General features: G+C 47.1%; 2 protein-coding genes and 1 long non-coding RNA gene across 8 annotated transcripts in view; 1 reads left to right on the top strand and 2 right to left on the bottom strand.

Moving 5' to 3' along the window:
* Window positions 1-1,652: 1,652 nt before the first annotated feature.
* PPFIA3 (PPFI scaffold protein A3) lies at window positions 1,653-100,817 on the top strand. 6 transcript variants are annotated; one of them, XM_083162267.1, is made up of 31 exons: window positions 1,653-2,193; window positions 22,195-22,738; window positions 31,467-31,568; window positions 40,282-40,446; window positions 43,544-43,618; window positions 43,709-43,789; window positions 45,562-45,783; window positions 46,431-46,577; window positions 48,573-48,707; window positions 49,746-49,829; window positions 50,248-50,379; window positions 51,038-51,100; window positions 54,084-54,163; window positions 56,226-56,373; window positions 60,532-60,752; window positions 60,840-61,062; window positions 64,943-65,100; window positions 67,047-67,204; window positions 72,225-72,318; window positions 75,631-75,712; window positions 75,876-76,076; window positions 77,135-77,197; window positions 78,881-78,907; window positions 79,186-79,361; window positions 79,717-79,814; window positions 80,444-80,619; window positions 81,758-81,826; window positions 82,689-82,860; window positions 83,675-83,735; window positions 91,505-91,517; window positions 92,808-100,817. In XM_083162267.1, the coding sequence occupies exons 2-29, from the start codon at window positions 22,505-22,507 to the stop codon at window positions 83,731-83,733; spliced, it is 3,645 nt and encodes a 1,214-aa protein (XP_083018393.1). In that variant the 5' UTR covers window positions 1,653-2,193; window positions 22,195-22,504; the 3' UTR covers window positions 83,734-83,735; window positions 91,505-91,517; window positions 92,808-100,817. The 6 variants fall into 6 exon arrangements, with proteins under 6 accessions (XP_083018393.1, XP_083018392.1, XP_083018394.1 ...); XM_083162266.1 differs by lacking the exon at window positions 91,505-91,517 and having other exon boundaries at window positions 83,675-83,734; XM_083162268.1 differs by lacking the exon at window positions 91,505-91,517 and having other exon boundaries at window positions 83,675-83,734; window positions 97,954-100,817.
* Window positions 100,818-102,654: 1,837 nt separating this feature from the next.
* Window positions 102,655-108,944, bottom strand: LOC146041775 (G1/S-specific cyclin-D1-like). Its single transcript, XM_083161677.1, has 5 exons — window positions 108,713-108,944; window positions 106,493-106,708; window positions 105,472-105,631; window positions 105,202-105,350; window positions 102,655-104,147 (listed from the first exon to the last, which is right to left on the bottom strand). Exons 1-5 carry the CDS (start codon window positions 108,908-108,910, stop codon window positions 103,998-104,000), a joined length of 873 nt encoding a protein of 290 aa, XP_083017803.1. The 5' UTR covers window positions 108,911-108,944; the 3' UTR covers window positions 102,655-103,997.
* A 33,134-nt stretch (window positions 108,945-142,078) lies between these two features.
* Window positions 142,079-144,179, bottom strand: part of LOC146041777 (uncharacterized) — a 5,471-nt gene continuing 3,370 nt past the window's right edge. The window contains exons 4-5 of the long non-coding RNA XR_014463585.1: window positions 144,018-144,054; window positions 142,079-142,802 (exon numbers count right to left, since the gene is read on the bottom strand). This is a non-coding gene — a long non-coding RNA (uncharacterized LOC146041777). The remainder of the gene's footprint in view (window positions 142,803-144,017; window positions 144,055-144,179) is intronic.

A 144,179-nucleotide genomic window follows, 5' to 3' on the forward strand; every position in this document is an offset into this window, starting at 1 on the left:
CACATTGAGTAACTGCTATGCACCGGTTCCGTGTACAATGATTGATACTGGGCAAAGAACTAAACCCAACAAAGGGCTACACAATATGAGAAGAGCGCAGTTATCCAGTACTGCCGTGTACAATGCATTCATTCCAGTCATTCCAAGGCTAACCATAGTCTTGCAAATTCCATCTCCCAGAAGGAAGCAGACATTGCTGCGGTATGGAGAAAAGAGAAGGAAAGCCATTTAAATGTATAATTGTGCTATTCCCCAAGGTGGTAATAACATTTATTGTTTATTTATCAGATGAAACAGGGTTATTAGATAATAAGCTCCCTTAAGTCTATACAAATGCTAACAAAGACTGGCTGAGATGAGCACATATATAAAGTGATTAGATCCTATGATGTAAACATTTACCACCTTTGGGCAATTCCGGGTGACAATGTCTATGATCAGCATCACCGATGATAATGCCAATGTCCATATATCCAGCACAGGTATTATTCATATATTTGTAAACTAACGCTCATCCAATATTGTATATTTCCTCCAAGTCCCTGATTGGTGGTCTGCAAATAGCTATTATCCAATGCTGATATCAGCCCAAAAACTCTTTTCTGTTTTTAGGGACTGTTTGGATACACCTACCGCCCGCCGCCCCCCCCCCCCCCTCCAATACTTTGTTGTTGACTATCTCTGCTAAAGTACAGTCCTTTCTAACATTCGCATTTGCTTACAAATTGCTGGCACCGAGGGGTGACTTAGTAAAAGGTTCTGGTTCATTTCACATCTAATTCAACCTGATTTTTTTTAAAAGTTCTGACGGGCATTTTTGATGCATGTACAATCCACTGGATCCTGGATTATCCACCAGCGCAATACTAGGGGGGGGGGGGGGGGGGGATTAATATTGAAAACATATCAAAAGAATAGAGTGATATATAAAATATACAGTGTTTAATAGAGCGAGCAGCAGATATTGGCTGCTCTATTAAACACTACTGTAGGTCTGCACAGAGGCAAGGGAGGGTTTACTCACATTCATTTCATTGCAATGCCAAAAAGATTAAATTGGGGAATTCATCAATATCATTATGATTAATAATAATAATAATACGTAATACATAATAATAATAAATAATAATAATAATACATAATAATAATAATAATAATATTATTTTAGTAGATTTTTCATGATTTTTTAAATAATTTTTATGATGATAATTCCTATTATTATGATGATGATTACTATTATTTGAGTATGATAATGATGACGTTGGTTATTATGATATATCTACTATATTACATTCCTGATGGGAGAATGACACTCACATCTATCCATGTTTAATGCATCTATCATCTTACAGGACTATTAGATAAATCAGAAATGTGTTGATGGCTGCACTGGCAGTGCCACCTGCTAGTCTCCCTGGCACCCCCTCTGCCCAGTGCCCATCGGTACACCTTCCCTTAAACCTCACCACTCTCAGGATGACATCATCCCTTCCATCTGATCCCTCCCCCACCAGCCTCTGATTGGCCTTCAGGCACTCCCTACACACCTCTACACCTATTGGCTCCTGCGCACGCCATTCATTTCATGCAGCACTTCCCCTCTAGGTGTTCTGGGCGGTGTTAGGGTCTAGGGCGAGCGGTGATTGGCTGCGGCGCACGTCCGTCTGGTGGCCCGGGGCGGGGAGGAGGCGCTGGTGCTGCCGCTGATGGTAATAGGGGTGATTCTCTCTCCCGTGCTGCACCCCGGTGTCTGAGCGGAGGGAGGAGGAGGATCGGGGTGCCAGCGGCAGCTGGAAGGGATGATGGAGCTGAGAGGCACCGGCTCTTCTTCCCCTATCGCCGGCCAGCAGAGCTGCGGCGTGGCTGCACCCCGGCTCCAGCACTGTCTGCAGCTCTGACCCGCACCGCGGACACCGAGACACCTATAGTCACCTGGAGGGAGAGGAGACAGCACAGGGCAGGGAGACAGCCTCATGTAGGGAGGGAGAGAGGGGGCAGTACTGAGCCAGGTGGTGCAGGGGACACCCAGGGTAAGGGGTGAGACAGGCAGGGGGGCAGTGAGAGCAATGGTGATGGGGCAGCAGTAGAGATCTATATGCATCACATAGAGAGAGACAGCACCGCCGCCATCAGCCTGCCAGAGACAGCCGGGAGAGAAGAGACAGCCAGGGAGGCCCAGCCTGCAGAGAACAGGTGAGTTTGGGATGGGGGGGTTGATGATTGACAGCACCTGTTCCATGCACGGCTCAGCATCCAGGTGCTCTGGGTACCACACAGCCTCCCCATCCATGCTTCATCACTGTCCATTGCACATACCCATTACCATGCCAGTGCCAACCCTGCTCACCCATGGCACCTGGCCACCATGCCATTGGGTCCTTCATTAAGGCGTTGCATCCTTACAGCTAAAAAAAAAAAAATTGTGTCTATGTATTGGCATCTTAAGGGGCACTCCTATATCACTGATTATTTGGAAGCGTCTCTGAATTATGACTTCCCCTGGCACCTGTTATTTTATTTTTTTTTAAATGATGTTCCTGTCTGCCCACCCATTTGCAGTGTGCTAGTCTATGTTCCTGTGAGTGGTTTGCAGGCCCTCAGCGAAAGGGATTAATGGAGCATTATCAGCTGCCCGCTCCCATTTCTGCATATCTTGCCTTGCTACTGCCTGATCACATCATTCTCTCTCAGCCTTCCCTGACAACCAGTGTTGCAACCCTCCCCCCATTTATGCTATTGTATCCCATTGCTTTTTTTTTTCTTCTTATGTCTGCATCATACTCATCCCCCCTTGTAGTGTGTCTTTTCCAATCATGTTTGGTATATTTGCACTGCCCTTTGGTGTGTGTGTATAATTATAATTATATTTATATATATATATATATATATATATATATATATAAAATGTGTGTGTGTGTGTGTGTGTGTGTATATATATATATATATATATATATATATATATATATATATATATATATATATACACACATTTTCATATGTGTATGTAAATGTGTTTGAGTTACTGCATATAATGTCCTGGTGTATTATATACAATCTGCTGCAATTATATTTCTTCAGAATCACGTGTTTTTTTTTTTTTTTTTTACCAATCTTTCTTCTCTTGTTCTAGAAAATGCAATTACTAGAATAATTGAATTCTCTTCAGCTCATTTCAGAACCTGTTCCGTGTGAGCGTTTGCCGTTTGGACCGCGTCTTGCATGCCATCGCTACATACATCCCATAGAGCCTGTGTGTTCCTGTCCCTTACCGTCAGACCCTCCCTATCAGCTGGTAGCTCTGCAATCTCACATGTACTCCTATTGCAGCCGGTGTCTGTAGTTAGAGGGCTCGTTCTCCTGTTGGTCAGCGTGCCATTTGCTGCTCAGGAACCGTGCTGGTATCCCAGTATGCCCCAGTCCTATATCGCTAACCTTTTATTTCCGATCTTTCCCGAAATACAGTAATTGCATCAATATATGAACTGATTTTTCAGTAGAGACCCCATTTGTTTATGTATTCTCACCCTTCACTTACACCCCTTTGGTCTGATCCACCCCATGGTATTAGGTAGCTGATAGATGGGGGTATGTACTATTAGATGGTAACAGGGTCCATAGTGATCCCTGTTAGTCTCGGTTTCTTAGCCTTCACCACTTTGCATCTAGAGGTATCTAGAGATTATATATATCCTACAGAGAGGCTTCCATTCCTCTAATCAGGCATGTCCAAGCTGCGGCCCTCCAGCTGTTTTGAAACTACAAGTCCCATCATGCCTTGCCACAGTTTTGCTATAAGGGAATTTTAAAACTATGACAAGGCATGCTGGGATGTGTGGTTTCACAACATCTTGAGGGCCGCAGGTTGTTCTAAGTCTTATTATTTGTTCATGCCATACAAGCAGAAAATCAGCACCTTCCATTTATTTGATGTGAGCGTCTGGCTGTGAATTAATGAGGCATTATTTTCTGAGTATATTAGGGTTACCTAGAGTGATCCTGCATCACCAGCAGCCACATCTAGGAGGCGATACAGAGGGGAAGTATTGGGAGTAAGTTGCTGATGTTTTCCCTTTCGGCGTGTGTCACAATGGTCACTGTCAAGTGATGCAGATCAAAATTATTTATTTATTTATTTATTAACAGTTTCTTATATAGCGCAGCATATTCCGTTGCGCTTTACAATAGCAGACAGTGATACAACAAAACAGGGTATTTACAGACAGTCAAAATGTAGGAGGGCCCTGCTCGCAAGCTTACAATCTATAGGGAAATAGGCATTGATACATAAGGATAGATACTGTATTCTTTATTGCATCGATTTCACCAGAATGCAAGGTTCTATGACTGGTTCTGGAATTTGATAAGCTTGCCTGAAGAGATGAGTCTTCAGGGAACGCTTATAGGTTTGGAGACTGGAGGAGAGTCTTATTGTGCTTGGGAGGGCATTCCACAGAGTGGGTGCAGCCCGAAGAAAGTCCTGCAGTCGGGAATGGGAGCGGGTAATGAGTGTGGATGAGAGACGCAGATCTTGGGAGGAGCGTAGAAGTCGTGTTGGATGATATTTTGAGATAAGAGAAGATATGTATGTTGGTGTAGTTTGGTTTATGGCTTTGTGTGTAAGTAAAAGAATTTTGTATTGAATACGGTAGAATACAGGTAACCAATGAAGTGACTGACAGAGTAGCTTTGCAGACGATGAACGTCTGGCTAGGAAGATTAGCCTTGCAGCTGCATTCATAATGGACTGTAGTGGTGAGAGTCTGTATTGGGGAAGGCCAATAAGGAGACTATTGCATGGAGATCCAGGCAAATTAGATGAGCATCTGAGTGGTATCTAGGGAGGGGGCGGAGCTACCTACACCAGGTGTGTACTAGGTGTCAGCAGGAGCACCAACACCGGTATCCGTAGTCAGCCGGCACATTCTGCACATGCCATTGGAAAGTACAAAAACTGGTGGCCGATCTGCTGTATGTATACCTGCATATATTACACCAACAAAATATATGTTCTCGGGTTACTCAACACCTGTGTAATTATTTGTCTGCAGACAGTGAACTATGCCTTGTTTTTATAATTGATTTTATTGTGTTGTGTACCTGGATTGGCCCTGTAACCATTAAATGACTGTGATAAGGTAAGATGCCACGCATTTGGGCTGGGTTCCAGGTGGCATGTGTGGCATTTGAGTCTTTAAGCAGCTTGTTGGAACGGGCATAGATCCCACAATTAGGCTATAACGTTCCAAGCACACCTTTATAATCGTACTGTTTATCTTTGCACAACTAATATATAGTGCTGCGTACAAGCGGCGCTATGGAAGTGTACCTGCACGTTGTGGTGTTTTCTGTAGACTGGAGGAGAGATGGCTACTGGTAAGGATTTGGGATCTGGGAACGTAGAACAGTTCAGATGCGTGGATCCACAAAAAGTATTGGCTGTGATTATTGGCATAGCATCCAAAATGGAGGCCGCACATCTTGTACACTTTTTGTTGGAACGCAAGTCTGCACCATTATACACATGGCTGAGCTGCATAGCCAAAGAAGAACCATATAAGGAAGCGGGGAAGTTAGATTTAGAGTGACACTTGGGGGGTTGATTTACTATGGAGCAGGTTGTCAAACCAGACTGGATTAAAGCCCCCACACACTAGGCGGTAGGGGCTCGTGGCTGATATAGTTCGCCGCGGCCGATATTGTGCGTACACGCTGAACGGTATCACTCAGTGATGTCCCCGGGGCCCGCTAAAATGCAGATCTTTTGGCCTGCATATTCGGAAGACATCAATCATTGTTAACGACGCGCGGAACCTCTCATCGTTAAGGATATTGGAGTTCATTCTGGTTGACTTACAAAGCTGCAACTTTCGCTGATATGCGAGCCACCTGAACGCCGCTCGCACAAATGCCCGCCCCCACCCCTCGCACGAAATCATTTGCAGGGCAGCTGATATCCGGTGACGTCAGCTGCCCACTCCCAGCACCCGCGTTACGGCACCATTAGCATGAAATGCTGGGCATTCCCATGGGCTTGACCCGTGTCCGCTGTCCCACACCGCCCGCACTGCTCTGTGCGAACCCGCTGGTGACTATACAAGTAGCCGTGTACATTCGCAAACTGAACCTGCACATGCGCATAAATGCTTAGCAAAACATCTCTCGTGGAGATCAGAATGACCTCTATTGAGTGTACACTCTAGACAATATTGTGAGCAATATCCCCCAGAAGCCCCTTTCTCAGCGATCGAGTTTACAGTATTGCCTGGTGTGTATGGGTCCTAAAATCTTTCCTAATGGGCGTTTTAAAAACGATCGGTCTCCACGCCAACGTTTGACAACCCGCTCTGTAGTAAATATATAAATGTTAATAAAGGGGTTTGCGTGCCTTAATTTCATAACCCTGGCCCACACTTTTCTAGACGGGACGGATAATAGGCCGCAATATACAGACAGTATGTACAATACCAGGACTGTGTACATTTCTCCAATTCCCTTAACGCCTCCCCCATCCCCAATGGAAGCCCTTATAGTGCAAGGCTTTTTCCTTTCCTGGTCTATGGATGGAAAAAGGGGGATGGGAATGAAATTGTGCTGCCATGTATCACACTTCACATGTGAGCAACAGAAGGTGGTGGGATATCCGCGCACACACAGGCTGTACTGAATGTCTGTGCAATTGAGCGCCTATGTTTTATTTATAAGTACTAACTCTTCCTTATATGTATTTATTCTTCCTCCACCCTGCTGTGCATTCTCCCCCAGGCGCGGGCTCACACGTTGCCTGTCCCTATGCTGGTAGGATTAGCCTGTGCTGAGAATCTTGCCCGGCAGTAGTTTAACCCTCCGACTACATCACCTCTCCCTGCAGTACACTGATTGGGGAGCCAAGTACATGCTGCATATCACTTTAACCAATGTGATGTCATCAGTGTTACACAGCCGAGCAGTGTCACTGTGTGTGTGTGTGTGTGTGTGGCTCTATCTGTCTGCACCTTTCCTTTGATGGTAATTGAGAATTTTATTAATGTTTTACTGTTAAAATTATACGCGTGATGGGTGTTTTCTTATTGAAGAGTTTCTGATGTATCCGTCCGCATCCGGTGCTGTGTGTTTGCATTCTATGGTTTTCTCTTTCCATTTGTGGATTTTAATTTACCTGATCATTGGCCGCGGTGGTATTGTTACTCGGAGATCTAATAGCAGTGTATGTGTGCTCTTGTGTATTATTTATGGTGTGTGTGTACAGGAAAGTGTTAAGTGCCTTTTTAGTGTCATTGTGCATCGTGCACCTTTTATACATACAAACATAGTTTGGCATCTTGTTGATGGTTTAAAACTGTCTTGGGTGTTGTTGCAGAACACGTCATGTTTGATGGACTGGGCTCCGAGCAGGTGACTAAGACGGCTGTGATGTATGGATTGCACCAGTGTCATGTTAACGAGCCGTTTGGTGACTATGCATGTTCCTGTAAATGGGGATACACCCCTGCCCTCAGGAATGAAATACTCGGTGGAAGTCATCACTCCCTCCATACCAATGAACGGTGATGAGCATTATCCTTGCCTTCTAATTGGATGACCGCATCCAACCCATCCGGGACATTGTGCCCATTATAGGACCAGTTCCTATCGGAGATTCAGGGCTGTAGAATTCTGTCTCTTGGCCTATCCTAATCGATCCTGCCCTGGTCTGCCTTGGCATTCCATGCTGGCATCACATTGGGCACTGTTGTAAAGCATTAGTCAGTCGAGCGGTCTTGGTCACTCATGTTGATTGTGACAATCCCCTATTCCCTTGAGTTACATTGGGGAATTGGGGATATTAAACTTGTTTCAAAATCACCAAAATGGCATTTTTAACATGCTTAATTTCCCAGATCACCCGATGGATCACCAGTCATCACTGGCTACCGATCGGTACTTTTGGTCAGCAGAACGGCAATGTTGGAGGATCCTGTCCGCAGATGTATGGTGGCCAATAATCTAGGCTCTTGGATCTGTCCACTTCCCCAGTGATTTGGGTGATTCGGGAGAATAAAGTTTTGATTCACCAAGAGAGTCAATGACCAATGTGGGCTGAGCTAAGCTGTCGACTGCACCCCTACCTACTCTCCAGGATCTTCTGGGGAGATTTTCTCAGATGTTGGGAGGGGAGAAGATTATGGCTTTAGGCTTTCAGCAAGGGAGAGCTGCTGTCAGTTCTGCAGAATACAGAGGATGTGTGGTTTCGGCAAAATTGACAAAATGCGTGGATCGTCGGCAATCCACCAATCCACTTTTTTTTTCCCTCCGTGCTGGATTTTTCACCTGGGGAAAATTCAGTATGGATTGAATACGCAGATTTACCAATGAAAACGTTGTTATCACTCCTTACTAATGACAAATGGTACTCCAGCCAATCAGCTCTTGTCATGTGTTTAAAGATAAATGAACCAGGATCTGATTGGCTGGGACACCATTTAACATATGTTACTGGGGGATAACAAGATTTGTTTTTTTTGTTACTTTAACAGTGGTTTTTAAAGCTGATGCTTGGTGCTGCTTCTGCCCACAGGGCTTAAAAGCGTCAATAATCTCCAATGTAAACATGCCTGTTTTTGCATTTAATATTAATGCTGTTTTACATCCCGCACCCAGATTCCCTGACAATCAAACCGCATCTTAGTATATATACACCCTGGCGTTATTTATACCTCTCTAATGCCTTTGAATCTCTGTCTCTGCAGTTCCACATTTTGAGAATGTATTCATAGACTAGTTCTTTCAAAATGACGGCGTAGTCCCTATCTGCTCCTACCTCCAATCTCTGGGTGGAATGCACTAAAGGAAAATGCAGTAAAAACCCTGTTATCCGGGTTTTTACCACATTTTGGTATGCAGGGTTTCCACTGAGGGGGATATCGCCAGCAAAAGCTGGCAATACCTCATAGAAGCCTATAGGCTTCATAACAGATCCCCCCCCCCCCCCTCACCTGTGTCCAGGCAGCCTCCTGCTGTGCTGATTGGACCAGGAGCCCAACAGCAGCAGCAGCCAGGGACAGACAGAGGAAAGAGCCGCTGGGGACCCGCTCACCCCTCGCCGGGGTAAGAGCAGTGTTAGCCGGCGGAGGGGGTGGTAATGGGTGGCGGATGGTAGTGCATCTCGCCCTCTGGCTTCACAGCTCCCTCTGTCCATATCCAGCAAGTTTGAAACCGATCGTTCTGGTTTCACTTTCTCTTAAGGATTATTTTGGTCTGTCGAGTGGCCTCTAGTGGTTACTGGCCGTACTTCACCTTAGAGGTGAGGAGTATTTAGCCTTTAATAAAGAGAGAGAGAGTTAATATAGATTAGGATCCTGACTTTCCTTTATTTTAGATACATGGGACCTTTCTCCATTACAGGGATCAGTAATATATCAGCAGTGGAGAGCTCTGTGTGCTGTTGTTTAGCCCATGTCTCCATGCTGTAATTCCTCCTTACCCTGCTGACTGAGGCGATCATGTGAGAGATCCTTTGGCAGCAAAAACCTGACAGATATCGCTGTGAAATAGAGCCAACAATAGCGCAGGCCGCACCGAATATCAGAGACGTATCACAATTAGATCTTGTTATCAATGTTCAATCAGCAGCCACACAACCTAGATCTTAAGGTCCATACACACTGGGCGACTATGCCCAGTGTGTATGGACAGCGATGATGCCAATCACCGCTGCGAGGGAAAGCCGCTCATTGCATACACACTGAGCGACTTTCCCCCTGCCCGTCGCCGACGGAGGGGGGAGGATGGCGTTGCATAGCGCAGCGCTATGCAAAGCCGTCCTGAAAGCTGCTCATCTGCTGGTATTACCAGCAGATGAACGGCTTTCCTGGCGAAGATGCGGGAGCGCGCAGCAGCGCTCGTCGCCGGGCCATACACACACTGAGCGGCTTTGAGATAAAAGCCGCTCAAACTGGGTGTTTTGAGCGACTTTCAGCTCAAAGTCGCCCAGTGTGTACGGGCCTTTAATTCACGTCATTATCCCAAAGGCAACGCTATTGGGGCCGTACACATTTAGTGTTTACCTGCGTTTCGTACAGTTTCATGGCAACGCCAATATCGTTAGCAATATCGGCATTGCACATTGGATCTTATGGAGCATAAGTATCAAACTTTCTATAAAAGACTGAAGTTGCCCGCGGCAACCGGTCCGGTTCCATCGATGAATTTTTAGAATGTGATAAATGATGACCGGTTGCTATGTGCAGCTTCTTCGCTTGTCCTCTGTATGGAGGTCTTGGTCCTCCCCCCCCCCCCCCCCCCTGGTGTGGTCCATTTTACAGAACAACTTTGGGAGTACAATAATTCCCAGTAATGACATTCTGCAGAGCGCTATAACTACATAGCACAGTATGGGGGAGATATTAATTTCCTGTGGCTTGGAATAGAAACGTCCACAGCGGTGGTTCTTGAGATTAGATCAAGTAAAACAAATATCTAACATGGTTTGTACATAATCCCTTTATTACATGGACAGTGGGGTTCGGGGTACCCTTCCGACTTCTCACAATGCTTTTCCTCATGGTACCTGAATACTTTACCAGTGATGCATTCATGAATTGGCATCGAAATCATTATCTTCATGTCGGGTGCATGGATCAGAACGGAACCAAGCAGGACAAACGTACTCGACAAATGTCTTTCCCCATCTATTGTCTCCACCTCGCCAACATCTCTATCACTTTTTTATAAACACCATCATCTATCCGGTATCCGGACTATTGTTAGACAGCACTTACATAGACAGCCATTACATCAACACCATTAGTTCGACAGCTCAATAGGTCGACATGGTTTTAGGTCGACATACCATTAGGTCGACATGTCATTAGGTCGACACTGCCATTAGGTCGACACTGCCATTAGGTCGACAGTGTCTATGTCGACAGTCAAAAGGTCGACATGGTTTTTTTCACTGTTTTTTGAGCCGACATGTGCCGACAGGCGGTATTTCATGCCCTACTATCCACTAGGGCGTGGTGGGAGAATAAAATAGTGTGCCGAGCGCAGCGAGGCACCGTGCCCGAAGCATTGCGAGCGAAGCGAGCGGCTGCGGTTCACTTCAAACTGTGTCCATGTCGACTGTGTCGACATTTCGGCCAAAAAACAGTGAAAAAACCCATGTCGACCTTTTGACTGTCGACATAGACACTGTCGACCTAATGGCAGTGTCGACCTAAAAACATGTCGACCTAAAAACATGTCGACCTAATGAGCTGTCTACCTAATGAGCTGTCTACCTAATGAGCTGTCTACCTAATGAGCTGTCTACCTAATGAGCTGTCGACCTAATGAGCTGTCGACCTAATGAGCTGTCGACCTAATGAGCTGTCGACCTAATCAGCTGTCGACCTAATGACATGTCGACCTAATGGTATGTCGACCTAAAACCATGTCGACCTATTGAGCTGTCGAACTAATGGTGTCGATGTAATGGCTGTCTATGTAAGTGCTGTCTAATATCCGTCCCACATCCCATCTATCCCCCCCCCCCCCCACACACACACACTTTTGCGAGTGAATGCGGTACACTTTGATGGTATCATTGTCGACTATGTTGACAAAAAAAACTCACGTCGACCTTTTGACTTGTTGACCAAGCCGTTGTTGACCTAATGCTTGTGTTGACCTTAGCCACGTCAACTTATTTCATGTGTCAACCTAGGCCTTGTTCACCTTCTGTGGCCAACCCAACGCAGGTTGACATAATATGGGTCAACCTAATGACCCATACTCTAAAGGAAAGTTCTAGAGCCATCCTACGCAAATGTAATCGCAATTACGCATGCATGCGGCATTCCTAAACACTGCTATGCATGCGGTCATTGCAATGCTTGATACATCCCATCCTAAAAATATCACCCAACTATAATGGAAAAGTGGTCAGCCAGAGAACGCCAACATATTGTGCAGGATAGTCTAACACAAAAGTGCGGTAAAACCCCCGTTATTCGCTTTTTTTACTGCATCTTGATATGCAGGAAAACCTGCACACCAGGTTTTCGGTGCGGGGGTATCGCCAGCAAAAGCTGGTGATACCCTATAGAAGCCTATGGGCTTCTTAACACGACCCAGCGACCTTTAGTGCATCCCGCCCATTGACTGGCTCTTGTCCCTTGTATATTTTTTATTTATTTATTCATTAATAAACAGTTTCTTATATACAGATGAAGCCATCCTCATCCAGCCCTTTAATAGGATTAAATGAGCCAGAGCTGTCGGATTTAATCCTATGCCAATCCCCTACTGTATTGTTCTATGTGTTGTATTGCAGCTGAGAACAATAGGCCTTGATAAGCCATGGCTATCCACAGAAGGCTCCATCTGTACCACACACATATTCCGCAGCGATTTACACAGTATAGTTGATCATTCTCATCCGTCCCTGCCCCAATGGAGTTTACAATCTATATCCTACCACATGTACACGCACACACAGACATTCTAGGGTTCATTTGTTGGGAGCCAATTAGCCTACCAGTATATTTTTGTATTGTGGGAAGAAACCGGAGCACCCGGAGGAAACCCACGCAAGTACAGGGAGATTATACAAATGGGTGCCGGACAGGGTCCCGACAGTCAGGAATCCGGCAGGCATTCATCCGACGTTGGGATCCCGACTGTCAAAACACTGACAGCCGGGTTCCCGACGGCAACCGTCTATTTTCCTCCGTGGGGGCCCATGACCCCCATAGAGGGAGAATAGAATAGGTGCCCGCAGCGCGGTGAGTGCAGCGAGCCCGCAAGGGGCTTAGTTGCGCTCACCATGCTGTCTGGGTCCGGCCAGTCAGGATCCCGACGTCGGGATAATGACTGTCGGGATCCCGACTGTCGGACCCCTGTACCACACCCATACAAATCCGCACAGTTAGGGCCGTGGTGGGAAAACTAAACCGAGTGTATATCTGGGAAATATTCATCCTGTATATTGCACAGTCATATATATATATTGTGGTGTATCGCTTATATAACTTAGTACTGACAGAGCTGGAGAACAAATTTCACTTTGAACGTGATTTTCTAGACGAGCCAATGAATCCAGCCCATGGGGCAGTATGGAGATGAGCAGCTTTGATTGACAGTTCTTCCTCACTGGATTGTCTGCAGCAACTGCGCCAATTATAGACGCAATCTGTGTCGGCCGGTTTTTCCACTAACGAAAAATCTCATTGGCCTCCTCAGCAGCGCCTCCCTCCAATCTAAGCGAGGCAGCCCCTGCCAAGATGGCTATTACAGTGTGTGAGTGTGACTCGCTGGAGTACAATTCCCAGTGTTTCCTTTCCTTTTGTGTACACTGCAGTAATATACATCATAGCCTCTGTCTGACAGTGGGCACAGAAGATGTAGCACACGGATGGGGAAGAGGCACAGCAGAGCGCGGCGGAGCTGGCAGCTCTGTCTGAGGGCATGCAAGTTACTGCCCTGATTTCTTCTATGTGTGGTAAGAAAAGAACGGAGCATCTCTAATTAACAATTACAGTAATTAGAAAGGCTGCATTGGTGAGGAGTTAATTATATTGGAGGAGACTGAGCAATTCCCTTGTAAATAAAGGGTTTCAGAAGCTGATCTGCCCCCCTTTGTATTCCGATATCCCCGTTATAATCATAGAATACTAAGACGGTAACGTCACAGCTCCTAAGGTGGGGTATCCCGAAACACGTGCTGTGTGCTGGGCAGCAGCAATAGTTGGGAAGCTGGTCTTCGACCCAAAATAATGGGTTATTGCAGTGATGGCTAACCTTGACACTCCAGCTGTCGTTGAATCAGTTTTAGCATGGCCAAATAGTAAAACAGGTGCAGGGCATTCTGGGATGTGTAGTTCAACAACAGCTGGGGTGTCAAGGTTAGCCATCACTTGGTTATTGCTATGGGGTGATTCAGACCAGCTCGTCGCGGGCTGAATTTGCTCCCCCGTTTGATGTTTTGGGTTTGCACGAATGAATTATGCACATGGGCAAACCCCCCGAGCTAATGGCTAAGGGGCGGAAGCAGGGGAACACCCATCATTTCCCTGCTTGGGGCTGGTGGTTGATATCACATGATGTCAGCGCCCGCCCCGAATTCGGCGGGAAGCATTCTAGTGTTCCCGCTAGGCTGTTTTAGCGGGGCGCTGCGCCCTGCCCGATTTTTTTTTTTTTTTTTTTTTAATTATTTTTTTTTATTTATTTTTTTAAGGGCAAAATGCACCCTGCTAAAAGAGCCTGCCTCCGACCCCGCCGGTGTAACTGGGGAAGGCCAGCGCCAGCATAGATGGCGATGCCCAGGGCTTCTACGGCAGTGTAGAGCCTTTGGTGGGACCAGGCCTGCCCCTTTTCGTAACAGCGGCGGCCAGGCTTGCCCCTTTTCATGACTGTGCGGCCCGGGCACGCCCCTTTTGTGACGTTGGTGGCCTGGGACCACCCACAACAGTGACTTCGGCGGTCCCGGTCTGCCCCCCTTACACTGCCCCGATTCCTAGAAGGAACACTACATACGTTAGAAGTCAGTCCAGGCTGGCTTTTCTTTACGCATGGTGGAAAAATCATTTGATGGTGATTAAATTACTTTTCTGCCAGACGGCCACATGCGAGCGGATGTGTATGCTCACTAACACCAGAGGAGCTGGGGTTAATGGAGTGGACAGGGGTGTCGTGCAGGAACTGGAGTCATCATAGGTCCTGTCCTACCCACTCTGAGATGAGAAGGGCAGAATCGGTCGTACCCAGCTCTCCCAGGATGCTTTTCTTCTTCTACTCTCTCTGTGTTTATTATATAAAATATATTTTTTATATATGTGTATTTGTTCATACTAGCATCGCACCTTTCAAAACCAGTGCAGCTCTGTTGGGGTGCTTAAAGCCCAGTTTGGTCTGTATTTCAATGCTAAAATACAGACAAGAGTGTGCTAGAAGCACCACAGCTCTATATACTCAGCCTTCTCCTACTACTGCTTCCTGGTCCATCATTCATCCCGCTTCTGGGACAGAACCTGTAGCCTGTGACTCAGTGCGGGAAATTGACTAAGATGTGTATTCTACTTCACATGTGATGTTGCAATGGGCAACCAATCAGATCCTGTCTACTATCTTCTAGAGCAGGGGTCTTCAACCTTTAAGACAACGTGGGCCACCTAAAAAAATCCAGTGAAGCCCGAGGGCCACTAAACTCTACTGCAGTATTTCGGACAGCCCCATAGAATCACAGCTCCCCTATAACGTCAGCACAGTCCTTCATAGATAATTGGCACAGCCGCCCATACTCAGCACATAACCCCCCCCCCCCACACACACACACACATACCCCAATAGTCATCCGCAGCCAATTTGGGTTCCAGTGCAAACAGTAAAATATGTGCCCCCCCATATATAATTTGATATTGAATAAATTGCACGTGCCGTAGGCGCGCTCCCAAAGAGGGGTGTGGCCTTATTATAAGGGGCGTGGTCTAATTATAAAGAGTGTGAACTAGCAGGAAAACAATTACCTGACACCTCTTTTGCAACCTGCATGACCAGACATTGGTTACCGCAGGAATGGTCATTGTCCTCACACGCTTAAGTTGACTGAAGGCTGCACAGTGACATATAAACATGAAGGCACACACAGTGAACTAGTATGCCTCACAGATCAAACCCAAACAATGAAAGGCTACTTAAATCAATATACACTGTTACAGTGTTTATCCGTAATTCCCATTACACATTGTGCATCACACCATAGTGTCCATTAGACATTATGCCACACACCGTAATACCTGTTGTACTTTGTCATACACCGTAATGCCCATTACACATTATGCCGCACACGTGATGCCCATTACACATTAATCCACACAAAATTATGCCCATTGCACATTATGCCCCACACTAATGCCCATTATGCCACAGACCCTAATGCCAGCAGTACTCCTGCTTATACATATGATGCCCCAGCAGTGCCCCTCACCCAATGCCCCAGCAGTGCCCCTTACACAATGCCCCAGCAGTGCCCCTTACACAATGCCCCAGAAGTGCCCCTCACACACAATGCCCCAGCAGTGCCCCTCACACACAATGCCCCCAGTAATGCCCCACACACAATGCCCCCAGTAATGCCTGCAGCTTTGCCAGGTCCCCTGCTCCCGCCAGCTGTACCTCCGCAACCTGCAGCTTTGCCGGGTCACCTGCTTCCACCATCCATGCCTCCTCCTGCAGTTTCGCCAGGTCCCCTCCGCTAGCTGTGCCTCCTCCTCCTGCAGTTTCGCCGGGTCCCAGCTCCCACCAGATGTGCCTCCTCCTCCATCAGCCATGCTGGATCCACTCCTCTGCCCTGCCTGCAGCCAATGAAAATCGGGTAGGCAGCACCCGGGGGAACTCCATTACGCTGCCTCCCTCGGCAGCATTTTCTTTTTCTTTAAAAAAAAAATCCTGTGCATGGCGGGCAGGGGGCCACTGAGATCAGCTCCGCGGGCCACTCGTGGCCCGCGGGCCATGGGTTGAAGACCCCTGTTCTAGAGGGTGCTAAATAAATAAGAGATAGATTCTGATTGGTTGTCCATAACAACATCATATGTGAAGTAGAATTCACATCTTAGTAAATTTCCCGCACTGACTCAGCAGGAGTGCTGTGGTAGTGACACTGATGTGTGCGAAGTACAGTTCTCTCTCCTCCTTACACTGAGGGCCTTATTCTAGTTCACTCTTTCTGACAAAATCCTTTTTAGATGGACAAATCCATGTGCATTGCAGGGGGCAGATGTAAAATGTGCAGTGAATTAGATTTGGGTGAGTTATTTTGTTTCTGTGCAGGGTAAATACTGGCTGCTTTATTTTTACACTGCAATATAGATCTCACTTTGAAGTAAAACCCCACCCAAATCTAATTCTCTCTGCACAAGTAACATCTGCCCCACCTGCAGTGCACATGGTTTTGTCCATCTAAGAAGGATTTTGTCAGAAAGAGTGAACGAGAATAAGGCCCTGAGTTTGTAGATAGGACAGGAGTGCTGTGCTAAAGAAGCTGATTTTGTGCTGCACAGTTCTGTCTGTTCCCTACACTGTGGCCCTTATTCAGATCTGATCGCAGTACAAATTTGTTTGGAAAATGGGCAAAACCATGTGCACTGCAGGTGGGGCAGATGTAACATGTGCAGAGAGAGTTACATTTGGGTGGGGTGTTATTTTATAAAAATAAAGCAGCCAGTATTTACCCTGCACAGAAACAAAATAACTCACACAAATCTAACTCTCTCTGCACATGTTACATCTGCCCCACCTGCAGTGCACCTGGTTTTGCCCATTTTCCAAACAAATTTGTACTGTGATCAGATCTGAATAAAGGCCTGTGAGGGAAATGTACTAATTTCCCCTGTGTCTGTAAACAAGATAGTTCAGCAGGAGTGCTGAAGCGGTGACCCGGATCTGTGCTCCTGTGAATCCCTAGATATTATTTCCATTCTGCACTTCATCTTTTTCCTGTGGGATTTTTTAACTGATAAACAGACAGGACATCCCACAGCATAACTATCTATGTGGAGAGGAAACGGCAATAACCGGGTGACCTTCCTCTACCTGCAGACACGCCTTCAGCCCTGCTCACTTAGGTCTACGCACGTCTGATAATGAAGGCCAATGGTAGAAGCATTGGCATTATACATAATACACTTTGAGGCAAAAAATCTGCTGGAACCCCCGACCTGAACGGAACATCATTGTTTTATTTTTTTAAGTCTTCCATGCATGGCAAAATACATGAAATAGTTAAATGTAAATTGCCAAAATTGTGGTGAATGTGTTTTATGTTTTATTCCCCAAATGTAAATGTTGGTTGCAGCTACAGTATGTACAGTATGTTACCACGCTTCCCATACGCATCATTCTTGTCATAGCAGGTATAGTTTCTGCCATATATAGGCCATACCTGTCACCTGCTGCTGCGCCCCTCACAGCCCTCACCTGCCATTGCCCCCGACACAGCCCTCATTTGCTGTTGCACCCGCATTCACCTGCCGTTGCCCCACCACAGCCCTCACCTACCATTGCACCCTCCACAGCCCTCACCTGCCTTGTAGCTTGGATTTGCCCTCTACCCATCATACATATCCTGGTCCCCACTGTATCGTTCACCTGCCTTGTGCCCATCACAAGTCGTTTGCCCACCCTCGTACCTTTCAACTGTCCTGTACCACCTGTACCACCACAACTATCGCCTGCCCTGTAGCCCTAGAGCCTCTTGCTGGCCCTGTAGCCGTAGGGCCCCTCGCCGGCCCTGTAGCCGTAGGGCCCCTCGCCGGCCCTGTAGCCGTAGGGCCTCTCGCCGGCCCTGTAGCCGTAGGGCCCCTCGCCTGGCCTGTAGCCGTAGGGCCCCTCGTCTGGCCTGTAGCCGTAGGGCCCCTCGCCTGGCCTGTAGCCGTAGGGCCCCTCGTCTGGCCTGTAGCCGTAGGGCCCCTCGCCTGGCCTGTAGCCGTAGGGCCCCTCGCCTGGCCTGTAGCCGTAGGGCCCCTCGCCTGTAGCCGTAGGGCCCCTCGCCTGTAGCCGTAGGGCCCCTCACCTGGCCTGTAGCCATAGGGCCCCTCGCCGGCCCTGTAGCCGTAGGGCCCCTCGCCTGGCCTGTAGCCGTAGGGCCCCTCGCCTGGCCTGTAGCCGTAGGGCCCCTCGCCTGGCCTGTAGCCGTAGGGCCCCTCGCCTGGCCTGTAGCCGTAGGGCCCCTCGCCTGGCCTGTAGCCGTAGGGCCCCTCGCCTGGCCTGTAGCCGTAGAGCCCCTGGCCTGTAGCCGTAGGGCCCCTCGCCTGGCCTGTAGCCGTAGGGCCCCTCGCCTGGCCTGTAGCCGTAGGGCCCCTCGCCTGGCCTGTAGCCGTAGGGCCCCTCGCCTGGCCTGTAGCCGTAGGGCCCCTCGCCTGGCCTGTAGCCGTAGGGCCCCTCGCCTGGCCTGTAGCCGTAGGGCCCCTCGCCGGCCCTGTAGCCGTAGGGCCTCTCGTCGGCCCTGTAGCCGTAGGGCCCCTCGTCGGCCCTGTAGCCGTAGGGCCCCTCGCCGGCCCTGTAACCGTAGGGCCTCTCGTCTGGCCTGTAGCCGTAGAGCCCCTCCTCTGGACTGTAGACTTAGGGCCCCTCGCCGGTCCTGTAGCCTTAGGGCCTCTCGCCGGCCCTGTAACTGTAGGGCCTCTCGTCTGGCCTGTAGCCGTAGAGCCCCTCGTCTGGGGCGTAGACGTAGGGCCTCTCACCTGGCCTGTAGCCGTAGGATCTCTTATCTGCCTTGTTAACCTTACAGCTCTCACCTGCCCTGTATTTAACACATCTTGGTCCTGCCTTGTATCCATCACACCAGCGCTGTGCCTACTATACCTTTCACCCACCTTGTTCCTATCACACCAGCCCTGTGCCAACTGCACCTTTCACCTGCCATGTTCCCATCACACCAGCCCTGTGCCCACTGCACCATTCACCCGCCTTGTGCCCATCCCACAAGCCCAGTGCCCACTAAACCTTTCTACCCTACCTCTTCATTGAATTTAATCACAAACCTTTAGAAATGTTTCTTATTAGCCTGTCGGTAAGCCATGGTAATGTGTCATTATGTTATCTTCACTATTATCTTTCTATTTGCATTTGTACATTGTAGTGGGTGCCTCTGGATTATAAGAGGGTCCCAATATAGTGATTTTGTTGTATTTTTAATGTAACACTTGTGGCTGACACGATGGCTACATTATGTCCTTTGCAGTAACAGAGGGCAAAGTGTTTCATTTACTAGATGCTGTGCAATTAATTCTGGATTCACCAGTATTCTGCAGAGTTTATCCTGTCTCTCTACTTCTGCTGCCAAAAAATAAGGAATATGTTGTTTTTATATTGTAACCCATGGGGCGAGAGCTGAGGGAGTGTTGTGAAAGTCTCACCTCTTGACGAGTAACGCTGGGTGCAACTTGGGGTGAGGCAAGGAGGAGCCGACTCCACGGAATCTGGGTGGGGTCCTAGTGCTGAAATTCCCAGGGCTCGCTATCATGTTGTCATGCCACAAATGAAGTGCCTGGGAACAGGCAAAGTCACATTGTTCCCCAGCACCGAAGTACAGTAGCGCATGGTTTTATTTGATGCTTTCCAATTTTTATTTATTATTATAACAGATCAGCTTTTCCGCTTATGTTGGAGATTTGGGGGTTCGTCAGATTTGGCTCCTTCCCTATTGGCTAGCGCTCAGTGTGAGAGAATTGCAGATTTGGCATTGGTGATGTGGAAGAAGTTCTGTAGAAAGGCTAGAGAGGAAGAAAAGTCTATTGCAGGGTTTTCCGAGAACATTTTGTGCACCCAGGTCTAGGGCCTCAATTAGGGACCATGCGCCAAACGTACCTGCAATGATTGCCGCAAGCTACTTATATGCTTATGTATGCTTTGGTCTTATTTATGGCTGCACCAAGGAGAAATGTGCTATCAAACGAAGGGGTTGATATATCAAGCAAGGAAGGGAGTGTGATGTGGAGACGTTTCCCATAGAGATACCATACCCTCCAACTGTACTTTTTTGGCAGGTACAGTACCGTTGTTTTATGGCCTGTACCTGTTTTCTACAACTGCCTATTGTAAGTATAGGAAAGGGGGCGTGGCCGTGCTTCCTTTACCTGTGGCCACACCCCCTATCTGAATTTGGACTGTTTTTTTCTCTTCAGATGTTGGAGGGTAACCAATTAGCTTTGAGGAAGCATTTATCAATTACGCTCCCCGTAATATGATAGGCAACAGCTGATTGGTTGCTATGAGCAATTACTCCACTGGGCCACTTCTCCACTGTTTTCACTGCTGGATAAATTGATCCCAATGTACCGATAGGGGGAAGCCTAGACGCGTACAGCTCTGCCTATAGTTCTGCGCACGCGATGCAGCAGCAGACCCGCAGGCAGCTTACTACGACTCTGCGTCGGCACTCGTCTGAGCTGACATAGGGGGTTATTTTGGTTCACTCTTTCTGACAAATTCGTTCTTAGGCGGACAAAACCATGTGCACTGCAGGGGGGGGGGGGCAGATGTAAAATGTGCAGAGAATTAGATTTGGGTGAGTTATTTTGTTTCTGTGCAGGGTAAATACTGGCTGCTTTATTTTTACACTGCAATATAGATCTCACTTTGAAGTAAAACCCCACCCAAATCTAATTCTCTCTGCACAAGTAACATCTGCCCCACCTGCAGTGCACATGGGTTTGTCCATCTAAGAAGGAATTTGTCAGAAAGAGTGAACCAAAATACAGTAAAAAAAATATATATATATTGATTTTTTTTTTTTTAAGAATACATTTATTTTCAAACATCCTGACTGTTGCATCCTCCATCTCTGCAGCCATTGGGTGATCACATTGTAGGTTGCAGGCAGCAGTGATGGGCATCCCAGCAGGCACTGGGGGAGGGATCCACCTCTGACAGTGGGCGTTTCTGACATGGTCGCATCAGATGCAACCGTGTCAAGGAAAGCCCAGTCTGGGGTGGTCAGATCTGATGCCAGGTAAGGGATTAAAGATATCGCTGCTTGTGCATGGATGGTATAATCAAACAGGTATTTTTGACGTTACCTGTGGGTAAGCATGGATATCCCCAAAACTTAGATTGATAGGGTGCTTTATGGACTGAGGGGCAGATTTATTAAGCTCGGGGAAGTGATAAAGTGTCTGGTTTTTATCACCGGCCAATCAGCTCCTACCTGTCATTTTTCAAACCAAGCCTGTAACTCCACAGCTGATTGCTCAGTGATAAATCAGCTGTGGAGTTACAGGCTTGGTTTGAAAAATGACAGTTAGTAGCTGATTGGCCGGTGATAAAAACCAGACACTTTATCACTTCACCAAGCTTAATAAATCTGCCCCTGAGTTTGGGAATGCTTGATATATGTGTAATATATTCATAACAGGCGACATTATCATACTGAATTAACCGGCATTTATACTAGAAATCCTTGCATGAGATCTATGGGAGAGATGTACTAAGGCTTGGAGAGTGATAAAGTGAAGAGAACTAATTGGTTTCTATCTTCCATGACAGGAGCATATTGGTTGGTACTTTATCTCACTTCACTTGATCACTCTCCGATGACTTAATAATACTAAAATGACTGTATAATTCAAAGCATGGGAAAACAAAAAGAAAATCCATTTCCTGTTATGGTCACATTAATAAATATGTATTATGTATTTATCATGGTTATAAGATGTTTCTTTCTCGCTCTTTTGACTTCAGGTGGACTTGTCTTTCTAACACTCTAAATGGTCTTCAGCTTTTGTGAGTGGACTTCTTGGCCTGGGCTGTCCATCTGCACCGCTTGACCAGCTTGGGGACCTCCGCTGTATTAAAGATGCTTTAAGCTGGCCACTACTCTGAGACTTCACTCAGACGGTCACACGCACGTCGTCTTCACTCATGTAAACCTGGTGGATCGGTTCCCTGCACTGTTCACCGTGACTGGAGTTGCCGCCGTTTATACAGGCGTTGAGGCCTCCCCCGGTGCCTTCTCTTCTGGTGCACGTTTGGCGAGGTAAAAGCCGCCAAGATGATGTGCGAAGTGATGCCCACCATTAATGAGGACAACCGCAGGGGCTCCACCTACAGCTCGGACGATGCCAATTTCGAGCAGCTTATGGTAAACATGTTAAATGAGCGGGAGAGGCTGCTGGAGACCCTCCGGGAGACTCAGGAGAGCCTGGCCACCGCACAGCTTCGGTTGCGAGAACTGGGCCACGAGAAGGAGTCTCTTCAGAGGCAGCTGAACATTGCCCTTCCACAGGTGAGAATGGTTCGCTGCTACATTAAGGTCTACAAACAGCAAAATGGGTGATCACTGCAGCCTTACGGTTTTCAAACTCGGTCCTCAGGACCCTAAACAGTTTGTGTTTTCCTGGTCTCACAGTGAAATTATTTGCTCCACTTGTGTAGTTTCTAAAATGTTTCAGTGAGTAATGAGTACACCTGTGCTTCTACCGGGTGACCTTAAAAATGTGGACGGATGTCGGGGGGTCCTGAGGACTGAGTTTGAGATCCACTGTTTAAGGTACTTAAGGGAACCCACACGCAGCATTTGCATGAATCTTCGTTGCATGACGGGTCAGGCATGAAAAGTCTTCCAAGGTTCCGATTGGTCGGCCGAATCTGGCACTGTAAGTCCTTCCGCAAATAATTGCCTGAGGTTTCCCCTGTTCAATCACAGAGGATGAAGCCAGATATTGGGCCAGGTTCTCTAAGCTTCAAAAGTGATAAAATGGAGAGTGATAAACAGCCAGCCAATCAGCTCCTACCTGCCATGTCACAGAATGTGTTTGGAAATATCAGACAGGAGCTGATTGGCTGGCTGTTTATTCCTCTCCATCTTATCATTTTTGAAGCTTAGAGAATCTGGCCACTTGTGTGGCCATACACATGTTAACTAAAGATGGATCACTTTAATTTAGTCCTATTATTGCTTTTGCCCACTGCTTTGAGGGGTTGTGGGCTGACATGTAAACAACCTTTACTCTGGCTGTGGCCAGTATGGTGGCACAGTGGTTGGCATTGTTTCTTCACAAGCTTTTGGCTATGGCTTTGATTATTAGGGTGGAGTTTGTATGTCCTCGCTGTGTTTGTGTGGTATTCCTCCACATGTCACACCACGCCACATTGTATTTCCTCTCACAACAACATTATGATTTGTACATTGGTTTCTGACCACATTATTGTTTGTATGTGCTGGTCCATCAGCAAGGTTTTGCAGATGGACAAAACCCTGCTGAACTGCAGGGGCAGATGTAACATGTGCAGAGAGTTAATTTTGGGTGAGGTGTGTTCAAACTGAAATGTAAATTGCCGTCTAAAAATGAAGCAGCCAGTATTTACCGTGCACAGAAAAAAAAATCACTACCCCAAAAGCCAACTCTCTCTCTGCACATGTTACATCTGCCCCACCTGCATGGTTTTGTCCATCTACTGGGTTTCTGGAGTGCAGAAGGCCAACCACTACTGCTGTACAGTCCACTGTGCTGCGTTGCAGGTGCCTTATATGATTATGTTGGCACTTGGTACCAAGTACCGCTGTATCTGTGCACTTTGTATTAAGTGGCAGTATTCAGTATCAGCAGCTTGCAGAGAGGGAACACTGATTGGTATGTTTGTACCCTCATAGAGTCATATTCAATGTAGTCAATGTATTTCCACAAGTCGGATAAGCCTGATAGTCTGAGTTCCAGGACTGCAGCCCAGGTATACCGCCGACTAAAAATATCCTGTAGCCACACGCTCCATTGTGTACTCTCCGGACTTGAATATGAAGTACGTGGGAAGATTAGGTTAGCAGTATGTGTGCTCGGAATGGTAATGACTCTGCTTGCCGCTTGGCATCCTTCTTAGGAGGACTGAAATGCCTTATCTGCCAGCAGACTTTTACATCTTGAATAAGGAATAAAAAATAATGGTATTCTTCACCGGTTATGTAGCCGTTCTTCAAATAATTACATTTGTGTAGGGCGTTCATGCGTTCCTTCGCTGCGGCCCCTGCGTTTGTGAGACATTTAGGTTTATGTCCCTCGCTCAACACTAAAGAAAGTTCACTGTAAAAAAATAAATAAATTAAATAAACACTGCTGAAATGGCGATGCGGGACAGGAATTGCAGCAGCACATGATAAATAGGCTATCGCCGGCAGTGAGCCCTTGATGGTGAATGAAAAAACATCACCAGTGCAGAAACACCCGTTTTCTAGCACAGGCCTGGTCTGCCTATCAGTGCTGAAATGCAGACCACACTGTGCTAGCTGCACCACAGCAGAGAGCAACACCCCAGACAGGAAAGAGGAACTACATGGGTGTTTAAAGATGCAGTGTGACAGAATGAACACTACAATACCGATCTGATGTCATGATGGGTGTTGTTTAGGGATGGCGCAGATCTTGGCGCTGAATTTGTCTGTAAGAGGAACCTTGTAGGCCCGAGAACTGTTATTATTGGGTATGGTGTAGTAAGATCTACAATGCCTGGGTAGACCGTTAATAACCGGACGATAACATAGGTACAAAAGCTTCATATGGTAAAAAGGTCAACATTGCAATGTCACGTCAACACAAAAATCGGTTTTGAGATACTTGTAGGCCAAAATTTGTATATACCATGTTATATGACCACCATGTGTACATACGTGACGACTACAAAAGGCATTGTCCGTTGTCACGTCGAACATTTGTAGTAGACGACCTTATGTTGATAACTATTGATGTTCTACAGTACCTAGACATTATAAATCTATCATTCAGTTACTGTTATTACTATGGTACTTTTTTTGTTTGTCCGTTTTCTTTTATATATAAATACCGCTGTTAACTCTGTTCCCAAATATTTGCACTCCCCTGCCAGAGTGAAAACTCGCCCCTGTGCACAGCTGCAAATGGCTTTGCAGCCATGCACACAGGGGGGAAATCATTTATAATCGGTCACTATTAAATGGTTTCCCCCTGCTCGCACTCCGCAATTCGATGGCCGTGGGCAGATCGGAACCACTGCCGACGTCCGTTTCAGCTCCCTCCCAAGGGCCTGGAGCCGCCAGCGTTTTATTGGCCACTGCCTGGAAACGCCATCCTAATACCCACAAACGCTCTGGCTTTTCAATCAAGTTGCAAATGGCCAGCGATGACAATCCATCGCTGGCTTCATTCGCACTGACCGCATGCGCACTTTGGACTGCGTAATTGCCAGGGCAGCAAATTTGGCTGAATTTAGGTTTAATTGTAGACTGTACGGAGGGATAAGATTATAAAGGACACACAGTCGCCCATGTTGGGCACAGTTATGAACATTTGGGAAAACGCGGGTTTGCAAAATGCAATGAATAATGCACGTTTCATCAATGAGAGCGATGGGAAGAGCACTGGTGCTCCAGACATAGCTGTGTCGTTATGGCTGATGATTAGAACATTCGGAGCAGGGATTGCCCGGCGCTGATGACTAAAGATGAACAGCAGGGGACTGAGGAACAGCCGTTTGGAGATAAGCCCGCTCGTCCATTGCAGCGGTTTCTTTCATTAAAATATCCTCTGTGCGTTTTTCCACGTTGCCTGGCACAAAGTGGGGCAGGGGAAGCGGTAATATCTGCTGGAGAGGTTTCATTTCGGGATTCCTTGCTGTCTAATCGCTGGAAATCACAGATTTATCGGTTATTCTGTCGCTTTAACCGGTTGTTGCTAAAAGCTACGGGTAATACGCTATCAATAATTTACCACTCGTTCTTAAAAATACATTACAGCTTTTTTTTTATTTATTTTTTGCGCCCAGGATCTCTTTACAAAATGCATAATTTAATGTAGCCTAAAAGTTGCAGTAAATCTATTTTCATGCGGGTATAAAACGACTGTAAAAAGTATTTCCCCGCTTTTGGAGTTATTTCGGGATTCTGATCGGCGAACAGGACCAGAGCTGGATCATTCAATCGGCAACGTATGGCTACTGCGTTGGGTCATCTGAGTAATGAGGAGCCTAGATTACCCCAACACAAATTGTGTTTTAACACCTTTGAATGCCAAGGAAAAATAGTCATTTGTCTTGGGAATAAACAAATGACAGCCAATTCATTTCAAGTGTTGGATTTACTAAGGTCGACCTATATAAGTAACGGATCCGGAGGTCATTTTTGTACAGTTGAAGTGAATTCAAATGATTTAAAAATAATGACATTTGTCTTTAAGAGGTTCCAGAGTTAATTAGTGCGTTGAGCTTTATCATGAAGACTCAAGAAAATACTTAGTGAGCCAGAATTGAGGTAATTGAACTAGGAATACTGTCAAGTGATTCCATCATCCTGAAATTTAGAGAATAAGGCCTAACTGTGAATTTGTTATTAAATGGTCATCTTTGAAAAATTAGTATTTTGGCAAGGAGGTCACTTTTTTGGGGGAGGGGCAGATTTCTCGTTCTCCAGCTGAGAGAATCAATATCCCTATTAAATAACGCATGTGTACCTCATGGTAGGTAGCAAAAAAAGAAAAAAACATAACCTAAAATGTTGCCTAAAGTTACACGAAAGGATTAATTCTTTGCAGGTGGTCAGCCAGCCACAATGATCTGTTTAAACCTTTGAGGGCCGAGTGAATTTGTCAAAATTGGTGCGAAAATTACCAAACAAACATTGTTATTCCTCACAATGACCTGTAATGTTTACCTTATAGAGCAAATATAAGCTGTTTTTACACATTTCTTATTTGAATTTATATAACAAATGTGAGCGACGCCGGCATTTTTAGCAGATATTTTGCACATCTCAGAGATGTTGGCACTCAAAGAGTTAATGTTATGATTCTTCGCATATGAGGGCAATTAAGGTAATGATAAAGGGCTAGAATCGATTCTCTAAGCTTCAAAAGTGATAAAATGGAGAATGATAAACAGCCAGCCAATCAGCTCCTGCCTGCCATGTCACAGGCTGTGCTTGAAAAATGTCAGGCAGGAGCTGATTGGTTGGTTGTTTATCACTCTCCATAGTATCACTTTTGAAGCTTATTATTTTTGTGTTCTCCTAATAGTTGCAAGCAAAAATGATCTAATTAAGTATATATTGTTATGTAATCACCATCAGGAATCTTGGGGACCCCCCTCCTCACATAACTTACCCTAACCCGACTCCTGTTCCCCCATCTCCTCTTCCGCTGAGCACCCAGAGGTCCTCAGGATGCCGGCAGCCAATTAAAATGCAGCAAAGCTCTGATTGGCTGCCACTAAATGAACTCTGATTGGCTCAAAAGCTGGTGCAGCATTTTAATTGGCCGCCGGCGTCCTGAGTTAAATAAGCCTGTGCTCCGGGAACTTCTTTGTTCAGTGCAGCGGAGGCAGTCGGAGGGGGTCGCAGTGGGCAAAATGATCTGCCCGGGCCCTTCCAGAGGCCGGGGTAAAGGACCGCTGTACCCACAGCTCCCCCCTATTGGTCGGCCCTGCCTGCATGTAACACAAAAGGAATACAGTAATTTGGTCGACCCTATTAAGGTAGACAAGCATTGGGTCAGCCACTAATGGTCGACATCTGAAATAGGTCGACAGGGTCAAAATGGTCGACATGGTGTGGCACAGCGGCATGGTGCATTTGGGACTAAAAAACATGAAAGACTCATGTCAACGTTTTTGACTGTTCCCATTGTCGACCTAATGAGTATGAGGACCTTCCGACGATGTTGACCTGTCGACCTTTAATGGTCGACCAGATGCATGTCAACCTCAATTTGATTAACCCAATGACCGATACCGACACAAAAGCAGGTTCCACTACAGAACCTTGTGGATAATCAATTCGCCCCCTTTGTGTATGACTCTCCCCCTCCGTCTTATCTGGCATATGTTGGCTGTGATGTATTATGCCAGCCTGCTATATCTCAGAATGTTAGTGCGGTATGTGCTTGCCAACCACTTATTATTACACTCTAGGCCTTATACATTCATCTTTATTGCAGATGAGTCTTTAAATGCATAAAACTAAAGTTGTATTAAAATTCTGTTACCATGGCTTGATGGGAACTGCCAAGGTCCAGTGAGACTGATCTTACAAATCACTTTATATGCAGAGATTTAGCAGCAAGGTGTCGCTAGGAGGTAATTTCAAATGTCCTCTTAAGCTGGGTACGCACTGTCCGGTGTATCAGGGGCTCAGCGCCACGTGTGTACCAGCGATATGTCTGTGAGCAACGTTGTACAGACATATTGTGTCGGCCATGCCAATGGCCGATATATCTATGTGAGATATCAGTGGCGGATCCAGGGATGGGGGCATCAGCACAGTTCAGAATTCACACAGGGGAGCTGCACCAACCGCCAATCTAAACTGACTCACTGGCAGTTGGTTTGGCTCCCCTATATGAATTTTGAACGATGCTGCAGTCCCACTATGTCTAAAGGTATATTGGTGCATCTGGCTGTGTGTGCGAGCGGTCTACAATTGCTGTAAGGGACGCCGGTGACTGACCTCGCACATGTAAATGCCAGCCCAGTTGTGACACCAGGCATAACACGTATGTGTGCGCATATGTAGCGATCTGTTGATACGCTGGGCTAAATTTACTAAGAATACGGCTCAGTCCTATTCAGAGTTTGTATATGACAATACGACTGTTATCGGTGGAGTATTTCAGTTACACATTCGGAATGCGGGGCATAATTTACGAAGGTGTCGTATTTTTGAGATTCGTATTTTTCTGTCGTATTTTTTACAACTTGTACTAGAATACGCCTAGTATACGTTCGTATTTTGAAATATGACTTAATGGTAAATTTCAAGGGATGCGGTCATTTGGTCTACAGCATGTCATTAGGTCGACGTGGGAAAAGGTCGACATGGGTCTAGGTCGACATAGGAAAAGGTCGATATGGTTCTAGGTCGAAAGGTCATTAGTTCGACAGGTCGTTAGTTCGACAATGTCTAGGTGGACAGTCAAAAGGTCGACATGGGGTTTTTCACTGTTTTTTGAGCCGACATGTGCCGACAGGTGGTATTTCATGCCCTACCATCCACTAGGGCATGAAATACTAGCATTGTGAGTGAAGCGAGCGATGCGAGGGGATGCGGTGCACTTGAAACTGTGTCCATGTTGACTGTGTTGACATTCAGGTAAAAAAACCTGTGAAAAACCCCATGTCGACCTTTTGACTATCGACCTAGACATTGTCGAACTAACGACCTGTCGAACTAATGACCTTTCGACCTAGAATCATGTCGACCATCATGCTGTAGACCAAATGATCCCAGCCCAATTTCAAAATGACATTGGCGTAATGTAAAATTCAAGGCCTATACTTTCGATGGCATATTCGTATTTTTGTAGAAATAAAAATACTACAGGTTGTTACGGTCGTAACCTACAGAATATGGATATGTGCCCGAATTCCTACCGTATTGTGCTTAGTTACTCTCCCCCACTGTGTGTGCTGATACACATGTGAGATAAGGCACACACACGCCTTCCCTACCCCCCACATACATACCCTATCACTGTAACCGCCGTCACGGGACCACCCGTTCTCAGTGACTATACTGCATACAACATTGACACTGCGTCCATCTTTGATTCAGGCCCATGCATTCAGGGGGTATGGGTCATTGGGTTGACATGGTTTATGTCGACATAAGAAAAAGGTAGTAAGGTAGCCATGTCCTAGTGGATGGTAGGGCATGAATTGCCGCCTGTCGGCACATGTCAGCTGAAGAAAATGTGAAAAACTCATGTCGACCTTTTCACTGTCGACCTACCCATTGTCAATTTAATGTTTGTGTCGACCTTTCAACCATGTCGAGCTTGTCAACCTTCAGTGGTCAACCCATTCACAGCAGCTGCCTCGTGTCACCTCTCAGGTGACCAGTCTCCTCACTTACTGACTATCCCCCTGCTGTAACCAGGCCTCTCAGGTGACCAGTCTCCTCACTTACTGACTATCCCCCTGCTATAACCAGGCCTCTCAGGTGACCAGTCTCCTCACTTACTGACTATCCCCCTGCTGTAATCAGGCCTCTCAGGTGACCAGTCTCCTCACTTACTGACTATGCCCCTGCTGTAACCAGGCCTCTCGGGTGCACAGCCATTGACCCCTGGCCTCTGTGGTGTTTGGCCTTTTGTTTCCTGGCCTCTATGGTGCATGTCTGTTGTCTCCTGGCCTCTGGGGTGTAGGTCCCTTGGCCTCACAGGGTGCATGACTCTGGCCTCTCGTGGTGTATAGCCCTTGTCTCTGGGCCTCCTTGGTATCAGGTGAAGTCATCGATTTCCCATATAAATACCTTTCTTCCCTCAGCTGTACTGTAACTAGTCTTTGTCACTGTATACAATACTTCCCGTCCTCCCCGATGTATGTTTCAGAATCTCATTGTGTCATTAGACACCTACCATAACCCACATATCAGAAGCCATATACCCGTAAGCGTGTCTGGCAGGAAGTTGTCCAACAAAGTTGTTGACAGGCCATTCTCTGCAGCTGGCAAATGTCATTGCAGGAGGGTTAATGGTAAAGCCGAAAAGCATTTGTTAACCCCTCACATGAAAGGGTAAACAGAGAGCATTTTGTGGTCCCAGGTTACACAAAGCCATCAGTGTGCTCACGGGGGTCTGTGCTGGGCTCCCGCTCACTCCCCCAGGAGCCTGCTGAGATGCAGGTTACACAAAGCCGCCACTGTGAGCCTACTGCTGCTCTCCCATCCCTTCCTCACCTTCCTGCAACTGGCAGAAACTCAGCTTCTTCCCCCCTCCACCAGCTTTTCTTTAAGCCGTTTTACACTGTGTCTGCTCCACGTGGGGACCTCACGTTTTTCCCTTCAGCTCAAAAAAAAGAGAGACCGGTTATAAGTTTTCATTCTTGAAAACGGCGAGAGTCTATATTAGAGGTGACGGCGCCCTCGGAGGGAATGAGATGGGTGTGCCCGGAGTCTACACATCTGTAAGCAGTTCTCTAACTAGTCGTCAATTTATTTGATGTGTTTGTTCTTACACTTTATTGCGCTTGTTTAATACATCTCGTGGCTCGTTTTGCAGGAGTTTGCGGCCCTCACGAAGGAACTGAACCTGTGTCGGGAACAGCTTCTGGAACGAGAGGAAGAGATTGCTGAACTGAAGGCGGAGAGGAACAACACTCGGGTGAGTGCGGAGATGTCACATTGGTAGTGATTGGGACGGGAAGCGGAGAGGGGTGGTCAGTATGGGGGGGGGGGGTTCCTGGCATCTCTTCTCTCGCCCACCCATCAGTGGGATTTGGCGATAACCTGAGGCATACAGGTGTCAGGGAAGGTGAACGAGAGTGTTGTCACATTTTTAAAGCCCAGATTAAAGGGCTTTGTAGCTAAAGTACATGGAAGCTCCTACACAATAGCAACTAATAGAAATTCATCGTTTTCTGGAGTGAGGGGATAAATATGGTGGTACATATTCTCCTGCGTGCGGCGTACTTCCTGGTGGTAATCTCTGAACGTCAAACAATAGATGGTGCTATCTCATGTCATGCCTCTATGGTAGTGTCAAGGTATGGTTAAGTGATTAGAGACTATGGGGCATATTTAATAACTAGGGATATGTATGTTATTCACTAACCTTCTTTGATACTCCAACCAATCAGCCCCCAACTGTCATTTTTCATAGCAGGAGCTGATTGGTTGGAGCCCCATTAAATTAGTAATGAGTAATAACAAGAATATCCCTCTTTCTTAAATATACCCCTATAACTCTGTCCTTCTTTGTGCATTATATAGTTTTTTTTCTTTAGAATACAAATGTATCTTTATTTAGTGGTGCAGTGACAAATTATTAGCTGTAACCTATATAACACTCCGACACCAACTTGTAGTTCTCTAACTGCAAGTCTATAGTCTATACACTTGCCTATGCTGGACGTGACGAGCGATGGTGGCAGGGGCATAGGGGTTGCGGAAACGGCATCGCTTGTCACGGCCAGCTTAGGCAAGTACAATAGCATGGCTCTCGCTAGCAAGTATGGATGACAGAGGAAATCGCGAACGACCCACGGGAGCGGGCATCGTTAATAATACAGGCATGCTTATTAGACGATATGCACAAAAATATTAACGATCGTTGTTTTGCTGAATATCGTTTCTTCTATTGTCTAATGTTTGCGCATCTTAAGATCAACGCTTCACAGTATGGGGTCTAGCAATGTCACCTTGAATCATGCAAAAACGGCTGCTTTTAAGCAAGCCTGACTCCAATATCAGACACACCTCCTCTATTGGGCAGGATAACGCAGTGGGGACAGCAGGCTGGACACGTTATCCAGAAACTGTGTTCATTTCTGTAGCCTATAGGATACAGTATAGCTGGCGAGAGACCTTCAGATGCCTCCCAGGTAGCCTAGGGGTATGGGTCATTGGTTCGACCCTATTTAGGTAGACATGCAGTTCTTTGTGTGGTTTTTGTGCATCTCCCTGACAGGCTGATATACTCCTACAACCATATTGTCTCCCATGTCCGCTCATTACCATACCCATTTCTCTTCCCTGCCTGGGGTGTCACTCTCTGCTGTGGTGCTTCCTGCACAGTGTTGTCTGTATTTTAGCAGCGATATACAGACCACACTGTGCTAGAAGCAGCACAGCAGAGAGCGACACCCCAGGCAGTGAAGAGGAACTGCAGGGATTTTGGAAGATGTAGGGTGCAAGAATGAACAATATTGATCACAACGCGATGCGGCTAGGAGGCACCAGGAGACTCTGCCGATCAATGTGGTAAACTGTGTGCGACTGAGTCTGTATACCGAGCAAAACGAAGCTGTGCCTGCTTCATTGTAGCTCTTCGTGTACAGATGCAGAAACTGGATCGCACACCGCAATACAATTGGCACATCATAATCATCAGCAGAGTCTCCTGGTGCCTCCTACCCGCATCACATTGCGACTAAGACGCCCAATGCTAGCAGAGTCTCTCAGCGCTATTGGTCCCGATCCCAGAGCCATAGCTGTCATTCTGTTTGCCGTGGGGGTAGTTGGCAGACGAGCAGGAGGGTTTTCTGCCCTTGCTTGTCATTCTTGCACTGTCATATGTATTACTTTTTAAGTGAGGAGGTTTACTTTGTTTTCTTACCTCAGAACGGCCTTATATCTGTGTGAAGCCTGCCCATTCCCTTGCTCTTTTGTGGGTTTGAAATATGACAGTTAGGAGCTGATTGTCTGGTAGTTTCTCTCTCACCACTCACCTGATTCAGACCTGCTTTCTGAGGTAGCAGGTAGCCGCCGCCCCTGTGCACGTCTGCGAACGAGTACCCAACCATGCACACAGGGATGAAATCATTTACCATTGAATAATTCCCCCCCCCCCCCTGCTCGCAGCGATTTCGCAGCTGGCAAGCTGATCTGAATGACCCCCCCCCCCACCCCATGTGCAGCATGTAGGTGCAAACATTTCACATAACCCAAAGAAATGCCACACAATGCAGAGAATGATTGCATCCTCCCATTCGCAGGTGCTGAAAGGTGCACGTATAAAACTGCAGAGGGCTGGTAAATGTCTGTCATTGTGCTGTCCACCCAGCCCATAAAGGATCTGCAGGGACTGGTATGTCAGCACAGTGGGTAACACCCTTGAGTGGGTGTAAAGAATATCAGTGATTATATAATGACGTGTTTTTGTTATAGGGGAGCCCACATAGTGAAATTCCTTACTCTGCGTTTGTTGACGTGCCCTCAGGTATACCGCCTTTGGGGCGGCTGGAAAGGCAGATAAGGTGGCATGATGTGGGTTTGTCTAGTCTCTGAGAAGGCAGATCCCAGAGAGATTAGTGGGGAATGTCAGCACCTCTGTGTTCCTGTATCACACTGGCACCATAGTCCGTCAGCCGCTGGCTTCTCTTTTATCTCACCGTCTGGGTGCTTGGTACACGCAGCACTGCCAGCGGCCTGACTCCAGCCACCGGGGTGAGGAGAATTCGATACAGAGCATTCAGGCTGCCTGAGTCCTGGGAGCTTCCGCATTCATGCCATGCACTGCCCAGGGGGTGAGACTACCCCCCCTCCCCCCCCCCAATCACATTTCAGGCATAAGACTAAAGAAACATGAATGAGATTGTCTGTAATTCATCTTATTACCTGCTGTGGATTGTTAACAAAAATTGAGCGGTTTATTTAGTAAGATGGGAGTCTTAATAAAGATAAGATGTTTCTATGGTCAACCAATCAGATTCTATCTATATCGAACCCATGACCATGATTGGCAGCACGGACGGTATAATGTTTAGCATAACTGCCTCACAGCACTGAGGTCATGGGTTTGATTCACCTCGTGGCTCTGTGTGGAGTATGTATATTCTCCCCGTGCTAAACCCTAAATGTCTGTGTGTGTGTGTGTGTGTGTGTGTGTGTGTGTGTGTATATATATGCGGTAGGGAATATAGATTGTAAGCTCCACTGGGGCAGGGACTGGTGTGAATGTTCAACTATACTCTGTACAGCGCTGGAGAATATGTGTTTAATAATTACCGTATTTATCGGCGTATAACACGCACCGGCGTATAACACGCACCTTCATTTTAAGAGGGGATTTCTAAATAAAAACTTTATTACAGTGTTTATTAACATAATTGATTATCTGTAAAAGAAAAAAAAAAATCCACCTTGAATAACAGAAGCAGGGCAGCACAGTTAGCACAGAAATCCTTCTCCTCCTCCAGGCTACAGCCAGCGCTTGGGAAGGCTGATGACGCTGCTGTAGCCAGGGAGGAAGGAGTCACTGTGCAGGGAGGAGTTTTAAGTGTGCTGCTGCTGCGAGGACCCGACGGTGAGCAGCAGCAGCAGCAGCAGAGAACACGCGATTAGTAGGCGCCCCGTGGATGACAGGGAGGAGTTTTAAGCGTGCTGCTGCTGCGAGGACCCGACGCTGAGCAGCAGCAGCAGCAGCAGAGAACGCGCGATTAGTAGGCGTCCCGTGGATGACAGCAACGCGCATAACAGCAACACCCGGCATTACAGGCATTACAGGTACCCGCCGGGTGAAATTACCGCCGTATAGCACGCATATCGGCGTATAACACGCACCCATCTTTTCCCTCTATTTTCAGGGGGAAAAAAGTGCGTGTTATACGCCGATAAATACGGTAATACATAAATAGTGATCCCTCTCCTGGTAAATGGTGTACAGTGATCCCTCTACTTCTGATTATTAGTGTACAGGGATCCCTCTCCTCCTCCTGATTATTAGTGTACAGGGATCTCTCTCCTCCTCCTCCTCCTGATTATTAGTGTACAGTGATCCCTCTCCTCCTGATTATTAGTGTATACTGATTCCTCTACTTCTGATTATTAGTGTACAGTGATCCATCTCCTCTGGATTATTAGTGTACAGTGATCCCTCTCATCTGGATTATTAGTGTACAGTGATCCCTCTCCTCCTGATTATTAGTGTATAGTAATCCCTCTCCTCCTTATTATTAGTGTATCCCTCTCCTCCTGATTATTAGTGTACAGTGAGCCCTATCCTCCTTTTGATTATTAGAGTATTGTGATCCCTCTCCTCCTCCTCCTGATTATTAGTGTAAAGTGATCCCTCTCCTCCTGATTATTAGTATACAGTGATCCACCTCCTCCTGATTATTAGTGTATCTTGATCCCTCTCCTCCTCCTCCTCCTGATTATTAGTGTATAGTGATCCCTCTCCTCCTCCTGATTATTAGTGTACAGTGATCCCTCTTCTCCTGATTATTAGTGTACAGTTATCCCTCTCCTCCTGATTATTAGTGTATATTGATCCCTCTTCTCCTGATTATTAGTGTATAGTAATGCCTCTCCTAATTATTAGTGTATAGTGATTCCTCTCCTCCTGATTATTAGTCTACAGTGATCCCTCTCCTCCTCCTGATTATTAGTGTATAGTGATCTCTCTCCTCCTGATTATTAGTATACAGTGATCCACCTCCTCCTGATTATTAGTGTATCTTGATTCCTCTCCTCCTCCTCCTGATTATTAGTGTATAGTGATCCACCTCCTCCTGATTATTAGTGTACAGTTATCCCTCTCCTCCTCCTGATTATTAGTGTACAGTTATCCCTCTCCTCCTGATTATTAGTGTATATTGATCCCTCTTCTCCTGATTATTAGTGTATAGTAATGCCTCTCCTAATTATTAGTGTATAGTGATCCCTCTCCTCCTGATTATTAGTGTACAGTGATCCCTCTCCTCCTCCTGATTATTAGTGTATAGTGATCTCTCTCCTCCTGAATATTAGTGTACATTGATCCCTCTCCTCCTCCTGATTATTCATGTATAGTGATCCCTCTCCTCCTGATTATTATCTCTCTCCTCCTGATTATTAGTGTACAGAGATCCCTCTCCTCCTCTTGATTATTAGTGTATAGTGATCCATCTCCTGATTATTAGTGTACAGAGATCCCTCTCCTCCTGATTATTAGTGTACATTGATCCCTCTCCTCCTCCTGATTATTCGTGTATAGTGATCCCTCTCCTCCTGATTATTAGTGTACAGTGATCCCTCTCCTCCTCCTGATTATTAGTGTACAGTGATCCCTTTCCTCCTGATTATTAGTGTATAGTGATCCCTCTCCTGATTATTAGTGTATAGTGATCCCTCTCCTCCTGAATATTAGTGTACAGTGATCCCTCTCCTCCTGAATATTAGTGTACTTTGATCCCTCTCCTCCTCCTGATTATTAGTGTACAGTGATCCCTCTCCTCCTGATTATTAGTGTACTGTGATCCATCTCCTCCTGATTATTAGTGTACAAAGATCCCTCTCCTCCTGATTATTAGTGTACAGTGATCCCTCTCCTCCTCCTGATTATTAGTGTCTAGTGGTCCCTCTCCTCCTGAATATTAGTGTACAGTGATCCCTCTCCTGATTATTAGTGTACATTGATCCCTCTCCTCCTCCTATTTATTAGTGTATAGTGATCCCTCTCCTTCTGAATATTAGTGTACAGTGATCCCTCTCCTCCTATTTATTGGTGTTTAGAGATCCCTAACCCCTCCGATTGCCGTTGAAGCTATTTTACCTGTTACTACCTATTCTACCACCTCATTTGTTTTTTATCCCTGCCGTTTAGTAAATCTGGGGTTTCTCTACTGCTAATTGGTTTGTCGGCGGGTTTGAGCTCAGTAAATCTGTAGGATGCAATCCCACCAGTAAACCGCAGCAACACCCCCGGGGTTTTAGATCCGCAGCTTAGTATACTGTATATGCCCCCTAAACAATGGTCGTTTGCAGTTATCCATTTTGCAGTTTTAAATCAAATGAATTTAAAAATCACCCGACTCGTTTTGTCCACGTTGCAGCAAAATCCTTTTGTTAGTGCATTTATAGAGTAACATTTGCCAGAATAAGGGCAACTCCAGTGTACTGTGTATAACAGCAGCCCAGGGAATCACCTGCTCGCGGTGCTGGTGTGTGAGTATTACGCATACTCCATCATCCACATTTTGGGTCCCTTTGCAAAATGACAGCACGCTTACTGGTATCCATAGATTTATGCAGAGCTGCCGCTCCTGGCTGTACAATCGCATCCAGCGGGGGGAACACGGCACGAATTCTGTCAGGTCTCTTGCTGTGCAAATCGCCAGGCAACCTGAGACAAGTGAGGGAAGCGTGCAGCCGGACTGACGACGGGTACCCGCAATGTCCCCGATTTGCTGGCTGCCTGCTATGGCTCCTGTTAATTAATCAGAGAAACGGGGACAGCTTTCAGCTGGATGTGGAAACGCTGCGTTGATGGCAACGAAAGATGTTACGAGTCCTGTAGACTCACCGTCACCACCGCAGTTTCGTTCTCTGATGGGGGGTGTTAAGGGTTAACGGGCCCGTGTGATGTGTGCGCTGTCCTTTTCCTCTGTATACTGTAGGTTGGAAATGGTGGCTATAAATAAACACGCTCCATGCCATGAAAAAGTTCTGCATCAAATTCGAGGACACGTAAGAAATTTCTGTCACAGTGAATGTGGATGACAACGTGCCGCCGGCAATAGAAGACGGCTTGGAGGCGCCGCGTGTGTTGTCTCTGTGAAATTACCTCAGTGAAGACTTATCAAACGACGACAACGGGAGATCACACCAAGTGTAGGCAGCTGCAGGCAGCCGCGTCGGCGCAGATAGGCGGCAGCTAGCGCAATAGGTTTCTCTCAGTCAGGGGGCTTCTGGGAAGTGTGATGTGACTATATGGGGCGACTTACCAGGGGAATGGCAAATCGTTTATTAGCAGCTATTTATTAGCAGGCCCTAATAGATAGTGGAAGGAACAGATACCCTCAGCAGCACAGAGTATTTCAGGAGACAAGTAATGTATAAATGAGTACAGGGCGGCATGTGGTAGGGGCAGTGATGTGATGGGGGGGGGGGGGGGGATGGAGGCTACAGGATGCCACATATGGGAATTTATATAGTGGAAGAAACAGGTTCCCCCAGCAGCATGGACTATTTTAGGATTTGCGTAATAAGTATAGGACGCTATGTAACCGGGGCAGTGATGTGATGAGAGGAGAGGAATGGAGGCAGCAGGATGCCACATACAGAAATTTATATAGCGTAAGAAGTTGGTTCCTCTCCAGAGTGTCAGTGGGGATGTATGCGACATGGGCTGGTCAGGAGGAGCCTGCAATAAGTAACAGACTGAGGGCCAGATTCTCTAAGCTTCAAAAGTGATCAAATGGAGAGTGATAAACAGCCAGCCAATCAGCTCCTGTCTGACATTTTTCAAACACAGGCTGTGACATGGCAGGTAGGAGCTGATTGGCTGGCTGTTTATCACTCTCCATTTGATCACTTTTGAAGCTTAGACAGTCTAGCCCTGAGAGTTATATAGTAGAATTAGCAGGGTTCCCAGCAGCAGAGAAAATAAATCATGAGATGAGTGATGTTTTAGTGAGGACAGGAGTGTATTGGAGTGACAGTGACATATTGTGATGAGGTAAATGAAGGCCGCAATAATCTTGTATGTACCGCTCCCACAACAACCCTAGTTACTGCCCTGTTATTTTGTTTACTGTATGTATATTGTTCACTGTGCACCCCATAAATGCGTGTGCTTCTTCCTATGTTTAGTGTTACGGAACCCCTGTGATGCCTTTGAAAAAAAGAATAACTATATATATTTTTATAGTTGATTTTAGGAAGAATAAAATGCATTAACTGGAGTTTCTGTCATTTAATACTGTGCAATAAAAATGTAAAACCTAAAATGTTCAGCGCACAGAACATCGCCATAACTGTGTTGCAGAGGCAAAAACGCAATATTGCCCAGGGCCTGCAGCAGGCGTTGGCGCCAAGTGACCAGATCATTATGAGAGAACGTAGAACGCTGTACCAAGCAGTAACGTGGGGCTGACTGATAAGTGAGAGATGGAAATAATACTGTTTTATGTTAGAAGATGCAAACAGAGCTGTCCACACGTTATTAATGTAAGTAAATGTAGCCTAAAAAATGGCCGAGCTTTTACATAGGCAAAGACCAGTGACCCGGGGATTGTAGAAGTAGATGTACATTAAATATTGGAGACAGTCCCTCGGTGTGAAGTCCACAGGAAGCCATTAATTGTAATCCCTTGGTGCATTGTAAAGCTGTTTGTCTTTGATATTCGACTTGCAGGAGGCAATTAATGTTTGGTCTGCTGAGATTATATTTTCTTCGAGTACAAGTGAGGAACAGTTTGTTCACGCAGTGGAATCTGTTATTGCCGTGCCAGGCTTTTGGCACATTGTCATCTCTAAATATTATAAAATCTCCACTCAACGGCGAAACGTGGCGCTACAGGCCCCGCACGAAAAGTCTTGTACTGTATGTCTTGGGGGTTTTGTTTTTCTTGCATTGGGTTGCAATCTCCGACTTATGTTCTCCACATCCGCAGCTGCTGCTGGAACACCTGGAATGTTTAGTGTCTCGTCACGAGCGATCGCTGAGGATGACTGTGGTAAAGAGGCAGGCGCAGTCGCCCGCTGGCGTCTCCAGCGAAGTGGAGGTGCTGAAAGCTCTGAAGTCTCTCTTTGAGCATCACAAGGCCCTCGATGAAAAGGTAAGGAAATGCGTGGTCTAGCCCACGTGACCTCTTCTTCTGTCCTTGGTCTATAACGTTTTATATATGCCCTTTTTTGGAGTTCTATGTGGCTGGTAAGACCTCCTGAAACCACAAGTGCCGCATCCATATGTGATGATTTCTAACTTGGTATTAAGAGCGGGATGTATTAATATACATTGCCGCCCTTCGCCTCCCAGCCACCGCGATGCTACCGCATATGTCCTAACATATGCGGCTAGCATCGGGTTGCGGTGACGGAGACCCCCGCAATACCTGTGATGTGGTCTGCGGGGGTCTCCGTCACATCCCGGCGGCTGCCCGTGTCCCCCTGCGTCTTCTCCTCCCCCCTGCAGCCGGATGTCCTCCCGGCTGTGATACCTGCTGGGGGAGGAGGAGATCAAAGTAGGACGGGAGGGGGGGCGCGCGGACGGCGATAGAAGCCCATCTTCTATAGGGTATCGCCCTGCCAGGCGAAGACGGGGCGGATGAGTATTGGTACATAGGAAAATGCGGTAAAACCCCTGTTTTACCGCATTTTCCCTTTAGTACATCCCGCCGTAACTCCTTAATGGCCAAACTATGGCCCGCCAGCTGCTGAGAAACTACAAGCCCCCTCTGATTATGTAACAAATTACGTGCGGTGTTGTCTTAACCAAACGTGCACGTTTCCATGAAATTGGGTGCTAAACATGCGTAGCGTAATAGCAATTTATTTTTGGTTAGGGGGAAGAGCAGGGGTAGTGGTGACGCATTTCGCATTCCTCACGGGTCTGGGAGAGTGTCCTACTTCCTCAGGAGAACTGCCCAAAATTTGTTAATGTCCAGAACATTCTGAATTTCAAGTATGGTCCGTCTTCACCAGAATCTCGTGCCACTTAAAAGACCGCTTTTAGGCCAGTATTCCATCCTCTGCTATTTGTAGCCGTGGTTTTTGGCTGTGAAATGGCCTTTTTATTTTTTTCTGTGAGGGAACATTGCTGTTGGCGGTGGTTGTGAGGTGGTACCATTCTGACTGTTACTATGGCTATAGCCACTATTATTATTATTTTTACTTATTATTTACAGTTTCTTATATAGCGCAGCAGATTCCGTTGTGCTTTATAAATTTTGACAACACTGAAAGAACAAACTAGGTAAAACAGACAGACATAGAGGTTGGAGGTCCCTGCTGTAAGCTTAAAGTATATAGGGAAATAGGAGGGAAACACAGGGACAGGCACCAGTAATAGCATAGCAGTCCCACCAAGTTACAAGTCCAGAAGGGAAGCTATATAATACATAAGTGCCTCAGGGGGTTATGCATATGGAACTTAAATATGATAGGCTTGCCTGAAGAGGTGAGTTTTCAGGGAACGCCACTTATTGAATTACCCCCGTATACAGGGCCGTTTCTAGACAATTTAGCCCCCCCCCCCCCGCCCCCAAATATATAGAAGAAATTGCATGCGTCGAAAAAGGGGGGGTGGTTTATTTAAAAGGGGGTGTGGCTTAATATAAGGGCGTGGTCTAGCAGGAAAACAATTACCTAACATCTTACTTTCGCAACCTGTCCAGACATTGGTTACCGCAGGAATTGTCATTGTCCTCCCGCACTTAAGTTGGCGGGCTGAAGGCCACATAGTGACATAAAAATATAGAGGCCCACACAGTGACCTAGTACGCCTCACAGACCAAGGCCAAACAATGACAGGCCGTATATATAATGTAATGTACCACAATTTAAACCAAATCTGGTTGACCAGTCTATGCCCCCACCCGGTGGGTAGGTCTAACTATTCTATGGTGTTACAATTGGAAATGTGGTGTGAGACTGGCATAACATAGTGTGCTTACATCCCAAGGGCCTGATTCACAGTCACATGCAATGCGTCCGCATCTGCAATTCATAGCACGCATGAGTCCGAGGCTTAAATATATGTACCTGCGGAGGATGTTAATACTTTATACCTTTCTTATGAAGATCAAGACACCTATTCCCTCACCAGGGAACTTTGTGCCTCTTTATTAGCATCGGGTCCAGTCAGAATGATGCATTCTCATGAAGGCTGACTGACTCCGGGCACAAAATGGCTGCCTCAGAAGAGTACGAGTGACAGGCGCCCTTATTGGTCAGTAAGGCGAATTGCCGTGGTTCTGTGATTCAACAAGAAGCTGCAATGTCTGCCCGATCCTATTTGTACTAGGATGACATTAGTCTGGAAATGACAGCAGGAAGAAAGGAGACCCATAAAAAAAATAGGTTAAAAGAAAGGAAACCATTTCAACGACGTAAAATTGGTGTTTATTATAAAATTCTTGTACCAAGGGTAGTTTAACCCAAATCACTAACCTATAACTCCCTCAGATAGGTGTTATGAGAAGGGGTTGTGCGCAAGCTGGCGGTCGTGGTATTTATCGTTTCATAGTGGGCGTTGTAGACAGGTCGATATCCACGTAGCAGGTCAGCCACGCACCACTTTCTTCTGGGCGCGCCCAGACCCCCTTGTCCAGCAGTGGAAGATTCCCGGGCCATTTGCTGTCAGTCATGATGATTGGCTGTTGATACGTCAAGGTTATACAGCCCCTTTGAGACCAGCTCCCTGCATGAGTGGAGCGCTGACTGATATCTTGTCTGTTGTTTTCCGCACCCATATTTAACCCATTTACATCATGTGTTTTAGTAGCGACAAGAGCGGGCACCGGATGCGTTAGCCTGGTGATCTTTCTCCCGTAGTAAATCAAACTTTTACATCCAAATTAAATATCTAAATACTACTCGCTCACGCACAGTGCAAATCCTATATAAATACAGTAAATGTCCTAGTACTGTATATGAACTAGGGATGTGCAGATCCAGATCTGAAAATGGGATCTTATTGGCTATCAGGCTGTCGCATGTTTTGTTGCCAAAACATGTGACAGTTAATAGCCAATAAAATCCTGTTTTGAGATTCGGGTAAATCCTGATGTGCACACCTCTATGACCCATTGGGGAATGGTACGCACCTGTCCTCTTCTGTAATTATAGATATAGTTGGGGCTCATGTTCCTTGCAGTGTACTGTATGCCTGCTGTATTTATCAGTCTCCCCTCTGTGTGCTTTCCTCCGTAACAGGTCCGAGAGCGCCTCCGTGTGGCCCTTGAAAGGGTGTCCGTACTGGAGGAGGAGCTGGATTTGTCCAGCCAGGAGGTAAGCTTTGTTAATGGCCACACCCTCCTCCAGTGTAGCACTGCATGTAGGAGAACGCTACAATGCCTGTCTTCTCTCCTGATCTTCCAGTCCCTCTCTCTGCGGGAACAGCTGGCGCGGAGACGCTCAGGAATCGATGATGGCAGCAAAGATGGAGACTCGCAGGGTTCTGTAAGTACACCATAGCAGCATATTTTTAGTCATTAAAAGTAGGGGGTGGGAAGATGAGGCAGGGCTAGACAGGACAATGATTTCTAGCTCGTAAGTGTTTTGAATGAGTGACATAGGTAGGAGACTTGGACAATGATCTCAGGGGCAGATTTATCAATTTTAGAGAGAGATAAAGTACCAACCAAAAAGCTCCTAACTGTAATTTTGCAAACATTGCCTGTAACATGACAGGGGCTGATTGGCTGGTGGTTTATCACTCTCCATTTTATCGCCTTCCAAACTATAATAGTCTGGCTCTGTGTTTGAAAAATGACAGGAGCTAGTTGCTTGTTACTGTATCTCTCTCCAAGCTAATCCCCCCCTCAATCACTATGGGGTCTATTTATTTTGCCCCAGTGGGCGGAGACAAAGTACCAACCAACCCACTCCCAAATGTCATTTTTCAAACACAGCCTATACTATGGCAGTTAGAAAGAATTACTTCACAGAAAGGGTAGTGGATAAGTGGAATAGCCTCCCATCAGAGGTGGTAGAGGCTAAGACAGTAGAACAATTTAAACATGCTTGGGATAGGCATATGAATATCCTTACAAAGAAATAAGGATTAAAAAGGGTTGAGATTACCTGAAGGGTAAAAAAAATGGGCAGACTAGATGGGCCAAGTGGTACTTATCTGCCGTCAAATTCTATGTTTCTATATTTCTATGTTTCTATGCTACTATGTTTGCTTTAGGGCAGATTGATTAAGCCCGGAGAAGTGATCCTCTGGTTGGTACTTTATCACCGGCCAATCAGCTCCCAACTGTCATTGTTTAAACCCAGACTAGATGGTCTAACATCCGCTGCCCTACATCGCCCCTCTCCGCCAGTTACCCCATTCTTAATAAACGCATATGCTCTAACATATGCGCAAAAGAGGGCTCTTCCGATAAGAGGTGTCCCTTGTGATGCGGCTCTGGTGCTAGACTTCCGGCTCTAGGACCCCCTTTGTTCATTCGCAGAGTGCCGGCCCGGACGTGGGGCATGCTGGGAGGGATCCGTGACAGATCCCTCAATCAGCGTAGTGGAGAGAAGCTCATAGGCTTCTACAGGGTATCGCCAGAAAAAGCTGGTGCTACCCTCCGCAGCGCTGACCAGGCGGAGGGGCATTAGAGCATATGAAATTGCGGTAAAAACCCGATAACAGGGTTTTTACCTCATTTTCATTTTAGAGCATCCCGCCCCCAGCCTAGTTGGCTTCAAAAAGTGATGAAGTGGAGAGTGATAAACAGACAGCCAATCAGCTCCTACCTGTCCTTTTCTAAACGCAGCCTGTAACATGGCAGTTGTTATAGCATGGCTGATTGGCTGGCTGTTTTATCACTCTCTATTTTATCACTTTTTGGAGCTTGATACATCTGGCACTTTATCACGTCACTGGTCCTAATAAATCTGCCCCATTATCTAGTTCCACTTTATCTCTTTCCAAGGTTAAGTAAATATGCTCCTATGTGAGATAATTGTTTGACCCCCTAGTCTTCAGGCACTGGGCATCCATCCATGTGGGGCACACTGCTGCCTGGTCTTGTTTGGTGGGAATGCTGCACAGCCAGACTTCGAGGTGTGTGGGGATCATAGGGAACATCTTGTTCCATCTTTACACATGAGTACCGTTGCCCACATGTTACCGGTCTTGGATTACCGTTACTCTCTCACTGATGGGAGAATTAAATGCATCCATTTCAAGCTATAGCTGAATAACAGTCCGAGGGGGCCTTTTGTTATTATTTTAGGCCATCCTTAATGGCTCCACTCACCTGGAACTACAAGGAGGCCGAGAGTCCGAGCTGGAGGAGATGTTGGAGAAGCAGCGGCTGGAGCTGTGCCAGCTGAAGGAGCGTCTGACCATGATGTGCCGTCAAATGGCCGAACTGGAAGAGGAGCTCAACACTGCACAGAAAGATCTGATCAAGTCCGAGGAGGTCAGCAACAAGCTGCAGCGTGATCTGAAAGAGGTGAGAACGTATGCTGGAGCTGGCCTGTGTACTAGCTGGCGCCGTGATGCCGCTCTCTTCTACCCAGCATGCTCGCTGCTCCCTGTGCTACATGCATCTCACAGTAAGCCTGGTGATTCCGTATTGACCGCCAGGATTCCTGTATCCACTAATCATTGTACAACTCTGTGACATGATGTGAGGACACTAATTAAGTCGTGTTTAATGCTTTACTTTCAAAGACTGGAACCCTGCAGCTTTTCAGCAGGACATGCTGAGACTTGTAGTTGCACAACCGATATAAAGCCACAGCTTGCCTGAGTCTAAATCTATAAATACTTTACTGACTGAGAAATCAACGGAGACAGATGGGGGGTTGGAGGGGGGCGGGTATTGCTTCTATAGGCTGAAGGTGCCTCTCGCCTCCAAGTGAGCATATAATACACAATATAGGATATTTACTATAGGGAAGAGCCATAGACTGCACACCCTATGTAATGAGAGGTGTGACTATGCTAAGGATTAAAGGGTCAAACACACACAGCCAAGCGTTTGACGGGTAAATTTGATCCATCCGTGACATGGTAGACCGATATAAGCTGTCCCGGTATATGTTTATATTTCTGCATCTGTAAAATGTCTGACTTTGTTCCGCACCCTGTCATCAGGCACTGGCGCAACGGGAGGATATGGAGGAACGGATCACCACCTTAGAGAAGCGCTACCTGAGTGCGCAGAGGGAAGCCACCTCGCTCCATGATGTCAACGACAAGCTGGAGAATGAACTTGCCAGTAAAGAGTCCCTGTACAGACAGGTACAGTAATGCCGTCCCCAGTGGTCATTCGCCCAGTCATGTGACTCCTCCAGACTGGTCATATGACTACTCCAGACAGGTACAGTAATGCCGTCCTCAGTGGTCATTCGTCCAGTCAAATGACTACTCCAGACAGGTACAGTAATGCCGTCCCTAGTGGTCATTCGTCCAGTCATGTGACTACTCCAGACTGGTCATATGACTACTCCACACAGGTACAGTAATGCTATCCCAGTGGTCATTCAGGCTGGTCATGTGACTACTCCAGACTGGTACAGTAATGCTGTCCCAGTGGTCATTCAGGTTGGTCATTTGACTACTCCAGACTGGTACAGTAATGCTGCCCCAGTGGTAATTCACCCAGTCATGTGACCCCTCCAGACTGGTGCAGTAATGCCATCCCCAGTGGTCATTCAGGTTGGTCATGTGACTACTCCAGACTGGTACAGTAATACCGTCCCCAGTGGTCATTCACCCAGTCATGTGACCCCTCCAGACTGGTGCAGTAATGCCGTCCCCAGTGGTCATTCAAGCTGGTCATGTGACTACTCCAGACTGGTACAGTAATGCTGCCCCAGTGGTCATTCACCCAGTCATGTGACCCCTCCAGACTGGTGCAGTAATGCTGCCCCAGTGGTCATTCACCCAGTCATGTGACCCCTCCAGACTGGTCATATGACTACTCCACACAGGTACAGTAATGCTGTCCCAGTGGTCATTCAGGCTGGTCATGTGACTACTCCAGACTGGTACATTAATGCTGCCCCAGTGGTCATTCACCCAGTCATGTGACCCCTCCAGACTGGTGCAGTAATGCCATCCCCAGTGGTCATTCAGGTTGGTCATGTGACTCCTCCAGACTGGTACAGTAATGCTGTTCCTTTATAGCACAATCTGGGTTTCCCCACTCTTAATTAATAATTCATACTGTTGTTGAATTCTGGTTGCTAATGCCTCTGGATTAACAGAATCTGTATTAACAATCATTTATATGATGCACCTGGTGCCTAACAGGAAGCAGTGGATGATTTATCACCGACTGGGCAAATTCTATTCCACATGAATTTCGTGGTTCCCTTTATCAAAATGATAGATACATAGGTCGGAGCGCTGCAGCGGGGGAACTTAAACTTGGCCTGGGTGCCAGTTGTTAGTGTCCCATTGTTCCAAAAGATTCTGTTGTGCATCTGGCAACAAGGAAACCCAAAACTGTATTGTGGGACCTTACTAAATTCCTGACACAAGATTATACCCCTACACTCAGGGAAACATACGGTATCCCTGCACTCTGGAAGCCAGTGTTCAAAAGACCGTCAATGGCCTCCCGATGCGCAGACTCCCGACAGGGGCTCCGTAGGTACCCCTAACTCTCTTCCCTACCCCCCTCATCTTAACCAAGTCTGTGTGTCCAGAAAAGTAAATCAAAAAGTTAATCTGCAAATATGTGAAAAAATGATCTGGCCATTCTAGTGTACAATAGTTCCAGCCAATAAAGTTTAAATGAAGATCCTAGAACTAGAAAGGACAGCTCCACATGCACCCCTCTAGATCCACATGCACCCCTCTAGATCCACATGCACCCCTCGCACACGCACAGAAGCTGGTGGGGATGTGCACATAATGGACAAGCTAGAGCCACAAATTCGGCCACGGATGTACCCTTACCCTGACTTGTAAGCTATTGGAGCCTTACATCTCCATCTATTGTCAACAACTTTCTACAGTATGATGCTCAGATGCATTCATTGGGTTGGAAGCACCATGGGAATAGGTTGCCTATTGCTAATGGAGACAATCCTGGACTATAATTAAGGTCTAGGACTGTGACCGTAGGTGAGACATCCTTGGCCAGCAAGCTGTACATTTTTGGGTTCTAAGTGCTTTTGTATTGACTTGCAGCTGCCTTATGAAACATAATAGATATTGCACAGGAGCGATTCTGTGGGGTCCCGCTTGTTAGCACCTAATAACCTTCAGCTTCTTCGACTTCCGCAGAGCGAAGAGAAGAACCGTCAGCTGCAGGAATGGCTGGAGGACGCTAAACAGAAGCTGCAGCAGACCCTGCAGAAGGCTGAGACACTGCCAGAGATTGAGGCACAGCTGGCGCAGCGAGTGGCGGCTCTCAGCAAGGTATCTCTACCTACATACTCCGCTCACATATCCCTCATGTAATCCTTACGTGGCAGAGAGTGCCTGGATTCTCTTCTATTCTCTGTATAATCAGGCGACGATGCTTAATTTATATAAGGAACTAGTCAGCCCGCACAAAGCAAATGCTTCGAAAGCTAGTCTGCTACCTTGTGATTGCCTCTGTGTTTGTGCATGTGTGAGAGAAAAAGAGATGTAGTTTCACTCGCTGCCCACAGATGGCAATGTTTTGGAGACACACAATCAGACGCTAGACATATATATAGATGATTATATTGAATGGCAGATACATTTTATTTAAGTATAAATGTATTGGTTTGTAAAGGGCTTCTGTGCAGGACTATTTTGTTGCGTTCATTGTCCAGATGTGCAACACTACCGCAAATGTGTGCATTCTGTGAATAGCAATAATAAAAACACTATATTTTAAGGGGGTATTCAATCCCCGCAGTCAATCCGACGGGGGAAATAGAGGCAGGTGCCTATTCAATGCTATCGTTTTATCAATAACGTCACTGAATTGTCGTGATCACGGGTTAATCTCGACAATCCACGGCCGTTTACTCGGACATGCCTCATTTTTGCCGATCGCCAAGCGGGACATTGAATCCCGCCAGACGATATGATGTCCAGCAAAACAAAAATGGGCCCGGGTAACGGCTGTCAGGATGGATCGACAGTTGTGACCTGGGATTAAAGATTGAAAGACCCCCTAAGGGTCTTTCTTTCTTAAACAACTGACTATCCAGCTGACTGTGGCGCGTTTTGCCATTAATGTTTACAGAGGGGGAAGTTCAGTCAGGGTAGAACACCTTCAATGAACATTGTTAAATTTGAAAAGCAAAAGTGTGCAAGCAGCGGGGGTAAAAAGAGAAGAAGCTCTTGGTTCATTATCATGGAAACCAAGTAGACGATATTGAAGCAGTAGATATAAAAAGTTTGGTGGTCGTACAATCATGGCCATTTCCTTGACCGTTATTTCCTGTGACCTTCTCTTCTGCTTCCTCTTTGTGTGGCCAGGCAGAGGAGAGACATGGAAATTTTGAGGAACGTCTTCGTCAGCTTGAAGCTCAACTAGAGGAGAAGAACCAGGAGCTGCAGCGGGTAAGTGGTACATCCACCGTCCGCAACGCTGTTCCCCCACTCTGCATTCACTAGACCCAATAGCTTCAATTTGAAGAGAGAAGCCAGATTCTTCTCACCACCGTATATAATCATCTGTAAAGATAAATTCAGGTATTTAATAAAGCAGTACACAATGTAACAATGCGATTGTTAGAAAGTATAAAGGAACTTTCCTTCAGAAGTTATTGCTTATACAAAGGCAACTTGGACTGTTGTATAAGCAATAATTTGAGGACTTTTATTTTGAACGTTGCATTTTATTAATATTTAATTGGTGACATAGTAGCACCTTGATGGTTCTTATTTGTTATTGTCGGAGTTGCCCGACTTCTGTTGGAGGTGGCCCCGTTGCTCTGTCCCCTACTTGTGCATGCTGAGAGCTTGCTGTCTCGTACAGGCCCGCCAGAGGGAGAAAATGAACGACGAGCACAACAAACGCCTTTCGGAGACTGTCGATAAACTCCTCTCTGAGTCCAACGAAAGGCTGCAGTTGCATCTCAAGGAGAGGATGGGTGCCCTGGAGGAGAAGGTACGTGCCTGGGTCACGAGAAGGCTGATCGTCTTTCATGATCTGTTTATTTGCGGTGATAATACATACATACATATAGGTATGTCCGTGACATAATTTCACCGATAAGGAGGAGCCTCAAAATCTCTCTAGTACGGTAATGCTATAGTAATTGGCTTTGGCAGTCCTGTTTTATAAGTGCCGACCAATGTCATCTACCCAGGGAACAAATGGGGGGCGGGGGGCAGAGATAAAGCACCAGCCAGTCAGCTTCTAACTGTCAAATTAAAGGAGCTGATTGGTTGGTACTTCTCTCCACATTCTTATAATTCTGTGACCCAGAGATCTTGGTCTTCAAAAAAAAAAAAAAAGGGAGACGTTGCAGGTATCGGACATTGCAAGAAATTCCCCGTTGTTGTACAGTCTGGTTCGTACTGCAATTACAAAGCAATATTTAGAATCTGCATCATTCAGAAACCCCATTGCCCATGCTCCATGTGAAATGCTACGGCTCAGCTAATAAACCCATAATGTCCGTCTGTCTAACCAGCAAACATCTAACTTGTTCTTCTCTGCCTGCTTTCGCTGCTGTTCTCACCTGCCAACTTTAGGCTGCTTGTTGCTGATCTCTCATGGTCTCCCTCTCTTCCCCTCTGATTGCCTCCTCTCTCTCTTTCAGAACACTCTTTCGGAAGAGATAGCTAACATGAAAAAGCTGCAGGACGAACTTCTTCTAAATAAGGTTTGTACAGAATGAGGACCCCTGTGTCTCACGTAGGCCCTGACAATGGTTTACTAACCCGTACGTACAGATCTGTGTGTGTGTGTGGCATTCGTAAAATTGTCCAATTGTTTGTCTGCTATAGAGAGAAAGGCAGCAGTATTCCATAGAATATTCTGAAGCTTTCCCTTTAATCCCATCCAGAGGATGAACTCCAATGTTACCGTATGATAATGTTGTGTTGTGGTTTCTAGCCTTTGTTCTCCAGTTCTTGTTGTCCTACTTTGGTCACCCCAGTGTTTGTACTGGAGCTCAACCTGTGTGATGATGCAACCTGTTATTTTCCAGGGATGGTCCTGATATCTGCCAATCACGGTTCTTCAAGAGCTGCTGTGGTCTAACCTAGTAGCTTCTACCCATGTTCTTATAGTGATCCTTAAAGCTTTTGCAGATCGACTGTCTATAAGCTGTTTTTGTCCGTTTACCCAAGCTTTCTCATTCATCTAACGTATAGATAGACCTGGGGCAGCAGTTTTCCAGCCTGGTTATGTAGTTCTACTTTACGGACCGATTCAGGATTGCTCGTAGCGATCCAAATTCATGCTACAAGTTACACACTCGGCTGCCTGTTCATTGTGGGGAGGGAGGGCAGAAACGGGGCACTCCCATGGGACGCATGCAGGCCGATGCCACGTATTTGGCAATTTTGCGGAGGAAATAAGTCAACCTGATTTCTACTGCTAGCGGCCGCATGCAAGGGGAATGTGTTAACAAACACATATCCTCATGGTACCGAGGGCATTTGGGTGGTCGGCGTTTCAGAGCCAACCTGAATTAGGCCCTTAGTGCCCACAATTTGTACATTTGCATAGGGTGTCTCTAAATGTTTGTATATACTGAAGCAGGATTGTGGCAGAGAGAATTAGTTTGCTGGCTCTGCTGACAATATGAACCCCGCCTACATCCTGTCCGCTCTGTCCTTTTTAAATAAAGCTGATACTGCATAGCTGGGCGGTGCATCTCTTTCTTCCATCAATTTGCAGTGCGTAATGGTTATAGTCAGAGATTGTTGGAATGGCTTGCTATTGGTCTGCGCAGGCTGTACAATGAAGGGGTGATTCCATATAAAAGTAGTGTCTATTCCAGCACCCTGCACCGTTCAAAATCTATGCAGTTCCTCTCTCCTGCCTGGGGTGTCACTCTCTTGTTTGGTGCTTCTGATTTGTATCTTATCACTGAGATACAGACCAGCCTGTGCTAGAAGCATCTCAGTAGAGACCAACACCCCAGGCAGTAAAGAGGAACTGCATGAGTAGGGCAGTTACCAATGATCTCGCTACAAGTGGAACGCAGTTCTTGGTCATCTGAGCTTTTTGTTCTATACCAGCAGGATTTTAGAATGTGTCTATAAAGGTGCCCATACACTAGTAAGATTTATCTTCAGATCTGGCTGGCTGGAACAAAAACATGGTTATGGATGAGTGATAGTTTGGCAGTTTTCCAGCATTTCCAAGCAAATGGTTAACTGTCATTTGCTCTCATCCATAACCATGTTTGTGTTCCAACCAGCCAGATCTGAAGATAAATCTGCATGTGTATGGCCAGAGTATCTGACCGGAAATAATAACTTGATAGTAATAATGATTATATGGAGATATAGTGTTTTTTTTAAATAATATTTAGACTTTATTCTTTTCTCTTTGCACTTTTTATATATTTTACATGCTTTCCAAGACCGGATGGGTTTACCCCTGGGTGGTTAAATGCTGCCCATCTGGTTAATGTTTGGCATGATCACTAAAGCCTTTAGAATGGATAAAGGTTTGCGGATAGATGGTAGAGTGTAAGCAGTGGGGTTCCTTGGGTCAGTGCTAGGTCTGTCTTCTGGTAACTTCTCTTTTTAGTGATGACCATTTTTGGCCTTTATAGCAATACAACAACTGTTCAATGATCGAGGAGAGGAATGGAGTGCGGAACCTTAAGTCTGCAATACACTTACATGCTTAGGGGTGGCTGCTGAGTAACATACAAGTCACATACGCCTGTATGCAGATGTATACTCCACTCTGTTATCAGACTGCCCCTATCCCTACACTTAGGGGCCTGATTCAGAGGTCAGGCGCAAGCGAACAGAGTTTTCAGTCTGTACATGGGTCCAGGTGGACTCCAATGGTGTCGCAGTCTGTGGATGTCTCAGTACCAAGACTGTGGCCTCATCCCTGGTACAAAAGATTGGTTTGATGACCGGTTTAACTACGCAGATTCATAGGATTGCTTAGCCTGCCCACTTTTGGATTGCGGGAGGAAACCGGAGTACCCGGAGGAATCCCACGCAAACACTGGGAGAATATACAAACTCTGCACAGTTAGAGCCATGGTGGGAATAGAACCCATGACCTCAGCGCTGTGAGGCAGTAATGTAACCATTACACCATCCGTACTGCCCCGTATATATAACACATGGTGGGGATAGAACCCATGACCTCAGCGCTGTGAGGCAGTAATGTAACCATTACACCGTCCGTACTGCCCCGTATATATACCACATGGTGGGGATAGAACCCATGACCTCAGCGCTGTGAGGCAGTAATGTAACCATTACACCATCCGTACTGCCCCGTATATATAACACATGGTGGGGATAGAACCCATGACCTCAGCGCTGTGAGGCAGTAATGTAACCATTACACCGTCCGTACTGCCCCGTATATATACCACATGGTGGGAATAGAACCCATGACCTCAGCGCTGTGAGGCAGTTACACCATCCGTACTGCCCCGTATATATAACACATGGTGGGGATCGAACCCATGACCTAAGTGCTGTGAGGCAGTAATGCTAACCATTACACCATCCGTACTGCCCCTTATATATAACACATGGTGGGGATAGAACCCATGACCTCAGTGCTGTGAGGCAGTAATGCTAACCATTACACCATCTGTACTGCCCCGTCTGTATGTACATTTATAACCATGTGACCTTTCTCCTGTCCCCTTCCAGGAACAGCTAGTGTCCGAGATTGATCGCATGCAGATGGAAATAGACCAGCTGCGGGGACGGCCCTCATCCACATACTCCAGGTGAATCATTTTGTTGTTTGGAAAGTGGCTCGTTAATCCACACCTCACTGTAGGCGGCTTGTTGGAACAAATATGACCAAGTCAACGGTTATATGCAGGGGAGGCTCCTGTAGCACAGTTTAAAATTCAGATAGGGAAGGCACATCAATTGCCACCAACTGCCATTCCAAACTGACTCACTGGCAGTGGGAGTGGCTCTCCTATTTGAATTTTGGACTGTGCTGCTGCCCCGCCTCTTTAGCCGCCACTGGTTATATGTGTAAGAGCGGGAGAAAGGCGTAAAAGAAAGACATCGGTCTTAGTATCACACAGCTTTCGTGGGCTTCTGTGTATGGGGTGAATTTACTAAAGCTTCTAAAAATGAAAAGAAGTGATGTTGCCTATAGCAACAAATCAGATGCTATAATTTCATACCTCCCAACACCTGTGTCTCTCTAATCAGGACACTCGCGCGGCGGAGCACAAATGGAGCGGCCTATGGAAAGGGGAGTGGCCTCACAGGATATTGTGTCCTCAGGCCACGCCCCTGTCGCCACCCCTCTGCAGCTCTGAATAGACAATGTGCACAGCATCTGTCCCCTTTGTGTCTGTAGGGAAAGTCCTTGCCACAGACATAGTCACTTCCTCCTACAGCCACTGTGAGGAGCTCTGCTATCTAAAGTGAAAGTGATGGGAATACATGACACCCCCCCCCCCCCCCCTGCACACACACATGCAAACACACACACACCCCACTTATGGCTAAATGAATGTTATACACGAATATGAGCAGCCATTATGCAAAAAAATATCATTACCAATATCGTTATCATGCATATCGTTAAGGAGAATCATCTAGTGTTTACGCACCTTTAGAGCCCTGTGCCCAACTTGTTATATCCTGGTTTCACCACAGTTTACATTTTGATGTAGATTTTATGCCAAGAGGTAGAAATTCAGGTTTGCTGTTCCAGCACCTAATGAAAGCATTTAATTGGCTGATTCATCTGCTACTCATCCCTCCACAATGCTCACATTCAGAATGCAAAAGTATGGCTGCACACCGTGAAGGCAGCCATTTTGTTTGCTGTACCATTGCGGAATCATTATGAAATCATGATATCACAAAGTCATTAAATAGATTCTTAGTAATATTAATTCAGCCCACAAAATAAAGGCTGTACTCTGCATAGACGACCGGCAGACTTTTAAGTAAGGCCGACGCTGCGCTCTTACATCTCATGTTTGCTGGTGGAGACAGCTAAGAGTGTTTAGATCTGTAACAATGCCGTCATATCTGTGGTTTATCATGTCTTCTAAATACCCTTCTATTCATTACTGCACACTTTCTTTTTCCTTATACCACCGCACTCCACAAGTATACAAGTATCTACTACAGCTATTCATTTTGTAAGTGTGTACGAATACTTGCCGATGTGTTGACTCGATAAACCGTTTTTTTCTGCTTGCCTAGTTATGTGCTCGACGCGGAGGATTAGTTTGTGTACAGAGCGCGGGTATCGGCATTTGTGGCCTGTTCGTTTTGGTGTTTCCTGTCATTTACATGTAACGCACATCGCCTCACATTCAAGGCTTCCGCACCAGCACTGAAGGAGTTAGATGAAAAGGCACTATTACCCTATGAAACAGCACACTTTGTCAATGACTTTGCAGTTTGGTGTTCCCAATATTCTCTGCATCGTGTTGTCTGTCAGCCATTTTGTTCCTGCAGCTCCACGTTTGATCCAGTCCCCCTCTGTTTTGGCACAATGAATGGCTCCAGTTTCTCTTGTCCCAATAGATATGTACTGTATATATATACGCCCTGTGGCGCTGTGAGAGCTTGGGGCGGCAGGAACGGTAGTCAGAACCTGTGGCCCGAGTTGGCGTATATCTTGTATGTCATTCTAGCCGCCATGTTGAGTCAAAGAGCTAATTAGTAGTTAAAGCATGTGCATCATGTTTTGCATGTTCCGTAGATGTCAGTAAATTAAGAACTTGAAGAATGTTGTAGTCAAAACTGCATTTGTCGCGGGTTTTTGTACATCACCAACCAGTGTCTTTTATAACCATTTATCGCTAGGTCTCTCCCTGGCAGTGCGCTAGAGTTACGATACTCCCAGACCCCAACGTTACCCATGGGCAACCATATTGATCACTACAGCAGCACAGCTGTGATCAGGCGACCCAAAAAGGCTCGATGGGCGGCCATGAAAGACGACCCAACAAAGGTACAGTGTCACTACTTCCTTTTGTACTATTCTGCTGTGTTGGTTGTGTATGGGGAATCTCCGCTGGTTGTACTGAGTATTTAATTTCATCACGTTTACGCGACATCACCGTTTTCCAGGGATAGCAGACAGTCCGGGGGCCGAGCTTGAACCTGAGAAACTTCTGTCCCCATAGACAATGCCCTGGGAAAGAAAAGCAAAGAAACTTTTTTCCTTCACAGCGACACACAATTATTTTGGCTTAAGCTCTCAGATCCATTAGATCTGCAATTGACAGGTGATGTCTGCCCTTGCTGTCCTCTCTGCATTATTGTATATTTTCTCTTGGTTTTCTCCATACCTTGAAAAAAATGGAGGAGAGGGGAGTCTGCTGGAAGAGAAGAAAATGGACAATTGGAGAGCAGCTATGGTTCTAAAATTGGTGATTCTCTGTGCAATATACTGACTCGAATTAGCGGGATAATTCTGCAATATATAGACTACAAAATGGCAGATATTCAAGTGGAACCTGTAGTTGATCAGAGATTTGCCTTCTAAACTTTGTGTTGCAAATGTAACAGACTACATTACTCTGGACTGTTGTGCTGCCTTTTGGACCCAGTTTGGGAACCCCCACATGTTTTACCACCTTTTGAATGTGTTTGGGGGGGGGATTGAAGTCGTGTCCAACCTAAATATTCTTGGTTCACCCTCTAGTCACAAGAAAGCTGCAGAGATTCGGAACTCTACCTGTATTAGTGAAAAACTTTATGGGGGCCATTTATCAATGAGTGTTAAACTCTTTGGCTGGAGCACCATTTATCATACACAATTGGCTCCTAACTGTCATTTTTTAAACATGACCGCTAAGAGCCGATTGGCTGGAACACCATTTACCATACACAGAAGGTGGTATTCAATTGTTATATTGCGCCCGTTCTCCTGTCTAAAGAGACAGGAAATCATAGGGCCATATTCAATTGATCTATTTTTGTATTTGCGCATTTCTGCTCAACACCCCCGGGCATAGCAATGTGATATGCTGGTGAAAAACAATTGAATACCACCCAAAGAGTTTTTTATCAATAAAAACGAATTTTATTACTCTTTGATAAATAAGCCCATCACTGTGATACTTACTCTATTTACAGGCGAACATATGACAGAAAAGGAATCTGGCGTAAGAATGGGCCTTATTCAGAGTTGTACAGTGTTGCATTTTGCAGCAGCCAAAGATTCAATCCGCGGCAAAAACCTTGGCATAGCATGAAATTCCTTGTCAGACCCATTGGCCCTTATTCAGATCTGATCGCAGTACAAATTTGTTCTCAAAATTGGCAAAACCATGTGCACTGCAGGTGGGGCAGATGTAACATGTATAGGCCCTTATTCTAGTTGACTCGGACGGATGCGTATTTCGGAAGGCCACCGAGTGTTCCTACCCCCCCCCCCCCCCCCCCCGCCTACCGTACGGATGGTTCACACCGTCCGAATGCGGTAAGACGCCGAGCGAATGGGCCGCGAGTGGATGTTTCATACGAACAACTCCCCCATCTGTGGGAACCTCCCCCATCCTCCGATGGTCACCGACCATCGAATGATGGACCGAGTGGTCAGGCAGCCCCGAGTGCTCCAGACCACTCGGACATTTTTCCGTGTGAAAGCAGGGATATGGACGGGCAGCTGGCATCCGGCTATGTCAGCTGTCCGCCTCTCACACGTGACGGATTACCATATGTATGCCGAGCGGTTTTAAGGGAACGCCCATGAAACGCGGGGTATACGCATATGGTAATGAGCCCAAACAGCCCTTCTCCACCCCCTGCTCGGAATTCATGCCATGCGAGGCGTTCGCACATGCACAGAAACGCCTCTGCACATGCGCAAACACAATACATCGGCCGTCCGACCGAACAAGCAGCCGTCCGACTCAATCAGAATAAGGGCCCTAGAGAGAGTTAGATTTGGGTGGGGTGTGTTGAAACTGAAATCTGATTTGCAGTGTAAAAATAACGCACCCAGTATTTACCCTGCACAGAAACAAAATAAATCACACAAATCTAATTTACTTCTTTTTGTCTTTGTGCTGTCTCTGGACTCCTTCCTATGTAAGTATTCTTTAACTCTCTGTTTTCTGGACCATTGTTCCTTGTGCTGTGTATATAATAATGACACGGCATCAGTGCATGATGTAAAGCTGTATACTTTACATTAACGTCAGTAGCAGGCCCCGCGGGCTATAACCAGGTTTATGTTCTGCCTATATTACTGTTGTAAGAATGGTGAATGGGTTTATTCCACCATTATTATTGGGCTATAAACATCCACGGTTATGTATGGAATGTCTTTTATGCCCAGACCAACAGCAAGATGGGAAACCTCTGTCAGGACCAGGAATTCCCTCTCTGATGTGTCTGGGGGAGTGTTATGGCTGACAACTGTGTTCTGTCCTGTTGCCGGATGGGGGTATCCTTTATGTAGTAGAACAAGATTGATTGGACTGTCCGGATTTTTATTCATTGTCCACCTGGAGAGGACCATGTATGATTGGTATTGGACTGATGGTTAGGAGCACACTGGTGGGGCAGTAGTAATGGATGCTCTCCTGACTCTCATTAATTGTCCACCTGGAGAGGACCATGTATGATTGGCATTGGACTGGTGGTTAGGAGCACACTGGTGGGGCAGTAGTAATAGATGCTCTCCAGACTGTCATTAATTGTCCACCTGGACAGGACCATGTATGATTGGCATTGAACTGATGGTTAGGAGCACACTGGTGGGGCAGTAGTAATGGATGCTCTCCTGACTCTCATTAATTGTCCACCTGGAGAAGACCATGTATTATTGGCATTGGACTGGTGGTTAGGAGCACACTTGTGGGGCAGTAGTAATAGATGCTCTCCAGACTGTCATTAATTGTCCACCTGGACAGGACCATGTATGATTGGCATTGAACTGATGGTTAGGAGCACACTGGTGGGGCAGTAGTAATGGATGCTCTCCTGACTCTCATTAATTGTCCACCTGGAGAAGACCATGTATTATTGGCATTGGACTGGTGGTTAGGAGCACACTTGTGGGGCAGTAGTAATAGATGCTCTCCTGACTCTCATTAATTGTCCACCTGGAGAGGACCATGTATGATTGGTATTGGACTGGTGGTTAGGAGCACACTGGTGGGGCAGTAGTAATGGATGCGCTTCAGACTGTCATTAATTGTCCACCTGGAGAGGACCATGTATGATTGGCATTGGACTGGTGGTTAGAAGGACACTCGTGGGGCAGTAGTAATGGATTTTGCCACAGTTCACAGTGGTTTGTGTGCTGATATCACAGCATTGGAAGTGTGTAGTGAATGTGGACCAATGAGTGTTTGACATGACTGAATGCGGATGTAAGGGTGTCTGGTGAGTCTTGATCTAAGAGCCCAGGTATGAGGTCTCTAGAAGGGTCATAGACATTCCAGATTGGCAGATAAGGGTGGTGGGTTCCTCGCCACATTATCCACTCGCTACGAGTGAATTGGCATGTGTGTGTGTGTGTGTGTGTGTGTGTGTGTGTGTGTGTGTGTGTGTGTGTGTGTAAGTAACTCTCTATTGTTAATATTGGGGGGGGGGGGGGAGAGAGAAACCATTATTTAAAATTTAGATCAATAACAAAACCTCATTTTAAGTCACTGCAGCCTAAGTCATCATTTCTTTTTTCATTGCCTTGGGAATGTACCGGGAACTGATAGACCGGATATTAATTCTCAATACAAAATGGCCATCTCCGCTATGTACAGAAGACAGGTCCACTTGGAATAATTACTTTTGTAAAGCTATTTGTGTCTCTTCTCTCAGAAACATTAATTTATGAGGTTATTTACAATTTTCTTTTTTTTTAAAGACCAAGAGAAATGCCATTTTTTCCCCTCCGCACATTGATCTAGTTCTCCCTTGTGAGTTGCGAATTCATAGCTGCATGTCACCCCAGAGACTGGCCTTAGCAAGGTATAGATCACCGCTCAGGATAACAAATGGCTTCCTATAACTTAGCGGTTTGATTTGCTGCTTCTGCCTTTCCAAGCAGTAAAAACTCCGGCCCGGTTGTCAAGTTTGGAGACCTGCCGAGAGCAGGCCGTTTCACGGCACAATGCCGCGTTTAATGTTTGCCCTGTATCCCTTTCTCTCTCAGATCCGAACGCTGGATGAGCAGGACTGGGAACGAGCACAGCAAGCCAACGTACTGGCCAATGTGGCCCAAGCCTTTGAGGGCGACTTGGATGTGTCAGACGAAGATGACAGAGATACCATATTCAGCTCGGCGGACCTCCTATCTCCTAGCGGCCAGACAGACGTGCAGACTCTAGCGATCATGTTACAGGAGCAACTGGAGGCCATCAACAAAGAGATCAAGTATGCATTGTTCTGTTGTCCTTCATCCCCATCTAACTGTCCTCACCACTCATCTACATCTCCACTGACACTGCCTCCTCCCGGCAGGTTAATACAGGAGGAGAAGGAGACCACGGAGCTACGAGCTGAGGAGATAGAGAGCCGAGTCACCAGCGGCACTCTGGACGGATCACTAGGACGTTACCGCTCAGCCACTTCTATCCCAACCTCAGTCACCACGTCCACTCTGGCCAGCCCTTCCCCACCCAGCAGCGGGCACTCCACCCCACGCATCACCCCTCACAGCCCAGCCAGGGAGGGAGACAAATTCGTAAGCACCACCTTTTTACTTTTATATCTGCCTGTGTTGTGATGAGAAGGTCTTTTTGTGGTCATCTTTACCACCTGGTAGTCCATAAGCATGCCTAATATATGTCAGCATTCCCCCACGTATACAGTAACCTAAGTGCAGGAGAGGGAGGAGACTAACCTTTTTCTATGAACTCACTGCTGCCACCTTCAGTCCGTGCATAGTATTGCAGGTGTTTTAAACCCATCTCAATAACATTCCTGCTTTCTTTGTAACTGTAACATTCTCTTGTTGTATTTATGTTTTACGTGGTTACGTTTTAACTCTTGCTGCATATCTCATTGACGAATACCTTCTCTCTTTGATCGGCCACACCTGGGAGGATTGTGATGTGGCTAAGGCTGAATGTGCTTGACATGAGCAGAGTTAGATAAATCTGTTCTTAATCAGAGCTTGGCTTCAATATTCTTCAATGATATTATAGGGAGCAATTCTTCTTGTGTGTTTTCCGTATAGTGGTTCCTACATGTGTCCCGGTGAATGCCCGTTCTAGAGCAGAGGTTCCCAACCCTGGTCCCCAGGTTTTCCAGGTCTCACCACTGAATCACAAGTGAAATAATTATCTCCACCTGTTGATCTTTTAAAATGTGTCTGAGTAATGAGTGCACCTGTGCACCTGCCAGGTGACCTCAATAACGTGAACTGTTGGGGGGGTACTTGGGGACCATGGTTGGGATTGGGAACCACCGTTTAGAGCAGTGGTTCCCAACCCCGGTCCTCAGGACCTCACACAGTTCCCGTTTTCCAGGTCACCCAACAGATGCACTCATTACTCACTGACACATTTTAAAATATCCACAGGTGGAGCTAATTATTTCACTTGTGATTCTATGAGACCTGCAAAACATGCACTGTGTGTGGGGTCTTGAGGATCGACTTTGAGAACCTGTGTTTTAGAGTATCGTGGTTCATTTTTTAGTCCCTTTAAGACTTGTTTAATATTTTACTTTCAATATATCCAGTTGGGTTGTTCGTTGTCACATGACACCCTGCCTTATGTCGGCCTTTCTGTAGTCATTGTGCTTATCTTTTAATATCGATGACGATTTATTCATAGCCCTGTGCAGTATATAGGTGTCACGGCATTACATCCTAGTTATCTGTATCTGTTATCCCCATATATTACATACAGTATTGTTATCACGGTTACATGTTTTGTAATATCGGATCTTACTGTATAGAGGCTCATACACTGCCTCTGTCATCGGAAGCGTAAATGCAAGTGCCGATGTCGGGTCCCCGTGGCCGCCGATATCGGTGATTGCATGTGTGTGTGCATCTTAGTGTATGTATTGTGATCTATAAATTCATTGGTGTTTAGAATCTTTTTTTTTTTTATCTGTTCTGAGCTTTTCAGCAATTCAATTATCTTTATGCGGTCTTTGTTTAGATGACAAGTTTGTTGGATGTCTGTGAGTTCAAAGGAGATGGTCACTCAGTTTATAATCCCAATTTAATAATAATAATTACTTGTTTCCATGGCGACATCTGTGCCGGTACTTGTGTATTTTGGCGGCGCCCATCGCATCGCATACCATAAGGCATACGATGGTATGCGATGCGACGCGATATCGTACAATGCCATACGATTTTAAAATTGTATGACATTGTATATGGCATACAATGCCATACAATGCGATGCGATTAAACATTGTATAAGCACCCTAATGGGTGCTTACAATGTTAAATGCACCCCCCCGCCACCCCCCCCCCCCCCCACTATAAACGTGAACCCGAAGCGTGGCGAGCGCCTTCGACCTTTTCATACCCCCACTATCCACGTCGGCGTGGAGTTGAGAACAGAAAGTGTGGCGAGCGCAGCGAGCCACCGAGCCCGAAGTGTGGCGAGGGGATGCGGATACGGATACCTGTGAAGGCCGCGAGGGGACTCCGATACCTGTGAAGGTATCCGCGTCCCCTCGCTGCGCTCGCCAAGCTTCGGGCTCGCTGCGCTCGCCACACTTTCTATTCTCAATTCCACGCCGACGTGGATAGTGGGGGTATGAAAAGGTCGGAGGACGCGTACCGCCGCCCCTCGCATCGCATACCATAAGGCATACGATGGTATGCGATGCGACGCGATATCGTACAATGCCATACGATTTTAAAATTGTATGACATTGTATATGGCATACAATGCCATACAATGCGATGCGATTAAACATTGTATAAGCACCCTAATGGGTGCTTACAATGTTAAATGCACCCCCCCGCCACCCCCCCCCCCCCCACTATAAACGTGAACCCGAAGCGTGGCGAGCGCCTTCGACCTTTTCATACCCCCACTATCCACGTCGGCGTGGAGTTGAGAACAGAAAGTGTGGCGAGCGCAGCGAGCCACCGAGCCCGAAGTGTGGCGAGGGGATGCGGATACGGATACCTGTGAAGGCCGCGAGGGGACTCCGATACCTGTGAAGGTATCCGCGTCCCCTCGCTGCGCTCGCCAAGCTTCGGGCTCGCTGCGCTCGCCACACTTTCTATTCTCAATTCCACGCCGACGTGGATAGTGGGGGTATGAAAAGGTCGGAGGACGCGTACCGCCGCCCCTCGCAGGCTCGCTGCGCTCGCCACGCTTCGGGTTCACGTTTATAGTGAGGGGGTGGCGTGGGGGTGCATTTAACATTGTAAGCACCCATTACGGTGCTTAAAAGCACCCTTTAGGGTGCTTATACAATCTTTCATCGTATAGGGGGCAAAAATCGCATTGCATGCCATCGGGTGCATGGCATGCGATGCGATTAAAAAATCATGCGATGGAAATCGGGGGCGCCGCTATAATACACAAGTACCTCTGTGCCTGCTAACGGGGGTCAAAGTGTTGCTGTGACATCTCATCATGATGGTTCACAACCATCAATGTTTTTGTTGCAATGGCAGTGGTATTACCATTTGATGGCAGCTTTCCGATGTTTGCCACTATGGAACGGTAAACATTTGATGGTGTTGCAATGGTCAGACCCGTCCTCGGCCAGCCTTACTGCAGAAGTATCATAGACATTTTTTTTTTCATCTAATTCTTTTGCTGCAACGGTCAATTACCATCGCATTGAAGGATTCAATGGCAGATTCCCATCCATCCATTGATGGTGGGCTTCCGATGTCCATCCCTACGGGCAGTCATGCAGGAAGACCAGACACCTTTCTTTTCCACCACAAGGTGGCAGAATTGACATTCACTATAATCAGCAGGAGTTCATACATATATTTAATATCACTTTTGTTTTATACATCACTTGGCGGCTTATGAGATCGTTCTTTGTGCATAAACTGATTAGACAGCCTGGACTGCGGCTGGGCATGGCTCTGGTATTATTCAGCTGGAAAAAAATCATTAATTTACCTTGCTAAACGATTCCTATGGATTTCTATTACTTTCAGAGCAGCAGGAACCCAGACCACTGCTGAGCAGCTGGGGCTAAGGCAGCTTAGAGCAGGTCAATATAGTGACACCTTGTGTTCATATTCAGAACTGCAACCTGCCTTCCATCTCTTGTATTTTATCTTTTGTAGTGGTGAATGCAGACCTTTTTTATATACTCCACAACCAATATACAGTCTGCAGAAAGTGTATTCGATGTATAATGTCCACATTGGGTCACTCACACTGAGGGCCAGATGATAGAGAGTGATAAGCAACCAGCCAATCAGCTCCTACCTGTCATTTTTCAAACCCAGCCTTTATTATGTCAAGTAGGAGCGGATTAGCTGGCTCTTCATTCGATCACTTTTTGAAGCTTGATACACCTGGCCCTGAGTGAACACGCCAAGTGCTTTTGTTGCAGTATTCCCTTCCCGGAAATTACACGTTAATGATTGTGACGCAGTTTGTCCCCTTCTGTAGAATCATGTCCCTAAAGAAGACGGCAGAGACGAGAAGTCCTTGATGCAGTGTGAGACCACCCCTCCCCTGACTCCGCGTGCCGTGCGGCTGGAGAGAATGACCCAGGCACTTGCCCTGCAAGCCAGCCCTATGGAGGATGGAAGAGAGTCCCGGGGAAGGTAGGATGTGTCAGAATATGGACAGCACCAGAGAATGTTAAGCAGAGATGCCTACAGTATAGGAGTGGTAGTGTTGTGTGTATGACTGTGATACTTGACCTTTTGTACTTGCTTGATGCTGCAATTTAGGAGCCTCAAAGTCAGAGAAACCTCTTATAGGGAACCTGGGGTGCGGTCATATGGTCATCATTCACAGTACCTATAGGCAACATAGCAATAGATCACAAATGAAATGTGCAATGCTCCCATATTCAGACATTCAGGGTTAGACACTAAGGGGAGAGGTTGGGGTAAGGCTTACAGGGGGGAGAGTTTAGGGTTAGGGAGAGGCTGGAGGCGGAGGTTAGGGTTAGGCTGAGGGGGAGGTTAGGGTTGGGCACTTAGGTGGGGAGGTTGGGGTAAGGCTTACAGGGGGGAGAGTATAGGGTTAGGCTGCGGGAGGTTTAGGGGGAGGTTAGGGTTGGGCACTAAAGGGAGAGGTTGGGGTGAGGCTTACAGGGGATTAGGGTAGGTTTGTGGGGGTAGGGTGTAGGGAGATTGGAGGTAGGAGCAGATAGGGCCTGGTGTGGGATGGAGACTTTGTTGGCTAAAAACTGTCACAGCTCAAAGTGAAAGTAAAAACTTTCACAGCTCAAATTGAAAGTAGATTGCAGAAGCCGTCATTTTGATGGGCTATTTCTGAGTTTTAGATATACTGCTAGTTTATGGGACAAAACGAACAAAAATATATTCGGTACTTCCTCACCTTTTGGCCGCCGCTGCGTCAGTTACGTTAGCTGCTACTTAACCATTGTGTACTGCTATTCGGAGAGGGAACCTGTGTCCACGCCACTCTCCTCTGTCCACACCACCATGCTATAACCTTTAGTAAAGTTGTGGCGAGTGGACCGAGCCACCGAACCTGAAGCGAGCCCGCGAGGGGACAATGATGCTACGCAAGTCTTGTAGCGTAAGCGGGGGCCGTAAAGATGAGGAAGTACCATGCTGTATATTCTTATCACATTTCCAGTAAACCTTTTCTGAATTCTGTAGGCTGACTGAACATTTGTTATATATTTTGTGCTATGGAAATCTACCTCAGTAATGGCTTTTACTGCAGCTGTGCACTTAAAGTACTTGCAGTATTCATGGTCCAATGGCAGAATAAAATGGACTAAGTTAGAGGCCTGAAGCTACTGTATTACCCGTCTTTATTTGTCTTTTTCATGCATGTAATGGGAACTTATCTAGCGTAAGTAAAGTGGTTATACAGTTTGTTTAAGTCATTAGCTCGGTTACATGGACAGCTTTTAATGTTGGATCTGGGATTCCCTTAGGACAGAGCAAAAATAGCTTTGAAGCAAAAGGTTTATATATATATATATATATATATATATATATATATATATATATATATATATTATATCAAAATTGTCATCACTTTATTAGTTCATCATTAACAACAGTGCCACAGTGAACCATGAAAATTATGTGTGGTTATGCCTTACAACTGCCTCACTGTGAGCACGGAGACGGCCATTTTGTTTGATGAACCAATGTTTCTCGCAAAGCCAGCAAATATATTCCATACAATGGTTTAGTACAGTGATAGCCAACTCGAGTCCTCGAGAGCTACCAACAGTTAACATTTTCTAGATCACCTATCTGGGGCACAGGTGGACTCATTACTGACTGACGCATTCTAAATGATCCACAGGTGGAACTAATTACTTCACTTATGATTCTGATAGGAGACCTGGAAAACGTTAACTGTTGGTAGCTCTCGAGGACTGGAGTTGGCTATCCCTGGTTTAGTATCACGTGAAGTGCTTGTTTCTGCAGTGATAGCTAAAAACTCAGCGCCATCTAGTGTTCCTCCAGTGTAATCACTCATGTAATACTCCACCTGCAGCTGCTGCTGTATACTCCCAACAGTTCATGTATACAACTTCTCTTTTTCCTTACAGCCTGGGCGCAGATGGTCTCGGTGGCACCAACAGCGCCAGCCAGGACTCGCTGCACAAAGCTGCTAAAAAGAAAAGCATCAAGTCTTCAATCGGGCGATTATTCGGCAAAAAGGAGAAGGGGCGTATGGGACAGATGGGGCGAGAATCTTCATCTCTGGGTAAGAAAATGGTGCTTGTGCGTTATACCATTTATGGCCACTGGAGGCATAGTTTAGCTGCTGTTGCCAATTCAGGTGATACATCCAGCCACATCTCAGCTGTTCATAAATGATCAAGCTGCCATTGAGACATGAGACTTCAACTGGTGTCATACAGTATGTGCTCTCCGTGTGCTAGAGACACACAAGTCATTACATTATTCCAGAAGCATGGACAGTGCACATGAATACAGTTTTGGCTATCATTTACTATTATGTTTCAGGTGCTGGACGAGCATTTGGATCGTTAGCCTGACATTTTGTATTCCCTGACTGCAACTGGACATATCTTTGACGACTGAGCACAACATATAAGTCATTGGGCCAGAATATATTAATTAATTATATTAATTGTGGCTGTCCACTTATAATTTATTTACATTTAAAAATAGCCATGGCGGAATTTTTTACGGAGATCTTTGCATGGCAATGGAGTTAGGCTCCTCGCTGCTGTTTGTGCGGAAATCGCTGGAAAAATGGCTTCCAGAGATCTACACATGCGTGCTCAGACCCTGCCACTCCCGGCAGAGAGATAAGAGGGACTGGTTGGTGAAGGCTGCACATTCTCTTCTCTTGAAACGCTCCTGGCTGGTGGTACATTACTGTATGTGGACAGACATAAATAAACCTAATGGGGCCTACACATGGGGAGATGGGCTGATGAGCATTCTGAGCGATGCGAGATCGCACAGTGCACAGCGCTGCATAGTGAAATTGCTTAGAAAATGCCCCTAAATTGCAACATGTGTAGGCCCCATTAGGATCACATATAAACACAATTTACTTTACATTACACCAAAATTGCGGATCCGACCCGGTATTTGGAACACAGTTCCAAGTTGGATCCGGGATTTGCACAATTTACAATGCGGTGCCAACCCGCAGTGTAAACGGGGGCGGCGCTTGGAGATGGCATCATCTGCAAGTGGTGGGACTGCCGAATGCTATGCCAGGACTCTGGCACACCGCGCTGAGGGCAAGCCCAGCACCAAGGTAAGCTGCTCGGTTGCCCCCAGCCTCTGTGCACCCTCCCTCCCCCAGCCCTCATTTGCGAGGTTAATGGATGCCACACACAGGCATCCATTCACCCCCTCCCTGCCTCCGCTGCTGTCTGCACAGTACAGCAGACAGCAGCAGAGGCTATGTGTGCCACCCGCCCAACCTCTACACTGGTCTGGTGGTTGGGCATCCCCATTGCTGTAAACGGGAGCCGGGTCAGGTGACCACGCATAACCGTTTACACTACCCACAACCCAGGTCTTGTCCATGTTCCACCCTGGTAAGGACCTGGGAAGAAGTCCTGTGTAAATGGACATGGGTTGACCCGTTTTACACTGCTGCTGACCCTGGACCACGAGGGAAAAAACCCGGGTTTTGATGAATAAAAAGGTTTGCTTGCTAGCTTCCACATCTTTTTTGACAAATTTATTTGGCACTTGGTTAAACCTGCGTCAATCTCTAAATGTGTCCATAGGCTTTTCATGCATTTTTGTTTGTTGTAAAGTATCAGATGCATAAAATCTGGTTCTAAATTAGTAATTTGTTCAGCTGAATACCTGATTGTGCAGCTGTTCAGCTGAATACCAGATTTTGCAGCTGTTCAGCTGCAGGTAGGAGGTGTGTGGCTGTTCAGCTGCAGGTAGGAGGTGTGTGGCTGTTCAGCTGCAGGTAGGAGGTGTGTGGCTGTTCAGATGCAGGTAGGAGGTGTGTGGCTGTTCAGATGCAGGTAGGAGGTGTGTGGCTGTTTTGCTGCCGATAGGAGGTGTGGGGCTGTTCAGCAGCAAGTAGGAGGTGTGTGGATGTTCAGCTGCAGGTAGGAGGTGTGTGGCTGTTCAGAGGCAGGTAGGAGGTGTGTGGCTGTTCTGCTGCCGATAGGAGGTGTGGGGCTGTTCAGCAGCAAGTAGGAGGTGTGCGGCTGTTCAGCTGCAGGTAGGAAGTGTGTGGCTGTTCAGCTGCAGGTAGGAGGTGTGCGGCTGTTCAGCTGCAGGTAGGAGGTGTGCGGCTATTCAGCTGCAGGTAGGAGGTGTGCGGCTGTTCAGCTGCAGGTAGGAGGTGTGTGGATGTTCAGCGGCAGGTAGTAGGTATGTGGCTGTTCAGTAGGAGGTGTGTGGCTGTTCAGTAGGAGGTGTGTGGCTGTTCAGTAGGAGGTGTGCGGCTGTTCAGCGGTAGGTAGGAGGTGTGCGGCTGTTCAGCGGCAGGTAGGAGGTGTGCAGCTGTTCAGCGGCAGGTAGGAGGTGTGTGGATGTTCAGCTGCAGGTAGGTGGTGTGCGGCTGTTCAGCTGCAGGTAGGAGGTGTGGGGCTGTTCAGCTGCAGGTAGGAGGTGTGTGGCTGTTCAGCTGCAGGTAGGAGGTGTGCGGCTGTTCAGATGCAGGTAGGAGGTGTGTGGCTGTTCAGATGCAGGTAGGAGGTGTGTGGCTGTTTTGCTGCCGATAGGAGGTGTGGGGCTGTTCAGCAGCAAGTAGGAGGTGTGTGGATGTTCAGCTGCAGGTAGGAGGTGTGTGGCTGTTCAGAGGCAGGTAGGAGGTGTGTGGCTGTTCTGCTGCCGATAGGAGGTGTGGGGCTGTTCAGCAGCAAGTAGGAGGTGTGCGGCTGTTCAGCTGCAGGTAGGAAGTGTGTGGCTGTTCAGCTGCAGGTAGGAGGTGTGCGGCTGTTCAGCTGCAGGTAGGAGGTGTGCGGCTATTCAGCTGCAGGTAGGAGGTGTGCGGCTGTTCAGCTGCAGGTAGGAGGTGTGTGGATGTTCAGCGGCAGGTAGTAGGTATGTGGCTGTTCAGTAGGAGGTGTGTGGCTGTTCAGTAGGAGGTGTGTGGCTGTTCAGTAGGAGGTGTGCGGCTGTTCAGCGGTAGGTAGGAGGTGTGCGGCTGTTCAGCGGCAGGTAGGAGGTGTGCAGCTGTTCAGCGGCAGGTAGGAGGTGTGTGGATGTTCAGCTGCAGGTAGGTGGTGTGCGGCTGTTCAGCTGCAGGTAGGAGGTGTGGGGCTGTTCAGCTGCAGGTAGGAGGTGTGTGGCTGTTCAGCTGCAGGTAGGAGGTGTGTGGCTGTTCAGATGCAGGTAGGAGGTGTGTGGCTGTTCAGATGCAGGTAGGAGGTGTGTGGCTGTTTTGCTGCCGATAGGAGGTGTGGGGCTGTTCAGCAGCAAGTAGGAGGTGTGTGGATGTTCAGCTGCAGGTAGGAGGTGTGTGGCTGTTCAGAGGCAGGTAGGAGGTGTGTGGCTGTTCTGCTGCCGATAGGAGGTGTGGGGCTGTTCAGCAGCAAGTAGGAGGTGTGCGGCTGTTCAGCTGCAGGTAGGAAGTGTGTGGCTGTTCAGCTGCAGGTAGGAGGTGTGCGGCTGTTCAGCTGCAGGTAGGAGGTGTGCGGCTATTCAGCTGCAGGTAGGAGGTGTGCGGCTGTTCAGCTGCAGGTAGGAGGTGTGTGGATGTTCAGCGGCAGGTAGTAGGTATGTGGCTGTTCAGTAGGAGGTGTGTGGCTGTTCAGTAGGAGGTGTGTGGCTGTTCAGTAGGAGGTGTGCGGCTGTTCAGCGGTAGGTAGGAGGTGTGCGGCTGTTCAGCGGCAGGTAGGAGGTGTGCAGCTGTTCAGCGGCAGGTAGGAGGTGTGTGGATGTTCAGCTGCAGGTAGGTGGTGTGCGGCTGTTCAGCTGCAGGTAGGAGGTGTGCGGCTGTTCAGCTGCAGGTAGGTGGTGTGCGGCTGATCAGCTGCAGGTAGGGTGTGTGCGGCTGTTCAGCTGCAGGTAGGAGGTGTGCGGCTGTTCAGCTGCAGGTAGGAGGTGTGTGGCTGTTCATCTGCAGGTAGGAGGTGTACGGCTGTTCAGCTGCCGGTAGGAGGTGTGCGGCTGTTCAGCTGCAGGTAGGAGGTGTGCGGCTGTTCAGCGGCAGGTAGGAGGTGTGCGGCTGTTCAGCTGCAGGTAGGAGGTGTGCGGCTGTTCAGCTGCAGGTAGGAGGTGTGCGGCTGTTCAGCTGCAGGTAGGAGGTGTGCGGCTGTTCAGCTGCAGGTAGGAGGTGTGCGGCTGTTCAGCTGCAGGTAGGAGGTGTGCGGCTGTTCAGCTGCAGGTAGGAGGTGTGCGGCTGTTCAGCTGCAGGTAGGAGGTGTGCGGCTGTTCAGCTGCAGGTAGGAGGTGTGCGGCTGTTCAGCTGCAGGTAGGAGGTGTACGGCTGTTCAGCGGCAGGTAGGAGGTGTGTGGCTGTTCAGCTGCAGGTAGGAGGTGTGCGGCTGTTCAGCGGCAGGTAGGAGGTGTGCGGCTGTTCAGCTGCAGGTAGGAGGTGTGCGGCTGTTCAGCTGCAGGTAGGAGGTGTGCGGCTGTTCAGCTGCAGGTAGGAGGTGTGCGGCTGTTCAGCTGCAGGTAGGAGGTGTGCGGCTGTTCAGCTGCAGGTAGGAGGTGTACGGCTGTTCAGCGGCAGGTAGGAGGTGTGTGGCTGTTCAGCTGCAGGTAGGAGGTGTGTGGCTGTTCAGCTGCAGGTAGGAGGTGTGCGGCTGTTCAGCTGCAGGTAGGAGGTGTGCGGCTGTTCAGCTGCAGGTAGGAGGTGTGCGGCTGTTCAGCTGCAGGTAGGAGGTGTGGGGCTGTTCAGCTGCAGCTAGGATGTGTGTGGCTGTTCAGCTGCAGGTAGGAGGTATGTGGCTGTTTAGCTGCAGGTAGGAGGTGTGCGGCTGTTCAGCGGCAGGTAGGAGGTGTGCGGCTGTTCAGCTGCAGGTAGGAGGAGTGTGGCTGTTCAGCGGCAGGTAGGAGGTGTGCGGCTGTTCAGCGGCAGGTAGGAGGTGTGCGGCTGTTCAGCGGCAGGTAGGAGGTGTGCGGCTGTTCAGCAGCAGGTAGGAGGTGTTCAGCTGTTCAGCTGCAGGTAGGAGGTGTGCGGCTGTTCAGCGGCAGGTAGGAGGTGTGCGGCTGTTCAGCTGCAGGTAGGAGGTGTGCGGCTGTTAATCACATTATTTTAAGATTATTTATCAACCTATTTTTTATACCTATGAATATCGAAACTCTTTCATGCTGTATTCCAGCTGGTACCCCCTCAGAAGAGAACTCGCCTGCTGACCCCATGGGTCTGTCCAAGCTGGCAGGACCTGTAGACAAAGACCGGAGAAACAAGAAAAAGTAAGTCTTCTCCTTATTACGTGAACACGCCTGTGCTGAAAAAAGCGTCTTAGTTGCAATGCAATGCGACTAGGGAGCGCCTGCCTGCAGAACTGCCATAAACAATGATGCCACTTTGTCGCACAGCCGGGCAGCATCAGAACCAATTGCTATTAGTACTCGGCACTGTCCAGCACGAATGCCTTGAATCCTGGGGTTGGAAGCGTCAATCCTGGGATTCAAATCCTGTTTTTTTCCCTTACTGGCAGCTCCCCCAGGCCAGGCAGGCGGGATATCCACAAAGCATGACCTGGTGGTGGCACTTGAGGGCTAGAGTTGTAGAAGATTACAGGGCCTGGAGAGTCCTGTGCCGGAACACTGCTGTTATCCTAGAGTAACACTGTATCTGGGGTCACCAGGATCACTGCAATATACAGTTCCACTCTGTAAAGCAAATGCTGCAAATAGCAAAGCCTTAACACGGCTCATTTAGGAGCATCTTGGCAATATAATTTCTTCATTCTCTTTTTGCAATTTCTGACCAATGGTCTTTCTGCTATTTCCACTTCTTAATGCTACCTAAAGCTCAATGAGTCCAGAGACGATCATGTCCTTCCCCAAAGATGATCATGTCCTTCCCTCTTCTGCTCACATCTTCCTAACCATCAACGCACATGTTTCCTCCTCTGTCTGAGCGCCACCCGTTCCCCACGTCCATCTGGCTCCAATACTTCCAGTCTTCCAAACTGCTTTGACAACACCAATCCTCTTCTCCCACCTTTCCACATAGGCCACACCACTTTGCAAGACCCGGCAATGGCTCCTGGTTATCTCAAGAACCCAGTTGATACGAGTACAAGGCCCTTTGTCTTGCCACTGCCACTCCCACCTACAATACTAATCCCAGGCCGCTGCCCACTAGTGGATTCCCTACCATACCTGATCACACTCTTCCTTAGCGTTTAGATCTTTGACTCCTCTCTGATACCCCATCTGTCTATCTATCACCCTCCTTCGCTTATACACCTTACACCAGTACCTAGATGTGGTCGTGATCTCTGCCTTGAGCCACTCCGGTTCCATGGGCAGAATAAGAAGGCAGCATCTGCGGGGTGCAAATGGTTGGAAGTGGGCTGGCCTTGGGCATTCCTTTCTGATCACAGATTGCATTGAGGGAATTAGTAATAATAATATATAGGGCTGGAGATTCTGCATTGACCGGGAGCTTGTTACCTCCCTGTGAGGCACCCAACCTGTTTCTCATTGCTAAAAGACGTAACTTCTCTGCCGCCTCCGGAAGTCTCCCATGTGGGTATAACCGGGTATGTCCCGAAATCTGCCCACTCCAAGGAACAATGGCAGCCATAAATAAAGTTAGAATGTGCAGGACTTTGTAGATGGACTTCGGAGTTGGACTGAGCGATGATAAAGCCATACTGGATTAGGGGTTTATTACTATTCCCATCTTTTGCAGATTGCTTTTTTACTAGGATGTTTCAAAGAATGGGGCGCAAAATAACACAATGAAACAATGGTGGCGGATAACACTATGGTCAAAGACTTACAAAGGTCCTTAAACCTTAATATTTAAACTGTTAAAATAACATGCCTCTGAAACCAGTGCACCCTATAGTCTTAAAGTAGTCTTTGGCATAGAACAATGGTCTCCTCCATAAAATATTTGTGTCTCGGGCCAAGGAAAGTGCTTCCACTTCTGACCACGGAGCTACAATTTCCATCCTGCCTTACAGAGCGATTACTTCTGTCTTCTGAGCAAAGTGTAACGAGGTCTGTGTTCTATTTGTGGAACAGACACATTCGGCCTGAGATTCATGCATTCCGTACAGGTGTAAATTACATCAGTGATTCAGTGCCTCCTTCCCAGAACTCTCGTGTACTTACCTGTCAGCCCGCGTGATGCTCATAGCGACCGCGGAGAATGTGTGTGAAACAGATCATCACGAGTTGTACAGCTCAGGAGTAAACGTCAGAACATCTGTTGTTAGCTGAATGTGAGACCGCTTGGGGACCACAGGTCTATTGTTGGGGGGTGAGGGGGACATCATGGCAGGATCTTTTTACAACAAGCCTTTTCTTTCCATAGGACACTCAGCAAACAAGGAATATTAAAGGTGGTATGGTCTGTGCAGAGAGACAAAGCGAAGAATCTTGTGTTAGAAACCACTCAGCAAAATGACTGGTCGTTAGAAGCAGTCTATGATGCTGTAGGGTTGCTGCCTCTTCACTTTATCTCTCTCTGAGGCTTGATCCAAGGCTTCCTAGGTGGATCTAAATCTGAGGATAGTTTTGACATGCTGTAGAGGTATGTTCTGTGTGAGGCGCTGCCAGCCCCTTGTGGCTAGGGAAGCCAATCCCGGGATTCGGGATTGAAAAATGCTCAATCCCAGGATTCCCGGGATTGGCTTTTCTAATGAAAAGACGCCCTGGCTGCCCCGCATTTACTTACATTTGAGGGTGCAGCAGGGTTGCCGGTCAGTTTCATACTGCCGGGAGCAAGGAGCCCGGTTGCTGGGTGGGGGGACGGGTCGCCAATGCTGCTGGCTGGCGCACTGGCTGGGGTGGCTGGCGCGCTGGCTTCGGGTGGCGCGGCACATACTGCCGGGCACGACCTTTGCCTGCGCAGCGTGACCTCTGATCTCGTCACGCTGAGAGGTCACGCTGCGCAGTGCTGCCGGGAGAAGTTGGGCAGCGTCTGTGCATGCGCAGTCTAATCCCCAAATCCTGGGATTGAAATCCTGGCGCTTTGGGGGCCAAATCCCGGGATCCCGCCGATTTCGGGATTGGCGACCCTACTTGTGGCGCTGTACAAATAAAGGACAATAACAATGGCTGGGAATCCCAGGAGTGTAATCCTGGTAGGGAAGAGTATCTCTGGGATTCTCTACCCCTCCCAATCAGTCTCTCCGCCTCCCTACAAAACTTTAAATGAACTCTCAAAATCTAACCATTAATCTATCCATTAAATCTAATTCTCATCCTAACCTTCTGTTTATTCTCAATTCTATCCCTTATGTGTCATTACTGTCTGTCTGCCCCTTTAGAATGTAAGCTCTCACGAGCAGGGCCCTCTCTCCTCATGTGCTTTTCTTAGAATATATCTCAGCCACCCTGATAACTGCGTCAGGGTCCTGTCCCCTGATGGAACGGTCTTTATTTACCATGTACTTGTCCTAGATTGCCTTGTACTGTAATTTGTTATTTTTTTGTTATTCCCTCAGCTATGTATTGTCAGGCGCTGCGGAACCTTTGTGGCACCATAAAACAATGATGATGAGGATAATAATAGTAAAACGTTTCATAATTTTCTTCCAGGCATGAGCTCCTGGAGGAGGCCTGCAGACAAGGACTTCCGTTTGCAGCATGGGATGGACCCACTGTAGTGTCATGGCTGGAGGTACAGTGTAATGATGTCTTTTCATGTCCGGGGTCTTGGTGCCCCTCGCTACACAGCAAATGTCTCCACTAATAGGAGTGCTTTACTGACTGGTTGCATGACCCGAGGTTGGGAATCCCAGGAGCAGCGGTTACCGTCTGACACTCTGTGCTTCCTTCCACAGCTGTGGGTAGGGATGCCAGCCTGGTATGTCGCAGCTTGCCGCGCCAATGTGAAGAGCGGAGCGATCATGGCCAACTTGTCCGACACAGAAATCCAGCGTGAGATTGGTATCAGCAACCCTCTGCACCGCCTGAAACTACGCCTCGCCATCCAGGAGATGGTCTCCCTTACTAGCCCTTCTGCGCCGGCCACATCACGCACGGTGAGGACTTTATTATTGGCTAGTTAAAAACCCAGCAAAATGACGGCTTCCACAATGTACTACTTTCACTTTGAGCTGGGACTGTTTTTACTTTCACTTTGAGCTGTGACAGTTTTAGCCCACAAACTCTCCTCCCCACCTCTAGTCTTTGTCTGTTCCTGCCTCCAGTCTCTGTCTTCACTGCTCCCTCTCTCCATATCGAGAAAGTTTGAAACAAATCAGTGTCCGTGCAAAAATTGCTGTCACTTTTTAATGTGCCATATTCTAGCACACAAAGGAGTAATTTGGACCAAAGAGCGGCCTTTAGTGGTCACTGACAGTACTCCACCTCATAGAGGTGAGGAGCAGTTAGCTATAGATAGATAGATAACCTTTAAAGCACAACATTGCTCCCTGAACATATAATTTATTGCATATAAAAGCAAAAATGACGCATATTTTTATTTTGGGTAATGTGTATCAAACCTTCTTACCGGGACAAGTTGCCCATAGCAACCAATGGGATTCTCTCTATCGTTTTTTAGCCTGTTCTAGTTAAATGATGGCTAAAATCTGATTGGTTTACAAAGGCACAACCTCCACTTCACTTTAGCCGATTTGATTAATTTTCCTAACACGTAGCGATGTGTGTGGTTGAGCGTTGTCCGATGCTAGATCACTCAGCGATGTATGCTGAGCTATCTGTCAGCGACAGTGTTCTCTGGTGAGAATAACAGGAGATAGTGGCACACGGGGCCCTGCATTGCTATTGCTAGGGCCCCTACACACACACACAGCGATGTAGGGGCATTTTCTGAGCGTTGTAGTTACATGAAGTAACATCGCTCAGAAAATGCCGGTATATCGCTGCGTGTGTAGGGCCCATAAATGGGTGAATTTGTGCGAGTCTGGTCAGATATTTAAAGCGGCAATGATGTGCACATCAAAACCAACCTGGTGTGTCTGATTACAGGACTATGCCCACCAAGCATATATGTGATCGGGTGGGATTGATGTCTGCGCCATGTGTTCCATCTGATTTGTGCACTAACATTTTCTCAACAATGTATTCTGTCCAGTCAACAGGCAATGTGTGGATGACTCACGAAGAGATGGAAACCCTGGCTGCAACAACAAAGCCGGTACGTAGAGACTCTGCCTAAACCCACTTACAGCTTCATTTGGGTTTTATTTGTTTAGTTAACAGTTCAAGCTGATCATATCTGACTTACTGATCATACTCATCCGGTTCTTCTGGCTCCCATTTATCATCTGCCTCAGCCCTGTCTGCTTGCTCGCTCTACGTGCCCAGCACCCTGTCTGCTTGCTCGCTCTACGTGCCCAGCACCCTGTCTGCTTGCTCGCTCTACATACCCAGCACCCTGTCTGCTTGCTCGCTCTACATACCCAGCACCCTGTCTGCTTGCTCGCTCTACATACCCAGCACCCTGTCTGCTTGCTCGTTCTACATACCCAGCACCCTGTCTGCTTGCTCGTTCTACATACCCAGCACCCTGTCTGCTTTCTCACACTACATACCCAGCACCCTGTCTGCTTGCTCGCTCTACATACCCAGCACCCTGTCTGCTTACTCGCTCTATATGCCCAGCACCCTGTCTGCTTGCTCGCTCTATATGCCCAGCACCCTGTCTGCTTGCTTGCTCTACATACCGAGCACCCTGTCTGCTTGCTCGCTCTACATACCCAGCATCCTGTCTGTTTGCTCGTTCTACATACCCAGCACCCTGTCTGCTTGCTCGCTCTACATACACAGCACCCTGTCTGCTTGCTCGCTCTACATACCCAGCACCCTGTCTGCTTGCTCACTCTACATACCCAGCACCCTGTCTGCTTGCTCACTCTACATACCCAGCACCCTGTCTGCTTGCTCGCTCTACGTTCCCAGCACCCTGTCTGCTTGCTCGCTCTACATACCCAGCACCCTGTCTGCTTGCTCGCTCTACATACCCAGAACCCTGTCTCCTTGCTCGCTCTACGTTCCCAGCACCCTGTCTGCTTGCTCGCTCTACGTTCCCAGCACCCTGTCTGCTTGCTCGCTCTACATACCCAGCACCCTGTCTGCTTGCTCGCTCTACATACCCAGAACCCTGTCTCCTTGCTCGCTCTATGTGCCCAGCACCCTGTCTGCTTGCTCGCTCTATGTGCCCAGCACCCTGTCTGCTTTCTCGCTGTACATGCCCAGCACCCTGTCTGCTTGCTTGCTCTACGTGCCCAGCACCCTGTCTGCTTGCTCGCTGTACATGCCCAGCACCCTGTCTGCTTGCTCGCTCTACGTGCCCAGCACCCTGTCTGCTTGCTCGCTGTACATGCCCAGCACCCTGTCTGCTTGCTCGCTCTACCGGTGCCACGCCATGTCTTTCCACTTTCACTGTAGCTGTGCCATGCCAAGACTGCTCGCTTACTCTAGCTGTTCCACACCTGGTCTGCTTGCTTACTTTAGCTGTGCCACGTCTCACCCTAATGGTGCTCACCCAGTCTGCTCGCTCGCCCTAACGGTGCTCACCCAGTCTGCTCACTCGCCCTACATGCCCGGCACCCTGTCCGTTCACTCTATCAGTGCCACGCCCAGTCTGCTTGCTTACTATACCTGTGCCCCTCCGGTCTGCTCACTCGCTCTACATGCCCAGTGGACTATCTGCTTGCTCACTCAACCGGTGCCACGCCCGGTCTGCTCGCTCACTCACAAGTAATTGCTTTACTGATCTGTAACTGCATGTTGCTGTCTGCCCCATACCTTATCCTTTTCAGCTCTCTCATCTATGCTCTCTCCTTTATCTTTTTTTTAACACTCTAACCTCTGTCAGGAGACTAAGGAGATCAGCTGGGAACAGGTAGGTAGAAGAGTCTTTGTTCATTGGTTATTTGCAAAACGTTTGGAACATTTAAAAATGTTGCTGAGAACATCAGCGCCTTCCCATTACTACTTGTGGTAGCCGTGTAAAAGTTCACACCGCCACCTGCTGCTAGAAGACTGTACTGCATGCTAACAATCAGCCCTGGGTAGGCTGATCGCCATGTCCCTTTTATTTCCCTATTACTGACGTTGCCATTTCCACTGTCCTTTATGGACTCCAGAGTGACACAAATCATCCTGCTCTTGGTTTGGCAGATCCTGGCCTATGGTGACATGAACCATGAGTGGGTGGGGAATGACTGGCTGCCTAGTCTGGGCTTGCCACAGTATCGTAGCTACTTCATGGAGTCCTTAGTGGATGCCAGAATGTTGGACCACCTGAACAAGAAGGAACTGCGGGGACAGCTGAAAATGGTAGATAGTTTCCACAGGTAAATGACATTTTGACTTGCGGGTATCAAATTTTTGTTAAAAGGACCCTAAAACCATAAAAAACCCCACACCTATGAGCAGTGCTTATTAGTGCCCAGTCACACCGTATGTGGACAGTTCTCCAGCACTTTGGGGAGAGATAAAGTGGCCAAGTTGCCTAGACCAACCAATCAGCTTTGATTTGTCATATTAAATACTTCACTAAATAAATTAAATTTAGAAGCCGATTGGTTCCCTTTGGGCAACTTCTTTATACATCTCCCCCTTACAGATCAGTGGAAAGTGTGTGCGATGATTTTTCTATGAATGCTTTTCTCTTTTCTGACCATGTACTTACAGTACTATTACTTGTAGGGTTAGTCTCCATTATGGGGTAATGTGCCTGAAGAGACTCAACTACGATAGGAAGGAGCTGGAGAGGAGACGAGAGGAAAGTCAAAACCAGCTGAAAGGTACGAGGAAGAACTCAGACAGACTGATAGCTGTGAATGGTTCCCATCAAGCAGCATTGTCTAAATTCTAGCGTTATACCCTGGGACAGGGAATGCTGGTGTGGCAGTTTGTACAAGAACGGCCATGATTTTAAAGCGGCAATCATTTACAAGACACAACTAACCTCTTTTTCTTTGTAAATGATTGCCGCTTTAAAAATATGGCCATTCTCAGACAAACTCGCACCCCTGGTTATCTAATATGAAGTCGCCTTGCACGTGAAACCCCAAAACTAGGGCATTGAAACCCCAAGAACATTCCAGTCAGAATAGGAAGGACGATTAGCATGTATGTTAGTATATATACATATATATATATATATATATAGTCAGACAGACATCCTATAGCTGTCCTGAAACCAAATGAGTGGACCTCTCTGTGTGTGGCAAAGTTAGCGTAGGATCTTTTGTTCATCATTTCCGTCTCTGTGGAATCCGTGGACTTGATTTAGTGGATTCTCTGCAGTTTGTAATCTCGCGCACCCATGAAAGATGTACCAGTGGTCTCTGAAACGTCCACGCTGTAGGATCGGTGGCCGGATATTTATATTGTACTCTATGGATTACTATGTTTCTCTGTCCTGCCGCAGATGTCATGGTCTGGTCCAACGAGCGGGTAATGTGCTGGATTCAGTCCTTAGGGTTGAAGGAATATGCCAACAACTTACATGAGAGCGGAGTCCACGGGGCCCTGGTTGCGTTAGATGACACGTTTGACTGTAACGATCTGGCATTGCTACTACAGATCCCAACACAGAACACACAGGTCAGTGCGTGGCCTGATTTGTATTTCCCTGAAAATGTTTTTTGGATTTTTTTTTTGGTATAGTCGTGTTTGCACTTTTTATCACCACTGTTTTTACCCCTACCCATCCCTCAGTGGCGTACCTATAAATTAGCGTGTGTGTACCTGCTCATTGTCACCCCCCTCCGGGGCTGCCTTGGGTGTGTCATGCCTGCCACCATTAAAAGATGTCCCTCCCAAAATGGCCACCGCTTTCTCCAGCATCTTTAATAAATGTCTCCTCTGAAGCGACAGCCATTTTGGGAGGGACACTTTCCATGGGGGCAGGCGCAACAGGACCGAAGACAAGTATCTGCGGGTCCACAAGCCTCCTTACGCCTACACGTTACCGTGGGGTCTGTGCAGGCTATTGAATACGCTGCTGCCATCCCTCAGTTTATGCTTCCACCTGCCCTATAGCTGTGGATCCCCTTGGTGCAAAATGTTGAGTGTAATTGCAATTGCGCAAAATCAGAGCTGTAGTGTTCTGGTGAAGCACTGTACTATAAAATCAATGTAATTTGCTTTCAGCGATCATGGATGGCTGTGCTCATAGGTGTGTGTGTGTGTGTGTGTGTACAGTATATAGGTACAACAATACAGGTACAACATCAATAATCTGGTATCCTTGGTTCCAGCACTGTCCCAGATTATCCATTCTGTGGGATTATCACTGGTGCATACCAAAAACTTTCCCTCCCACTAGCTAATCCCTTATCTCCTGCAGCCAAACTCCCACCCACAGTATCTTAACGCCCTGCAGCCTGAATAAGCCCTGCAGCCTAACTCCACCCACAGACTAACTGAGCCCTCCCACAGCCTAACTTCCCCTGCTGCCTAACTCCCACCCACAGCATCTAAATGCCCTGCAGCCTGAATACACCCTGCAGCCTAACTCCACCCACAGACTAACTGAGCCCTCCCACAGCCTGACTTCCCCTGCTGCCTGACTTCCACCTGGCTCCTGATGTGTCCGGATTAAAAGAGGTGCTCCATCAGATGCTAGATAATTGGTGGTGTGCCTGTATAATGTAATACAGTATAATATAATGAAGGCAGTCATGGTATTGTTTGGTCCTTCTCTGGTTGACTTTACTTATGTCTTCTCTTTTGTCGTTAGGCTCGACAAGTGTTGGAAAAAGAGTTCAGCAATCTCATTACCATGGGGACAGAGAGGCGACTTGACGAGGTCAGTAACCCCCCTAATACACATAACCACAATGACCGATGTTGTCCTGTACCGTGTGGCCTTTAATCTTAGCCATTGTGACATGAGATTAGGATGAGCAGGATCTTCATGATCACCTCCATCCGTGCAATTCCACTGTGCCGCCCCGCACCTTTCCCCTGTACATGTGACAAGCCACTCTTCATTAGTAACCATAACGATCTTGTAAAGTGAGGTGACTCCTTCTGTGCGACGTGCACTGTGTAATGCAGGATGACTTCCTGTCAGTGGTGGATGACTTCCTGTCAGTGGTGGATGACTTCCTGTCAGTGGTGGATGACTTCCTGTCGGTGGTGGCAGCAGAAGGTGATATGTCTTTCATGCAGGGATAGTTATTTCATCTAGAAATAAGCAAGCAGTGGATTGGCCATCTGGACAGCGTGCACAGTGTACCGATAAATGCTGCGTGTCCCTCGGCATTGCATACAAACCAAGCTCTAGGTCTTTTGGAAGTAGCTTAATACCTGTGTCACATTTATAGTAAACGGACTGCCTACATACAGTGGCTGAGACCATTATGTATGGCCAAATATTTTGGGAGCGTGGGTAGGTCCATGTGATGTCATGATGACATGCTGCAGTTGTGCAATGCTCCTCTGGGAACGTTGTGGAAGGCCAGGATATCTTTAGGAGACTCCTTTGAACCTGCCGGGCCCTAGGCAGGTGCCTAGATTGCCTTGTGGAGAATCCGCCTCCAGTCCTTGTCCTCCTTTTTGTTTGGAGTTCCAGTAGCCCCCCTGTGATGGCTGATAACGAGCATCACAGTCTCCATATTGCATCTGGGTGTACCTCTGTTACACAGCTTGTCTGTCTGAATTCTTAGGATAGTGCCAAGACATTCAGCCGCTCTCCCTCTTGGAGGAAGATGTTCCGGGAGAAGGACCTCCGAGGAGTTAGTCCAGACTCAGCTGAGATGTTGCCAGCAAACTTCCGGACCGCGGCTGTCTCCTCCATTACCTCACCCGCTGTGCAGCTGCGGAAGATGCAGTCTGAAGGTAACGCTGTTACAGTATGTGTGGATCAGTGCACGCCCTCTGCTTTCATTTCTAAGGCCTTCATTAAACCATGTTAAAGCATACAGCTATAGGAGTATGGATCATTAGTTCACCAAAATGTTGGTCGACAGTCATTAGATCGACATGAAGGAAGGTTGACATGAGTCTAGGTCGACAGGGTCATTAGGTCGACATGGGGGTTTTCACATTTTTTCCCACGTGTCGACACAGTCGACATGGGCACTAAAACGTGGCACCGAGTCCCCTCGCATGGCTGGCTGTGCTCGCAATGCTTCGGGCATGGCGCCTCGCTAGTGGATGGTAGGGCATGTCCTGTCGACACATGTCGGCTCAAAAAATGTGAAATACCCCATGTCGACCTTTTGACTGTCGACCTAATGACCCATGTCGACCTAACCCATGTCGACCTAGACTCGTGTCGACCTTCCTGCATGTCGACCTAGACTCTTGTCGACCTAATGACTATCGACTAACATGCTGGTGACCCAATGACCGTTTCCCAGCTATATGGTGCAAGCCATTCCTGATGGTATACAAGGTTTCACTGCAGCAGAGATGGAGAGAGATAAAGTACCAACCATCATATACTATGTGTATCAAGTTTCCATATTACTGTATGTAATGACTCCTGCTATTGTACTAAATAAACCACAAAATGTAAGGAACTGTCCTCATTATTAGGGTGCGATAGTGTAAAATGAGCCCGTCACTAATTATAATGCCGTGATGTAATCTGCAGCACCTACAATGGAGTACTTATTAATATACATCATGTCATTCTCTGCATTTGCAGGCAGTCCCTCAAGCAGCCAGCGCGCAGACAATGTTTCAGTGAGAACCTATTCCTGTTAATGTAAGTAGCCCATACCTTAAAATACCTTTACATTATTTAAACGAAAAACCCTTAATTAAAATAATTGAGACGACACCAAATAAATCACGCTGACAAGAAATAACCACACTGACACCGAGAATTAAATTTAAAAAGGTCAGAGGAATGTTTATTGAAGACCTTGTAACTAAACTAGAAAAATTTGGGTTTGAATTTGGATTTTAGTCCCTAACTTTTAAACTAAAGGTTGGAGGATGGCAAAGACTAAGCCGCTACCAACACGCCAGCCCAGTCAACTTGATAAACGTAAAAAACTGCAGGAGGGGTTCACCACCGCCTCCTAATGGCACAACCTGCATCGTGAGGGTCTCACCACCCCCTAACCTGGCTGAGCCCTTAGCGGACGGTCCCGCAGGGGAACGCCCCCTGTCCACCCGCACGGGAAGGACCACCCGCCGTCCTACGAAGGGGATGGTGCCCCACGATGACCGCTTGTGCCCCCCTTTGACCGCTGGCTGGTAGCGACTTCCCGCCATGCTGGCTGGAAAGCCACAAAATAGAACTCTTTGCAGAACCGCTCCTGCAAAGCACCAAAATTACTCACAGGGATAAACCATCCCTCTAGTGAGCCCGTTCATGGGGAGGGAGGGAGGGCTTCAAAATGGCAAAAAGAAGGATGAGGTCACATGATCATCTGGCCCTATATAACCTTTGCCTGGCTACTCCCCCTAACCCCCTGATAGGTCAGTGCCTGCATCACCCGCTTGTATCCAGGCAGAAACCAGCCTAAGCTTTTTTCTATCTTGCTGAACTTTCTGTGAACCTAAGTCAGGGCTCTTATATGGATTTCTGGCTTATGCAGCCCTTACCCACTCTAAGTAGCCCATACCTTAAAATACCTTTACATTATTTAAACGAAAAACCCTTAATTAAAATAATTGAGACGACACCAAATAAATCACGCTGACAAGAAATAACCACACTGACACCGAGAATTAAATTTAAAAAGGTCAGAGGAATGTTTATTGAAGACCTTGTAACTAAACTAGAAAAATTTGGGTTTGAATTTGGATTTTAGTCCCTAACTTTTAAACTAAAGGTTGGAGGATGGCAAAGACTAAGCCGCTACCAACACGCCAGCCCAGTCAACTTGATAAACGTAAAAAACTGCAGGAGGGGTTCACCACCGCCTCCTAATGGCACAACCTGCATCGTGAGGGTCTCACCACCCCCTAACCTGGCTGAGCCCTTAGCGGACGGTCCCGCAGGGGAACGCCCCCTGTCCACCCGCACGGGAAGGACCACCCGCCGTCCTACGAAGGGGATGGTGCCCCACGATGACCGCTTGTGCCCCCCTTTGACCGCTGGCTGGTAGCGACTTCCCGCCACCACAAGGTTGACTAACCGCAGCCGCCATCCCCAAGAAAAACTTCGAAGAACCTCAAAAAACCTAAACCACTATTCAAGCCCACAACCGGTAGATGTCCTCCAAAAACATGCAGTTTCCCGCAAGGGAAAGATGCACCCCGTCCTCTCTATAGTACCTAACATTATCTAGCACCAATGAGGGATGCCTTACCACCCTACCCCCCATAGCTCTAACAAAGACTCCTATGGCAGAGTTCACCTTCTTCCTTGCCTTTTCAATGGCTGAGGTCCGAACAGCACCCCGCCAATGAAACCGAGGGATAATCTCAGACCAGACTATCCTCACCTCCGGCCAATGTGCCTTGACGGCCACCAAATCGGACTTAATACTTAAAATCAAGTCGATTCCCTTGACCACACCCATGTCATTGCCGCCCAAGTGGATGACCAGCCACTGGGGACGCCCCCAACTCCTCTCATGCCTGAAAAGCTCGTTCAAGAACTCGCCCCAGCGCATGCCTCTCACACCTATCCACCTGACCGTCCTGTCTCCTAAATAATCATGCGACCTCCTTCCCATTGGGTGCCTCCCTGCCCAATAAATGAAGGAATGGCCAATGAGCCATATTTCCCCCGAGGATTCCATTGCAACTGAAAAAAGAAGAATCCCTACCGTCAGTAACTTATCAATATTACAAAACTTAAATAATCAACCCATGTGAAGGAGAAAACTTAAAAAACCTCCCGTGGACCTTGGTTTGCCAATTGAATTAAGGCCCCCTCGGAGGAAAAAGTAAAAACAACCTTCACACCCACGATTTCTGAACGCTGTCGTTCAAAAACCGGGAGTAAACTTCGTTTTAGGGTTGGCGCAACAGGCGCAACTACAATTTATCTAATCTAACATAACTCTTATACGCATCAGACTTCCACCGGCCTAGCGCCTGGATCGCCCCTGGGGACAACCCAGCTGCCGCAGCCTGTGTAGCTGACCCAATCCGAAAGGAATGGGTACCATACTCTTGAGGCGGGAGCCCCAACACACTCAAACAGCGCTTTAACACAGCTGCAAACTGAAATTTAGAAAGCGCGGACTTATCAACGTGCAATAAAAACTGCCCCCCAACCCCTACTGGTCGGATCCCCAAGTAAGACTGAACCAACTGAACTGGGCAAATCTCCGCGTCATTGTGCGTTTGCAAGATAACCCACTTACCTCTCCCAGCCTGGTCCGTCTTGGATCTAGCTATCTTGCAGCACACGCTATCGCTGCGAAGTTGCACCTCGCTGCTAAGCAACCCAGACTTACCATCCGTCTTACTCTTGGCAACCAGCTCGCTGACCCTAAAAGCCCCAAAAAATGCCAAAACAAACGCAGTGCGAAAAAGCAGTATCTCGTATTCAGACTCGCCAACTTCCGCTAAAACCCTAACCAGATCCTTTAATAATGCTAAGTCAATGGGCCTCCTTGAATCCTTCCCCGCCGGAAAAGCCCTAGCCCACCCTTTCATAGCCTTTTTTAGGACAAAAGACCGAGTGGGGTCTTCCTGCCCCCGTATCCGCGAATGGAAAGCAATGCCCGCAAGGGCAGCGGACATGGCCCCTTTTGCCCTCCCTGCCTTGAAGTGTTCCCAGGCAAAAACACATAACCTATCCTCCAAGGACTCACCTTCCTGACCATACCTGCTCAGAAAAGCCTGCCAATCCCTCCAAGCCGCATCATAAGCCTTCTGCGTGGAAGGCGCCAGTGCATTTCTGGCCAATCCCACTATACCGGCTCGATAATCTGCCAGATATAAGGTGGGCAAGGTAAGCCTACATCCGATGCTTCCGGCACCAACTCTCTAAACTTGTCCCACTGAAAACGGGACAGGGCATCCGCTATCTTGTTATCTATGCCCGGGACGTGACAAGCCGAGAAAACCACATTAAAGCGCAGACACTGCAAGACCAAATGCCTAAGTAACCGCAAGGCCAGAGGGCATGAAGTCCTTTGATTGTTAATGGTGTGGACGACACCCATGTTGTCACATCTGAAAACAACCTGCTTGTCCGCCAACTCCCGGGCCCATAACTCTAAGGCTACCACTATTGGGAACAATTCCAGCAGCAGTAAATTCCTGGTGAAACCCCTATCCACCCATGATTCCGGCCACCCCTCGGCACACCATTCAACTCCAAAGAAAGCACCAAAACCTACACTGCCCGATGCGTCGGTGAAAAGCTGTAACGCACTATTAAAGCAAGGAGGGGACGGCCATAACACCACCCTGTTAAATGACTGCAAAAAGGTAGACCAAGTCCGCAGATCGTCCTTGATCTCCTTAGACAGGTACACTGAATGATGCTGCCTGGCGACCCCTGCCGTCGCCCGCTCCAACTTTCTGCTGAAAGCTCGGCCCATTGGGATAATCCTGCATGCAAAGTTAAAGCACCCCAGCAAAGACTGAATTTGCTTTAGCCTCACCTTCCTTTTTTCCAGACAATCCTGAATGAGGCCCAACCATTTATGCACCTTGCTAGCTGGCAAACGACAACAACCCTCCCTTGTATCAATCTCGATCCCCAGGTAACACAGACAGTGTGTGGGCCCCTCCGTCTTCCCTTCTGCAATGGGGACCCCCAACACCCCTAAAACCTGTTCCGTAACTTTCAACAAACTCTCACAGACTGGGCTACCCTCTGGGCCCACAAAGAGGAAATCGTCAAGGTAGTGCGCAATACCCTGACAACCTGAAGCTCTCTGAATGCACCAATGTAGAAAGCAGCTAAACTTTTCAAAATATGCGCAAGATATTGAGCAGCCCATAGGCAAACACCTATCAACAAAAAACTCCCCTTTTAATTTAAAACCCAGAAACCGCAAAGATTCTGGGTGAATCGGGAGCAACCTAAAAGCAGACTCAATATCCACTTTTGCCATTAACGCATTCTGCCCACACCCTTGCACTAAACCAAGCGCCTCCTCAAACAGCTGGTACCTGACCTTGCAGAGCTCCTCAGGTATGGCATCATTAACCGAGGCCCCATGCGGGTGTGAAAGATGCTGAATTAATCTGAACTTTCCAGGGGTGCTTTTGGGAACCACCCCCACTGGGGAAATACATAAATCCTGCAAAGGAGGGGAACTAAAAGGGCCACACATGCGCCCCAGCCTAATCTCAGCATCAACTTTCTCCCTAACAATATGTGGGAAATCCCTAGCAGATTTCAAATTTCTAGCCGCCACTACAAGAACTGAACCCATAACGGGCAACCGAAACCCTGAACTGAAACCCTCCCTTAAAAAACGAGACCCCTCGACATCCGGGTACCCCCTGAGCCACTTAACCAGCTCGGAAACCACAACCGGCGAATACGCCTTACTTGTGACTTCCACCGGCATCCCCGGTGTCAGCTGACTTCCCAGCCGGGGCTGCGGAGCAGTCCTTTGCTGCATGGTTACCACCACAGACTCTGCATGAGTGACGAAAACGACAGTTCGCCCCTCTGGCGCACTTGCCGTCATTGAAAGCGAAGCACTTGCCCTTTCCTACTATCTTAGAGGATGGGGATGCCGCCACTACTGCTTTCTTAGCCACCCCCTCCCCTGGTGGTTTGGTCTGCTGTGTGACCTCTAACCAGACTTCCACGTCCTTGAACCCCATGGGCAAGACTGCATTCCCATCCTGCTTACGGCGAAACTTTTCGTCGTAATCCCTCCACGAGTAGCCTTTTGTTTTTAGGTACATTTCATGTACCAAAAACAAGTACTTAACCACATTGGGATACTCAGCAGGCCTGGTTTCGGCGTAACAGGCCGCAAAAACCAAGAAACCCCTCAACCATTGATGGAAATTCCGAAAAGCATTCTCCCCTATGCCATCAGCCTTCTTTGCCTTATCAAAGGCCTGTCTCATGTCCTCCGTAAGGGTGAACATGTCCACGTATTTCCCTTTCCTAATCTTCTCCCTCATCCTCTTACGGAGGCCCCTAGTCACTGCTGTATTTGCGCAATGCACCATTTCGGTAAACAAAGGGGGGTCCGCAGGAGGTGGCGCAGAACTCGCGACCTTATCCTTACTCGTTGCCTTCGCTACGTGACGCGCAATAAGCCTGGCCAGCTTACGCGGGCGCCGCGGGGAATCCGACCCCCCGCTAGTACTATCGCTAACCGATGAATCACATGAAGAATCAGGAACTGTACACTCACCGGCACCCGATGTCCCCGGAACTTCGTCAGCCGCAACGGCCGACCTGGAAACTGCTGATGTTGACTCCGTTGCCGTCCTTGACTCCTCTCTGACGTCCCGACTTCTCCTTCTGGTCGTCCCCGATGGTGCTGGAATGCTTGTATCCTGTGAACACACAGCTGGGGGGGGGGGGAGAAGACAACAAACCGCCCCTACCTCCTGCCCCCACGGGCGAAGCCAATGGAGGGGGAGGCGGGACCGACACGGTGGCACTGGGTAGGGGACCCCTTGCCATTGGTGGGACCCCTGCTGGAGAAAATACACTCTGCGTCCCTGTAACCCCACCCCCGCCCTGGGGTAATTGCCCACCCTGGCATCTTGGGGATGTCCAGGGACCTGGAGGGGCGAAACCCTGATCCCACCCATACCCGACGGAACTATGAGGGCTGTAAGCCTGAGCCCCCGTGGACCACAGGAGTGGCTGGCTGGTGGGAACACCCTGCAAGCCCGAGGAAAAATGTGGCCCGGCACCTGGGACCGCCTGGTGTCTCCAAGGCGGGATTTGGGGCCACGACCCATAACCCCCCCCCCCCAAAGGAGCCTGGAAATACGGGGAACCCGTGGGGGGCCACTGCCCGTGGAAACCCCCGGCAGGGGCAACCTGGGCAGATAATCCCGAATGAGCCCCTTGCCATGAAGGCGTGGACATTCCTCCCCCCCAAGATGCTATGGGCTGCACCCCTAGGTGAGGGCCCTGCAACTGTACCGATGTTGCCACTGTACTCCTAGAATAGACCATCTGACCCATAGACCCAACCCCGATGGGCATCCCTGATGAAAAAACTACTGGGTTCCATAGAGCATGAACCCCTACCCCCCTCCCAGCACTACCCATGGGATTTACCCCTGGTGCTGCGTATGGCAGGCTCATCCCCCCCAGACCAGCATTCCCTCCAGCCCTCATATCTACATTACCTACGCCTGCAGCAGCTGCTGCTGCAGCCTCTAATGATCCCCTTGCGTTAGACTCCCTTCCCATCCCCATGAAAACCCCGGGGTTCTCCTGCCCGCTTCCCCTCCCCCCACTGCCTGCTTCAAAACCAACATTTATTCCCCCACCAGTAAGAACATCATTGAGGCCTCTCCCCGCAAGGGAAGACACCTCCACATTAGCCCCATCATCCGTGCCCGCAGGCCGCGCGCCTTCTGACGACGCGACCTGATTTACTGGGACGGGAGCAGCCAGGCTCCCCGGCTCCGGCCTTGATGACGCTAGCATCGCGTCAGCCGGCGCCGGGGCCTGCTGTCCTCCCGAAGACGCGCCTGCAGCCTGTATCGCCGCCGCGAGCCCCGCGCCAGCCGGCGCCAAGGCCCGCGGCATGCCCGGGGCCTCCTGTACAACCGGAGCCCCGTCAGCGATACGCGCCGTCGACGCCACGGGTCCCGCGCCATCCGGCGCCAAAGCCCGCGGCGTCCCCACACGCCCGCCCTCCGACTGACTCGCCGCAGCGGGCCTCGCGCCAGCCGGCGCTGAGGCCCGCAACATCACCACCGACCCGTCCGCCGCCTGGGTGTCCGCAGGGACCTCAGGCGCCGGTTCGGAGGCCTCCAGCGTCGCGTCCCTAACGGACGCGACCTGAGGTAAAAGAGGGGCGCTGACACCCGCCGAGGGACCCGGAGACGTCCGGACCTCGGCGGGCACATTCACCAACGGCTCCCCCACGATGGGAACCGCATACCCGATCCCCGGTGCAGCGCTGGCCACGCTCACCGGGCAGTCCAAACTAACAGGTGGCAGCATGAAACCCGACGCCAGGCTCACCACAGGTGAGCCTGTCTGCGAAGAGGCCTCCTGCACCCCAACCACCCTCACCCGTGGCCGGCGGTACCCCGCCGCAGATAACGGCTGGGCCGCCTCCACAAGGCGGCGGGGAGGGGGTGCAGAACGCCTTGGACGGGGCATTATAGACAAAGAATTGTAGTAGCAGATAAAAATATCCTTACCTCAGATCCGCGCAGGAGCACCAGCACTTCAAAATGGCAAAAAGAAGGATGAGGTCACATGATCATCTGGCCCTATATAACCTTTGCCTGGCTACTCCCCCTAACCCCCTGATAGGTCAGTGCCTGCATCACCCGCTTGTATCCAGGCAGAAACCAGCCTAAGCTTTTTTCTATCTTGCTGAACTTTCTGTGAACCTAAGTCAGGGCTCTTATATGGATTTCTGGCTTATGCAGCCCTTACCCACTCTTGTCTTAATGCGGTGAGTGGGGAACAAGGGGAGGGGGAGGAGGAGGTGACTCCGAAGGTGTAAAAACAGCATCTTAACTTCGAACTGTGATGCAGGGGCGATTTGTGTCTAAGACAGCTGAATGCTTTCACATCCCATACCTCAGCATGTGCTTTTAGCCTACATTTATTCCAAAGACCCAGTACACCTATGACAGGGTTGCCGACTTTCTTCTTCTCCTCTCCGGGAGAAGCCGGGAGAGGAGAGATTCAGTAGCCGCTCAGGGGGCGGGGCTTAAGCGTGACATCACCAAGCCCCGCCCCCATGCTGTTAAACCAGCTAATTCATTGATCTCCGTGGAGGGGGCGGGGCTAAAATGACGCGATTGTGTCATTTTAGCTCCGCCCCCTCCTCTGAGACGCGAGGATTGCGGCATTTTAATGCCGCGATCCTGGGGACAGCGGGGGTCCCCCCTGAATCCGGGAGGGTTGCCCACCCTTCCGGGGGGCCGGGAGGGAGCCCCGATTTTCGGGAGACTCCCAGGAAATTCCGGGAGGGTCGGCAACCGTGACCTATGATGAAGGGACGGGATCTGTGTTTGCGGAGGGCTTTTCCCAGGTGCCCCCTGTGGGGATCTAGAATAGTTACAAGATTTTACAAACTTTAACACCGATAATCCCCATACACTATGCCACTTCTCTGGAGGGGAGAACTCACATGTGATCCCGCTTGATCCGCCCGATGTATTGCAAGCAATCCCAGCCAGTATTGTGGGATCCTACAAATCCTTAGTGCAGCCCTTGTAATATCCGCTGAGCACAGGACTGCGCACTGGATCGGAATCAGAGGTGACACACATGCGATTTGACACTTTCCATCCGATTTATCGGACCGATCCGTCGGAATTTGATAAAAGGTGCACAAATCTTAATAACCACTTTAAAAAAAAAAAAATTATAATTTTTCATGGATCTGACATTGTTCAACAAAAAAAAAAAACCTCAGCAAAGAACTGGTTGACAGACAGATACCGCTAAAAACTCTGTTGTGATTGGCTTGCCAGCACTCTTTTTCTTTTATTGTAAATTGTGATAATTATTTTTCCATTTGAACAATGTCATTTGTGGTCCCTTGTCCTGGGTGCGGGATGTGAAAACCATACTTGCATGTGGGGGGGATGGGGGGGCGGTGGCAGGAGGAGTGGAGCCAAATGACTTCCTTGCCCGGGTGACGGAAATCCTAGTTTAAGCCCTGCTCTATATGATATGACCTTTGTAGAGCGCTTTTAATTGCATTTTCTTTTCTCCCACATTTTCCCCCCAGGCCATAATATTAGGGCAATAAGTTCACTGAGGGCACTTTTTTGACATTCATTCACTTCGCCAAAGGGGCTTGGCCAATCAGATTATCTTCGCACTCCAATGCAGGCGCTTCTTGCTCACTTGAACACTGCGTCTTGATGAGGGTAGACTGGAGTAGACGTTACACGGAGAAGTACCCTACAGCAGTTTGCAACCTCCACTTCTGTACATGAATTCAGGAAACGTGCGTCTTACAGGAGGAATAGTGGGAACGTGCACAGGAAACCCATCTTCTCCATATCGTATTTCTTTTCCAGCCCATCCAGTGCTACGGAAGCCTTGTAGGCCCTCTCAAAGTTCAGAAGGTTATGGTCGAGAAGAAACTGTCTTAAAATAATGGGGGGAAATGGTCAATATTTAATATTGGACTTGAGCAATGTATTTTTTTTTCCCTCTGGTTCATTTTGAACTATACGGAGTCCAACCATCTCCCACCCGAATGCCTGGAGATTTGATACAAAGCCATGTTTTAGCTGGTCATTTGGATACGAAAAGGTACTTGATGACTTAAGACCTCGAACCGGTCAATGACCATTTTGCAGTGGTTGGAACCTGGTGCAGGATGACCTTCTACTAGACCACCAGGCTTTTCACCTTCTCCGGTCATCATGCATTACTGACGTCTTAAGACCACGACAATGCCAGGACAGTCCGACAGAGGGATGATCTAACCATGAAATATATTTTATTTATTATTATTTATTCATTTATTTGACACTGCCGGTCATCCTAACACTGCACAAGGTAGAACAATGCACACACAACCATCACCTGTTCTAAAGAGCTTGCCGTTATCGTTTTGGTACTTCTAAAGCAAACCAACGAAGTAGCTCTACTGAACCAAGCTGGGACTCCCAGTCCATTGAATCAGCTAGAAGTTGGTAATCTTACTAGTCATACAAAATTTTGTAGGGTTTACAGATTCTTGTTTACAGGTGAAAAAGAAGCCAGTTACATTGAGTGTTTTTCTTTTTTTTTTTCGTCTTGTATGCTATTTTGTGAGTCCTAAGTGCTTGATATATATGCGGCATTCCAGGTCGAACTTATCATCCAGTTTTTGTTGTACCGGTGCCCTCGTTATTCTCTGTGCCATTGACAAAGGGGTCAATAAGAGTTAGAATTTCACTGCAGAGCACCATACCGGAGCTCCTGCTCTCCGGCTGTGGTTGTGCCGGAGCTCCTGCTCTCTGGCGGTGGTTGTGCCGGAGGTTCTACAGACGAGTCAGAGCTTTGAGTTATTTTACTCTGCCTGAGAGGTGTAGAATTGTGTGATACGGATCCACAATGCCAGGCTGCCCGGCTGGGTTGCTCTTGAAGTGGATAAATGCCTTAAGTCATTAAACCATTATGCTGTAGGAAACTATAGAGAATTTTTTGTTAAAAAAGTAATATTGCAGTATATTCACCATCTTAACATGTACATCGTATTCTTCGAAGCACTCTCTCTGTATGTGGTACTTACATGGCAATTCACAAGGCCTGAGAGAACCAACTGATGGTCCAGAGATTACTGTAAAGAGACAGGTTGTGGCTGTTCCCTCCTCATCTGTGTATTTATTTTGTTTTTGGATTGTGCCAAATTGGAGTAAAATTCTATTGGCGACTAGGGTTAAACATCCACTTTCCGACGCATTTTATCATGTTGTCGCAACCTGATGCAGCAGTCAGGATGTACAAACCATAGCAATGCCAGGGTAATGTCACCAGACCTTCTGTAATGCAGAAAATAATGTTTCAGACATTTCGTTGTTGCCACCGCCTGCGTTGCATGGACCAGAAGACCAATGGTTCGGCCGTTGCAGCCATTCATCTAGTGGTGGTGCACTTTGATGCTGGCAGTCAGATTAGTAATATTATCTGGGCCATATATTGGAGGCCATGCAGAGTTGAATGGCAGTCAGGTGTAATCGTATCCCCAGATGCAGTACTTTATACGTCTGTACGATCCCTTACACGATCTGTGCACTTTGTTTCATAGCCAATAAAGTTATTGTCAATGTCTGTACAAGTGCCCCTCCCCCTTATCCTTGGTGCAATCGATCCATCTGAAAATGGGTGTATGTTCACGTGGGCCTAAAGTACCGCCAACATGACCTCGGCATACCCGTGCTAAACTTTGTCCACCTTACCCTCCGATCAAAATTACCACCCAGTTACCCTCCTTTATACACATGTGTAGTGTTCATTCTAGCACCCGCTATCTTTGAAAACCCATGCAATTCCTCTTCGCTGCCTGGGGTGTCGCTGTCTGCTGTAGTGCTTCTAGCACAGTGTGGTCTGTATATCAGCACTGATATGCATCAGTGGTATCACTGATATATGCTAGAAACACCACAGCAGACAGCGACACCCCAGGCAGGGAAGAGGAACTGCATGGGTTTTCAAAGATAGCGGGTGCTAGAATGAACACTACATGTGCAGATGTGATTTCATTGTCCTATAATGCATCATTGACCATAGTTGCACACGCTTCGCTCTGGAGCACATGCCGTTTGAACACACGCAAGATAAACAGATGAAAATGACTTGCATTCAACTTTGCATGAGCCCTAAAAAGACACGTCAGTGGTATCCTTGTGTTGCGTATTACCGTCCTGAATCATGTTTCTAAGTAAATAAGAAGCAACTGAGTACCGTAATACTCGTGCCGCACTGCAGGTGGGGCAGATGTAACATCCCAGAAGAGTTTTATATTTGGGCGGGGTGTGTTCAAACTGAATTCTAAGTTGCAGTGTAAAAATAAAGCAGTCTAACACTTGTGGACTACATGCAAAAGCAGCCAGTATTTACCCTGAACAGAAACAATGTAACACTTTTGATTCAGACACAAAGGTACTTGCTTTTACGATTTACTTCCGAACATGAATCAGGCTTCCAGCCCGGAACAGGAAAAGCTTTGGCGCACACACACTATTGCAGCTGGGTATGGCTCATTGGATAGACAGCAACTAGCTCAACAAGCATTAGGTTGACACAACTAGGTCGACATGCATGAAGGTTGACATGGGGTTAAGTTGATCGGGTCATTAGGTCGACACAAGCCTTAGGTCTACATGGGGAAGGTCGACAGCCAGAAGGTCAACATGGGGTTTGGATCGAATTTCGTCGTCGTGGACACTAAAAAAGTGCACCTAGTCCCCTCGCATGGCTTGCAACGCTCGCCATGCTTCGGGCACGGTGCATCGCTACTCTTGGCGCACTATTTTATTCTCCCACCGCGCCCTTGTGGATGGTAGAGCATGAAATACCGCCTGTCGGCACATGCCTGCCAAAAAAATAGTGTCGACCTTCAGTCTCATCGACCGAATGCTTGTGGACCAAGTGACCGTGCCCCGTTGCAGCTGTATCACAGAATGTGTTTCCCTGTCGAGTCTTCCCCAACAAGAGAATACGGATATAGGGCTTTGCCCTTCCACTGCTCCAGGTACTGAGTGCAGGAACGCAATGAACTGGAATCTTTTAGTAGTTGTAAAAAAAAAAAAAAAGTGACATTCGTTCTTGTCTGTTATTCGCTGCATCTTTTTTTCATTCATTTTATTATGGAACAAAAATTCTAAAAGCCATAGAAATGTATTTTTTTTTCAACGTGGGTAAAAATAATTATTTTATTACTTTGTACATTATTATATATTTTTTATTTCTAAATATAAGGTTTTTTTTGTTGTTGTTTTAATGTATGTTTTAAATGTGTACCTTTATTTTAACTCCTCCGTTGCCCTGGTGACACAGGATTCCTGTGAAGTGGATGGGGTTAAGTGTTAGACTGGTTTTAATTTGCACTATTTGTCAATGGGGCATTGCTGGATTCACACTTCCCACAATGACCAAAGACCCTTTTGCAGTACATGAGTCCACTACAACAAAGTCTTATACCTAGTTCTGATTGGTCGTCCTCCCTGACCGTTACATTCTAATTGTCCCACTAGTCCGCTTACTAACTTCTGATTCATTTATAATCTTCCGATTGGGAAATAAAAAAGTAAAAACATGTCGTTGATCGACAGCTGCCATCATTATATAGCAGAAGATATCTTATTTCCTGCATGCAGTAAGTAATTGAATGTTAGTGATGACCTGACGACAGTGGTCATGTGACCATCATGCGCTGCACCCTGCAGTACTGTTTGCTGCCCTTCACATTTTGGGCCTGGTTCAATACAGCACGCAATTGGCAAAAATGACAGGTGGCGACCCGGCTGCCTGGCATCAGGAGTTGTACTTTTGCAAAACCACAAAATTACCATTCATCCTGAACCAGCCTATCATACACAATCCTTGCTGATCCTATTCTTCCGGGTTTTCTAATATGCCCTCACAGAGGAACTGTAGAGATTTTTGTCGGCAGGATCATGAAAAAGCCGCAGGGTTTATCCCACAGCCATGAAGATTCCCCTATTGCCCGGGGTACAAATCCGTTGTGGCAATATCTATTTTTCGCAATCCCAGATTAAGTCTAAAAAATACAAAAAATTATCAGTATCAGAACTCTAAATAAAGGCTCTAAATTCGCCCCAAACTAATTTTTTTTTTACTAATTTATGTATCCTTTATTTTTACCTAAAAATTAGGGTACTTGTTTCCTAGCACGGCGCCCGTTGGGTCCCATCGCATACCTTAACTTAAGGTATGCGATGGGACCCGACTGACCCGATTTCGGGCTTTTTAACAGCTTTCCCGACAATGTAAAAATCTGGTCCATCGACCGACCCGATTTTACATTGTATGTAATGTTAAATGGCCGTTTAAAATCGGGTCCATCACATGCCATTATAATGCGATGGACCCGATTTTTCATTGTATAGCCACCCAGATGGGTAATTTGTATGTCAAATGCCCCCCCAACGCCACCCCACGATGAACGCCAACCCGTGTGGCAAGTGCAGCGAGCCCGCGAGGGGCGGCGGTACGCGTCCTCCGACCTTTTCATACCCCCACTATCCACGTCGGCGTGGAGTTGATTTTATATAGTGTGTCGAGCGCAGCCACCGGGGGCCAAATCATTTGAATTAATCAAATTAATCGTAGTAATACCCATGGTAAAAAAAAATTTAAAAATGGTTGCGAAGTCTGTAGGGATTTTAAAAATCTAATTTTCTTTTTTTTTTTAGGAAACCATGTGCCTATATTATTTATTCTGAACAGAAACACAATTATTATTATCGATGCTTTAACCAGATTTTTTTTCTAAATGGAAATTTTTCATATTTTCATCAAAATTTTAACAATTAAGCCTGCAGCAGAGGCGCTTCTTGGGAGACTAGGAGGCCCAAGTGAAGACACCATCTGGACTGCCTCCTTTTGAGCCAGAAGTACTGTAGACTCTGGGCACTAAGAGCTAAGTGCTGTAGACTGTGGGCACTAAGGGACCCTAGCTCTGTCCCAGAGTCTGTGCATGCAAGGTCTCCGGTAAAATGGTGCAGCAGACATTTCCCAGTGATTTTCTTACTGTGCATGTACAAAACACCATGAAAATGGAAATGCTCCATTTTTGCAGTTATTTCTGCTGCTGCTATCGAGGGTAAGTATCGAAAAAACAAGGTGTGCAGAGTATGGGCCTCTATTGACCCTGCAAGACCATCCATTCAACAAAACTCCACATACTGTAGACATCACAGAGTCCCTAGAATATCCTTAGGCCAACTGGTGGATTATTTGGTTTGTGCCACAAAATTTGCGACCACCATGATCTATATTTTTCTAGTCATTGATGTGTACGGTGTCATCGCCGCACAGTGCCGATCAATGACGAAAACATTGAAATAGGGATGTACAAGTGAGAAAATGCAAATGTGAAAGTAAAAGGTAGGGAGGGCCCTGCACACGATAGCGTTTCCAATCTGATGGCTCTTGGTAACATTCGAAAGAGCTTTGCATAGACGAGCCAACACACCTTGTCAATCCTAACAGACGAGCCAACACACCTTGTCATTCCTGACAGACGAGCCAACATACCTTGTCATTCCTGACAGACGAGCCAACATACCTTGTCATTCCTGACAGAATTTACCATTCTATAAACCTGCAAAGGATAACAAGCATTCTGGGAAAGGTGATTTGGAAAATACTTATTTTTACATGAATTGATTGTATCTTCACAATGAGTGTGGAACTGCCTTACAGTTGTCATATGTTTTATGTGTGTATCATCTTGTGCATTAAGTCTTGTCCATGTGTATATATGGCAGTGCTAATAGGACAATGACACATGTATAGCTCAGAATTATATACTCCTTTTCAGGGTTAGAATTAATTATTATTATTATTTTTGAGTATGTATGCAAACATGTGATGGTAATGTGACCAAATTGCCAATTAGTATATTCATTAACAAAAACCAAATGATCTGGAAGTTTATCTGTTGCCTACACAGCGCGGTGGCAGGAGGGTGTGTTAGTTGTTGAGCTGTTCTTGTATGAGGACAAAATATGGGAGCTGGAGGCATTTCTGAATCAAAAGTTACCTCAGAGGGAGCCATTTTGTGAGCTATATTGTAGGGAACCATTTTGTGAGCTACTTTAGTAAAGTGGAAAAAAAATTCGGGGAAGAGAATCTCTATAATTTAACCTGTTTTACATTCCGCGTACTGTTATTATTACTAACATTTATGTATAGTCCCGCAGCAAGTAACACAATTACATATACAGTGTGTGTGTATATATATATATATATATATATATATATATATATGTATATATATATATACACACACACACACACACATAATTGCATGTATATGCGTTTTTATATCTGTCCTACTCCTACCACTTTTTTAACCAAACACCCATGTCTGACACTGTTCAAACGCGGGTTAGTGAGCCTCTTGGGGAGGGAATGAAACAAGAGGGGAGAGGGCCCTGCCCACGAGCACTTACACACTAAATGGAAGGGGACGTGTTGGTTGGGGGGGGGGGGGCACAAGTATGGAATAGGTAGAGGCCCAGTAATGCTGTGTGGGCACCAGATATACTTTTTCTTCCTAGCAAAGAGAGTGAATAGGGCTCATTCAGTTATCATTTGTTTAGTGCAGTAAGTTGATGGGGATTATTTTTTATTTAATCATATCTGTTTATATATCTTTTACGTGTTTTCCATTTTATTGGTCAAACACTACAAAGAATATGTATATGTTTACTTAGAAAAAGGGGTTTGCGATAGCTTATTGGTAATGAGAATGAATGGCTTTGGATAATGTACAAAAGAACAGCCCCATTATCATCACAATTCTTCTGCTTGCTGCCACCAAAATCATGCTGTAAAGGTTTGGCGCAGTGACGGACAGCCAATCAATGCCTGTGTAAAGGTGCGCCCTTCTCACATTCCTCCCTCAGACTTCTGCTCCCAACTATTATTGTAAAAAGTTACTCCTAAACTAGACGAGCGTCCAGTCATTCATCCTTTTCCTAGACCTGAAAAATATGGTGGGGAGGGGGGGGGGGGGGGGGGGGGGCTGTGGGAATTCTGTATAATTGCAGTCCATTTATTCTTGTGGAATGTTGCCTCTTACCGCAGGGCCTGGGGGTGCCGCCAATTGTATAATAAATGCTGTATTTATTTGTATATCTTAGTCGTGTTGATATGTGTAAATGATCTTGGAATGTTTTTTTTTTATTTTTTTTATTTTGTGCATGGTTAAAATCTTTCTAAAAAACTAAATTTAAAAAAAAAAAATAGAAAAGCTGTTGCAAGGCAAGATCGTGACAAAATATGTTTTTTTAAATTGATTTTTATTTTGTGAGACAGAAGAGGGTTTTTTATTTTATTATTTTATTTTTTTTGTAACTATTTTCTTTTACCAATGTCTTGCAACTAAAGAATATTTAAACTATGTATGAATGATGTGCTGGAAAAAAATGTTCAAAAAATATTGTGAAAAATTTATCATGGTCTTGTTTATTTTTTGGTTTATTTTTTTATCTTGTAATTTCAGTTGCAATAAAGCATTCTCAGTGGAATCAAGTTTATTAAACTTTTACTTCCATAACTAAGACTTTTTCTTTTAAAGGGTAAAAAATAAAATGCTAATTATGAGGTACTGATGATTTCTCAATTTCCAACATTTGCTCAGTGGTGTAGCTAGGTGCCACGGTGCCCGGAGCAAGGGCGTGGCTCTTGCGCGGCAAAAAGGGGTCCTAACATTATACCAGACAACGTAATGCTCATTGCACATTTTATCGGACTTTGTAATACCCATTACACATAAAGCCACATGCCGTAATGCCAATTACACATATGGCCACACATGATGCCCATTACATACTATATAACAAACCGTAATGCCCATTACATACTATATAACAAACCATAATGCCTATTACATACTATATAACAAACCGTAATGCCCATTACATACTATATAACAAACCATAATGCCTATTACATACTATATAACAAACCGTAATGCCCATTACACATCTGACACATAAGTGCCACTTACCTACATGCTCATTGCTAGGAACTTCGGTACTTATGTAGTACCCAGGCGCCCACTAAGCAAATAACTTAGTGGGCGATTCTGCATAAGAAAATCTCATTGCATGCGGTTTTTTTACATGCGATTTTCCTGTAATTTATTCACTGCTCTCTGGCCTTGGGCGGTGCGATGAGATTGCATCGCATGTGACTGCATCGCACCTCCCGCAAAATCGCATGCGATTTTATAGGGTGCGATGCCATTTAATGTAGTATACACTTGCATGACATCCAATGGGACTTAGGCACCCCCCCCCCCCCACTATCCACGCCACCCCGAAGCGTGAGCGCAGCATAATGCGTCCTCCCGACTTTTTCATACCCCCACTATCCACGTCGACATGGAGTTCATTGGAGCCCAAAGCATGGCGAGCGCAGCGAATTACGTTACATGTATTCCGTGGGGCTCGCTGCGCTCTCCACACTATATAAAATCAGCTCCACGCCGACGTGGATAGTGGGGGTATGAAAAGGTCGGGAGGATGCGTTCCGCTACCTGCGCCACGCTTCGGGGTGGTGTGGATAGTGGGGGGGGGGGGGGTGATTTCACTATGGTGCCGTGCGTATTGAAATTGGGCGCCCGGCTACTACATAAGTACCAGAACTTCATGCTCGATGCCAAGGGGCTTCATGCTCCATGCCAAGGGGGACTGAAATAGCTTGATGCCAAGGGGGACTGAAATTGCTCATTGCCAAGGGGGACCCCCTCCCCACCCGCTCCCTGCTCTGCCCAGCTGAGCTGCTCCTGTCCAGAGCTATTTTCAATTAAGACTCCCGCTGGACAGCTAGCCAATAGGCGCTTGCGGTCCAGCAGCCATCAATGCTGCTTCTGATTGGCTGCTGGACCACGAGCGCCCATTGGCTAGCGGTCCACCGAGAGACTTAATAGCAGCGGACAGGGCAGCTGAGCTCAGCCGGGCAGAGCAGGGAGCGGGCTGCTTGGGCTCCGCCCTCCCTATGCCCCTGCATTTGGTTAATCAGTCATTTTATCCCCGGGAAAGGTCTTTCTACAACATCCAAAGGGGTCGTGTAAATTGAATATCTGCTACTTACAGTGGGGGAGATACTCTAAGAATCTCCGCCCCCCTTCGCATTTATAATTATCGCATATGTTCTAACATATGCGATAATTATAGCAAAGGACAGCTCTTGCGTTAAGCACTGTCCTTTGCGGTGAGAGTCGCCGGTTCCCAGCAGGTCCCGGCGGCCCTTTATCTCCATCCACTTTAACTCTTCAATCAGTCCCTAGTGTATTCGCGCCGGGGGCCGATGGTGCGGCTTTTTTGCATGCTACACTCATAGCCAGATAAAACACCAAAGTATTACAGACTTCGCTGACATATTTTATTAAAAAGAATTCAACATAACATTCCAAAAAAAATTTTTTTTTATTTACAACACATTCTTAACATAAAATTTGTAAGAGAATTATTCCTCCTATAAAGTGCAAATATATTAAGTATTTCCTTTCAGATGAATGTTTTCATGTGACAATTACCCAACAAACCAAAATAAATACAGTTCAAGTGTAAAAAGAACATAAATATATCAATGCATGAATTAAATAAAATACAAAATAAGATAAATAATCATAAGACAGCGTACAGCACACTACAAAACCATCCAAATAGATCATAACTTGGTGTAACTTGGGTTTATTGTTAACGTAGTTGTAGGTTTCTTAATTTTCTTTTGCATAAAGCGGATACTCAAAATTCACCGTAAGACGCAAATGTTCTGAATTAAATGTGCGCTGCAGCTTTCAAAAAATAAATAACGGTTTAAATAAAGCATAAATGTCAAAATTACGATCAAGCACATTAAATAAAATGTATATGCTAACAAATAAATATTAAATGAAATAAATTAACAGTAAAAAAAAAAATCAAATTTAAAAAAAATTTAAGAAATGAGTGTTCGTTGGTTTAATTTTTTGTTTTGTTTGTTCAGTTCTCCCCAGTGAAAATGATTTATAAAGTAGGGGAAGTGATTAGTTTGGTGTGTATTAAAGCACTTCTAATCTAACCATCAGTGTGTGTGCATCCTGAAAGTGCTTTGCACACCACCTAAAACAGTATGTTGGTCATAGACTTTTTCTTTAGCATTTACATTTGTAAATAGTAATTACTATATTTATAAAAAAAAAAAAAATTAAACTAATCACAATACAAATTCTTATAATGTGCCTAGGTGGGAGAACTCCTCCCCTTAGCGGTTAATCAGAAAGTTAGGAATTGCTCAGTGAATGCTGCCATATTTCTGTGGATGCCAGCACCATGTGATAAGTATATAAGTAGGATCAATAAATATTTTTCCATCATCGCATAAACTTAATAAAAGAAGGGTAGAAGACCGTACTGACACTTATGAAATAATAAGTAATTTTTTTCTCTGTGAATGTAGGGAATAAGTCCATACGAACGGATACCGATTACATGGAGAAATAACACAAGTTCCTTATCCTTTTTAGTTTAGCTCCAAGGTAAGTAAATACTAAATAATGCGTCCTCTGGGAACGGGAGTGGGAACTCTACAGCCTTAGATTTACAAATACGTCATTGGCCCCTTAAACAATTTTGGGTAAATTTGCACAGCAATTATATAAGATCTTGTGTTCACGGGAACGACAGAGTCCGGCCCTGGTCACACGGAGTGAGCGTCTCCAGGTGCTTGTGAACAGAATTTATAAGTCGAAGTCCAGGACATCAGTGGGAGTACTGGATCTCTCAATCTCCTCCACAGCCTTGAAGTCCTGGGTCCCGTCTCTATGGGCTTGTTGAAGGCTGGATTCCAAAGACACCTCAATCTGCTCCTGGCACATTCTCAGGATGTTCTAAGATTGGTGATGAAAACAGGTTAGTAGGCTTAAGGGATAGAAACATGTATGTTTCGAAATGTGAAGTGATGGCAAATCGCAATGTTTGTATGCATGCCCTATGGTAGGCATGTCCAAACTGTGGCCCTCCAGCTGCCTTGCCATAGTTTTAGCATTCCCTAATAGCAAAACTGTGGCAAGACATGATGAGACTTGTAGTTTCACAACAACTGGAGGGCCATAGTTTGGACATGCCTGCCTTATGGCATAAAATACAAATCATAACGCATCCAATCACTGCAATGCTGCCGATGGCAACCAAATTCTAGCAAATCCATTATCACCATTCTTACCCAACCCAACCTTGCAGAATCCGATATTCCATTTGCCTAATACAAAGTACATGGGCACTGCCCAGTGCCCATAGTTATAGAACAAGTTCACTGTCCTGAAATGAATGGGACGGACAACGTGTCTGACAGACATGAAGGGGCCACCACGAATACACTGGTAGGGGCCCCAACTTAAGGGGTGTGGTTAGTCAAAACAGAGGGGGTGAGCCAAACAAGAGGGGCTTTGCCAAGCCCTGCCCCCAAAGAATGGGGGGGGGGGGGGCTGTGTCAGACTAGCCACTTTGATTGGAAACAGGGATAGTGTAGTTTCCAAACCAAGCACATCCCTGAAGCTCCCTGAAGGTTACTGACCCTCTGGTAGTAGAGAAACAATGTATAACTTGAGTGCATGGTAAGGAACCTGAAAACTAGAGGATGTCCATGCTTGAGCACAGATTGTATAATCAAACAGAGGTACTGATTGAGTCACCTGATCTTAAACATGGCTATCTGTAAAACATGGACTGTTAGGGTACCCTGAGCACTGAATTTGTAAACCAAATGGGACAACTAACCATTTCTTGTGTCCTTGGAGCTTACGTTCTGTGCTATATACAGTATATATATTACTATACTATATAACACACAGCAGCAATAATTAGCGATCATGGCAGGCCTCACTTCCATTCAATGCTGTACAACGCGGCGTAGATATCAAGTGCGGAAGCCCTTGTACTTACCGGGTCACAGCGGATGGCTTGTGAAAGATACTTTGTTGTTGCCGCACTAGAGTAGGACATCCCCAAATTCTCAGGTCGCAGCCCAGTCACAGCAGCTGCAATACTAGCCGCGGCCACCATAGAAGGGGGTAGTGCAATAAAAGTACAGTCTGCACAGAGGAGGATGAGAAGAACATGTTTGTTATTATACGCCACAAGGGAAATATGAAAACATGACAGGCGGGTAGAGTGCTGGTAAGACCACACACTGATGGTGGCACGGTGACTCACCTGTAGTGCAAAGTGCAATGAAGGTGTCTGCATGCTTCCTGACCTGCTGCACCTTCTCCGCAGGTAGATTCAGCAACGCCAGGAAATGGGGAAGAAAGTCTCGTGGTGTCACAGCCTCCATGTCCCAGTGTAACCGGTTTAACACCAGTAGCTCCATAGACTAGAAGACAAATACAGACACAATAGATTAAATCTCAGACCAGTGCTGCCACTAGGGGGTGTAGCCTCACTGACTTTCTGGGCCAACCAGATGCTTCGACAAAAAAGGGGGTGTGGACAAATGTTGGGGGTGTGGCTGCAGCTTTTTCAAAATTATACAATTTTTGCACTTTGTGCCCAAACCCTCTTGGTACCCATGGAACGAACCGATTAATAGCATGGACCAAACACAGGGAGGAGAACCTATAGTTCTCTTGCATATTGTTAACACCTGTCCAAGTAGACCCTGCCTTGTTTCATATCCTAAACAGATGAATATATTTTAACGAAGAAAAAAAATTCAAGATAAAATGTTCCACCTTCAGACCGCTTTTACTTACTGGCTTCTAAGGGGTAAACTTACTTAGATGGGAGTACTAATGAAGATGGGATGTTGCCATAGCAACCAATCAGATTCTATCTATTGTCTTCTAGATGGTGCTAGATAAATAAGTAGTATCTGACTTCTTCAATAGGACTCTCATCTTAGTAAATTTACCCACTAAGTGTTCTCCAAATGTAATTATAACTTTAACTTCTAGGCTTTCTAACCGAAGCGTTCTATGTGAATAATATATATGATCTTACAGAGTTGCATGTATTTTAGGGCCTTGGATATGCCACAGTCCAGCTCTGCTCTATGCATTGTGCGCAGCTGTAGAAACAACCCCAGCTCAGCACGATCTATGTACAAGGAGCTCCGGAGAAGGGAAGCCGGTTCTCAGAGTGTCACAGTGCGGATCTCAGGGACCTAATCGGCTTCCTATACTAGGTCACATGATCTCATAATATCGGCCAATCAGTGGCCTGGTCCAGCACATACCTGCAGCTCTCGGCCTGTGAAGGAGTAGTCTGAATACATGCACAGGCTTTCCGTGGACACTGGACTGGATTCCTTGAGTTTTGAGGCCAGCAGAAGACACGTTGCGCCCAAAAGCTGCAGCTGCAGTTTCTCTACGGGCACCAGAGACAGGAACCGATCCAGGCAGTTCACAGCTAAAGGGAAGACCTCCTCTCCGCACTGCTGGTCCTCACAGACCTGTCACAAGAGGGGATTTTTTTAAATTCTAAAATAACTGTTGGGGCACATAAAGGAGAACAGGCAGGAATGCAGCTTGCTTAGCAATGACGTATCCAATACACACAAGTCATTCCATTGGGCAGCGATTCCCATCCACAATAACAGTTCAGGTTTTACCGATCTCCATCCAGTTATACTCATTAAGGGTGAGATGTACTAAGCTTGAAAAGTGATAATATAGAGAGTGATAAACCAACATCCAATAAGCTCCCAACTGTCATTTTTTTTAAATCCAACCTGTAACGTGACAGCAGCAGATTGGTGGTTTATCACTGTTTATTTTATCACTTTTCAAGCTTCGAACATCTCACCCGAAGTCACCTGTACTGGAGGATGACTATCCTTAAATCCTGGGACTGTCGGGGGTAAATTTACTAAGATGGGATGTTGCCCATAGCAACTAACCGGATTCTATCTATTATCTTTTAGAAGGTGCTCATTAAAAAAGTGCAATCTGATTGGTTGCTATGGCAATATTCCCTCTTCAATAGAACTCCCATCTTAGTAAATTGATCCCTTAAGGTGCCCATACACACGCAGATTTATCTGCAGATCTGTCTGGTTGGAACAAAAACATGGTTATGGATGAGAGCAAATGACAGTTCACCATTTGCTTGGAAATGCTGGAAAACTGACAAACTGTCACTCATCCATAACCATGTTTTTGTTCCAACCAGCCAGATCTGAAGATAAATCTTACTAGTGTATGGGCACCTTTAGTTTGCCTTGAGGACCGTGGTTGGGAACTCCTAGTATAGATTAATTCCACTACATGGGACGTGGGTTTGGTGTATGCCCTGCGCTGTAGGGATGATGTGTTATGACGGTTACTGTATGTGCAGGTGATGTGCGACACACTGTGATCCTACATGGCATGGACGGACCACTATATCCTATTGTAGAAGTGATTTGTGGTCTACATAAGGGCCCTTATTCAGATCTGATCACAGTACAAATTTGTTTGGAAAATGGGCAAAACCATGTGCGCTGCAGGTGGGGCAGATGTAACATGTGCAGAGAGAGTTCAGTTTGGGATGGGCTGTGTTGAAACTGAAATCTAAATTTCAGTGTAAAAATAATGCAGCCAGTATTTACCCTGCACAGAAGCAAAAATAACCCACACAAATCTAACTATCTATATACATATTTGTTCTCAAAGTGGGCAAAACCATGCTACACTGCAGGTGGGGCAGATGTAACATGTGCAGAGAGAGAGAGTTAGATTTGTGTGAGTTACAGTATTTTGTTTCTGTGCAGGGTAAATACTGACTGCTTTATTTTTACACTGCAATTTAGATTTCAGTTTCAACACACCCCACCCAAATTTAACGCTCTCTACACAAGTTACATCTGCCCCACCTGCAGTGAACATGGGTTTTGCCCATTTTGAGAACAAATTTGTACTGCGATCAGGTCTGAATAAGGGTCAAAATCACAGGATTAAACAAATATAAAATGTTCTATATTCTAACAGATACTGTACATCCATCAACAAATATGTATGTGTTAAAATAGATTTACACAACACACTCCGGGCTCTCAAACATAATATATTAATAGGGGGAAATTTACTAATATGGGAGTTATATTTCACATTGCTATGGGCAGCCAATGAGAATTATTTAGCCCCTTCTAGAAGATAATAGATCGTATCGGATTTGTTGGGCCATAGCAACAGCCCATGTGAAATAGACCTCTCATCTTCAATTTTGGCCTTAGTATCTGAAACAAGGTAAGAACAGTAGAAATCAGGATAACGTGGAATGTAAAAATACTATGTCAAAGTTGTGGGATACGATACTTGTAATGCAAAAAAAAAAAAAAATTGTAATTAATTAATTGGAGTCCTACTTTCATCCCAATAGCAGTATAGTGAGGAAAGGGTTGAATAATGCTAGGAGCCCCATCAAGACAAAACAATAACATGGTCCATAATAGTCACCCAATGACCCAATGTCTTACCTCCAGCATCCAGCTGGTCAGCATTTTCCTCATATAGGGGTGGATATCTTTCTGCACACTTTGGAAGTATGTTGGGGATGGGATGTACCTCTCCTGGGCTGCCAGCAGCCTCTCCAGGACCTGGCTCTGCAGCAGGACAGGATCAGCCAGTGCCCTCAGCTCTCTCTGGCCTTCGCAGCACAGTAAGACGCCCTCCATACTGGTCAGTGTGTTCCTGCTGGCAGCTGATGGCCCCTTGTACAATGGGAGAGAGAGAGAGAGCGGCCCCTTTAAACTTTTTCAGCTTGTCCCTTTAAACTTCAGCCTGATATAGTGAAGGAGTTCTGCTAGCCCCGCCCACTCCTGCTGTCCCCATTTAATGTGCTGCCAATCACAAGTGCAGGTTGTGGATGAGTCTCAGAGGGACTCAGATGGGACCAAAGTTGCTTTTGTCTTTGGCCTATTGTCTTGTCTCTCCAGATACTTCTCAAATGGTGAAACAAGCTGTAATTTATACAGTATATTGTACCAAATGGATAGTTGACATGCAGATTCATACTGCCATTTAAATATGGGCTACAGGACATTAATATATATATGTGTGTGTGTGTGTGTATTTAGATACTGCCTTTAGTTGTTGCACAACTACAAGCATGTCCTAGCGTAGTGATGAAGTTGAAGCATTGCAGCAGCATGGTGTAATGGGACTTGTAGTTTCACAACAGCAATCTTCCTTTCTCCTAAGCGTTGCTTTGTTTTATGCTATTGTTGCTTTTGTGCACTTCCGTTACATACTTAGCCAACAGCACTGGTTTGCTCATAAATAATTTGATTTGGTACTGGGCTACCCATGGCACTTCATTTGGAAACGACTCATTTTGGGCCTACTTCAGGTTGGGGTGCAAAAGCAAACTGCTTCTTTAATGGACAAAACCATGTGCATTACAGGTAGGGTAGATGTAACATGTGCAGAGAGAGTTACATTTGGGTGGGGTGTGATCAAACTGATATCTAAATTGCAGTGTAAAAATAAAGCAGCCAGTATTTACCCTGCACATAAACAAGATAACTCACCCAAATTTAACTCTCTCTGCACGTGTTACATCTGCCCCACCTGCAGTGCACATGGTTTTGTCCATTTAAAGAGTTTGCTTTTGCAATCCAACCTGAATCACCCCCTTTATTTCTTAGTATACACACGGTTAACTTATTTTAAATTGTTTTGGTGTCTTTTAATGGAGAAGTAATCTGATCAATTCTCCCCACCTAAAGCTGTCACTTTCACATCACTTACATATAACATCACATAGCAAGTGATGTTATATGTGAGTTATATAGTGGGAACCAGTTACGCGGCGCTCCTGGTTCCCACTATATAACTCACGGAATTGGTACATCTGTCAGAATGAACTTAGGTCTACAGTCATTAGGTCGACCCCACTAGGTCGACTGGCAGGAAGGTCGACCTGACTTAAGGTCGACATGGGCCAAGGTCGACATGACTTAAGGTCGAATTTGCATAAAGGTCGACATGAGGAAGGTCGACTGGTCATAAGGTCGACATGGGTTTTTCACTGTTTTTTTATCCAAATGTCGACACAGTCGACATGGACACAGTTGGCAATGAGAATCGTACCCTCGCATCGCTTGCTTCGCTCGCAATGCTTCGGGCACGGTGCCTCGCTGCGCTCGGCACACTATTTTATTCTCCCACCACGCCCTAGTGGATGGTAGGGCATGAAATACCGCCTGTCGGCACATGTCGGCTCAAAAAACAGTGAAAAACCCATGTCGACCTTATGACCAGTCGACCTTCCTCATGTCGACCTTTATGCAAATTCGACCTTAAGTCATGTCGACCTTGGCCCATGTCGACCTTAAGTCAGGTCGACCTTCCTGCCAGTCGACCTAGTGGGGTCGACCTAATGACTGTAGACCTAAGTTCATTCTAATAGATGATCGCTTCCCTGATGGAGAGTTATTTGGCTCTATCCCAGGAGCCCTGCTAACACCAGGTTACAGGATTGCTCCCATGTGGGACCGCTCAGCCTTCTCCGCAGCAAGTGATGGTACACCTGCTGCAGCTGCTGGACTGTCGGATGGGACCCACTGATGAACGCTGATCCACTGGCCATTCTCACACAGCATAGCTGGAGCCCTGTCAATTCACTGTGGGTTCCAGTACACACACAATGGGCCTAATTCAGTACCGCTCGCTAAGCATACGAGCCGACCATCTGATGATTTTTTCCCCTGTTCGCAAATAAAATTCAGTCTAAACAGAGTTTTATTTTGCTCGGAAATGTCCGGCATAGCGCTGGGCGCTGGCGCCATGTGACGTCAGCCTCCGTCCCATGCAGGTTTCGATCCGCCTGCATTCGCATGGGGATTCCCAGCATTTTTCTGGGTGCACCCACCTTTTTTGTGGGCAAACGCTAGACGTCCCCATATGCCAGCCCCCTGTCCGCCCACTGTCTGCCCCCTCAATATGAACTCCATGGCAACACCGAAGACATTCGTACACTGGCCCTGCACAAGCGTATATTCACCTAAGCGCATGTGTAGAGCTGCACCATCCGTTCCCCGACACGAATACGCTGGGGATTGATCCGTACATCAGGCCCAATATGTGCTGTCCTTTCTTTTGTTTTGTTTTTTAAGGAGGGGGGCAATTAAATTCAAATTTGACTCCGGGTGAATAGAATGAACCTGTCTCTGGTGGGAACAGCAGTAATGGTATCTGTTAAACTGATCTTCCTGTATATTAAGCTAATTTCATACTTCCAACTGGCTAAATAATGTGATAGCGTAGGGTGCCGTTAGATGGCTGCTTGTGTAATTATGGAAAACATTTCTTGGAACCTTCACTCTAGAACCTTCAAAAACAGACTCGGAACTCACCTGTGCACTCACACATTTCATTACTGTCCCTTTCATTTCTAAAAATATACAACAGTAATGCTTGGCTCTTTCCCCTTCCAGACCGCACATATTACCCGGTATTTTGCCGTTTTTTTTACAGTTTCTAAACAGTATTTGGAAACGGTAAAAAAGCAGGGTCATACCCGTTTCAGACCTGTTTTTTTTTGCAGTCCGAACGGGTCTGAAACGATATTTAGGACCCAGTCATTAGTGGCTCTGTGCATTTCTAATGAGCGGGACCCAGTGCAAAGAATATTTAATGAGCGGGTGGGGACCCAACTCATTAAATATGCACTGCAGTGATTAGATATGCATGGAGGTCTGGGGATTCCCACTCCCCCATGGAGGCATTTTCAAACCCAACCTGGAGGCCTTCCCCCTCCCACACTGGGGCATCCAAGCGCCCCCCCCCCCCCCCCCACCTTGGCAGTGCAGGGAATGGATCGCGCTGGCGGGCAGGGGGTCCCTACAGCGTATGTGAGATCCCCCCCCACGAGGCATCCTGTAATTTCTCCCCCCCCCCCCCTTACTTGGACAGGGAAGGGATCCGGGCAGCAGGGTCAGGTCGGCAGCGCTGGCGGGCAGGGGGTCCCTGTGGCGTATGTGAGATCAGTGGCAGGGTCCCTGCGGTGGATGGGAACTAGTAGTTCCCATATCAGAACCTGGTCTAAATGTCAATAAGAAAACATCTGGATGCGATTTCGCAGTAAAAGCTGCGTTTTTTTGTCGTTTTTCGCATCTCATTAAATATGCGAATTCAGGAAAAAGTGCGATTTCGGAAAATATGGCAAAAGTTACATTTTCGCATCTCATTAAGGGTGTTATTCACTTTCGGTTCGCCGGGTGCACCCACCCATGGCGGGGGGCGGAGATGGGCGGTGGGCTCCGGGCTGCCCAATTACCATATGGGAATGCCTAGCGTTCCATGGGCGTTCCCAGGAGAACGCTGGGCGTTCTCATGGTAATGAGGCAGTGACGCTGGTGCAGGGAGCGAGTAGCTGACATCACCGGATGTCAGCTGCCCGCCCATATCCGTCCCAGCGTGCATGCATATGTAAGTAACTTAAAAGTCAGTTATATATGCGTGCATGCAACACATCATTCGATGGTCAGAGACCATTGAAAGATGTGGGCGGTTACCCGAGCCATGCGAATCGATGTTAATGCCAAACATCCATTCACAGCCTGTGCGGGTGAACCTGCACTTGGAGGGGGGCGGCGGGTGGGTGTCCATTTGCTGGGCGGGGTTTGGTGGACTTGCAAGGCTGCGAAATCGCCGCCTTGCGAATCAACTGGATTAACCCCCTAAATGTCACCCCAAATATTTTCTGTGGATGAAAATGAAATGCAGACTCCTTCTAGACAAGGAATAACTATTTTACATGTCTACAGCATGATGGTCGACAGTCATTAGGTCGACACCATTAGGTCGATATGGGAAAAGATCGACATGGTCTACAGCATGATGGTCGACAGTCATTAGGTCGACACCATTAGGTCAATATGGGAAAAGATCGACATGGGTCTGGGTCGACATGGGAAACGGTCGACATGGTTCTAGGTTGAAAGGTCATTAGTAGAGACAGGATTATATGCATTTGCATATTTGCATATGCATTTGCATATTTTGCCCATTCTCACTGGTTATTGCATATTTTACCTAAAATCTAGTGATGGTGCATATTTTAGGACCCGCCCTCTTCCCACCCGCGAGTCACAGCACTGCTTTGCCCTGCTGCTGCTGGCCATGTAGTTGTAGAGTGTGCAGGCTGGGGCAATATGTGCACAGTGTGGGGAACCTTGGATGTACGCTATGTCTGACACTGCTCTAGCTGCCAATCCATGTTGATAAAAGTCAGTTGGGGCGGATGCCATTACAAAGCTCCTGAACCTTTGCCTGCCCCTGGCCTGGGACTTTACACCAAGAGACAGACTTCTGCAGCAGAGGAGGCGGGCGGAAGGGTTGTGACATCACGTGGCGCGGAGGAAATGCTGTGTCACAGTGAGTATGCAGCGCAGGGAGGAAGCCTTCCACTGCACTGCCCTCACACACTATGCTGACATGTGATCCATCAGCGCTGGAGATGAGGGTCCGTGTAGTTGATGCAAGAAGAGCTTTGGACGCTGCAGTATTCTGTAGCAGCCAGGAAGAAAAAAATTCCTGTGTACAGCACTAGACATCTGCAGATGCTGTGGGCAGTGGCATAACTACTGTAAGGCAGCCCCAGCAGACACTTGGGGTAGCAAACAGCAGCAGGGTCTGTGTGGGCGCCGGCACCCGCTCGACACTCTGACATGCTGCTGCCTGCCGCTGCCCACTGACTGAGCACTGGAGGCGAGTCAGCCGCAGCGCAGGTGGGACCATGGCAGAGATGACAAATTCCCCACTGATTCAATTGACTGTACACAGAGCTGGCTATTGGCTACTGTGTGCAGGATGGGCGTGCTAGGGCGGCCTGGGATGCATCGGTGCCAAGGGAAGCAGCAGTGTATGCTGGTCTCTCTTCCTCTCTCCTGCTTCAGCTTCTCCATTATGCGTGTGACGTCATCACATCACACGCTGGGTAAACATGCTGGAGAGGAGGTCTGGAGGGGGGGGGGCACAAACTTTATAGTTACGCCACTGGCTGTGGGCCTATTTTTGAGGTTTATTTGCAACTAATTGTATGCTGATTTTTAAATAAATAAGTTAAAAATTACTTTTTTTTATTATTTAATGTAGCATATTTTAACACTTTTCATGCATATTTTAAGTATTTTTCATGCATATTTGCATGCATATTTCAAGCTTTTTATGTTGCATATAATCCTGTCTCTAGTCATTAGTTTGACAGGTCATTAGTTCGACAGTGTCTAGGTAGACAGTCAAAAGGTCGACATGGGGCTTTTCACTGTTTTTTTGAGCCGACATGTGCCGACAGGCGGTATTTTATGCCCTACCATCCAATAGGGCGTGGTGGGATAATAAAATAGTGTGCCCGAAGCATTGGGAGCGCAGCGAGCGTTGCGAGGGGATGTGGTGCACTTTAAACTTTGTCCATGCCGACTGTGTTGACATTTGGGTAAAAAAACAGTGAAAGAACCCATGTCGACCAAGACACTGTCGAACTAATGACCTGTCGAACTAGTGACCTTTTGACCTAGAACCATGTCAATCTAGACCCATGTCGACCTTTTCCCATGTCGACCTAATGGTGTTGACCTAATGACTGTTGACCATCATGGTGTAGACCAAATGATCCCAACCCGAACTGATTTTGATCACGGTTTCACTGATATGTTCCTTGAGATCCTCTTAGTATCATAGCAATATGTCCTACTACACAGAAACATAGACTGTGGTGGCAGATAAGGGCTTCTTGGTCTAGTCTGCTCTTTTTTCATTTATATTTTATCTTTTCATATATCTTTTTGGCAACTTCAAGTTCAACTCTATTTGTCTATCTCATGCAATTTTAAAACTTCTACTGTCCTCCGGCCAGATGTATCATGCTTCAAAAAGTGATAAAGCGGAGAGTGACAAGCATCCAACCAATCAGCTCCTAACTATCATGTTACAGGCTGGGTTTTAAAAATGACAGGTAGCATCTGATTGGCTGGTTGTTTATCAATCTCCACTTTATAATTGTTTGAAGCTTGATACATCTGGGCCTTAGCCTCTACCACCTCTGACTGGAGGCCATTGCACTTATCCACTACCCTTTCTGGGGCCCATTTACCATTGAATATTAAGTACCTTGTGAATGTATCTAGGAGGGACTGCAGTAGGAATCTCCGATGCCTGCTGCGAAGGGATGGAGAAGGGAGACATTCGGTAAAGAAGAGCAGTACTAGAACACGCGGAGATGCACTGAGACTGGAGGGAGGTAGAGGAAAAACTACCTCACAGAGGAGCCCACTTACCATAGGATCGCATATACATATTTATTAAAAAGTCCAATAAAATTCAATTCAATTCTGGAATCTCTTTACAATGTTCCTTGTGGCTGGAAAATTATATACAATGTTTAACACTTGTCTGAAATCACTAGTGTAGCAGAGCCAACGCGTTTCATTTCGTCAAAAAACTTCATCAGGGGTAACAAAAAGAATCTTTCTACAGATATTCGGTAAGATGGAAGTTATAGACTTCCTAGGTTTTATTGGTCCATAGTTTTATTAGGACTTTATGTTGGTATTATACAGTTGAGATATTAAATTAGGGAATTAATTCCTATTCTTATAGGGTAAAACTTTCCAGTTTTTGTTCACCTGATGAGGCCAAGCTTCACACAAGAAGATTCAGAAAGATTTTCTAGGGCTTCATGCTAGTAATGAGTAGATCATTTGATATAGGAATAAGGGTATAAATCCCTCTTAGATCGTTCTGTTGGACGAGTTTGCTTACTTGAGGATCAGTCTCCAAATCCTTAGACCACCGTAGAGTGTTTGTGCTCTCCTATGTGTCCAGCTCACATATGTGTCAATATAAATATATATATATATATATATATATATATATATAGATGCAGCAAAGAAGTGGCACTCGGAGACTTGTTAGTAGTGAAGCAAGTGGGACAGTTTTTAATCCATCATTCAATCGACGTTTCGGGGCAACACAATATATATATATATATATATATATATGTGTGTGTGTGTGTGTGTATATGTTGTTAACTAAATTGTAATTTGTGAAGCATGGTTCTGTTTTTTTTTTTTTAATAATTTAAGATTCATGTATGTTTGTAGAATAATGGCCCCTGATGAAGTCTGTCATGGATGAAACGCGTTGATTTATCTCCGGTAGGCATTCTTGATTGAAGAATTCTTAACTGTATGACTTATGCCAGTCTGTATGAACAACATCTTCTTCTGCTTCACTGAATGTTGGACTCTTACTTACCGTGTTTCCCCGATAATAATACACTGTCTTATATATTTTTTTCAACAAAAAGCACCATAGGGCTTATTTTCGGGGTAGGGCTTATTTTAAGTCCTCCTTTAATTACATGCCCCCAGTCCTCCTTTAATATGGTACCATGCCCCCATTCCTCCTTTCAATAACATATAGTAGGGTAATGCTCACCAACAATAAAGAATTCATAACTACGCCAGAGCTTCTTTGTGGCTGCGCGCCACTGCTCCCCTGGCTCCCTCGGGCTGCTGCAGCCACGTGATGTGTGCAGTGATGTCATGTGCTGCCCGCAGTGCATCCCTGGGATGAGGAGCTATCCGGGAGTAGAACGGTACCTTACAAGCAAGGGGGGGGGGGGGGGTTAGCGGGAGTGGAAATGGGCTAGAATTTACGGTAGTGACCTCACTATCTATGGAATTTTTAATGGGGCTTATTTTCGGGGGAGGGTTTCAAGGGTAGGGCTTAATTTGGGGTAGGGCTTTTTATCGGGGAAACACTGTATTCCGTACTCCGGTATTATACTCTGATTAATATTAATATATACCGAATTGTTGGCACCATACCAATATCTATATCTATATGTATATATATATATATATATATATATATATATATATAATGTTCTCAGCCTTTAGCCACTTAGTGATGTGAATTACAGCTGAGCTGTTGCTGTGACATTTACACAAAGCCACCAGCTTTTCCCATTAATCCCAGAGGGGATTGTCACTTGTCACTCTCACATATGACATCTGCTTTGTCCACGACATTCCATTACGTTTCTGATGGCAAACTTCTGCTGACCAGAACCCTGGGAATGCAGAGTATTCTGGTGGCCCGTGGCAGGAGCACAGGGACCAGCTGGGCCACTAAGACCCTCATTGCCACCAACTCTGCTGGCTGTTTGCACAGCAGACGCTGGGTTTTGTGTTTCTGGTGGATAGAATTGGAGAAATGAGCCGGCCAGTGTGATGGGCTCTCGCTGACAGCTAGAAGGGGCACAATGTATGGCCTTTTTTTTGTTTATCCTTGCTTGCATTGTTTCATTGCCCGGCCCAAGCCCCCTTCCCTTCCATTGTCCCTGGGAGCTTCACAGTGGGGAGTGTTCAGTGACAAAACCCTATTTCTGTGCCTCTGTCTTATGAGGATGTCTTATTGCAGTGTGCACAGAGCGCAGGGTCTGTCTCCTGAATGGATGCCTAATTGCCCATTAGAAGAAGAATGAGAACAGAGGCAGCGAGCAGAGGGCTGTCATACGCTCCCTGTCTGAGATATATTTGTTTCCATTGACAGGGGTGAAAGAGAAGCCCCTTCTTCTGGATCATTACGAGGTCTGCGCTGCATTAAAGGGAGTTAATGAGTTAAGCGCTAGTTGTGACAGTTCCTGTTATCCCAGGGACCCAGCGAGGAAGAATCGCTCATATACTGTAACAGGTGCCCAGAGAAACAGCATCCAGAACATACTCTCAATGACTCTAGAATCCTCATTGTTCTTGTAGATTTTCTGGGTTAATGTTCCTGAATAAATAGAATTTGGGCCCAATTTAGACACGCGTTATAACCTTCCACTTTATGCCCACTTTATCTCTTCAATAGGCTTAATACATGTGCCCCATAGCACGGTATAAAGTAATTTTAACCCAAAACAGGAAGGGTATAAAGTGCGCTAAATTATTCTCAGGTGTGTAACAAATATTACATTTATTTAAATAATTGTAAATGATTAAAAACACAATTTATAACAACACAATTAATGAAAAATTCTTAATAAATGAAACTGTGGTAGCGCACTTAATTGTAATAATTTGAAATGATAGTCACCGATTCTGTCCACCATTACTGGGGAAGTTTATCATGCAGCTTAAAGAATGTTCCCTTTTATATCTTCTCCTAATATTGAATTGGAGATTTCTTCCGCTTTAAGGAGTAGTGGGCCTTGGGAGAGGTGGCGTTCCTCCAACGTAACCGTGTACCTCAGTATTTTCGTGGGGTCCAGGTCTTTTTCTGGTGGGGGGCCCAGTCCGGCCTTAAGGAGGTGGCGTGCCTCCAAATATGCGTTTGGCCGCAGGCGGTTGTATGAGTCCCAGAAATGATGAGGTGGGTTGTTGCCAAAGTGAATCTTGTTCCTATAAGCGGATATTTTATTGAGGGAGATGATGGTGGCCATCAGATCCAACAGTGGTGATCAGTGGCACTCTAGGCAGCTTTTTCACCTCAGGAGACAAGTGCTGCGCTTGTTACTGGGACGTTCTTTTTTTTCTTTCAAAAATATCTATATCACAATTTATTAAATAAACCCATTTGTATGACACCATTTAAGGAAGCGTAAAAATACTACAATAAATTAGGGTGCAGTCCAATATATTGCTCTGTGACGGCTCTGTATGTACCTGCATAGTTTCCTGTGTTTGGGCGTCATGCGCAGTAAGTTGTCATTAGTGGACCGGTAGATGTTGTCCTCATTGCAGCGAGCCAAAGCCTGCTGCTGTGATCCAGAGGATGCCGGTCTAACAACGCTGTTGGTACAGAGGTGACAAGCAGGGGTCCCAGGGGACGCAGGTGACAAGCAGGGGTCCCAGGTGACAAGTAGCAGTGCCCAGGTAAAGGAAGTCAGAGGTCACTTAGGCTTAGGACCAGAGCTGCAGCAAGGTGCCTGCACCAGAAGATTAAACGTTCGATGTCTTGAACCTTTTTGATGGTCTTCCAGCATAATCCCCTTTATCATCACTCACCGAAGGCCGAGATTATGTTGTGCCTTGGTGAAGAGGCTCCATCACTTTGTGGAAAATGCCACCACAGAAGATGATGTGGGTTATGAACCACCTTTCTCGGCATGATGGGTGCCAATTCATGCAGCTCTTGACATAATTGTGGCACCTGTCACATTGCCACTGGTGGCATTGCAGATTGGTCTCTGCGGTGTAAAACATGTGGCGCACAGAGATGTTAGTGCCAGTCAGATAGTTATTCTTCTGCATGAGGTGTAGAAACAGAGGTCAGTGCCCACCACAATAAAAGTATGTGTATGTGTAAATATAGTGTTTATGTACATTAGGCATGGGCAGCCCTAACCAAAGGCAAATTCTTAGCGGAAGTATTCCATGCCTAGCGGCAGATTGTGCCACCTCAGGCCCCTCCCTCTCTCTCAGGGCATACGGATACCCATTTCTGTGACTGCCGCTATAATAGTGTCTCCTGGGGCAGAGCTGCTGAACCCATTGCATGGAAGCCTGCGCAAACTCAGGCCCTTATTCTGATCGGTGCGGATATTCCCGCTTGCGTACGGGCCGCCGATGTTTATCGTCTGCGCATGTGCAGAGGTCACTCTGCGCATGTGCAGGCGATTTCGCCGCATGGATTCTTTATACGCCGCACAGGGGGCGTAGAGGGGCGTGAGGGGCTACTTATCCTCATTACCCTATGCATACGCCCCGCGTTTCATGGGCGTTCCCATGCAAACGCGGGGCGTATGCATGGTAATGAGGCCGTGACGCGTGGGTACGGGGCGGGCATCTGACATCGCCGGATGTCAGCTGCCCGCCCCCATACAAGATTTCACACGGACAAGTGTCCGTGTGGTCTTGTGTTGCGGGACCTGGTGGAGCGTGCGGCCCTGCATTCGATGTTCGGCGACCATCGAATGCAGGGGCTGCTCCCACCATGGAGGAGGCGTATCCCCGTCCACATTCATGCGGATCGCCACATATCCGCATACGGACGGAGGTGGCGATCCGTATGGAAGGCGGGGATTCGCCAAGACGGACATCACCGCATATTTCTGATCGGGCCGCACCGATCAGAATAAGGGCCTCAGTGTCTAACACTGGCCGCACTGGCTGTAGGGAAAGAAGGGATGTGTACAGGGATTGGTGCAGATCCAGAGCCTCTCCCCATGCACCACGCAGAACATTTGCAGCCAGCCGCCTTAGGCCGATTTGACAGGTGCCCGATGTGGTAGACTAGCGATGTTCACCGATGAGATATATATATATAAGGAAAGTTCAAGTCGGCACTCTTCCGTAGAGAAGTAAGTCACAATGGCCCCGGTGCCATGTAATGTGTATCTACACATATGAATAGAAGCCAGGAAAGGTACCAGCACTCATGGGACTTTTTAAGAAACAGACAGACTCAGATGTCCGTGAAGCGACGTTTCGGTTTATTACAACCTTTTTCAAGCTTGAAAAAGGTTGTAATAAACCGAAACGTCGCTTTACGGACATCTGAGTCTGTCTGTTTCTTAAAAAGTCCCATGAGTGCTGGTACCTTTCCTGGCTTCTGTATATATGGGATGCAGTTTAAATCCCGACCGCCGAAATCCCAACAGTTTCTCCCTCCGTGGGTGTCCATGACACCCCTGGAGGGAGAATAAATTAGCGTGCCGAGCGTAGCGAGGCATCGGGCCCACTGCGTGGCGAGCGCAGCGAGCCCGCAAGGGGGGCGATCCACTTCCCCCCCTTGTCGGGATTTCGGCGGTCAGGATCCCGGCGTCGGGATTTTGAACGCCGGGATCCCGACCGCCAGGATTTCATACTGAATCCATATATATATATGTGTGTGTGTGTGTGTAGAGGGGTCACGTGTGTAACTGTAATCAAAGAATGTTATTGCCACTCCCTGGATCTAATTGAATAGAATATATTATAAAGCGCTTGGTGTTCGCTTTTATAATCTATCCTCTTTTTAAAATCTGGAGAGTGTCAATATTGTTAATTTTTGTATTTACAGATATAAATGCTTGTGTGTATTTAGATTGTGTATGTATACATAGTGTATTAGTGTAATTATACATTGACACACACACCATACCGTGTGGTGTAACATGTATAAAGGGCACTACAGATGGAGCCAGCAAGAATGAGGCACGCATGCGTGTGAGACGCTTGCACGCCCCATTTGTGGCAATGGACATGCGAGTGTTCATGTCCCGGTGAATAATACGCTGAGACAGGCTGACCCGGTGCGCTGTCAGGATGAATGACATTGGCGTCATCTGTACTTTGTGGTGTAATGTGAATAAAGAGCCACACTGTATGATGTAAATAATGGGCACTTCTGTGTGACATAATGTGAATAAGGGGTACTACTGTGTTAAGTTTTAATGTTGTGTAGCGTAAAGTGATTAAGGCATTGTTCCCAAACTGTGTGCCGTGCACCCTGGCGTACCTCACGACTACTGCAGGGGTGCCCTGGGTTTTTGGTCCAGGTCCAATTCCAAATTACATATGGTCATTGTAACAAGCAGAGTCAGTGCTGGTGGGTGCCAATCATAAAAATATGTGGACAAACCAAAGCTGTCATGTCCCTCAACACTTAATTAAACCTAAGGATGACATATAAACACAACTGAGGTGATTATAATAGTTTTTCCTGAACTATAAATAATAAACTTTTGGCCTAGGAGTGCTGAGAAAAAAATCTGATACTCTAGGGCAGGCATGTCCAACGTTGGCCTCCAGATGTTGTGAAACTACACATCCCAGCATGCTTTGCCACAGTTTTGCTATTAGGGAATGCTAAAACTATTGCAAAGCATGCTGGGATGTGTAGTTTCAAAACATCTAGAGGGCCAACGTTGGACATGCCTGCTCTAGGGTTCCGTGATTCAAAAAAATTGGGATCCACTGGATTAAGGGACACTGTCATGTAATGTGATTAAGGTTGCACTACTGTGTGGCATAATTTGAGTCAGCGGTACAATTGCGTGGCCATGCCCCTTTGCAGCAAGACCACATCCTATTTCTAGTATGGGGCACCAATTTTCTTGCTAGTAATTAATGTCTAATTACAGTTCTGTTGATAAGGATTGTTATGGGTGAGGGGGGGGGGGGGTTGCTGCTGTTATCTGTGCTGTATTGGGAGAGGGATGCTGGGTCAGAGGTGGAACTAGTGGCAGTGTTGGGGGGAACCAACTACAACTCTAAGGGGTGCAGTTATAGCAATGTTAATGTATGAGGAGGTGTATTCCATCTCCTGCCGACAATCGCATCACTGTTCTAGAGGAACATCGCGGCCATTTGTCACAATGCCCTTCTGCGCCTGCAGTCTGAGTAAGTCTGTCATAGGTCGGCTTGCGGGGCCAGCGAAATGGCGCTTTGCGGCGCAGTCCTTGGCCTGACCACTCCTGAAGAATGGGGGAGACAGATCCCCGTTTCCACCCCCCTTTCCTCCGCATGAAAGCCTCTACTTGTCAATCAGGCATTCGCAAATACTACGATGTGATTGCAGGACCCAACCTGCACATGTGCAAAATGGTTCCTACACGTGCGCAGTTTCCTGAATCAGGCCCCAAATCTGCAATTTGATGTTCTCTCCAAAGGGGGCTGCCGGGGGTGGGCAGGGGACTGGATCAGGGGAACACCCAGCATTTTATGGGTTCTGGTATAAATGATAGATTGACACTAGGTAGACAGTCATTAGGTTGACTAATGGTCGACACCTTTAAATGGTCAACATACTGTAGACATGGTCTACACTGAAAAGGTCGACATTGGGTTTTCATGTCTTGACATATGTTGAAATATATCGACAAGGACAAGTGAACCGTATGGCTCACTGCGCTTGCCATGCTTCGAGCACGGTGTCTCACTGCGCTCGGTACACTATTCTCACTCCTCGCCCTAGTGGATGGTAAATAATAATTTGAAAAACTTGTAAAACTTGTGTCGACCTTTCCAGTGTTGACCAAGTCTATGTCGATTCTTTGCTTGTTTCGACTTTTGGTCAGTGTCGACCTTGAGTATGTCAACAATTTAAACGTGTCGATCTACCCATTGTCGACCATTAGTATGCAGCCCCCTCTCTCTATAGGTGCTCCTGCTTACCGGCTACCAGCTGTGCCATCTTCAGGGTGATATTTGGGAAGATGGCACATAACTAACTACTACATACAGCAGTGCCATGTTTCTGAAGATTACAGAGGGGGAATCTGGTACTGGAACACACTGTAGGGTCTATTCTGGGTGCTCTGGCACCTCCCGCATCTGTCAGGGGAGCGCAGAGTGCCGAGTGCTACCCTTGAGTATGGATTCCAGGAGCATGGCATACTGTAGCCCTGCATTCCCTGGCCACGAGCATGTAACCCCCGCTGGCCACGAGCATGTAACTCCTCCTAGCAATGTGCATGTAACCCTCCCTGGCAACAAGCATGTACTCCCTCTAGCAATGAGCATGTAACCTCTCTGACAACGAGCACGTAATGCCCCTGGCAACAAGCACATAACCCCTAGCAACAAGCATAAAACCCAGTGGCGTAGCTACGTTTTGGGCGCCCCCCCGCCGTTAGGTGGGGGGGCGCCCCCCCCCTCGCCGCCCCGCCGAGCACCCCTACCCCGCCGAGCACCCTTACCCCGCCGCCCATGCATTGCAAACCCCCCCTCAATCCCCCGCAGCGCAGACTTACCTATCGCGCTGGTCCCGGCGGCTCCGTTCTTCTGCTGAGGACCACCAGAAAATGGCCGCCCCCATACAGCAGACAGTTTCAGATAACTGTGTGCTGTATGGGGGCGGCCATTTTCTGGTGGTCCTCAGCAGAAGAACGGAGCCGCCGGGACCAGCGCGATAGGTAAGTCTGCGCTGCGGGGGATTGAGGGGGGGTTTAACTATTGCACCGCAGCCCCCGGCGCCCCCACATGCACAGCGCCCCCCCGCGGTGGCGGGGGCTGCGGTGCTATAGTTACGCCCCTGATAAAACCCCTTGTGACAAGCAAAAAAACCCTGGCAATGAGCAAGTATCCCCATGGCAATGAACATGTAGGTAAGCAGCACTTTAGGGGGCATTATGTGTGTTGGTGGCACTTCAGAGGGCACTATGTGTGAAAACAACACTAGGGGGGGCATTACGATGTGTGGCATAAAGTGAATTAAGCATTACATTGTGAGGCATATGCAATGGGCATTAAGTTGTGTGGTATAATGTGTAATGGGCGTTACGGTGTGTGGCATAACTTGTAATGGGCGTTACAGTGTGTGGTATAATGTGTAATGGGCATTATGTGGGGCATAAAGGGGCATAAAGGGAATTAAGCATTACAGTGTGTGGCATGTGCAATGGGCATTAAGTTGTGTGGCTTAATATGTACTAGGCATTATGGTGTGTGGCATAACATGTCATTACAGTGTGTGTCATAATGTGGAACAGGCATTACAGTGTTTGACATAGGGTCTTATTCTAGTTACCTTTTTCTGACAAAATCCTTCTTAGATGGACAAAACCATGGCCCTTATTCTAATTGAGTCGGATGGCTCCGAATGCGGACGGATGGCTGATGGTTGGTGTTTGCGCATATGCAGAGGCGTATCTACGCATGTGCGAGCGCCACACACGTCCGAACACGGCGTGAATTCTGTACAGAAAACGATCGGTTGGAACAATCCGAACAGGGGGTGGAGAGGGGCGTGAAGGGCTGTTTGGGTTCATTACCATATGCGTACGCCCCGCGTTCATGAGCGTTCCCATGAAAACGCTGGGCGTACGTATGGTAATCCGGCCGTGACGCACGTGTGGGGGGCGGACATATGACATAGCTGGATGCCAGCTGCCCGCCCATATCCCTGCTTTTAAACTGAGAAATGCCCGAGTGGTCTGGAGCACTCGGTGCTGTCTGACCACTCGGTCCAGCATTCGATGGTCGGCGACCATCGAATGATGGGAGAGGTTCCCACAGATGGAGGAGGTGTTCCCATGAAAAATCCACTTGCGCTCCGTTCGGTCGGAGTCTTACCGCATTCGGAAGGTGTGAGCGATCCGTACGGAAGGCGGGGCTAAGAACACTCGGTTCCTGTCCGAAAATACGCATCCGACCGAATCAACTAGAATAAGGGCCCATGTGCAGTGCAGGTGGGGCAGATGTTACTTGTGCAGAGAGATATTTGGGTGGGGTTTTACTTCAAAGTGAGATCTAGATTGTAGTGTAAAAATAAAGCAGCCAGTATTTACCCTGCACAGAAACAAAATAGCTCACACAAATCTAATTCTCTCTGTACATTTTACATCTGCCCCACCTGCATGGTTTTGTCCATCTAAGAAGGATTTTGTCAGAAAGAGTGACAAGAACAAGGCCCATAATGTGTAATGGGCACAACCTGCACCTATTATAGATCCGGTTCGGAGTACGAAGACTCTTCATGTACGGTAACAGCTGCTGTGTGGCATTGCCAGGCAAATTGTCCCTGGAAATGGCATTTACATGCTTACAAACAGCCGTACGCAGTGATACAGAGATGCCGGCGAGCTGAACAAATTCACCGCCAGTCTGGGCATTATGGGTCATGCAATAACCATTTGTAGCATGTTTCCTGGCTGTGGGCCAGCCCAGCAGTGCCCGCCTGGCACCATGCCACTGACAGGCTCCAGTCTACTTATTCTTAAAGGGGTCCTAAAAGCCAAATAAAGGAAGCTCGGCTAGAAATGAACATTTACATACAGATCTTCCCACTATGCCGTGGGTTACGGTATAGGTGGTAGACAATGTCTATGTCGACAGTCACTAGGTCGACCACTAATGGTTGACAGTGACATGGTCGACACATATGAATGGTTGACATACCCTTGGCCAACATTGACTGTACATGTTATCTATAAGTAGAACCTTCTTCTTCAATAGAACTCCCATCTAATACCCTTTTCACACCAGCCTAAACTCCTGGGTTGGGCCCAGGAACAACCCACGACTTGCGCTCGTGTTTAAGGTTCCCGGGCAAAATCTTAGGACCAAAAACTCTGCTATGGAGCAGGGTTGTTCCCGAGTTCAACCCAGGGTCCTGGCAGGTGTGAAAGGGGTAGTGTTACTTACCCGGGTTGCCGGTCCTCGGTGCGTGCTGTCAGACGGGGATCCACACAGGCGACGGGCGCAGATGGCAGGACAGGCGGCGGATGTAGATGTGGCAGCTCTCCGGGGCCCTCACTTCAGCCGGTGAGCTGCATCATCTGCGCCCGCCGTCTGTCCTGTCATCCGCGCCCACCACCTGTGTGGATCCCCGGCCTGCACCGAGGACCAGCAACCCGGGGTGAGTACTCTCTACCTCCTGCCCACCTGTGCCACCATCCCGCCGCCTGCCAGCCTCCTTCCCGCACCAGAAAATGCAGGGACTTTTCTGGTGTGAAAGGGGCCAACCCGGGACTGCCCCGGCATGATACCTGGGCCATATTCCTGGGTGGGTTCCTGCATTTTCTGGTGTGAAAGGGGTATGGATAAATTTACCCCTAAGGATGACATATAAACACAACTTATCACTGTTAAATTTAGTTGATTTCATTTATTTTTTGCAAATTCCCCCTAGGGATGCTGTGACTGATGCTCTCGGCGTGATAACAAAAAAGTTTGGGAACCACTGGTGTAAGTAATTAAACAGACACTCTGGGAGAAATGTACTAAGATGGGAGTTCTATTTAAATGGGATGTTGCAATGCGCAACCAATTACAATCTACTTCTTATTTATTTTGGACCCTTTAGTTGCCCATAGCAACATCTCATGTGAAATACAACTCCCATCTTAGCAAATTTCCCCCTCTGTCTATACATATAAAAGTCTAACAGCTCCTCACCTCTATCAGGTGACATACCGCCACTGACCACTAGAGGCCAATCAACGAACCAAATTACTTCTTTGCGTGCTAAAAGATACCATAACCGAAAGTGAAAGCAATTTTTGCAGGGACACTGATCTGTTTCAAACTTGCTGGATATAGAGAGAAGGAGATGTGAAGACAGAGATAGGAGGTAGGAGCAGATAGGGAATGTGTGTGTGTTGGGGTGGGGGGAGGGTTTGGGTGCTACAAACTGTCACAGCTCAAAGCAACAGTAAAAATGGTCACAGCTCAAAGTGGAAGTCCATTGCAGAAGCCGTCATTTCAACTAGCTCTTAACTAGTAATATATGGTACTTAGATGTAGGGAACTTGTTCATTTTTCTTTTATAGTAGAAATCATTCAATAGCCAATGCGAGTTTGATCCCAGCATCCATTACAGACACGTTAATACCGTCTTCTCAGTCTGGTGGGACTTAGGACCCCGCTGGAAGTGATTCATTTGTCATTATAGAGCAGTTAAACACTTTTCAACCTGTGGAACATACGGCTGACACCCCCCCACATTCCATTAAGAGCATATGTCTGGGAGCACATGAGAAGTACGACCCAGTCCTCCCTTCTCAGTTGGTCACAGCTCAGTGCCCTCATTGTTAATGCCAATCTTATTGGTTACCCTGTATTCATAAGCACAATTTAGTCAAAGGGCCCTTCGCTTAAACTGTCTTTGTGCAAGACTATAGAAGGCAGAAGATGGGTTAAGGGCGGAGAAGTCCACTGGCCATGAATATTGAGCAGCTCAGCCTTGCCTGGCTCGCGTACGGCCCCCTTCCATTCACTCATTATTTAGGGCTAGTGAACTTGAAGTAAGGAGACCCATGGAGAGCTGTCAATGGGGGCCCAAATTTTTATTCCAGCCTGAATACAAATGAATAAAAGAGCAACATATATATGTGGTGAGGGCGGGGGGGGGGGGGGGGGAGACCGTACCCCGCCGTAGTACCACAGACTTGGTAAAATGACAAACAGACCAGTGAGTAGCCCTTTGTGTCACTTCTGTGCGGGCTACGAGGGAGGTGGGCAGGCAGCTGCTGGCCATAGGCCGACATTGTGCCCCGTACGGCTGATAGCTGGGGCAGGGGACTCCGGCGCGCGCCAGGGCAGGACACAAATGCAGCAGGTGCCATCATTGTTCATCTCTTGACAATTATCATTTTTCATTGTCAAGTTTTCACTGTTTTGTTCCTCTCCCTTTCTGCCGCTTGAAGTTTGGAGGATCTGTAATGGGGGAGAGGAGAGCATTACATCCGCCACGTACAGACAGGTTATTGTGGCTGCTCCCCAGATGGTGCTTGCTGCCATATTACCCATCACTCAGCCATAGACTCACACAGATATCCGCCTGTCCAATCACCGCCACCGGCCGCCGAGCGAATCCCCGCACTAGCATGCGAGTTGGTGTGTACGCTTAAATAATTCGATAGTCGCTCACCATCAAATTATTTTTTTCCCCATCGCTAAAAAAAAGTCAGTCTAGATTTTTATTCTGGCCGGGACAAATTCGGGGCAGGCGCTGACACCATGTGTCATCAGTCCCCCGCCCCCAAGCAGGCATTGTCACCCCTGCTTTCCCAGGGGTATGCTCAACATTTCTATGGATGCACCCATAAATCGCTGGTCGTTGCCCTGCTTCCGCCCCCTGCCCACCTATCCTGGAGCGAACGCTTGGGCAAGCGTGAATTCGGCCTGCAGCGAGCGAGTCTGAATCAGATCCTTAGTGATTTGTGGAAAACTGGGATTTGTGTTAGAGCTTCAGGTTTGACCCGAGTCTATGGCCCTTATTCTGATTGAGTCGGATGGCTCAGAGTGCGGTCGGACGGCCGATGGTTGGTGTTTGCGCATGTGCAGAGGCGTATCTGCGCATGTGCGAACGCCTCGCACGTCCGAACATGGCGTGAGGTCCGCGCAGAAAATGATCGTACGGAACCATCCGAGCAGGGGGTGGAGAGGGGCATGAAGGGCTGTTTGGGCTCATTACCATATGGGTACGCCCCGCGTTTCATGGACGTTCCCATGAAAACGCTGGGCGTACGTATGGTAATGCGGCCGTGACGCACGTGTGTGTGGGGGGGGGGGGGGGCGGACAGCTGACATAGCCGGATGTCAGCGGCCCGCCCATATCCCTGCTTTCATATGGAAACATGTCTGGAGCATTCGGTGCTGTCTGACTGCTCGGTCCATCATTCGATGGTCGGCGACCATCGGAGAAAGGGGGAGGTTCCCACAGAAGGAGGAGGTGTTCACATAAAACATCCACTCACATGAATCCTCAGTGCCTGAGTAACCAATAGGCTGAGTAGGCGGCAGCCTAGGGTGTCAGGACTGGGACTGGGGGTGGGGGGCGCCTTGCAGGTGACAGCCAAAGAATAAAATTCTGGCCTAGTATATTCCATGCTATCACCCGTCCCGATGTACGGTGAGGGGTAAAGTTAGGGTGACTGCCAGATGGTTGTGCCAATGGAACTCAGGGCTTAAAGTGGTCCAAGAGGTTATGGAACTCATTTACCCTGCCACGGACCCCCTGTCCCGCCACCCCCCCAATTAGGTGGAGCCACGTGTATTGCCAGGGTTTTTGGCACCCCATGCAATCTATAAACTTTATGCCATGCCTCTGATACTTTATAAAGGGGCAGTGATCTCAAAATAGTACTCCCAATTCAAATTATGCAACACAGTAGCACAATCATATTCACATTACACCACACATAGTGACCCTGATTCATGTTACAGCACAAAGTAGTGGCCATTATTCATGTTATGACACATAAGTGTCTCTTTTACATCTATGCACACAGTAGTATCCCTTGCACATAATGCCTACAGTAGTATTGATTATACACATAATGCCCACAGCAGTATTACCCCTAGCAAAAAATGTCCGTAGTAAGTGCCCATTTCATATATCTGACATAAGACACATATCTGTCCCTTTCTGTCCAGCAGCTACCTCTCCTCTGATATTCACCTGTGCAGTGGTGACAGGATGACATCACATACGCTGTGCCAGAAAAGGAAGCTGCTGGAGCCAGCTTTTCTGTTGGAACTACTGTCCAGCGCTGTGGTTCAGGTGGAACTCAGTTCCCCCTACCATTACAGGTGGTGGAACTCAGTTCCACCGAGTTACCTCTCACTTTAACCACTGATACTGATATAACCAATACTTTATGTACATTGTGCTACAGCGCCAGCTGGGCAGCCTAAAGGCCAAGTCGTTTTCGTTAGCATGTACACCTGGCCGAGAGACACCCCCCCCCCCCCCCCCTTTGCGGACCTTTTACCCAATAAGGGGGCATGTGTTCCTGAAAAGGGGGCATGCCATCATGGGCGCACCCTGATGACATCACCAATAATATTGGGGGGGGGAGCACCCAATATCCTCACTCTGGAGGCGGGTTGGTTCTCCTGCTGGAGACTCTCACACTGCCATCTCTGTGACAGATTCAGAACTGTATGCTGGGCTGCAAGTGTTTGGAGCCCAGTGAGCAGGTAATGCTGCCCCACAAGTCCCCCCCCCCACCCTGTTACAGCTGCGAACACGTACGCTACCACAGTCGCTCCCAATTGGCTGCTAGACCGTGAGCTCCGATTGGCTGCTGGATTGCGATTGGCTGCTGCTAGGAGTCTGAATACAGATCACCGCTCTCACCTCTGCCTGGTTGTCACCGCTTTCAGTGTTGCCCCACTGGCGGCTGTCCGCATTAGCGCAAGTGGCAGCGAAATGCTCCCCCTTTAGCAACGAGCATTTCACTCCCCTTTGGCAATGGGCATTTAACTCCCCCTTGGTTATGAGCATTTAACTCCCCCTTGGCAATGAGAATTTCACTTCCCCTTGGAAATGGGCATTTAACTCTCCCTTGGCAATGAGCATTTTACTCCCCCTTGGCAATGGGCATTTAACTCCCCCTTGGCAACAAGCATTTTGCTACCCCCTTGGCAACGAGCATTTCACTATCCCTTGGTAACAGGCATTTAACTCCCCCTTGGCATGAGCATTCCACTCCCTCTTGGCAATGGGCATTTATCTCCCCCTTGGCAATGAGCATTTTGCTCCCCCTTGGCAGTGAGCATTTAACTCCCCCTTGGCAGCGAGCATTTATGTCCCCCATAGCAATGAGCATTTAATTTCCCCATGACAGTGAGCATCTAACTCCCCTGTGGCAATGAGCATTTAATTCCCCAGTGGCAAGGAGCATGTAATCCCCTTGGCAACAAACATGAAGCCCCTGGCATCAAGCATGAAGCCCCTGGCATTGAGCATAGGCATAGGTAAGCAGTACTTATGTGTCATAATAATATGTAATGGGCATCACGATGTGTTCTATAATATGTAGCGTGTGGCATAATGTGTAACTGGCATCGCAGTGTGTGGCATAATGTGTTCTGGGCATCATGATGTGTGACACAATGTGTAATTTGCAATGTGTCTAAGGGGATTTAGCTGGCTCAGTGTGTCTAAGGGGCACTACTGTGTGGTGTAATGAGAATAGGTACTATTATATGGCCGCGCCCTAACTTTTTGCTGAGTGCCTCCGGTGTGCACTCTCCCTATGTTTACTGATGAATTGATACTCCACCCACATTGTAGCTCAACCCACAATATCCACAGCGAGGGGTGCTAAAATCTATGTTTACTTACCAAAAAATTAGGCGACACCGGAGGCTGAGTGCCTCCGGTGTGCACTCCGGAGGCACTCACCGGAGGCTGAGTGCCTCCGGTGTGCACTCTCCCTATGTTTACTGATGAATTGATACTCCACCCACATTGTAGCTCAACCCACAATATCCACAGCGAGGGGTGTTAAAATCTATGTTTACTTACCAAAAAATTAGGCGCGGGCCTGCCCTGAATGGAATATATAAAATGACGGGGAAAGTAATTCATATCTATTTTGTTTATTCTATATTTCTAATAACTTATTACAGTAGCAGCAGGAATAACAGTCACACAGTGGGGATCGGTCAGGCCACCCCAATGCTCACCTACAGACGGGCACCCATCATATAGGACAAATTATTGTGCTCCTTGGAATGTCTGAGAACCAGCAGAGGAATGTGGCCAAAATGAGACAAAGGAAATGACTACAGTTAATAGGTAATACATGAATTATTGGTTGCAGTTCTAATAGAACCATACTAAGTGATAAATCAGTGAATTTCTCTGGTATCAGTGAATGTGTTGTACATATGATTTATACGCTATACTAGGGCAGGATTCATAACATACCATTGCTACGTGTGTATAGAGTTACTGTGTTGGTATCTATGTTATGGTGACAAGATGCCCCTGGTTACCGTGGACACACAATCCCCATATAGGGAAACGTCCGCGACTGCAGCATCAGCGGCTCATCAATACCCCTTTCACACCGCACAAATAACCCAGGTTGTTGCCGGGTCGACCCTGGTCTCTGAGTGGGGTGAATGGGCCATTTGAAAAAGCCCGAATCCAGCAGCCCTAAAAGAAGAGTTAATCCCGGATCAGACAAGGGTTGCTGGGCAGTGTAAACGGGTAAACCGGATCGAGCAACCCGGGTCCCTTTCACACTATAGAGAGGAGCCAGCGTTTATTCCAAGCGCTGACTCCTCCCCCACCCCAGATGACCCGCGCCCTCTTTTCGGACATCGGTGACACGGCTTAATGCCGGGTCGGTGTGGGAGATAAACATTGCAAATGCAGGGTCGGTCCCGGGACAGATCTGTGTCCAAAACCTTGGTTCGAACTGGCATTTGCGATGTGAAATAATAATATTAATATTGTAATAATAATATGAATATAATCAATATTAATATTAATAATAATAATAATAATCCTCATGTTTTTTAAACAGTCCCTGAATAACATTATTATCCCCATGGACACAACTACACTTTAATGAGTTTGGATTGGGAATGGGATATTTTATTAGTAATGAAGGTAATGAATTACCAGATGATAATTTGCTTGTATGACTATATATTTATACATCCTTTCTGACCTCTGTATACAGAGGTACCTATCTTAATCCCATCTACCACTTGATTCCGGACCAGTGACTCCAAATCTTCATCGGGAGGTCACAGCTCACCGTCTATGACCGCTATCAATGCGAAGACATCTTGCTAATTCCAGACGGATTTCCATGGACTGACCAATACTGGCTAATATACCAATCTATTCTGCTGGGCGTTTTACCGGAACTTTACCATCTTGACCATATAACTAATTACCAGCCTACAGTATATGGCCTATATAACTGGAACTTACAGTGGTCCCACATATTTGTGTACCCGGTCCCTCTAAGCAAAAGAGGTATCCCCATTATTCATATCATTATAAATACCCAATGGGAGTTGTATGAACTATGAATGCTTTTATTGTGATATTTCTTTTGGATGTTATGTAGAGGCATATGTATTCTTTTTAATAATAAATTAGTTTTATGAAATGATTGATTTTGTGGTTACAATCTGTTCAGCGCTGTTTATGATGACGCTTTTCTAGTGCTGGGCAATGATTAAAATATTTAATCGCCTTCAATCGTGTGAAATTATTGCGGTTAATTGTGATTAATCACATTGTTAGGCACATGTGTCACTTTACCTACAATGTCCTTGCCGGAGGTTCCATGCTCATTGCCAGGGGCTATTACATGCTTGTTGCCAAGAGGGATTGCATGCTCATTTCCATAGAGGTTTCCATGCTTGTCACCAGGGGGGGAATTACATGCTTGTTGCCAAGGGAGATTACATGCTAGTTGCCCAGGGACAGTTATATATTTTTATTGTGGGGGGGTCGGTGTCGCAGAGGCTCAGACTCTGCGCCCCTCCAAAGATGGCCGCAGCTGCAAAGGAGCCAGCCCCTAGAGGTGCAGCAGTACTTCTAGCATATCTTCTTTTTGGTGGCGGCCATTTTTGAAGAGGTGCAGGGTCTCTGTAATGCTGTCAGAGACTCTGCTGCACCGCCCTGTAAAGTGTGATTAATCGCATTCCCCGATAGGCTTCTACTGTGATTGAAAGTGGGTGATTCCAGTAGGGGACATTTTAAATTTGGATATACCACCCAAAACAGCTGCTTTCAGGTGGGCGGATATCAATCCTACACATTTCTTTTGATAATAACCGAGTAATTATGTTTGTTTTGCTAATCACTAGACTTCTTGGGGGAAATGAAGCTTTAAAAAAATGGAGGCTCCAGTACTACATTACCATTGCCATTGCAAACATTTATGGCCTACATTATCAAATGTGTCAAAGAACGGAATATTTACCTGACATATTAAAAACAGACAAAAGTGATCAAGGTAGTGATCAAGATCAAGTGTGAGAAGTATAGGGAGGGGGTGTCTAAAAATTCGCACTATTTTGATTTTTGGCCGAAAACCGAGACCAGCTCAATGAGACTGAGACTGGGGCTGGTTAGGCTGGGGTGGGGGGGGGGACCCCACATCATTTATTTTTTATTTTTAAATGTAACTTTAGAACAGTTTTTGGGATATAACCATGCACAGGTCTCCCTGATCTGTGCATGGTTCTGTCAAACTCGCCAGAGTGGGCCTGGTCTATTTGCCAAACATGCCCCCAATGTTTATTGTCAATAAAGATTTGTGACTTTGTATAACACTGAATTAGAGAATGAGGTAGCAATAGAACATTCTAATGCTGAGATATGAATAATAATATATTAGCTGGTAAGGAATGGTTGTACAAAAGTAGCATCTCGGGGAAAGGACCCGAAAGATTTTCCCGTGCTCCAAAATATTGATTTAATTCACTTTTAAAAGGAGATTTGTAAAAAAAGCAAGGTTTTCTGTTCCCCCCGTCAGACACCTACAGGTTTCCCATGCTGACTGGAAAGTGTCTTGTTGTTTGTGAAACAGGCGGCATGTGAACTTTTACTTGTGAACTAATTGTTATTTTCCTACGGTGGCAGGCAGCTGTATGTTGGTGCTGACCTGTTCACCCTGGTTGGTGTGGCACACTAAAGGCCTGCTCCAGGAACAGCAGGTGGCAATATTGTTTAACCCTCATTACAGTCTTCTTAACAACAAGAACTGCTGTTCACAGTCAGTGGGGCATATGATGTGCATGAGCTGTGTGTCTGAGGGGGGTCAGAGGGGATTCTAGTTAATGTTTCATTCTTTCACTGAAAGAGGCACAGAACTTTTCTGGCCAGCGGAGAAATGCTCCGAGAGTTTAATTCGTCTTTATAAGACAAGGGGATAAACTGGGGGACTGCTGAGGATGCTTGCACAAAAGTCACCCAGATAAAGTTCACTTCCCCCTTTTTAAGCTGCGATTTTTAAGGTTGATGTTGGGTCTATTAAGAATTCCGTGTGTAGCGCTTACATCCATTGAAGTGCTTAAGCTGACTTGTGTGGACTTCATCAAACGGATAAGAAAGTTCAGCAGTGGGATCCATGGGCACTTAGATAAACGGATTACTGGTGGATTAGGACAGCGTTGTATAAGAAACTCTAAAAGTTGACCAAAAAACGTTGTGCTGTCCAAATAACTTTTAAAAAAAAGAAATTAAAAAACGTACAGAAAATGTAAAAAAAGAAATAATAATTATCTAATTTAAGCATATTTGATACAATCTTGAAACCTTTTAACACATTTGTGACTGTTGTGTTAGGAACTTTTTTATCTATATACTCTATGGACGCTGTAATGGTTAGCAACATTGCTTCACAGCACTGAGGTCATAGGTTCGATTCCCACCATGGCGTCAACTGTGTGGAGTTTGTATATGCTCTCCGTACATGAGTGGGTTTCCTCTGGGTACTCCAATTTCTACAAACGGATGGTTTAATGGTTAGAATGACTAGCCCCAATACCAGAATACAGTATAATGCAAGCTCCCCATCGTAATAACATTGACCCCATTATCCATCTTTCTCCTTAGAGCCAATTTGAGATTGGTGTTTGTCCGGTTTCGTGGTGCATGTACGGGTCACTTACCACGCGTTGGAGTTTGCTGTGCCCCAGGTCTACCACCGGTTCCGCTAACAGCCACAACCAGTGGCATGATGTTCAGAAGTCCTCCCTTTTGTCATCACGGGCCTGCCTGCCGTTCCCCGCCAGTTCAATGTGCCGTGACACGAGGTGTCAGCTGATCTGCATGCACCTATCCGCAATCCCCAGAGACTGTCATGTGACTCAAGTCTATCCTCTGCATTGTAAACCCACTTGTCCAATCCTAGCCTTGTATCTCTGTGACCAATCAGCAGACACTGGGAGGATATATGCAAGGCTCCCAGAACCCTTCAGTGCCTTGAACAATTGTCTGTTCCATGAACATGTCTCCAGAGTCAGCTTCAGGCTAAAGCTGCTCAGAATGATATCAGGCCCGAACGCACGATTTCAATGGGTCGTGTGATCGATTGTGTGCACATCAGGTGCACATCGTGAGGTAGTTTGTGTAATTCAGTCCCAAGTATATTTACCATGGGTTTCCTGACCAGTCTAGACTCCCAACATCCACTCTCCAGTGTCTCAAAAACACCATTTGCAGTCAGTTGGGTTCATTAGACCAGAACAGGGGGCCACGTTCTGCCTGTTTGGTGCAGCAAAGTTCGTTGTGGGACTCCCTGGCAAAGACCACCCGCGGGTTAGACCCTGTGCCCCTATATCTGGTATTAGTTAACCCCCCTGGTGTACCATTACCCTTCATCTCATTGTATACACTCAAGTTACTGTATCTCAAACCTTTGAGATTCCAGTTTCCAGCGCCCTCTACTGGCCCATCAAGGTCGCAGCCAGGAACACAAACTACTCAGCCAAGTGACAGTGTTTTTCTTTAGTACCAGTCTCAGTGCAGCGCCACCTTGTGGACAGCGGGAGCTACAGCTTCTGCCCCTAAAGCTAAGAGATCATCAATCAATAGATGGAGAAGGCTACAGCAATGACAGCTGAACTCTGTGGGTGTCTCCAGTAGGTCTTATGAAGAACCCTATCTATGGGGTGATGACTCAGCATTACAATACATTTTCCTTCTCCTATGTGGAGAGCTGATCACTTGTCATTTCCAACAACCAACTGATGCAATGTTTAATCTGTCAGTGCTTGGATCAGCAGGTTGTGCTCCAAGGATCCTCAAGCAATACAGTAGCTGGGCACTTTGGTTGCGGTTGTTAAGCAGTGGTGCCAAATGTCGGGAATGGAGGGTACTATTTACTCATGCCCAGGTCTGATGGAGGGGCCCAGTTGGCACCCCCATTAGCTGCACTTTTGTTAGGTCGACTGTGTCTTGGCACAATAGATCGACCTCTGTTGATTGTTCTGTGTCAACCATTATAGACCTATTACGTGTGTTGATCTTTTGTCCATGTCGACCTAGTACACCTCAAAATCGGCCATAAACAAAATCACATTGCGTCTATGTCTATGCACCTTTAGTGGCAATAAGCAATAACAAGTAAACTTTTACTCAAGGCCGTAACAGGGCACAGATACGCCTTCTGCTGGTCCCACCCTTGAACATGTGATGTCATGTTGCCATGGAGACACCACCCTGCAGCCTGGGTTGCGCATCCCTAGTTACGCCTGAGCTTTCACTAAGACAAACCTAATCTATTAACGATTTGATAATAGGGAACGGAGGGTCTGTGATGTCAGCTCCGGCTTCGATCAGCCGGTCTTGGTTGCAGATGACCGGTAGGATCAGACTTACTCACGTTTGCAGTGCACTGGCTGGAAAAATCATTTTGATGGTTCATGAAGTGCAGCGATCCGCAATAATTTCACAATTAATTTGCAGATTTGCCCGGGGTGGGTTTTCTTTCTGTCTGGGCAGTGGCCCAGTCATCTGCACATGCCATACTTGCCTACTTTTCAAAACTAATTTCAGGGAGATTATAGTTGGTAATAGAATTTTGCATGGCAGCCCATTGAGGGGGCATGTCATGCTCCTCCCAAGGGGCGTGTCTAGTTTCATATATGGAGAGATTGTGAAAAGAGATTGTGACATGGCAACTAGAATCGTTGCTGCTACATCTGAGAGGAATCTTTTAAAATGACTTATATCCAAATGTACAGTAGATGAGCCCCAATGCAGTTAGTAAGAGCCACTATACTTGGTAAAGTGCTGGGAAATAGTGCTGATGATTCACTGTAAATGTATCTGTGTCTCATTCCTTTTTCCCCCAAAAAATGTAACAGTGTAATGTGGGCTAGGTGACATGAGGGAGATTGCTAGACTAATGAGGGAGAGAGGGAGATTACTGCTATGTCAGGGAGTCTCCTGCAGAATGCAGGAGGGGAGGTAACTATGATGTAACAGTGTAATGTGGGCTAGGTGACATGAGGGAGATTGATAGACTAATGAGGGAGAGAGGGAGATTGCTGCTATGTCAGGGAGTCTCCTGCAGAATGCAGGAATGGGGTAACTATGATGTAACAGTATAATGTGGGCTAGGTGACATGAGGGAGATTGGTAGACTAATGAGGGAGAGAGGGAGATTGCTGCTATGTCAGGGAGTCTCCTGCTGAATGCAGGAGGGGAGGCAACTATGATGTAACCGTGTGATGTGGGCTAGGTGACATGAAGGAGATTGGTAGACTAATGAGGGAGAGAGGAAGATTACTGCTATTTCAGGGAGTCTCCTGCAGAATGCAAGAGGGGAGGTAACTATGATGTAACCGTGTAATGTGGGCTAGGTGACATGAGGGAGATTGGTAGACTAATGAGGGAGAGAGGGAGATTGCTGCTATGTCAGGGAGTCTCCTGCTGCATGCAGGAGGGGAGGTACTGTAACTGTAATGTGGGCTAGGTGACATGAGGGAGATTGGTAGACTAATGAGGGAGATTGCTGCTATGTCAGGGAGTCTCCTGCTGCATGCAGGAGGGGAGGCAACTATGGCACATGCACAGCACACAACCGCACTTATGCGCAGACTGCCTAACATCGGAGTTGTATGCAAACTATCGGGTTTCTGAATGAGCCCCACAGTCAGCGTCGTCTTCCTAGAATACTGAGCACAGGCCTCGGAATCTCATGGTCAGTGCCCCTCAGCCACAGGACGCGCCTGCTCCCCAGACACACGCGTGCACCCTCGGCAGCGGATAGTTTACACACTTCAGCAGCTGCATACACTGCTGTCCCTCAGGCCGCCTCATTGTACTGGAGTGATGCCTAAAACACCCATCCGCAGATAGGCAGGACCTGGAAGAATTAAGAAACAAAAGTCTGTTATAATAAGTGCCACATGAGACTCGCGGCCTCATTATCCCCCCGGTCTGCTGTTCCACACTCGCCTGCGTGCCAAGTTCAATGGCCTGAAATAATGACTGGAGAAGTAGGAGGCAAAGCGAACGGCTAGCTGACTGGCTCCATTCTACTAGGACAATGAGGGGACGGGGACATCATGCTAGGACTCCTGTCTGCTGCCGCTTCTCTGTTTCAAACTTCTAAACTTTCTCCTCCTCCTCAATCTGTCTCTTTACCAAACAGCTTCCATCTATTCTGCTCACAAAATGCAGCAATGCCGTTATATTATACCAGTGTCCGTCAGGACAAAGACACAAGAGTTAGGCGCACATTATAAAGTCATCGCATGTGTGAGAGACGACCGTAGCCACCATGCTAAACGCTCTGCTTAACTCTCATGTGCGCCAACCTGAGTATCGCAACTTTCCCACTTGTTGTTATAAACAACGAGTATTCAGAAGCCGTATCGAGCCTAGGAGAGATAAAGTGGGAATGTATCAAATCTTGGAGATATATAAAGTACCAGCTAATCTGCTCCTAACTGACATTTTTCAAACACATTCTGTAATATGGTAGTTAATAGCTGATTGGCTGGATTTTGGGGTGTTATTCTGGTTCGTACGCATGGTGCAGAGACTTTTCACCCAGGACGGGGGGGGGGGGGGGGGGGGGAGAGGTGCGTGGGGTGGTCTCATTAGCATATGGGAACGCTGAGCGTTTCATGGGTGTTCTCATGCTAATGACGCCATGATTTGCGCGGGGGGGGGGAGTGCAGCTGCCCACCCGTTTCCTTCCCAGTGTACACGCACATATGTAAGTGACTTGTGAGTCGCTTTTATATGTGTGCACCTTCCACATCAATGGTTGACCGTATCTCCTCTGCGGCCGGGGGAGGGGCGGGCGTGTTTATAGAGCCAACCTGAATCCGCCCAGTAGTACATAGGCCCCATAGTAAGGATATGGACAGCAGCCGCTACACCTCTTATATGAGTGTTTGCACTGTGACATTTTGCACATTGTATTGTGCTGCACAGTATAATCTTGTGCTGTTATCAGTACGGAGTGATAATACCCACCTCTGGGGTATTTATCCTGTATAACAGCAGGTATCTACCCGAGGTGACCAGCATTGTCCAGAGGTGGGTGTGGCTATAATAATGCAAATCACATCATTGGCCACCAGGACCATCCACTTTACTCTGCAAGTGGGCGGCTGGGTGGTGTAAATTGTGGTGAGTTGGGGGGAGGGGGATCCGGGAGACCTGCCCACTTTGATAACCTCCCGGCCATTCCGGGAGAGTAGACAAGTATGGGTTACATAACCAATCATAACATAAACTAGCGCAGCATAAGGAGAACCACAAGTTCCAGACACCATAACATTGTAATTGGCCTTTGGACTACAGTATATTACTTTGGGGCTTAGTTTATGAATGAGCCATAATCCCGTTAGCACTCGTTTCTGATGCTTCATTTGCCAATGTTTTTGGAGAAATCCTTAAGCCATCCATAGATGGCATTAGCAGGGGATGCAGTCCAGTGGCGTAACTATGATTTGGGCACCTCCCCGCAAATAAAATTTGTGTGCCCCCCTCCTCTCCTTCTCACCTCCCCTTCTCACCTCCGCCTCCCGGTCCATTGCTGCCCACCGGGACCAGCAGATCTTCCTTTCTGCACTCCTGTCGCTCTCCTCCTGTTAGAATGTCACTTGCAAAATGGCTGCCGCCTTAAAACAGACCGTTATTTAGGATGCAAGAGGAGGTCACTGCCTCCTCTAGCATCCTTAATAACCATCTGCTGTGAGGGGGCGGCCATTTTACAAGTGGCAATCTAACAGGAGGAGCGCCGGGACTGCAGACAGGATAATCTGCTGGTCCCGGCGGGCAGCAGTGGACTGGGCGACAGCGGTGAGGAGATGGAGGGCGACAGATTTGGCGGTGGTGGTGGCCCCATTAACCCCCCAGCAATAGCTTCTGCAGACCTCGCGGTGCCCAAACTTGCCTAGCGCATCCAAGCCACTGAGTGGTCTGCGGTGCTATTGTTACACCACTGATGCAGCCACCAAGCTGGCATTGACATTGTCAACATTCATAATATTATCAACAGAAGGTTAACATTCATGATGTCAACATCATTAAAATGTCAACATCATAAACGTTGATGACAGTGTGGTTGGGTATACCATTAGGCTTACAGCCAGCCTATTATGGGCATCCCCAATAAGAAGGCTCAGCGTTCCCCTGAGAATGCAGATGTAGTGATGCCTGCTCTGGTCAGGTGTCTGACGTCACATGACATCAGTGCCCGCCCCCTATTCAGTCCTCTTAAAAGTAAGTATGGACTTCAGAGCGAAAGCTGAAGAACTCATTCGATGGTCAGCAACCTCCGAATTATTTCTTCTCCTTTTGCATGCATGCGAGGGGATGTGTTCACATACACATCCCCTCGCAAGTCTTTATCGCTCTCCAATTTATCTCTTGCCAAACTTTGATACATGGTCGACATTTTCAGTGTCAACCATGTCAACATCCTCATATTGACCTAATATTTGTTGACATGCTGACCTGAGACCACCTTAGTGGTAAGGTTCCCAATGCCATCATTGTGGACCCAGGACAGCGTTCTGGCTAGTAACTATCACTGCAAGATACTGTGAATAAAGCTTTTGGCATTGTTTTAAATGCAGTGAAACATGAGCCATTCAAGAGACCAGAAATACATTTATTATTGCATATGAGGCACGTAACACTTCTCATATAATAAATAAATACACTTTATTTTGACTTTCATCCTTCCGAGAAAAAAAAAAAAGAGGGACAGCGTTGGACCCCGACAGGTGATGATGTTCTTAGCGTGGGTCTTACATCTCTTTCATCTATATTTAGTCATTAATGAGAAAATATATGGGTAATATTTGGACTGACTTGAATGAGTCTTATATTTGTGCTGCTGCTTGTTTCTCCAGAAACAACGTTGTCCTACAAAAGTTTTTGAAGGTTCTTGTTGGTGCTCAATGCTCCTTGAAAGGGGCACACGGAGGGAAGATGGGTTGTTAGATCCCCAGCATCGTGTCGGTGTTTGGGTGTGCGCGGGTTCCTGCTTGGCAATAGCCGGTACTGTATACATGGTGGAGTGGTCTCCTGACACTTGTCACCTCAACAAAGGGAGCCATGCTGAAGACCGTTCCTCGGTGAAGAATCTTTTCGAAACGGTGGTCAAAGAGAAGTAATGTTTGGGAAATTGACTATGAAGTTGTTGTGTAGAGGTAGAGAACACTAATTGGGGCAATTTAAGTAAGATGCTGGTGGCTGGTTCTTTGGCAATCTTCCTGGCATTCAGAAGAGTCTTGACCTTGACTCAGACTGTCCCGAATGCCAGAGGTTGCCACCAAACATATCATCTCTTGACCATGGCTTGATATGTGTGAATGAAATGTTACCCATTTAAGTCCAGTACTCAGCTTTATGCTCCACGGTGGATGGAAAACGGCTTCATCTTATTCAAAGATGTGCGCAACGGTTCTGTAGATATAAAGACAAGAGGAGGACACCTGACGACAACTGGCAATGAAACAGTGGATTATCCCGCACAGGATGACAAAGTGAAATAAATCTATTGAACCGGCAATCTTTAATTAAATGGCCTATATAGGCAATAATTAGAAACACAATGGAGGTGCCCCCATAAATCTTTTAATCTTATATTCAAAACAAACAGTCAATTGCAACTTAGGGCCCCCATACACTAGGGTGACTTGTCCTAAGGACAAGTCGGCCCCGACTTCCCCTGAGCTTCCACAGCAACTTGATGTGTCATTTTTTTACATGTGATAAATCGCATCTGATTTATCACATGTAAAAATCCGGGGAGCAGAGGAGGGTCCGGGGGATCTGCAGGAGAGCTAGCGATCCGTGGGAGCAGCAGGAGCAGGGTGGGAGCGGGGACCGGTCCGGGGGAGCAGCAGGAGCAGGATGGGAGCAGGGAGCGGTCCGGGGGAGCGGCAGGAGCAGGCTGGGAGTGGGGAACGGTCCGGGGGAGCGGCACGAGATGTTGCGGCAGGGAGCGGGGACCGCAGATGCAAAGCAGAGACCGAGGGCACAGCGGGAGAATAGAAACCATCCTATTCAAAAGACTGGGCGGCCGCTGATTGGCTGAGCTCTCAGTCTTTTGAATAGGATTTCTTTCTATTCTCCCGCTGTGCCCCTGCATCTGCAGTCCCCGCTCCCTGACTGCCGCTACATCTCGTGCCGCTCTCCCGGACCGGTCCCCACTCCCAGCCTGCTCCTGCCGCTCCCCCAGACCGGTCCCCGCCTGCTCCTGCCACTCCCCCAGACCGGTCCCCGCTCCCAGCCTTCTCCTGCTGCTCCCCCAGACCGTTCTCCGCTCCCAGACTGCTCCTGCCGCTCCCCCGGACCATTCCCCCTCTCCCGCATATGGCTGCACATGATCTATCTTATGAGCAGACCGTCCGACATCCGGATCTAATCCGATGCGCACGGGATCAGATCGGATGTCGTACCCTACGCAATTTAGCCAATTTCTCTGCCCGATCCTCCAGAATCGGGTGAAATCGGGCCCAAATCACGTAGTGTATGGGGGCCATTACAATCGCCTGTGGGAACACTTTTGTACAGTGGTTTATGTAAATATTAAAACTTAACTTTTATTTCTTAATAAAATAAAATACTAGATGACACATATCAAAACATTCTTTATAAGCCAGGAGAGAGACTTACTGGTACAGAGCTCCTGAGAGTTCATCTACGTAGCTTCCTGGAAGACAGAACATTACAGGTTACAGGTATGTACTGGGAGCAGGTGAACACTGTACCAGATGTTCTGACTTTTTCAATTATTAATACTGTATTTTATTGTTTTACCTTTAAATGAGAACAATA

The sequence above is a fragment of the Crinia signifera genome, chromosome 19 (assembly GCF_055691185.1).
Source record: "Crinia signifera chromosome 19, ASM5569118v1, whole genome shotgun sequence".
NCBI classification, from domain to species: domain Eukaryota; kingdom Metazoa; phylum Chordata; class Amphibia; order Anura; family Myobatrachidae; genus Crinia; species Crinia signifera.

Coding starts and splice junctions, on each gene's coding strand:
- LOC146041775 (XM_083161677.1), bottom strand. CDS start 108,910: ATGGAGGGCGTCTTACTGTGCTGCGAAGGCCAGAGAGAGCTGAGGGCA. Junction 106,709..108,712: donor TGACCAGCTGGATGCTGGAG/GTAAGACATTGG, acceptor CTCTTGTGACAG/GTCTGTGAGGACCAGCAGTG. Junction 105,351..105,471: donor CATTGCACTTTGCACTACAG/GTGAGTCACCGT, acceptor TCCTCTGTGCAG/ACTGTACTTTTATTGCACTA.
- PPFIA3 (XM_083162267.1), top strand. CDS start 22,505: ATGATGTGCGAAGTGATGCCCACCATTAATGAGGACAACCGCAGGGGC. Junction 48,708..49,745: donor GAGTGGCGGCTCTCAGCAAG/GTATCTCTACCT, acceptor TTGTGTGGCCAG/GCAGAGGAGAGACATGGAAA. Junction 60,753..60,839: donor GCCATCAACAAAGAGATCAA/GTATGCATTGTT, acceptor TCCTCCCGGCAG/GTTAATACAGGAGGAGAAGG.